Consider the following 144,179-nt stretch of genomic DNA (forward strand, 5'->3'; position numbering starts at 1 on the left):
GTGCCCTGCAGCACAGGAAGGTGGGCAGGGGCCACAGCGACGGGGCACCCGCGGCGGGCAGGACACGCTCAGCCCCACGCGCAGGTGAGCGCCGCTGGGAGGAGGTGTGGCCGCGGTGCAACAGGATGACACTGGGGGGGACACAGGCCATGATCCACACAGGTCAGCCTCTGGGGGCTGCTGGGGGGCTGCGAGTCCACGGGGCAAACAGAGGGTGTCCGGCAGAGCCCATCTCTGTCCCCCAGGATCCACTCCGGCCTTCAAAGAGCAGGAGTTGTGTGTCCCTGTGTCGGTGTCCTGGGGCCACCACAAAGCACCACAGCCTGCTGGGTGGTTTGCAGCAGGAACTCATTGTCTCACGGGCCCAGAGAAGTCGACATCCAGATGCACGCAGGCTCTAGGGGACGGTCCTTCCTCCCTTTTCCAGCTTCTAGCAGCTGTTGGCTGTCCTTGGTTTATGGCAACACCTCTTCTCCCATCTCCTGCCCCCTACCCACCCCGGCTCTGCCTTCCCACGGCCTCTTCCTCCCAGCGTATCGAAGGAGGACATCCACCCAGATGATCCAGAAGGATCTCATCTCAGGAGCCTGAACTTAATTACACCTGCAGGGACCTTTTTTCCAAACAAGGTAATGCAGGTTCCAGTGATTTCATGGGGAACGTGTCTTTGGGGGTCACCCTTCAACACATGCAGTGCCGGCATAAAGGACACACAAATCCCCATCTGGAAGTGCAGCTCCCAACTGTGGCCTTGAACTCCACTCGGTGGCTGCCTCTTCTGACCTTCCGGTGTCCAGGAGGACGACAGGACACTGCCATCCACCAAGACGCAGCAGGCAGGTGGCTCGCTTAGGGCAGGAGCGTGTGGGACGTGGGTGGCCCCCAGGGGGCACCCCGGCACAGCCGGAACAGACAAGGGCAGCTACCTGGCCTGGAAAGGGCACACTTAGCCGGAGCTCAGCCCCTTGGGAGCCAGGGCTGGGTTTGCGCCCCCAGGGAAGCAGCCAAAGCCGGCAGCAAGCAGGGCGGAGGAAAGGCCACTGTGGGGAGAGGGGCTGGCTCCTTCCACCGCCCCTCGGTCCCCTCCCCCAGCAAGACCGGCGCCCCCCCTCCACACCGTGGCCAGAGCCGTGGCCCCATGGGAACTCTGCTCCACCCACCAGTAATGGCCACCTGCCTGCCGTCTGGGCCTCCACTGCGGAGGTGGCTGGCGCTGCCGAGCAAGCGGAGGTGGCCCTGGGCCCGGCCACGGGACTCGTGCAGATGAACAGGCCCGGCCCGGGCTCCAGGGGGCCACTCCTCATCCGACCCGCACCTCGGGGTCCCCCGGCCTCACCCCTCAAGGTGCGTCTGCACTCAGTGCCGCGTTTTCCGGAGAACCCAGCCCACCAGGACTGACGTGCACACAGCTCACGCGATGTTAAGCCCGGGGCACGGCCCCGAGTGGGGACCCCGGGCGGCAGCAGGTAAGGACGGGCCAGGGCCACACACCCCGCGTCGGGCCGACCTCCTTTCCTGGGCACGGGCGGGCCAGCTAAGAGCGGCCATAAACGGCTGAGTAACGACATCAACAATGAGACGTGATGAATGGATATTTCAGAGACGCGTGGATCTTGGCACAAAAGGCCACACGGTGACACGAAATATTAAACAAGAACATGCAGATAAGGCCGGCAAGCTAAGGACGCGGTTGATAACGCATCAGCTTAGGCCAGGCCAGGAGCTATATCCTCTCTTGGAAACGAGGCAAGGCTTCTCTTTCCTCTTCAGAGGAAATTAATAAAAAATATTTGCAGATTATTATGAAAAAATATATATTAGCTCTTGGAGTGATGATTTAAAATCAGTTATTTGTGAGACACAGTACATCAACATTGGAGCTGCCCGGATGGTAGGGGGTTGGGGGGGACGGGGGGGACCCCCACGTGATAGCAAATGTCCCAAATGGTGAAGCCAAGGGGCCAGCTATGAGACACCGAGCCGTGGACTAAATTTGCCTTATCCCGCTACCTAATCTTTTAATTTTGTAAAAACAAAAACACACAAAACCGCTGTCCTACAGCTAGAACGTCCGTCCCAAGCTACATGGTGCTGCCGACCACCACCGGGTCTGTGCACCCCTCTGGGAGCCCCACGGAGTCAGCCAGCGCCGCTGGGCTGTGCCCTTCTCGTCACGCGGACCCGAACACTGGCCACGGGCCACTGGGACCACCCGGGCCCCAGCCGGCACTATCTGATGGCCCTTCCTCCCGGTCTTGGGTCCCAGAGGCAGGCAAAATACACAGGCGCCCACAGAGGAACATCTTCCTGGGCATCGAAGAGAAGGAATAAAGATGGTGAGCTTCTTGCTCCGCCCCCCGCCTGCCCCGCACAGAATGGGCCCCTCCACCAGGAGCCAGGGTCTGCGGCCCGGGCCCACCTGAACTACAGGGCACAGGGGACGCAGGGAGGTGCAAAAGCCCCCCCGCGCACATGGCCGTCTGCCTCTGCCCCCGCAGGACCACGGAGCAGCCTGGCTGGAGAACAACAGGACGCCCCCCTGTCCCTACATCTGAATGCTTCTGACGTAGAACTCTAGGCAACAGACCCAGCCACCCAGGGACAGGAAGCCCACGGGGGATGCCCACCAGGGTCGCCACCCAGGGAGCCCACCGGGGAGGCCTGAGCGTTGGAGTCTGTCCAGTGGCCTCCCTGCCTTCCGCCCCTCAAGCAACTTGCAGGAAAAGGAGAACTCAGAATCGGTTCTATTTATATTCAGAAAACAGATCCTGTGCTGCCTCAGATACTTTATCCACAAATTATCTGCAACTTCCCCCCCAAATCCTAACTCCTGGTTCTCCCGAAAGTGCAGATAAGAACTGACCTACAGCAGTGATGTCTTGACAGTGATCTCTGAGAAGAATTTCACAATCCAAGCATAAATCCCAATAAGCATGAGCATTTATTTACAAATCGTATAAACAACTACTGTTATGCATATTATCAACACAAGGAGACATTTTAGAAGGACCGTATAAGGATGAAATGAAATATTTTAAAACAATTTTAAATGTACCAGGTCTTCGCTGTACTAAAATACGGTAAAAATAGTGACTTCAGGGAGTCCCAGCTTGAATACGCTTCCTTATTTACGAAATCGCATTTACCACTTGTGACACGACCATTTGAAGAGACACCGACATTCAGATAATTTTGACTCTTGGTTTTAATTTCTATCACGTCTGAGAAGATTCCTCACAGGACACAGGGCAGCTCCATCGTGCGTCACTGGCTGGACCGCCAAGTTGCATGGCACGTGACACAATCCCATCGACCAATTTGGCCTCATTTTGTTAAAATGTGGGCAGCAAATTTCTATACTCCATAATAACAGTCAGGTGTTCTCCAGGCTAATTAGAAAGTGTTGAATTTTAATGATTTTTATGAATAAGTCCAATCTACGAAAACCCTTTGTTTGTGATATTTTAGAACAAGTTTAAAAACTATTTCCAAGTTTTTTAAGTGTTAAGTTAAACTTAAACAAAAGTGACACACATTATTCTTGGCAACAAACCCCCATAACAATAACATAACATTTCTGAACATTTTCCAAGCGTCTTCTCCACAGACACATTTCTTCTGAAAAGTAGCTCCTTCCTGAATCGTTGTCAAAACATCATTAGCCAGGTTTTTCCTCGCAGGGGCTGAGTGTTTTACTATGAAAATGTTTGCTCAGTGGCCTGTCTTGCACAGAGACCACGCACAGATTTGGAACGTCTTCATCGCTAAGAGCGGTGGCATCTCTTTACTTGAGGTGACCGCCAGGCTCCGGGTGCAGCAGGTGCTTCAGGATCACTCCCTGTGTCCCTACAAAATTCGGCAAGGACCCAATGATGCTGGGACTGACACTGTGGTTTCGCTTCCACGCGGACACGGTGGGTCACGGAGAGACCGTGGCTCCCGTCCCAGAAATGAGAGCAGCCTAGACCCTCTGAGAGGACCCCACATGCCCAGGAGGCAGGAGCGAGTTTTGGCACCCCTCACTCCTGCCCAGGTGACCCTTCGTGGGGGGACTGGAACGGCGGCAGCTGAGAGGCCCCCACAGACACAAGGGAACCTCGGCCACTGGAGACAGAAGACGCGGGGGAGCAGAGGGGGACCCAGCTCTGGGCGGCAGGCACACAGGGCCAGTGGTGTCAGGCAGAAAAGCAGAGAAACCCGAAGGCACTGCACCCCACCCTGGGTGAATGGGAGACACTCCCTGAGGGGCAGGGGTGGAGGCCGGGAACTCCCCAGGGGCAGGTGCAGGGCGACACCTGAGGACAAGACAGCAGAAGGGAGATGAACCCGTGGCCACTTTCGACCCCAAAGGACAAGAAAGCCCTGACCAGCCTCATGTCATCTGAGTCCAGCTCAACTGGCCATGAAGCCTCCACGTGGCTCAACTACAGGACAGGCGGACTTGTCCCACTGCACCCGTGTGGCCAGAAGGCGCCCGCGCCGGGTGTGAGTGTCACCTGCTTCCGCTGGGGTCTGCTGCTCCTTCTATTTTCCCAGCTTTGCTGCAGCGTCACTAACACTGGAATATCTCTGAAGCGCACATCGCGCTGGTAGGGTGCACATCTACACTGCGACAGGGCTCCCCATCTTGTTAATTTGCACATCCGTGGTTTCAGTTTTCTGGTCTTTGCTGTTCTCATACACAAGCTGACTCGGGCAGTCAATAAAAACAAAAACAAGATACATCAAAAAACAAGAAAACGCCTGGGTGGCGCAGTCAGTTAAGCGTCCGACTTCAGCCAGGTCACGATTTCGCGGTCCGTGAGTTCGAGCCCCGCGTCGGGCTCTGGGCTGATGGCTCAGAGCCTGGAGCCTGTTTCCGATTCTGTGTCTCCCTCTCTCTCTGCCCCTCCCCCGTTCATGCTCTGTCTCTCTCTGTCCCAAAAATAAATAAACATTGAAAAAAAAAAATTAAAAAAAAAAAAAAAACAAGAAAACGTGCTCCGCCAACATGAACTAGTTGGGAGGGGCGCCCGGCTGGCCTACTCGGTGGCAAACACGACTCTTGACCATGGGGGTCATGAGTTTGAGCCCCACGTTATACACAGAGCTTGCTTTAAAAAATAAAGATTAGGGGCGACTGGGTGGCGCAGTCGGTTAAGCGTCCGACTTCAGCCGGGTCACGATCCCACGGTCCGTGGGTTCGAGCCCCGCGTCAGGCTCTGGGCTGATGGCTCAGAGCCTGGAGCCTGTTTCCGATTCTGTGTCTCCCTCTCTCTCTGCCCCTCCCCAATTCATGCTCTGTCTCTCTCTGTCCCAAAAATAAATAAAAACGTTGAAAAAAAATTTAAAAAAAAAATAAATAAATAAATAAAAAATAAAGATTAAAAAAACTAAGAGTCAATAGAACCAAACCTGGAGAAATGACTCAGATATTGGAATCTCAGAGCAAAACTTTAAAAAAACCATAACAAGTGTGTTTGGAACCTAGAAAACAAGGAGGCCGATGTCTGTGAAGAGAGCCAGACAGAATTGCGACGCGGAACACGCGATGTCGGAGAAGACATCGCCTGTCTGCCGTCTGTCTGCCACCTGTCTGCAGGCTGGCAGCAGCACGGCAGGCAATCTCTGAACTTGGGGGCACAGGCAAAAACTACCCAAACTGAAGCACAAGGACGGTGCGTTGGGGGAAGTGCCACCTAAGGGCAACATTCTCGGCCGGCACATGTGAACCTGCAGCCCCAGAGGAGACAGAATCTGAGGCATAAAAATGCCTGAAGAAATAACAGGAAAGGATATTGCAAAAATAGCAGAGAACCAGAAATCCAAGAAGCTTGGCAAACTCAACAGGAGAATACAAAGAAAACCCTCCAAGGCACACGGCAAATTGCTGGAAACCAGGATGGGTGGTAAATCCTGAAAAGAGCCGCATGAGAAAGAAAAAAGGACAGTGGGACAAGGGAATCAAGGCGGAGACCTCTGCCATCATCTGAGCTCATGGCCGCAGGTGGAACAGCACCAGCCCACATTTCTGTCTCTGCAAAAACATCCCTCAAATCCAGAGACGCGTGGGGTGGCCCCAGCGCAGTAAGGGACACCTCCCATGCCCCGGAGTCCACCTGTATTCTAAGCACGAAGACTCGATGCGAAGTACCTGCACTTGTCTTTCTTGTTACACGTTCTTCGCCCCCTCCACGGACTGCCTGATGGATGTGCCGGGCCGGGCACCCCACCCTGAAGACCACTGAGCCTCTTCAGGGCACCCCCAGAATTTGCCTGTGGCAGGCTGGGTCACCAGGGTCCCCCATGGCCGGAGCAGTACAAGCCCTTCTGGAATCTTCCCCGAAGCCTCGTGCGCAGCAGCTCTGGATTCGACAGGAGACGGTGGCTCAGCGCTCACGGGCCTGGGGGCCTGACTCATGGAGCCCCCACCCCAGGCCTGCAGCCTCAGCCCCAGGAGGCTCAGCCCCCTCTCCACAGCTCCACCCTTCCCATCCTGGCACCTGACGGAGGGAACTCACCTCTCTAGAAGGGCGGATGGGAGGCCTTCCACACTGCAGGACCTCCCCCGGCCAGGGTGGAGGCTGAGACAGGCCACCCCCAGCCTCAGCTCCCAGCAACGTCCCCGGGAGCGGGGAACCCGCAGACCCCTCTGATGACACAAGGGCACGGGCCCCAGGCCGTGGACCAGAAGGGCGAGCGGGGGCAGCCTGATGGACGAGGCCAGGCCTGCATCCCGGGATGGACAGTGAGGCCCTGGGCTCCCAGGTGTCCATCCCGGGATGGACAGTGAGGCCCTGGGCTCCCAGGTGTCCCGCGGGGGTGACAGCGTAGAAGTGGTGGATTTGTGTGAGGGAAGGCAGCCTGAGGCTCTTGCCAGCAACGGGAACCTCCGCTCCCGGCAAGCTGCTCTGCAGGATTCCCTCGCTGCATTTTTATTAAAACCTTAAACCCAGAATAAAGGCAGAGATATACAAATTTATTTCTCCTCTTGAAGAGACACCTGGCGACACATCCACAGAACAATATCCATAATCACTCAGCCACATTTCCATACCATTTGACTCAATTTTCTGGAAAGGAGAGGTATATTTTCAGAGCGGGGAGATCTGTGTGTAATTTTCACCTCCCCGCCTCCCACCCGGAGCCCCTCAACACGCAGGCGGCCAGGGTGCGGCCGGACCGGCCCCCCATGTCCCCGCTGGGCCCCCACGCAGGTCGTGGTTCCACGGGCCGACCCTGTGGGCTGGGGCCGTGCTCCAAGGCTTCAGTGCCTGCCAGCCAGCTCTGGCCAGGACGGGCCGCCTCCTCCCCAGATTAACCAGCAGCAGAAACACCCTCCAGGGCCCTGCGCTGGGCAAGTCTGTGACCCTGAGGCCTCGCTTTGCGGGCGTCATGCCCACAGGGGCATCGGCCACTCCAGGGCCAGGAGTCCCAGACAGCAAGGCTCCCGAGGCCCCAGGGATGGCTGACGCAGGCAGCTTAGGCCCCTCGTGCGTGGTGACCACAGGTGAGGGGCCACCACACGGGCAGGCATGGGAGGGCACCCCAACAGGAAGAAATACGTGGGGGACCCAGGGATCCAGCCATCCCCTCGGAAGGCAGCAACCCTGGCCTACGAGGGCAGGACCGCAGAGATTCAGATCCCTGACCAGGAACGAAGGTTTGGGCCACACCGCAGGCAAGACACCATCAGCCAGAGTGGTCCTCGAGAATTCAGACTGGAGGGCCAGGGTGACAGGGGCTCACCCCACTCACCACCTCCCTCTGAGCCGCCCCAAACAGTGTGAGCAAACTCATCCATGCGCTGTAACCTCAGATCTTCACCTGCGGGCACGTCACTGATCTGAAGCCCCAGATGGCACGCTCTGAAGTCCGTCACGGCCTTCTTGCCAGGCCAGGCTCCCTGCAAGCTGCTCAGCCCACGCTTGCACACAGGGGACCCTTCTGGTAACTTGGCTCAGGAACTCTCCAATGCTTTGTCAAACTTCCCCAGAACCGTGCTGCCATCTGACCCTTCCTCCAGAGAACTTTCTTCGTGCCCACGGCCCTTTTCTGTGAGGATCCAACCTGAATCACGCCCAGCCGGCCTTCTCAGCCTCCACCGAATCCCTCCCGCCATGGTCTCTCTCCCGATAAAGCTCTCTCCCAGGCATCTCTCCCAATAAAGCTCTCATACAAGTAATCCCACCTTGCTGTCTGCTGCTGGGGGAACCAGCACAGGTACACAGAAAATCCAAAGAACCCATAGATAAGCTAGTACAATCAGTGGGCAATTGCTACAACAACTTAGCAAGACTTCTAGATACAAAATCAACATATAAAAGTTGCACTTCTGTGTATCAGTAACAAGTAAAAATCCTACCTTAAAGAAAATACAGGCACCCCTGGGGGCTCAGTTGGTTAAGGATCTGACTCTTGATTTGGGCTCAGGTCATGATCTCACAGTTCTCGTGGGATCAAGCCCCGTGTCAGGCTCTGTGCTGACAGCGCAGAGCCGGCTTGGGATTCTCTCTCCCTTTCTCTCTGCCCCTTCCTCCCACCCCCAACTCCCTCCCTAAACATTTTTTTTTTAATACACTACCATTTAAAAAATAAGGCCCCTAAAAATAAACCTAACAAAAGTTGTACAAAGTCGTCATGGAGAAATTTATAGGATTTTGAAAAGCATTAAGACAAAAGTAAACACGGAGAGATATACTATGTTCATAGATTGGAATAATCAATATTATAAACATGTCAACCTCTCTCCAAATTGATTTATAGACAGTACAACCCTAATCAAAACGTTATTCTTTTCTGGGGACTGGACTCTAAAATTTACATGAAAGGAAAAAGGTCAGAAATAGCCAGGGGTTCCTTGAAGAAGAGTAAGAAATTTAAAGCACTTTCCTTAAGAGATACCAATATCTACTATAAAACTATAGAAATCAAGACAGTCTCGTGTTGACGCAAGGACAGACAATTTGACCAATGGAACAAAACCATGAATATGTAGATTTCTGGCTTATGACAGAGAGAGTATTTCAGATCAGACTTCTCAATTGTTGGGACTTGGAAACTGAATAGTTATGGAAAAGAAATGAAATTGAACTCCTACCTCACACCATATGTAAAAATTCATCCCAGGTAAATTGAAAACAAAATGTGAAAGATAAAACTATTACATTTTTATCTTCCATGACTGCAGGGTTAGGAAGTATTTCTTAAACAAAATGCAGCATTTGCTAACCAAAACATTTTTATAAAACAAAGATTGACAGATGGGTCAATATTATAATTTAAAATATGAAAAAAACAATACAGGGGCCCCTGGGTGGCTCAGTTTGGTTAAGCCTCTGACTTCGGCTCAGGTCTGATCTCACAGTTCGTGAGTTCAAGCCCCGCATTGGGCTCTGTGCTGACAGCTCAGAGCCTGGAGCCTGCTTTGGATTCTGTGTCTCCCTCTCTCTCTGACCCTCTCCTGCTTACACTCTGTCTCTCTCTGTCTCTCTCTCAAAAATAAACATTAAAAAAATTTAATAAGATAAAAAGACAACACAAAGAAAGCATACCAGAAATTGAGAAAAGATGTGTGCAATATCTATAACTGACAGAAGATTCGTATATAAACTATATAAAGGGGTGCCTGGTTAAGCGTTCATTTGGGTTGGACTTCAGCTCAGGTCATGATCTCTTGGTTTGTGAGTTTGAGTCCCACATCAGGTTCCCTGCTGTCAGCGCAGAGCCAATTCATATCCTCTGTCCCCGTCTCTCTCTTTGCCCTTCCCCTGCTCATGGGTACACTCTCTCTCACAAAAATAAACAAAAAATAAAAAATAAAAAAATATAAATATCCCATAAATCAATAACAAAATGACAAGAAAACAAAACTCTCCCAAAAGTACAAAAGACAAAAACATGCAATTCAAAAAATGGGAAAATTCAATAGCCAGCAAATACATCAAATCACATCCAACCTCATTACTAGCTAAGAAATATAAATTAAAGCCATGAGATACCATCATACTGCAGCCAGACTGGCATTAAAATCTAGTGATGACTGTAAAAGCCAAAAATTGCAAATAACCCAAACATTCATTAAGAATAAAAGGGCTGAATAAACTGTGGTATGTTCAAAAACCGGAGTGACACACAGAAGTAAGTGAACTTCAGTTACTGCTCAAGGTGTCCATTATCAACACACTTAAGTTATGGGCACCAGTATGCCCTCACACATAAAGTGTTGAATTACAGATCCCATCAACAATCTGTTATTCTTAGCAATGCAAATGCAGGTGGTAAAATTACAGGGGAAAGGGGTGAGTGACAGAGTCAGGAAAGGTCACAGGAGGCTCCTACATTGGTAGAAATGCTCTAGATGTTAAACTAGAAGGTAGGAACATGGCTTCTGGCTTTGCAGTTAATCTTTAAACTTGACATGTCATAAACATATGCAGAGATTAATTACACAGAAAAAAATCTGCATCACCAAAAGCTGCTTCTCTTAAAAAATAGTAACTCTAGGGGCGTCTGGGTGGCTCAGTCGGTTAAGCGTCCGACTTTGGCTCAGGTCACGATCTCACGGTCCGTGAGTTCGAGCCCCGCGTCGGGCTCTGGGCTGACGGCTCAGAGCCTGGAGCCTGCTTCCGATTCTTTGTCTCCCTCTCTCTCTGCCCCTCCCCCGTTCATGCTCTGTCTCTCTCTGTCTCAAAAATAAATAAAAAAAAAAAGTTAAAAAAAAAATAGTAACTCTAAAAACGTGACAAACCAGCACTCCAGTGAAACAGCTCGTCAAAATCATCTTGCCAAATGCAGCGATCAATTCTCTACCAGAATCTAATTCTGCCTTTCAGCAGCATGCAAAAGAGTTGACCACTCTTTTCCTGCAACACTCTTCCCTCGGGTTCTGCGACACCTCAATGCTCCTGCTCAGCCTCTAAATATTGGGCATACTTGAGGCTGAGTCCTGGATCATCTTCTCTACACCCTCTTCGGGGTAACTTCACTAAAACCCATTCCTTCAAATGCTCTGTATATGCTGATGATCCCCAAATGTTTAACTCTAGCTGTGACCTCTCCTCTGAATCCCAGACTCATAAATCCAGAGTTCACTTCTCTGATGCTCTATCCTATAGCCTCTAGCTGCCTTGGCCTCCCAGGACAACCACCTCCACTGAAGTTAGAGACATTTCCATGCTCTGCCTAGGTTCCCCCTCCCTGCACTGCAGACTTTCTCCAGGAAGTAAGTTAGGGGTCACCTCAGGTTGTTTCGCAAATCTCCCAGGTATCAGGGCTCTCCATTGCCAGGAGTACATTGTCTCCATTGCAACCTGTTGTCTGGTTTCCCTGGTTGTGTTTGGTTTGGTTTGTATCAGGCAGAATACATCTGGTCTCTATTATTCCACCTTGGCCAAAAATGGCAGCCCTCCCTCTTTAATAACTCTGAAAGTGCAAATTAGTACATCATAAATGTTAATAAATGTTTGGTGAATGAAGTATCTAACTTTAAAACCACTGAGTACAAAGAAGGGTGTCTCAGCAGTGAGAAAAAACAAATAGCAAGATGGTAGGCTTAACCCCAACTGCACAAATAACCACATTAAAGGTAAATAGCCTAGAAATCCCAATTAAATACAGAGATTTTATATTGGATTAAAAAAACAAACATAAGTGTGGCCCAACTATATGCTGTCTACAAGATGTCCACTTTATTTATTTTATTTTATTTTAGAGAAAGAGAGCATGAGTGGGGGAGAAAGGCAGAGGGGGAGGGAGAAGGACAGAGAAAATCCTTTTTTTTTTTTTTAAAGTTTATTTATTTATTTTGAGAAAGAGACAGAACAAGCAGGGGAGGGGCAGCAAGAAGAGACAGAAGCCCAAGCAGGCTCCGCACCATCAGTGCAGAGTCTGATGGGGGCTCAAACCTACAAACTGTTAAGATCATGACCCAAGCCAACATCAAGAGTCAAACACTTAACCGGCTGCACCATCCAGGGACCCCAAGAGTGAGAGAATGTTAAGCAGGCTCCATGCCCAGCACAGACCCCAATGCGGGGCTCAATTCCACAACACTGGGATCATTACCTGAGCCTAAATCAAGAGTCAGATGATCAACTGCCTGAGCCACCCAGGTGCCCCAAAATATCCACTTTAAATATAAAGCCACACATATGCTATATATGAAAGAATGGAAAAGATATACCATGCTAACACAAATCAAAAGAAAGCTGGAGTGGTTGTAATACAGACAAAGTATGTTTCAAAGCAAAGAGTATTACCAGAGATTGTGAGGGTCACTTTACAATGATAAAAGGGGTCCGTTCATCCAGGAATTATAACAATCCTAAATACTTATGAACCTAACAACAGAGCTTCAAAATACATAAAGCAAAAACTGAGAGAAATGCATAAGACAAATTCATGATTATAGTGAAAAGATTGCAACACCCCCTCTCTCAACAAATAGGAAAAGTAGACAAAAGTTAGTGCAAGTGCAAAAGACTTAAGCCAACCACCTTAACCTAACGGAATTCATAGAACACCACAAAACATCAGAATAAACATCCTTTTAATGTGTACCCGGAACACTTGCCAAGATAAGCCCTCTCTAGAGTCATAAAACAAATCTCAGTAAATTTAAATGGATTCACCACAGTGGGATTACATTATACATCAAAAACAGAAAGGTACCTGAAAAATCCATAACAATTTGGAAACAAAATAACAAACTTCTAAATAACCCATAGGTCAAAGAATTAACCAAAAGGGAAATTTGGAAAGTATTTTAAAAGAACAAAAATGAAAGAACGTATTCAAATTTGTTGATTGAAACAGAAAGATCTTAAATCAATTACCTTATCTTCCATCTCAAGGAAAGAAAACAAAAGAAAAGCTCAGTAAGCAGAAGAAATAACAAAGATCAGAGTAGAAATCAGTAAAATATAAAGCAGAAAACAATGGGGGGAAATCAATGGCAACAAAAGCTGCTCATCTGAGATGATGAAACTGATTAATCTCTAGCCAGATACGTGGGGAGGAGAGACAAGCCTACCATGCAGAAGAAATTTCAAATAATTTTTGTAGATACTCTCCCCTCAAAGGAGGGAGAGCAAAGCCCCTCTCCGCTAAGTGTGGGTTGCACCAGCGACCTCCCCCTAAAGGGCACAGAATGAAAAAGAGGGTAAAGGGGTAACTTCGCAGGGAAGGATGCCATCTCAGGCAGGCGACCAGGGTCGGCACCCACAGTGATAAGCCATGTAGACAGTGTGCACCCTGGATTCCCTGAGAGCAGAAGGGCACTTCTGGGGTCTTCCTCCCTGAATTCATAATCCCAGTCTAACCATACGACATCAGACAAAACCCAATTGAGGGACATTCTACAAAATATCTGACCAGTACTCTTAAAACTGGATAATAGAAAAACAAGAAAAACCTGAGAAAAATGTCACAACCAAAAGGAGCCTAAGGAGACAAGAAAACTAAATGTCATGTGATGCCCAGAATGGACAGAGGTCCTGAATGGACAGGTGCTCGTTATGGACAGGTGTCCTGAATAGAACAGTAAAAACATCCAGCAGAAACATACAGGAGATGCACAGGTAATTTATAGTTTTCTAGTAGCAATGTTTAAAATGTAAAAAAAAAAAAAAAAAAAGAAAAAAAAAAAGAAAGAAAAGAAAAAACTGGCAAAATTAATTTTAATATATTTTATTTAAGCAAACATATACAAAATATCACTTCAACATGTAACTGTATGAAAAAATATGGACCTATTTTACATTCCTTTTTTCATACTAAATATTTGGGATTTGCAGTGTATTTTACACTTACACATATCTCAGTGCAGAGTAGGCACTTTTCAAGTGCTCAACACCTGTGATGGACAGGCAGATCTAAATTAATAGCTACAATCTAAAGTTGACAGCAATTGGAAACTACTATAATCACGGTGAGGACTCTTGGTTAATTGCAGGCTAATACACAGATATCGCTTCCTCTGACAAGTTTCAATTTGTGGTTAAAATGACAGCAAAAAAGCAGTAGCAGCTTTGCTAGGATTCTCTACATACTCATTTGTCCAGTCTTTTCCCTGCAAACTATACCTGTGGGAGACTCTGTCCACACCACGGACAGAAATAAAAATCTCTATGCTGACGAGCACAGAGCCTGGGGGGTGCTTAAGTCTTTTAAAAAGGCCTAAACAGGGAGAATATATTTGTAAATCACCTATATGATAAAAGACTTACATCCAGATATATATAAAGAATTCTCAAAACTCTGTAAGAAAACAACGAACCCAATAAAACATGGGAAAATATCTTGACAGACACAATTTCATGGCAGATGAGCCCATGGAAACACACTTGGTGTCATTAGACCCCAGAGACACGCAAGTTAAAACCACAGTGAAAGGCCAGCACACACCCATGAGAACATCTGAATTTAAGAGGCTGTTCCTCCTGCAGCGTGGACAAGGATGCGAGGACACTGGAGCTCTGGCTCATGGGCCCTGCCTCGCCGGCCAGGCTCTGAGACATGAGATGTAAACGTGTGAGGTGTGGACGGCTAGCCGTGCCCTGTCCTAGCCACCAGGACGTGAAGGACGGGAAGGACGTGAAGGACGTGAAGGCCTTTATCCACAGACTCCGCCACAGCTGTTCACAGCAGCTTTACTTACAACAAATGCTGGAAACAAGGTAAATGGTCAACAGGTGAATGTGTTTCCTTGTGTGATGGGAGTTAAAAGCTCTTGCTTAAAATTTTTTCCCAGTGGTTTGCCCCAAACCATTCCACGTACCCGAAGTAACCCTTCACACACTCTAAAGACCCAAAAGTTCTCGTCTGTGGGTGTCTCTTTCTGTTCTTGTGTCCTACCGCTTTTACATAGTAGCATTACATTTTTTGATACATGGTTTGACAAATCTGTGTATCTATTATTCTTCCTTTTCAGAAACTAACAACTGAGAAAAAAGCAAACTTCCCACAAATTTTGAACTGTAACTATATCCACAGTCAGAATAAGACAATCACAGCCTGGTTAGGAATTAATGAAACGGAAAATGCACTCCGTGAAAGCCTGTGATGTAATGCAAAGCAGAGAATGATTCAGTCACAAACACAATGAGAAAAAGAAATTCCATACGTTTTCAATTCAGGAAAAAATAAACCAAAAGAGGAAGAGGAACATATTAAATACAGAATAGTAATTTAAAAATAAAGCAAAAAATGGCATCTATGCATAGTCAAATGATAATATCAAGAGATAACTCTTGAAAGACAGAGCCATGATCACACTGGGAAGGTGACCAGAAAGAAAAAAGAAAGCACGAGTACGTAACACCGAGAACTAAGGAGCTAGAACTGAAACGTGAGTATTTCAATTACCATAAAGGCATCTACTTAACCATTCATGCCAACAACCTTGACAGCCTAAATGAAAACACGTGATTTCCTAGAAAGAAAAAGGAACCTGGAATTCAGAACCACAGTAGACTAGGAAAAAAGGCTGTTTATGACACACGCACCAAGACGTGTCCGGTGATGACACTGCTGAAACCGAGCAGGGTCCTTGGGAGGAATAATCACGACTTCAGGACCACAATCTTGACACAGCCAGAGCATCCGGCATCTTCTCCCCACCAGGTCAGAGTCTAACAGACCCAAGCGACTCCGCCCAAGTCACCAACACACAAGGGAGCACCTCCGCCTTTTACGTAGGCGCTGCCCTCCCTTGATTACCTCCATACATCTGCAAATACTGCCGTTCCTGAAGCGTAAGTTCCTCCGTGCTGTTCCGCATCCCTCATCCACTTACATGCGCACGAGCAGGGTGGTGAGTCCTTCTCGCCCACTGAGGCCCAGACGGCCATGCTCAGCTCTACACAGGTCTGCCGGGAAGCCTGGTGGGAGGCCTGTCCTCCCTGCTTGCGGCCACAGCGTCCACACCAACGTTCCCAGCGCTGAGGAGCCGTGCTCACGGGGAGGCCACTAGCCGGCCAGCTCCTTGTCCTCAGACCTCGGGTGCTGGTTTCTGGGAACACTCGTCCCTTCACGTAGACTTTGTGCCTCGTGACTCATTCTGAGTATGACTGTGCCTATTTGATACAAGTGCTTTTTTCCGAGTCAGATTTTCATGTTGGCTGTCCCATGGTGTCCCATAAAGCCTGGACACGTTCTCCATAGGGCTGGGAGAGTTCCCTTGGTGACAAATGTGTACGCATGAAGGAAAGGTGCCCCCTGCCCCAGCTTGTCAAACCTGCTAACCCAACAGGACTCAAGAGAGGCAAGTCCTGAGCAGAGACAAGCTGTGCCTGCAGCCTGGCACCTGACCTGACCCGGGCGGTAAGAGGTGTCCCCAGTGACAGGAAAGCTGGGCTGGGCTCCCTGGAGCTGCCCGGGGCGAAAGGCGTCAGCACACCAGACACAGGAGCTCCATTCATCAAGAACGTGCCCAGAGCCTGACTAGATGCACACAGTTCTGTCCGATCTACACGACAGGCCTGAAAGGTCAGCACCACTACCGTTCTCCGGGTGAAGCAGCAGTGGCCCTCCCAGAGCCACGCCGGTACCTGCCTCCAGGGATGACTCACCGCTCCAGCGGGCTCTCCCACCTCAACCACCCCATGGGGAGCCCCGACTCATCACTGAGGAGACCAGCTCTGTGACAGGTCTGCCGGGTAACAGGACGTCCCCAGTGGGGTCTGAAACAACCTGGACCGCCAGCTCCCCTGTGGTTGCCACCTCCACGGTTCTGACCAGGGACCCCCCCACCCCGGGGAGGCCCCTCAGAAAGCACCTCCATAACCCACTCATCACTTCCTCCTAAGCTCAAACGGAGTTTTAGTCACCAAATCTGGATTAGCATTTTCCAGAGTGGCTCCTAAGGGAGATTAGAAGAGAAATGCTTTAAATAAAATAAAAACAGGTTCCGAGGTCAACAATCTTAGGGAAATTTCTCTGGGAGATACAGGTAACCCCTGCTTTTCAAAAGCCCCCATCACGCCACTTGGCTTTCACAAAAGGCCCACATCAGTGCCTGTCTGGAAAGGATCTTCCAGAGCATTCAGGGCTGGCTTTGCAGCCCAGCACCCTTGGGGGACTGTGCTCCCATCGTTCTGCTCAGCAGCCAGCCAGAGTTCTGCACCGCGTCTGCCGGCACCCGGGCCTTCTCTCGATCCTGTGCCTCTTCCAGCAAGATGCGTCCTGAGAAAAGCCTAAGAAAGGTCGCTTTGGGGCGGGGGGGGGGGGGGGCAGACACTCCTCCATACACGTCACAGCGGGCTGCTACTTTGCTCTCCTCCGTCTCGGCTCACGGAAGTTCTCACGGGAGGACCACTCTGGACACGGCACTCCCTCGCTCCTGGGAAGCGTTCCGGGACAAAACCCTGCTCCAAACTCCAATTTTAGAAACTTTTAACCTAAACTACACTGCTCTCCTACAACGTTCAGATGCACTCTGCAGAGCGGGGACCCCCCAAGAGCCCTGGGGAACTGGGTGGGACAGCAGAGCGAGCTATGAGGGCAGCGCCAGCCCTGAGAGGTGGCCGCCCCCCTCCGCACCAAAGGGCACGCAGGCTGCGTCCTAGGTGTCACCCTCGTCCCCACGTGTGCCCTGCCACCTGGCGAGGGACCAGCTCTCCTCACAGCTGCTCCATTCAGGGAGGAACCGATACAGCTGAAAGACTGCTTTTAATTTTCTAAGTTTCACTTATGCAACATAATAAAGGCGGATTTATGTGACTTGATGACGTTTTTACAAAAAACAGTTCCCCACACCTGGTCAGTATATAAATATTTACAATGAAAAAATAGGCAAGGGAAAAGGAAGCCTTCCGTATTCATGTCAGTTTCTTTAAAATGCTCATCAGAATTTGAAAATAAAATAGTTCGTTCACTCTCTAGTCTCTATTTACATCGTCCCGACGGCTGAGGAAATCTGGGCTTGAGGGTGGCTGTTCAGATCACCGGGACGTCCTACACTATTTTAGAGTAGTTATCTGAAAGAGTAAATTAAATATAAAAATGTAAACTTTGAAAGAAGGATAAACGTGTAAACGTTCTTACAGAAGTTGACATTTTACACACTACAGACCAAAATAAAATGCTCTGTATATTTTCTTAGCAGGGACATTCTGTTTCAATTGAACTTGATCATATAACAAAAATTGCCTCTAAGGAGGAGGTTAAAAAAATAGCAAGAACAAAATTACCATCTTAAGTGATGAACATCCATTTGCTCTAATTTTCTCTAAAAGCAACAGGGATTTCTCAAAAAGTGACAAATATAAATTATATCATGGAGAGCTTAAGAAGCCTCAACGAAGTATGGTATCTCGTAAATACGAAGACGTTAAAAAACAAACTTGAGTAGTGCAAACGGGCCTGTGTAACTCGGTGACGTTACAAATACATCCACTCCGTGTGTGACGACAAGATTTGGATGTGACAGATGCCGTGCCCCCAGGAGCTTCAGAGGCTCGTGGGCAGCACGCCGGCGGCCTCGCGGGTTCGCACACGAGCGTGTTCACCTCGACCCGCAGTCCCCGGCACAGGCGGCGCCAGGGGATATGGGAGGGCTCACGCGTGAGAGCCACGCCGCCCGCGGGAGCCCAGGGACACCCGCAGCCTCGGCTCTCGGGCCTCGTAGTGTTCGTTGAAGTCCAGCCTGAAGCTCAGGAAGCGCAGGCTCTCGTCGGAGCTGGTCGTCAGCAGCACCAGGAACTGCTGCACCACACCCTGGGGACAGGAAAGGAACAGGCACGTCAGTGGGGGCCCGCCCCCGTGGCCTCAGTGGGCTGGGGTTTCTGTTCACACCCACAGTCCTGCATAAACCCCCACTGCGGCAGGCGTCCCAAAGGAGGGCAGGGTGTGGGGAGGAGATGCCCATGGGCACAGATACAAATGTTCTATCAATTGATTTTATTTAAAAGAACCAACACGTTTCCCTTTCTGCCCTAAGTTCTGTAAGAATATACAAAGCACTGAAGCTTCTGATGTTCAAACAGCCTATTCTTTTTATTATGTTTAACCTTACGCTCTTAGAAATGTACCCTTCTTTTTGATGTTTATTTCCGAGAGAGACAGAGACAGAAAGAGAGAGAGACAGAGCACGAGCAGGGGAGGGGCAGAGGGAGAGGGAGACACGGAATCCGAAGCAGGCTCCAGGCTCCGAGCTATCAGCACAGAGCCGGACGTGGGGCTCAAACTCAAGAACCGTGAGATCATGACCTGAGCCGAAGGCGGACACTTAACCGACTGAGTCCCCCAGGAGCCACTTTTTATTTTAAATACAAAACCCAGAGTTACATTTTCATCTTTCCCTTGAGTTATTTAGAGGCCTGAATCATAAAGCCCTCACAGGAAAGCACAAGGCAAACATGAGGAAGGACCAGCCTCTAAGGCACAACCATCAGCTCCCAGGCTGAGTCTCCTTCCTGAAGATTCACAGGCGGAGTGTGGAGCATCACCTCCTTATCGAGGGGCTTTGTAAACGTGAGGGGACATGACTGTCCTCAAACCTTCAGACGTCAAAACCCAGCTACTTCTCTGCAGGGTGGAGTCACTTAGGAGCACAAACCCCACCGTCAGGTTCCTGAGTCACAGCCAGCAGGCGTGTGTCCGTCGAGCAGGTGAGGTTTGTCCCCACGCCTGCAGACCCGCAGGAGGTCTCATGTACAGAGAAGTCCTCGCTGAAACACCACATGCCACAGTCCTCCCAACCCCCAACAGCACCTCGGTCCCTGTCCTTGCTCCTGGGGACTCGGGCATGTGACACCAAGGGACACACACCTGAGCTGGCGCACAGCAGCGCGCTGTGGACACCCGTATCATTCTGGGAAACAGAGGGCTTCAGAGACAGTCTCTAAGCAATTCTATCACAAAAATATAAACAGTGGCTCCTTGCTGGGCAACAAAACAGACGTGTGAAGGTCGCTACAGGGACATATGAGGGACAGGTCTGTGCTCAGGCTGGGGACTCCAGTCATGGCTCAAAAGCAGAACATGATGGTGGCTGTTGATGCCCTGCTGTTTCCATAATTCAGAGAACAGAAGAGGACTTTTCTGTTAAGGGAAAAGAAATCCCAATGGCCATGATTTAGAAAGAAGATTAAGACTGTAATTTCAGTAAAACTGGGATTATACAGATTAAGATTCCTTTTCAAAAATGTATTAACTCTCTCAGGAAATATGTAATCACCCCTATCTCTTTGAGAAACAAGCATGGGGACAGACATTTTCAAGATTTCTCTGCAGCAGATACACAACTCTCTTAATAGTAGCAGTGCACCTGCAGGCTCAGTCAGTTCACTGTCCGACTCTTGATCTCAGCTCAGGTCATGATTCCAGGGTGGTGGGATAGAGCCCCATGTTGGGCTCTGTGCTGAGTATGGAGCCTGCTTGAGATTCTCTCTCTCTCTCTCTCTCTCTCTCTCTCTGTCCCTCTCCCCTGCTTGTGCTCTCTCTCCAAAATTAAAAAAAATTTTTTGAATTAAAAAAATAATATGGAGCTGGCCATTAGGTATCCATTGTTTTTAAGTTTATTCATTCATTTTCAGAGAGAGAGTGAGTACGAGCAGGGGAGGGACAGAGAGAAAGGGAGAGAGAGAATCCCAAGCAGGCACCATGCTGGCAGTGCAGAGCCTGATGTGGGGCTTGAACCCATAAACCGTGAGATTGTGACCTGGGCCAAAATCAATATTCAGACACTCAACAGACTGAGCCCCTCAGGTGCCCGTAGATGTCCATTTTTAAGAAATGTGCATACATGCTATTTCTGCACACGGAGGTCAAGTAGGTATTTCATTATGAAAACAGTATCCGGTGAAGATACTTTTGCACTGAACACAACCCCATCATCGTTAGAAAACATATTTTCAACAAACGCGCAACAGTCACTAACGTCAGAGGAAGACACTTGGGAAAGGGACAAAGTCTTTCCCCGCCCACGTCACGCGGAAGACCGCCATCATAAGTGTGAGGGCATGGGAAGAAACTAGATGCCCATGAACAGGTGGCACCTTCGTGCAAAATCCTGAACCACGTGGAGACATTAGCACACAAATATGTAATTTTCAAAGGTTTTAATGTCAATGCTCGATTTGTCTTATTAGTTACCAGCAACCAAATGTAAAAATTCTTCACAAAATCTTTTCACCTGTATCTCCATCACTAAAATCACACTGAGAACAGACGGAACCAGAAGGCAAAACCACCACAGGCATAAAAGGCAGAGCCCATGGACTCTGGGCCTCGGCGTCTCTCTCAGCCTCCCGGGGCTGTGTGCCGAGTCCAGCGCCCGCTGCCCTGCAAGCCCGGCTCCTCCACAGCCCCCCGCACACCCACGGTGCCCTCCGGCCTCACACCGGCCCTCCCAGAGCCCCCGCCCACCGCCGACACCACCGGAACCCTCCCAGCATTGGGGGTGAGCCCAGGGTCCCTGGGAAGGTCACAGCCAAGACTGGGCACCACCCTGGGTGGAGGGTGGACCGAAAGGACTGTGTTCTAACCATTCTGATGGCAACGGTCTACTGCAGGAACACACCAGTGTGGTCCGGGCCCTGCCAGCACCTGGTAGAAATGGGCCAGTATCCGCAGCTGCGAGCACATTTTCGGGATAGATTCTCGAAACTCTTGAATCCTCCTGTTCTCCTCCTCCTCCTCTGCTGCCGTCACTCCCCACCGGCCCTAAAGAATGGGAAGGACCAGATGAAATTAAAATATGGGTGCGAGAAGCCGCCAGGGAGGACGGGGCTAGAAAGGGAGGGCGGGGAGAGGCGTGCTTCCCGCGTCCTTGTGCTGCCGCTGAGCACGGACATTTTCCATCAGCACACATGGGCACAGAGAACGCCCTCACGCTTAGTGACTACGGTTTTACAGTGCGTACGTAGCACATGACACTTCCGATAATTCGTCAAGCCAAGCAGCCTCTCGCGCAGAGCAATGCACCAGTCCATCACTGCGTGCTTTCTCAGCACAGATAGCATGCACAAAGGGGGGCCGACTGGCCCAAAGTGGGAGCCCGTGAGCCCTTGACGGTGGTGGGAACACCTCTCGCTACTTCTCCTAAGCATGCCGGCTCTTTCTGCACTGGAAATAGACCTACTTCTGGTTCTAAGAGACTGTTCTCAATGGGCGGTGAGTCTAACTAAAGGGCTTTGCAGCCGGCCTGCACAGGAAGTAGTGTAGGAACTCAGTTTATCAGTGGGAACGCATCCTGGTAAGACAACGATGAAACACTGGTTTCTCTTACAGCTGCTCTTTCTGTGTCCTCTGGAAGCTTTAGCACGTCACCCTTCCTGTTCAGACTCAGCCCACCGTGCTGCCTGTGAGTGTGAGGCAGGGCCAAGCCACAGCTGCCTGACTCCACCTACTGACAACCCATCGCCCACTGTCCTCAGTCGGGAACTGACGGTCCCAGGAGGCGTAGGGCCGTTTCTGGATGTCTCTCTGCTCACAACTGCCCGTGGCGGCGCCAACACCGTCCTGCTCCCTGCCGTGTTTTCACGGCTAAGTCCCGAGTGCTCAGGTTACTCAACGTCTCTTCTCTGCACACCATGCCCTACATATTTCCACATCAACTGTAGAGTTGGTTTATCATTTCTTACCGAAAGAAAAAAAAGTATGAAGGCCCACAAAAATCCCAGAACTGCTGGGATCAGAACCGGGATGGAACTGAGTCGGTTCTCCAATCCACGAATACAACATATTCCACTTAGGGGCCCTTTACGATCTCTGTGACGCAGCAGTTCGCAGACCTTGTTTGCCAAGGGCCAGGGGGCACACAGCGTGGGGTCTGTGGGCCGCCAGGCCGACACCATCATGGCGCTGCCACCAGCCCATGCGGACAGCCACGGACGGCTGCTCCAACACAACTCCGTCTGCAGGAACACTCAGGAGGCCGGGCCCCCGTCCTCGCGCACAGTCTCTTGAACACCACAGTGACCCTAGGTCCAAGTGACTGCTTCTGCAGTTATTTTGCCCACTGGATTTAAATAATTTCTCTGAGACAGTTCGAGCTTTCAGCCGTCCTACGGTATCCCTAAGCACATCTGAATGAAACACACCGAATAGTCCTGACTCATTATGTAGATGCGTTCCACTCCGGTGCTGATGGCTTACAGTCTGGAGAGAGAACATTCAACTCCCACACAACTGGCCGCCCCGCTACTACAAGAATGTGAAAATCCCAAGGACTGATTTTTGCAGATTTTATATAGTTTAGTAATTCTCGAGAAGGGTAGATTCTGCAGGGCTGTGGCCAGCTTTACAAATCACAGCAGTAACTAGATTTTACTGAATGCTTCCTAAACGCTAAGTCACTGGCGTGCATGACACACGCCGACAGGTCACCACAGGGTCTTACTTAGCGTCACTCCCCTTTCATAGACAAGGAGACCTGCTCTGGAGAAGTCAAGCCACCCAGAAGGACACCACCAGTGAGCACGGCCAGGGTGTAGTCTTTGGTCGGTCTGGCACCCGGGCGTGCCTGCACATGGGCCAGGCGGCATTTCGGGGTCACACACACACACCCATCTCGGCGGCAGTAGTGGAGCAGGCCTCTTCCTGTTCCCAGAAACCCTGAGGGGACGGCATGTGCTCTAAGTGGTTGTGAGTTTTCCACGTTAAATAGGGTCCTAACACAAATTTTAAGGAAACAGTTAAAAATAAAACTAATCAAACTGTGTCAATTGAAAAATTTGTCACTCAAGAAGAAGCACCTTGAAAAGGTAAAAAATTATACAGATTATATCAGATACAAGAAGTCTCCTAAACAGCCCAACTTGCTCAATAAATCTTCACAATCCAAGGTCACGGAGGACACAAACATACTTTAGGGAGGTCACTGAAAACAGCCATAAGTGCACAACTTAAGTTCCCACGTGGACACACACAGCCACCAGCTCCAGGGGACAGGTGACGCAGAGCTGGGCACCTTTTGCAGAGACGTCAGCACCTCCCTCACGGGATTCCCGCGGGTGCTGTCTTCATTTATTTTCAAGACAGGATGACAGCGATGGTGACCGGTCCCCTGGAGCAGTCAGCACCGCCTCAGGACTCCGCACGCAGGTGTGCGCACGGCGTCAGTTGAACATTTCAGCAGGGAAGTTACCTGTCGTATTCGTGACTATGGTGGCAATAAGCTCATTTTTAAACCTGGTAAACCCCCCGGTGTCACAGCCATACCTCGACTTCATTCTGTTTCTTTTTCTCCTCAAACTGTAATCGTCTCTGTAACTCTTCCAGAGCCGCTCTGTATATCGCATCTTGAGTGTTCTGAAGTTCGATGATCTGATCAAACACGGCTCTTAGTTGATTTAAAAGTGCCTGAGGACAGGAGACAAAGATTTTTCTTTTAACGACTAGAGCCCCAACATGCTCATTCCGAAGTTGTTCCAAAGAACATGGACGAATAGTAAAAAGGCACGAAAAAACAAGATATCAACTCACACCCTCAAAGGGCTCTGCCTGTCAACTCGCGTGTACTGAGCACGCACCATGCGGCACAAGGTCCCGTGTCACCCACACCCTCAGAGCACATCACAAGCCACAGCGCAGCCCCAGGAGCAGAGATACTGCGAGGGCAGAAAGGAACAGGAAAGCAATTCCATTTTCTCCACCCTTTGGAGCCATACACACCCAGACCAGACATGGGAGATATGAGAAAAGAGATTCTTAATGAAATAAAAGAAGAAACAGATTCAGCACAGTTTTTTAAAAATCAGCTCACAGCAGGCACACACGGACGGTCCCACACTGGAAGCCGCCAGTGTTTGGGCCCAGCATCTCCACGCTGCACGGCGCCCTCCACAGGTACCTACGAGATTTCAGGTGGGCTTCTTCCCAGTGCGGCCCCGAAACAGAGCTCAGCAAACATCATTTAGGTAGAAGCCAAAGACACATCCGTGCAAAATGCCACATATGCATCCAAGGTCCAACAGCAAACACAAAGACAACTGGGCCAACGGTGGGGATGGCAGGGGTGCGGGGGGGTGGGATGTGAAACCCAATAAACACAAGTCTTTCACGGACGGACAACAGCGCCCCACGACTGAAGAGGGGCGTCTACTCGATCCTCCGCCAGCTTAGAGTTTTAAAAAACCCATTAACAATTTGAGAGGAAGAAAATGTTGAAATCACAGGAAAAAAATCATGTTAAAACGTAACAGCCACTCATGATTTATCCAAAGCATCTAAGCAAACTAGGACTCAAGGACCCTCTGTAATCTGATAAAGGTCCTGGAAGATCTCCTGGCGACATTGCAGTCAGGGGTGAAAGAAGAAAATGTGTCTTCCATGTCGGGGATGTGGCATGCGTGCTCCTGGTTGACCCAGCTAACATCCTAAGTCAAAAGAGCCAAACATACCCGTGGAAAGGAAGAAACAAAATGGTTTTCCCTATAAAAACGGGACCTACGCGGATCTAGAAACTACTAGGATAAAAAAGCAGACAAAAGAGCAAAATGAAATCGACAGCATCCCTACAGACCAGCCAAACCGCACACACGTACTAAAGGCCTATAAGAGATGTGCAGAATGTTATGGGACAAGATGATGTGACTTTACAGAGAAGCAGAGGAGAAGCCCAAAAGCAAGAGGGGCTCCAAGCTCACGGGCAGGTGGAAGCAGTGAGGCTGACAGGCCCAGCCTACCGCTGCTGGAGAAGCTCGGGTTGGTGAGGACAGGTGCAAGGCCACCGTCACGGCACTGTCTACGGGAGTCACTGCACCCACTCAGACACGCCCCCGCACGGGGCTACTAACTGCTGGGCATGAACCTCACTACCTTGTAGCTGCCCCCAGGGTGAGGACGCCAGGACCCGGGGCAGACACCAGGCTTACCATAAGGCTACTTGTTCTCTTGCTTAATAACAAGAAAGCAAAACAAAAGATGGACGTGGGCTAATCTTTTGTTTTTAAGAAAGATGTATTCGCTACTTAGGAGCGGTTAACTACTGTACGAGGTGACGGAATGCTCTTTCTTCACTCAGGGTGCGAGGAGGACTCTGTCAGCAGTATGCCCGCACGGCACGGCCGCGACCGTGTGTTCTGGGCCACCATCAGTCGGCAGCAGAGTCGGGTGGGGTTCAGGTCCTTCCTTGGCAATGCAGAGGCGAGGATCATATGTGTGCACACCCGCAGGATGATACAGTATCAGAAAGCCTTACTTCTGACTAAGGGAGACACCAAAAATACACTGAATTTTCATAACAGATTGCTTGAATCTGTTCTAGATTGGGTTCCTTAAAAAACAAGACCTCTAGTGATTATTTTAAATCATCAAATTAAAAGTAAAACTAGGAGTGCCTAGGTGGCTCAGTCAGTTAAGCGTCCAACTCTGGCTCAGGTCACGATCTTACGGTTCGTGGGTTCGAGCCCCGCATCGGGCTCCATGCTGACAGCTCAGAGCCTGGAGCCTGCTTCTGATTCTGTGTCTCCCTCTCTCTCTGCCCCTCCCCTGCTCGTGCTCTGTCTCTCTCTCTCTCAAAAATAAATTTAAAAAGAAAAAATTAAAAACAACATTTTAAAGTAAAACCATCAGCAAAGGGGCCATTTCAAAAATGGACATTAAGGGGGCGCCTGGGTGGTGCAGTCGGTTAAGCGTCCGACTTCAGCCAGGTCACGATCTCGCGGTCCATGAGTTCGAGCCCCGCGTCGGGCTCTGGGCTGATGGCTCAGAGCCTGGAGCCTATTTCCGATTCTGTGTCTCCCTCTCTCTCTGCCCCTCCCCCGTTCATGCTCTGTCTCTCTCTGTCTCAAAAATAAATAAACGTTGAAAAAAAATTAAAAAAAAAAAAACACAAAAATGGACATTAAGTCTTTAGCGTACTGACTTCTTCACTGAAGGAGACATAGGACCAACTCACATGTGAACTTTCCACGACCACGAGAGAGTGTGTTACAGGTAAAACATTTTCTGCTTGGATTCTGCTCATGTCAGTGGGAATCTTCTGGAGGCAAGAGGTGTGACTGTTGCGTACGCGACTGTCCCGTGTGGCTGAAACCACACGCGGTCGGCCGCTGACTGCTCCTCACTCCCCACGTAGACTGAGGTCAGTGTGGGTGTAACCCTCAGGAGCTCACGCATTACACCTGCCCAAGCTCGATCTCTGTAATACACACAGAATGGCTCTGAACCATTCTGGACCTGACTTACACACAGGTCACTATCCGTCGTGCATCAGGCGCCACCATGATGGATGGTTTCCATCAATTATACCATTTACCCCCCACAGACCTATGTGAGAGAGACGAGCGTCACACCTGCTTGACACGACAGCGCTGTGCCCACACAGCACACACAGATGCACATCCGCAGACAGGCAGCATGCGTGCCGCCAAGCAGACAAGATGACCCCACGAGTGTCCGGGAGCTCAGCCGATAAAGACGAGGCTCACTAACAGTAACCAAGGACAAAAGGCTGCAGGCACACAGTTCTTACGTCACTCATCACACCCCAAGTGCTTTCAGTTACTTCTGTGCCATCGTTTCAACCCACTTACCCAAGCATGTGGGTAATCGACTCCCACCCAGGAGCACGTGAGCGCTGTGATACGCAGACGAAGGCGGTGTTCACCAGTGTGGCACACTAACACCTGCTTGCCCGGGGAACGCAGCTGCGCCCAGCGTGAGCCCCCAGAAGCACTGTGCTCCCCTCGGGGAGCTGCCGGCTTAGCCAGACGCGGCCCTCCACGAGCCCAAAGTCACACATTTAGTGTCAAAAACGCGCCTGACATTTTGACTCTTACATCAGAATAGATTTCCCCAGATGTCCGAACAAAATCACGACTCCAGAAGGTTCGGCCACGTGAACAGCCACTTTCGGAACAGGGGCCCACAGGGAAGCGATGCTAACAACCAAGCCAGGGCCGCGGAACACAAGCAACGCTTAGAGTTCATCTAGACAAATACTGTTTCCCGACTTGTGCAGCCAGAGGCTCGCTCCGTGAAGGCACACACAGGAAACACCACCGTCCCTAGAGAGCACGTGAAGGCACAGCCCCGTGCTCCGCACATCCTCACACCCTCTCCTGAACGTGGGCAGTTCCTACCGCTCGTGGTTCACCTGTGTCTTCCGAGCCCAAGAGCCCACGGGTGGGTGAGAGCCCACGGGTGGGTGTGAACACACACTTTACCAGTTTCATACACATTTCAGAGCGTGTTCTTATTGTAACTCTGCCCAGAAACGGTCAACCTTGAACTCCAAGTGATTAGTTACCACAATGTGGGCATCAGGCGATCTCTAAGATCTCCCTGGGACAGGAGCCCAACACGCAGGCCACACTACTGGTCTCTGTGTAAAGGGCATGTCCATCTTACTCTGGAGTCGGCGTCCAGCAGACAGCGGGAGATGATGGTGTCCAGGAACACCTCGTGTGCGGCGATGATGTGGTCCAGGTCCTGGGCCTGCTGCACCTTGTTCCAAAGCTCATCCCAAGAACACTCAAGCACCTAGGAAACAACAACGTGAGACTCAGGACGGAGGTCGTGTCTTCCTGGTGTAGGGTCTTTGACGAAACTCACCACATAAGACATCGTGACTTATTTAAACCAAAGGGTGCTCAGGAAGTACCTCGAATGTGATGTAGTACTGCATCTGGTGGATGAAATGGACCATCTCGGATGCCAGGATGTGGCAGTGGTGCAGCACCCCGGAGAACTCTGCAAGAGAGCCACAGAGCTGGTGTCACACACACAACACGCTCAAACGGCACACTTGCTCCCACCCGTTCATCTGCAATCACTTTCAAAAACAAACAATCGCTGGCTTTAACTCTTAGCCCCTTAAAACAGGGAACAGTCTTTCCATGGTCAACCTCCGTGCCATTCAAGCTACACAAGGGTTTAGCTAATGAACAGCATCACGTTACTTTACGTGACATAAGGACCTGATAAGGAACAGCACAAAACAAAATATTTGCATCTGAAAATTCAGTAGACAAGTTGCTTCACAAGTATGAATTCACGCTCAATGCCGTGGCTTCTTTACAACACGTGTGCTGCTGTTGCGTGAGACCTCGGGACTCCCAGCAATCTGGAGACAAAAGTGACATTTCCTGAAGGGCCCAAATAGGACCTCGTCACCTGAGAGACAGGTGAACTGGGAGGAGATGGGCCTGAGCCCAGACTCTGCTTCTGTTCTTTGCAAGATTATAAAGCCATCAAAAGGCTTGAAGGTCACCACAGAACAGCCGTTCTCTGCTCACACTTCCAATTTTTCATTCAAAGACTCCACCAGAGTACCAGAGCCACCATAATAGAGGGTTCAGTCAGAGATGAGACCATCAAAGGAATGGTTTAAGCACATTTATTTTTGTTTCCACCCCAAATGCCTTTAATTGCGTGGTTAAATAATCATCGCTGCACACAGTTATTCAAGAAACCATTCTTGTCCCTTTGTAAGACAGTAACGAGGAAGCGAAATAGGGACTTGTAGAGAAACAGTGGTGATGCATACTTTAGAAAACAATCCTTTCTCCAGGTTAAGGGGTATGGGACACGTGGGGACTGTGCTGGCTGGCGGAGACAGCAGGTCCCCTCAGAAGACGAGCCTGAGCGACAAGCCCCCTGATGTCTTCCCTGCCATCGGGAGCCTGCCGTCCGTGGCTGTGGTCAACGGTGTCGTAAAGAATAGGTAACACGAGGGGCGCCTGGGTGGCGCAGTCGGTTAAGCGTCCGACTTCAGCCAGGTCACGATCTCGCGGTCCATGAGTTCGAACCCCGCGTCAGGCTCTGGGCTGATGGCTCAGAGCCTGGAGCCTGTTTCCGATTCTGTGTCTCCCTCTCTCTCTGCCCCTCCCCCGTTCATGCTCTGTCTCTCTCTGTCCCAAAAATAAATAAACGTTGGAAAAAAAAAAAATAATAATAAAAGAATAGGTAACACGAGCCCCGAATGAAGAATGTACTTCTCCTAATAAAACTCTCAGAGGGGGCTAAGATGTCCCAACTCCCACTCCCAGCCCATTTACCTAAATTACTTTCAGCATAAAAGAGTATAATAAAAGGCTGTTGTAAGTACAACTCACCTGTGTCACGGGGGAAGCAAGCTTCTATTACAACTCCATCCTGGGCTTTGCCCCAGGGCTGTGAGGACAGGGATGGTGCTCCCTCCCCTGCAAGGCCAGGCAGTCTCCCCTGGACAGATGTGTACTCAGAACACCCGCAGCATGCAGACGCTCCTTTACACAGCATACGTGACAGCGAACAGGTCTCACTGTGACACCCAAACCTCTGGGTCTTCCCTCCAGCACAACTGCGCTGGGTCCAAACACGCCACTTTGCACGGAGCCAAGTGAAAGCCGTCTGCTTGTCTTTCAGCCTCGTGAGAAGGCATCTCTGTGTCCTGACATTCATTCCACAGAGAGTTTAACATCACTCATGGACTGCAGATTCCATGCCTGTCCTGACAGACGTGCATGAAGACGGTAAGCAGGCCCCAGATGTGCTACAGGAGTACAGAAATCCGTGTGGCCCATCTCATCACCTGCCCAAGTCAGTGTGCTACACGCAACGGGAAAATCTCAACTCAACAAACACGCGGGTGTCACTGCTCTCGTCTCTAGGTCTTGGGGCCCCCGAGGGTGCGCTGGGGTCCCATCCACTATCAATCCAGCAGTCCCTGGATAATGTGTTGGCTTTTATGTGCGCCTTATATGACTTTGCTAACGCATTCTACATGTCACATGTGGTCGCATAAACAAGGAACTCGGTCGGGCCTCACACAGCTGACAACACGGTGCCCTGCCCACCACTGCTGACTCCACTTCATGACACGGGGTGACCTGGTGCACAATTTCTCCACCGCCAATTAATCTACGAAAACCTCTCGTGTCTCGAGTCACGCTGGCGCCAACCTCAAATTCCTGGCTGTGGGCCTTGGCTAGTCATCCATGCTACCTGGAAACCCCGGGATCTCCGTGCCTTCCTGCCTTCCTCTGACACAGCGGCTTCCCGCCCACCACCTCTGCCCTGGAGCCCTCCCCCAGGAAGCTCCCAGAAGCTCCCATGGCACCCAAGGTCACCCCCACTCACACGGTCTACACCCTCATTTCTAGTTCAGATATGTCTCAGGTTGCGAATCAATTCAAACCAGATGTATCACGTAGATTCTTATAAGCACCTCACATTAACATGCCTAAAACTGAAGCATTACCCCCAAAGGTGCCCCCCCCAGCTCCAAACAGGGCCCAGTCACCCAGCCCTGCACCCAAGAGCTCCATCAAGTTCACGCACGTCCCCCTGACCCCAGCTGCTGTGTCCACCAGGCATCCAGCACAGCCACCCTCCTCACAGCACCATCACCAACCTCCAACGTCGCCTCTGATGCTCATTTTCATCATTGATGACATAGTGGCTTTCAGAACCAAACAAGTCCGAGCACGTCCCACACCCTTGAAAAGACATTTAAAGCATACTTAAGGGGCACCTGGGTGGCTCAGGTGGTTAAGCGTCCGACTTTGGCTCAAGTCATGATCTCAAGGTTCATGCGTTCAAGACCCACTCTGTGGGTCTTGCGCTCTGTGCTAACAGCTCAGAGCCTGCAGCCTGCTTCAGATTCTGTGTCTTCCTCTCTTCTCTCCCCTCCCCCGCCTGTGCACGCATGTGCATGTGTGTGCTCTCTCTCTCCTAACATTAAAATAAGTAAATTAAAAAAATAAATAAAACATAATTAAAATATAAATACTTGTGTTTTTATGATTGACCTACAAATAATCGCAAAAGCAAAGCAACATTCGTACCGAGGTCCAAAAAATACATAAACACAAGCATCTCCCAGTGAACTCATTTAAAAAAAAGCAGACAGTTTCCTGCACAAAATCTGGAATGAGGAGTCTCTCCTGTGGCTGATCACTCCTAACTCCTTGCTGCCCTCTACAGGTGCCTGAGGAACACAGAGTCTCATGAAACACCCTGCCCCAGGCTCCAGAAGGACTGGACAGTGTGCTGTGGGGGCATCTTCAGCGGGAAGCACCTTCGACAAGCATGCAGGGTCGTTAAAAATTACACCAAGTTTGTTTTTTTAAAAAGTACCCTAAAACAGTTTCTTCACAACTGCAAACCACCTCCTTCAACCTGCATTGATAACTGACACTACTATATTTAAAAGTGACTATCAAATTACCCATCTGATTAATTTCTCAAGGCTAAGGCTTCAAAGAGTGTTCCGAATCTCTACTCACCACAAAGGGCCTCCTGCAAACGCCATTTGCTGTCACCACGTCACCAGGAAGGTGGCAGTGACACCTGAACAAGTATCCACCCCCACCGGGGGCAGCACTGGTAAGTGCATTACACAGACCTGGAAGTAAGCACTGTCGACATCCCTCCCCCCATGAGGAAACTGAGGCAGGAGACAAGGAAGTCAGCTGTGGCCACAGCCTGGTGCTGAGGGACCGCGCACAAACCCGGGCAATGCCGCCCAGCAGAAGTCCGGCATTGAGAGCTGTTAATAAATGTGTAATTATTGAGGAGTACCTACTCATCAGCATATACAAAAATGATACACACAAAGAGAACCTCTAAGGAGAAAAATGCCTACTCGTTTTTTAAGTTATCATTTCTGCAGGTCTGGAACACTGTCAATCATCAGATGAACCATTATTGTATTAATCACCAAGAAAGAGAAACTACTACCAATTAAACTGGCAGAATGCCACAGCAGTCCTGTGGTGACAGGTCTCCCCCAAGGACCCCACCGCCTCTCCCACCTCCACCACCTTCAATTTCATTTCTTACAAGGACCAAGAAGGAGATCATTTTAATACCACCCTCTGGGGAGGGAGGGACCTCCATTCACTCTCTTCCCTCAACACCCAAAGGTTGAGAAGCGTACAAGCTCATTTGGACACCTGGGTGGCTCAGCCGGTTAAGCATCCAACTTCAGCTCAGGTCATGATCTCATGGTTCATGGGTTCAAGCCCTGCATCAGGCTCTGTGCTGACAACTCAGAGCCTGGAGCCTGCTTCAGATTCTGGGTCTCCCTCTCTCTCTGCCCTTCCCCTGCTCACTCTCTCTCTCTCTCTCTCTCTCGTAAAAATAAACATTAATTTTTTTTTAATTACAAGCTCATTTGACTGTATTTATCTATTTCATTTTGTTAGATATTACTTGAAACACAAATGGAGTTGCCATTAATTGTGATACTTTCTACATTAATTGAATCCAACAACAACAAAAAATCTCCATACCACTAGAACCAAATCTTTACATGATTTTGGTATCAACAATTGCCTTCTGTCCAGCTGAATGACAGATATATAAAAACAGGCATAAACATCTTGGTAGACACTATCAAGAACTCCTGTACTAAGCAAATCATTTTCTTTTTGTGTGGTTGGTTTTTTAAGTTTTTTTATTTTTTTTTAAGTAATCTTTACACCCAACACGGATGGGGCTTGAACCCACAACCCCGAGATCAAAAGTCACATGCTCCACTGAGCCAGCCAGGTGCCCCCTAAGCAAATCATTTTCAAGTGTAACTATTTACTCCAAAAAACTTATTTTAATAAATATTATTAAAGTATCTGGGATAACAATCAGTGATACTGTTCGTATGGACCAAGACAGCTCCACACACCATACATATATGCAAATCTCCAAAGGTGCTCCCAGAAGCACTTTCTGTAATCTTCTATAGTTCTGCCTCAGATTTATGACTGGTAAAATGTTTCTAGATTTGTTGTGTTAACAAGACTAACTAGCTGGGTGATTTCTGCTCGTTAAGTTGCCTGGACAGCAACAACTTTAAAATACTCTTTATAAATTAAAGTAAGAACATTACACCCCAACCGAGACATGAGCAAAAAACCAGTTTCCTAAAAGAAACACAATGACCAAGAAAGTGTTTAGTCATCAATAATTTAAAAAGCATTAAGTTAATTAAAACGAACTTCCATCTTCCCCTCTCGAATTGACAATTTGTTGGAACACAACACCCAACAGCAGCCAGCTAACAGGAACGCACACAACCGCCAGAGGACTGTGCCCCTCGAGATGCACCTCAACCTGGTGCCTGGCTCCTCAAGTCATGTGACCGTACGCGCCCACAGCTTAACTATCAGGATCGCTATTCATGAATGTGAAGTAAACTAAAATCCATCCCTGCTAACCCAGCTGTTCCTTCCCTCGGTTACCTAAAGAAACAGCCAGAGGCATATAATACAAGCAAATGGCGTTATTTACGTTAGTGGGAAAAAGTACAACTAAAGGGAGAAAAAATCGAATGGTATATTCACACGAGGCAAATGTTGCTATTAAAAAGATTGTAGAAGCTTCAGTGACAAGGAAAGGGTCAGTGAAGTAAGCTAACGCTAAGCTCTCCGAGATAGCACCGGTTATGTTAAAGTTATTGATTTTATAAAAGACAAGGTCTATTTTTTCCCACACTACCTTCAAGTAGAAAACAAAGCTCGCTGATTATTCAATACAAGAGAACAGCAAATTCATACAGACACTGGTGAGGTGATATTCAAACCACGAGCTAATACTTAGAACTGTCACAGAGCTCAGACTTCCCAGGGCTAAAAATAACAGACGCTTATTTTGAAACAGGGTGACAGGAACAAAGCGTCTGCCCTGCCTGGAGAGGATCTGAGTCGGGCACAGAGAGGTGACACCTGGGCACACACACGCGGCAGTGCCAGGCAGCCCCAGAGAAGGCACACGGCCGGCAAAGGGGTCAACCTGCCAGGGCGCACCCAACAGACTGTGTGAGTCACCCCAAGACAAAGCACGAGGTCGTGACACCAGGGGACGAGAGATAGGTGCAGAGCCAGGAGACAGGCAGGCCCTCTGAGTGACTGACGCCTCCTTCTGCCTCCTTCATGAAGAGCCAGCCGGCGAGGCAGCACACAGGTACTAGAAATAGCTGAAGGCAGTATCTCCTGTCCACAACCATTATGGTATTGACAAGAAAACGTTCCCTCTCACGTCCTTCTCGGCTACATCAGAGGGTCCTTATTATCAACCTATGAAGTGAGTCCGGAGGAAGCCAGGCCAGGAGCATAATCAGAGCGTCCTGATGCCCCTGGAAAAGGCCTGCTGTGTATACAGAAAGCAGGGACTCCCAGTAAAAACTGGCCACTCTGTCCACACAGTCAGGTACCCTCCAGGCCCCCGGCTTCCGGGGTGTCATTATCCTGGGACTTTGGGAGCTGCTCAAGGATCAGCCTTGACCTAGCAATCACGCAAAGGTCACATACACCTTTCTTCAAGCAACAGCTCCTTCTTCAATAATCACTTTCACCAAAGGGTTAAGAATCGCTCAGTGCTGTTTTTCCTTGGAGACACACTGTTGAAATACTTTCTCAAAGGTTTTGACCAAATGAATTTCAATATGAAAATTTCAAAATTATCGGTAACTACAGTTATTCAGTATTTGCAACATTAAAATAAACCCATCTAAATTTTACCACAGCTTTTAATTGTAAAATAATATAAAAAATTTTCATGTCACGGTTTATGAACCAGAACAAACATTAAAGTGATTCCCAAACAGACTTTAATCAAAACAATAAGTGAATTTTAAATGAGACAGTGGTTTATTAAATAGCTTTCCTTCCTGTAAAATAAACAAATAAATAAACATAGCTTTCCTTCCTTAAAAATTAAAAAAAAAAAAAAAAGTCCAGACATGAACAGCAGAGTGAGAACAAACGTAATTCTGAAAGAAATCTCGTGGTCTGAAAAAATCTAACTGGATTCAATTTTCTTTCTGATTTGCACCAAGTCAGGATGAGCAGTATCACAGATGAGCCTCCCACAGAAGCCCGCTCCAGAAGCACGGGGATGCGGGGCTGGCAGGGGAGCGGCCCCGACCTCCCCGGGCGGGTTTACCTGGCATGTTCCTCAGGAGCTTGGCATTGCACATGTGTCCCTTGCGGATGTCCGTGAGGATGTACTCCATCCGCTTTGCCCTCCAGAGGAAGTTAAACACCCTGAGGTAGTGGCTCATGCACTCCCGCGTGAACACCTGCGAAAAAAGGCACAGGACAGCTGACAGCACTCTGACCTACGGTGACCTAGGGACCCTCCTGTGACAACACAGCCTTTCTGACGCATCTTTTTTTTTTTTTAAGGCAAAAGAAGCCAGAGAACACACAATCAACTCTAATAAATCCAAGCATTACATAGGCAACTAATATAACACGTTTTAGGAAAGTATCATCAAATACAACCACGGTCACGACCTGTGTGCTAAGTAGTACGTGGGGCAAACTCACAAGGATAGAAGCAGATATTTTGGTACCAATTTTACAAACTGAAAGAGGCCTAAGGTCACAGAGCTAGTAAACAGTTTCTCGGGTCTTTTAAATGCTGCCTAAACCCAGTCAAAATGTGGGCTCTTAACCCCAACATAGCAGTGTCCTCCGCCCCAACCACCCGGACGGACACATGAGGCTGCTACATCTCAAGCCAGGTGGGCCTAGGAGAGTCTCCTGTCTGTCAAGAGGCCTCCGGGTTATCTTAACACAGGTATTTACTGCCTGTGGAGCCACTTCACTGCAAACGGACGGACGGTGGTCTCATACCCTGGGAGGATGGACCTATGGGCAGGGGCTAGGCGAGCTTCCCTCCCACGGGGACCACACTTAGCAAATAAGAACACAGGACACCTGGTTAAGTACAAATGTCAGATGAACCACAAAACATCGTCTAGGAAGTCTGTCCCGTGTGTACAGTAACAGGGTTTTCTGCAGATAGCGGTCAAACACATCTCGCACACCAACGTGTGCACAACAGACGTGGGTACGTTTACTTTTCCCAGTCCCTCGAGCTAGGATGCACTTCCCTGAGTCGGCAGCCCTCTCCCTGCAGTACAGAGAACTGGAAACACCCCTCCCTGGGGCCTCGGCTCCCAGCAGCTCTGCGCTGTGCATCCAGGAGCCAGGCTGGGCCCTGAATCACTGGTTTCTCACCCTGGAGCCCAGCCTCATTCACGCCCCGGGGCCATTCCTCATATCACTCCCAGACTGCTCCACACTCTCCTCTGGCCCAGACCCCACCTGGCCCTCAAGGACAAAGGCCACACACCCTTCCCTGGCCTCACCAATGTCCCTCTTCTCCAGACAGGACATTTATCACTGGACCCCTACAATCTGAGCATTTAGCTGTAGACTGCTTTACCTTTGTCTTCTTATTTTTGTGTATTCTTGGCTCATGTGTTATAAGGGCTGTTTATTCTTCTGTATGCCTTTTGTGCCAGTATTCAGCAGTGCTCAGTACTGACTGATGACTGTATGTGTCTATACTGGACTGGCTAGGAACTGTTCTGAATGGACTCTGAGACCAGTTAGGACTGTTTTGGGGATTATGTACTTTGCTGTGCTAACCACACTACTATGTCTGCAACTATAGAAATAAGGGGTGACTGGATTAAATAATTTTACAAATCAACCACAGAAACCCTTGCTATACAAACGCTGCCTTGTAGGGATCCTTTCAGTGCTGGCCTCCCAGAGCGCATTTCACGTGACCCAATTTACAAACATAGTTTAATCAGGATTTGTTAGGAACAGGCACTGTTTCAGAGAGACGCTCCTATATCCCATGGCGTTTACATGGGGAGATAACCCACGTTTAGTTTTGCCGTGTGCACCATCTTTTGGTTCACTGTGCACCAGGAAGTTTAGCAGAATACGAAATAAGCTTCTGATACGATATGAGCATACATAATAAATACAAAATAAGCATCTCACCTAACACCCTGGAGACCAAGTCAATGGATTTTATCCTGCCCAAGATCCCAGTGAGAAGATCACAGATAACCTCTCCACATCCTCCTTCACAGAATTAACAAGAAGCTAAAATTATACTATATTATATAAGATAAAATTATGTGACTAATATATGTACTCATTATAATTAAATTATACACAAAACTGGCAATCTCAATTAATGAGAATAGAAAGGGAATGGAGATAATACTGTAAATTTAATAGGGAAGAAGCAGAAAATCCATTTTCTTCCAAAATTCGACTCTGGAAGTGTATTTTTAAATAAAAGATTCCATTTAGCTAAAAATATAACAACCTGGGACATCAGCAAACCCCAGAACTGGAATAGCAAAACCGGACATGCAAGACCCCATCCCCCACATCCTGCGGCAGTCACAGGGCCCTGCGCCCACCCAGTGCGGCCTCCCAGGCACACCCTCCACCTGCTAGAATTGGCAGGTAAGTTAACACTTGTTAGCCATAGACAGAGATCCACCCCAAAGTTGTTTTTTTAAATAAATCTAGGATATAAATGTCTCTTGACCCTCTCAATTAGAGTTTACAAAAAGCTAAAATTTAAAAAATATACTGCATAACCAATTGTTTATATACAAGGTGTGCAATGTTTAACTTTGTATGCTTCATGAGTCTACACTATTGTGAAATAATTAACTGCATGTATGAGTACGTTCAATTTATCTAACATTCGAGGCACTCACGTTCTAGGAAATAACAAACACAAGGGCCTCTACTCTGGCATCTGTGGCAAAATGATATGAACGTAGTCAGTATTAACAAAGCAGACAATACAAAAGTTTCTGATTTAAATAATAATGTACACAACAGGATATTTTAACAAGTACTGGAAACTAGGATATAAGTCAAAGAAGAAAAAACTAATTTGAATATGACAAAAAATCAAATTTAAGAGCAGTTATGCATTTAAAATACAGTAGCTCTGATCTGGTACAGCTTACACACTAGGAATATGTGTGAAACACGCGCACCAGGAGCTTCTGGCTCATAGCAGACACAAGAGCCACATGTCCCAGGCACGGCTGCTGCCCCAAAGTGCGAGGCAGCTGCGCTGGTGCACCCTGGAAGGGCTGTGACTTACACCCGGAGATGTGGGAACAGCCATGGAGTCACACTCTGCAAGGACCGTCAAGGAGGATTTTCACAGCCAAACTACATTACTTCTTAACAAAATATTTTTCACAATAACTAAAAGAAACGCATGTTCTCCTTCAGTATTTCAGATATCAAATGACTGACATCACTCCAAAGAAGCGTCCTGGTCAAGGAGAACTGACTCCAAGCTGAAGAGAAAGCGGGCAGTTAAGGCAGGGCATTTGGGCCGCAGACAGCACGCAGAGGAGCCAGCCTCTCACGGTCTGGGAACCGGTACTTTGCTCCAAGCAGCACCAGCACCATGGACAGCAGCACCAGCACCATGGACAGCAGCACCTGCACCATGGACAGCAGCAGCATGGGCTGCTCCTGGGTCCCAGGGAACACTGAAGGTCAGACTTCATCTAAGTAGCGTTAAGTGTGACCTCTACAATGCACGTCCTAGTCTCTCTCTGTCTGTTCTGAATTCGCTACTGTGGTCTAAGGATTATGGGGTCCAACGAGCACTCCATTTACTACATGCCTGCTGAACCCTATCACGGAGCCAAAGGGTATTTGTAGGAATTCATAAAATACTAGAGCATTTCAGCACTCGTTAATGATTATCTAAGCCACACAGAATTGTGGCTTAGGTATTCCTTCAGTGGGTCTGACCAGAGGTCAAGTGATGGCCTTCAGTAGAAGCTCTGAGAGAAGACAGCCCATTCTGAAACAACAAAACAGCAAGCTGAAGGGCTGCAGCAACCATAAAAAAGCCCAGCATGGCCTTACCGTGGCAATTGGCCCATCGACGTGGTAGTCCAGGCTGAAAACGTCCCACCCGGTGTCACCTGGAGAGACCTGGGGACAGAAACAAACACTGCAGGCCTTCCCACCAGTGCTGCACTTAGTGCCAAAGAATCTCTCGTCCAAGAAAAGGCAGTAAAATAAAGCCCAATTTTTGAAAAGCATTCAATACTTGTGAGTGTTAGCTACAGGACAGCAGAGATCTGTTTGTCAACCCCTGTACCCTCGGCATTTAAACCATGGGCACAGAGGAGATGCTCTAAGGATACTGTGAAATGAATGGTGTGTTGTGGGGTTTTATTCAATGTTTATTTTATTTTTATTTCTTTAAAGATTTTTTTTTAAATGTTTATTTTTGACAGAGAGACAAAGCATGAGTGGGGAAGGGGCAGACAGAGAGGGAGACACAGAATCCGAAGCAGGCCCCAGGCTCTGAGCTGTCAGCACAGAGCCTGATGCAGGGCTCAAACCCACAAACTGTGAGATCGTGACATGAGCTGAGATTAAGAGTTGGTCGCTTAACAGACTGAGCCACCCAGGTGCCCTTATAATGTATTTTGAATAAATACCATAAAATCAGTCTAAAATTCATCACCAGTTTGACAAGAACTCACTGCCTCATATGTCCTGAATCCCTTAAAAGTCAACACTTAGGGGTGCCTAGGTGGCTCAGTTGGTTAAGCATCTGACTTTGGCTCAGGTCATGATCTCACGGTTCGTGGGTTCGAGCCCCACATCGGGCTCTGTGCTGACAGCTCGGAGCCTGGAGCCTGTTCAGATTCTGTGTCTCCCTCTCTCTCTGCCCCTCCCTCACTCGTGCTCTGATTCTCTCTCTCAAAAATGAATAAACATTAAAAGAAAAAAAACAAGAGTCAACATTTTAAAAAAGCCAACAAGCCCTACTAATGGTCCTTCATCATAGCTAAGCAAACAGTGTGTGATGTTTCTGACACTCATTCCCCTAAGAAAACTCACTGTCTATCAAACTGAAACTAAATACATCTATTTTTGATGAATATTACTGTTACATGCCATCCCTGTGCCTCCTGCAACATTACCATTAACAGGAGACAAGATTCACTCCACAACGTGCTACGGAGCGCCGGGCTGAGCGCTGCGTGTTCTCCGTCCGCGGCCCTGTGGGGACTTTGGACAGGGAGCAGACGGAGAAGCCAGTGCAATTTAGAGATGTGGCCCTTGTTGAAGACCAACAAGCAGCACAGTGCAGGCTCAGGCCGGCCAGCCTTCCGGCAACGACTCCCACCCGGCAGGCTAGACGAGATGCAGGCCACACGCCACACACCGGAACGCTGGCGGGAGTGCTGGCCCGGGGAGCTCACGGCCTGAGCAAAACCAGGGCCACAGTACCTCCAGCAGCCTCACATCCAGTCTCTTGAGGATCTCAGGGCTGTCAAACTGGGCGTTGGTGGCTCTGACGGCGGTTTCAAGAATTCCAGTCAAGTTGTGTTGATACAAAGTCGTAGCTGGACGGACAAGTTCTGGTCTTAACAGATTTTGTAAAAATAAAAGATGTTACTTGAATTCTTAAAGAGCTTTGCAAAAACTTAAAATTGTAGAAAGAGTTGAAATTATAAAAACTAAAAACACAAACCACTACAACATAGAAACAAAAGTTTCACAAAACTAACCGTAAACAGGATTTCACCAAGTCTTTTGGGGAATAAAACATTTCTTTAAATCTCAAAAAAATTAATTTTGATTCTGCTTAAATTGAAAATACTTAACATATGCCATACACATTAACAAATCAAGTTTTCAACTTAAGTCTGGCCTACAGTAACGGGAACTACTGGAATTTTCTGCACAGACCCAATGGGTAGAGAGGTCTTTGTTAAATCAAAACAACTAGATACACAGACGTCATGATTTTAGAAGCTAAAAATTGCCGCGTTATCAGCAAACACTTCTCTGGGGTTACTCATGTCCGGGTTGCTAAACAAAGCTAACGTTACCGGGCAAGAACCGGCCAGGTTACCAACACAGCCTGACAGCGAGGGGAAGTGCAGGAAAGGGGCCACCCAGTGCAAACAAGCCGCTGTGTGTGAGCACTAGGTTGGAGTGCGCCACCTGAGGGCCACAGCCAACACCCCGTGTGACACACAGGACCAGTCGGTACAAGAGCAAATCCTAGGAGTTCTCATTAAAAGGAGAAAAGGGGTTTCTTTCCTTTTTTTCTTTTCTTTGTGTCTATGTGAGAAAATGGATGCTAGCTGAGCCTGCTGTGGTCACCATTTCACAACACATGGAATCAAGCCATCGTGCTGTACACCTTACACTCACACAGTGATCTAGGTCAACTATTGCTCAATACGCTGGGGGGAAAGCCTGCCCATCACCCCCAGGGGTGCACATAAGCTGTGCGGCTCCAGGTCTTCGTGGCAGCAAAACGTGGGGCAGAGACCGATGAAGAGGGACCATGACATCATCACTCAGAGAAGTCTGAGGCTAGCTGGAGACCAGGGACATCCCCCACTTTAAAGCCACAAACTTCAAACATGTCTTCAAGAAACAAATCTTCTGATTACGAGATGCTCTAAATATCAAAACCGCACATAAGGCAAACACGTTACATCAGCCACACGACCTGGTCCGTAGCATGACAGGCACCCCTGCGTTTGGCCTCACCTGTAAACCGCGAGAGCTGCCTTGCCCACCTTGACCTGCACAGTTGCACCCTGGGCCAGCTCCCCCCACATGCTCACGGGAACCCCCATTTAGGCCAATGGCATCTCCCCTCCAAACACTCCTGCCCGCCCATGCTTCCGGCAGGTGCTGGGCTGGAGACCAGGACTGAGCTCACCAGAGGCCCCTTCCCTGCTCAGGGTCCAGACAGGACACTTCCACGAGTACGTGTGCTCAGTTCACAGTTCACCAACCCCTTCTCAAGCTGATGACACAGTCACCCACCCAGCACAAGCAAGTAGAAGATCAGTGACAGCTATGTGTGCCCTACACTACTTTTCATGCTCAAGGTGGGCTCCGGGGCAGAGGAGGGACCACAGGGGCCTGTGTCTGGACCAGGGGCCTCATTAGAAACGCACGTTCCTGGCCCCACCCCCGAGGGACCAAGCCCCTCTGTGGGCAGGCCCAGGGTTCACCTCAGCCAGCTCCCTCGGCAACTCCGAGGCACAGTGACATCTCAGGACCAGGCCACCAAAACCACCCCTTGATCACACAGGTAAGACTGGAAGGCCACACACTCTTTCAAGTGTTCCAAAGGGAACATCAAAAAGTGCCAATCTCCATTCCTCAGTGCCTGAGTGGACATCACCCGCGCTCTGGCTAGGAGCCTGGCTGCACCCCAGGTCGGTGTGTCTAGAGCCCGGGATGGGACAGACACCCTGCTGAGGGGCTGGGAGAGTCTCCACGGAGGCCAGGGAGGGACCCACATCTAATTCTGGGACAAAAGGTGCCAAGAAAAATGTCACAGAACAAAATGAAAAGAGTAGTAATTTTGTTTTATAGGTTTTTTTTCCCCCAAGGAACAATTTAAAATTCATAATATGGAAAAAGTTGTTTGAAATACACAATTTTTGAACTTGTTTGAAACTGGCACTAAGTGTGATCACACTGCACACGCCTCGGACACGGGACTGTCAGTGCCAGGGTTTCCACAAGGCCCACAGGCTTGTGAGAAAGGTACAGAATATGAGAAAACAAACAGACTTCGATGTGACAATCTTGGTTTCATCAAAAAATTTTCCAAAAAAATTTCAGATTTCATCTTACCGATATGTTCTCTAAGAACTCAGCCAATTTCCCCTAATGGCATTTATTCTTTAAAACAAGAACTGTTAAGACTCCTCATGCTGCAATCTACTGTGTATTTAAAAGATCCAAAGAGTGTTCTTACTTGAGCAAGTCCATTAAGTGCCTGATGAAGTCCCCTTGGCCAAGGAGCAGGTAGCGCCTCACAGCCTGCATGTGGTCCAGCAAGCTGTACTTTTTGTTAAGAACGTCCAACAGGTACTTGCTGGTCTCAAAGTAAGCAGCATCGATTTTCCCCCGAAACGCATTCTCCAAATCTGTGAACAAATCTGCAGCTGTAAAGAACAAAACGAGAGCATATACGTACATAACTTGTATTTCAATAAAGATAAAACTACCAGCTCACGCACAAACGTCACCGCCTACACCCACAAACGGCCCTGGTGACAGACCCAATGGGCCGGGGGGAAAAGGAAGGCGAATGAGCACGAGCCCAAGAAACCAAAAAGGACGCCGTCTGCTGGATGCACAGTGGACGCCCAAGCTCTGACCTATGAGAGGCCCCAATAACAGTCCGTCCTGTCCTAGACCTGAAGGTCAAGTCACTTTCAACAACACAACTAACTCAACACCTCACGGAGACACTGAGGTGAAGAAGGCAGCACAGGGAGGGTCAGTGTTGAACTGCCCGCACGGTCTCAACAATGAACAAGAAGGTGCCCACAGTGAGCAAGCTCTGGGAACTGCTGGCCTCAGGGTGAAACACAAGAAACGACACATATTGGCGAGGATGCGGAGAAAAGGGACCCTCGTGCACTGCTGGTGGGAACACAAACTGGTGCAGCCACTGTGGAAATCAGTGTGGAGGCTCCTCAAAAAGTTAGAAGCAGAACCACCACATGATCAAGCAACTGTACTTGGTATTTCCGCAAAGAAAATGCAAACACTAATTCAAAAAGATACCCGCACCCCCACGCTCACTGCACGTTATTTATGAGACACAAGATACGGGAGCAGCCCGAGTGTCCGTCAACGACTGAACGGTCGAGAGGTGGTGTGCACACACAGTGGGCTATCATTTACCTGGAGAAAGGTTATTCTGCTATTGTGGCAACGTGGGCGGACCTGGGAGGGTTACGCTAAGTGAAAGAAGGCAGACACAGATACCGTACGGTATCACTTATGTGTGGACTCTAAAGTAGTCAAAGTCAGAGAAGCAGGGAGTAGACTGGTGGTTGCAGGGCCGGAGTGGGGGAGAAAGCAGTGAAAGGGTACAAAGTCTGGGTTCTGCAAGCTAGAGTTGCCGGGACGACCATGGAGCGCAGTGCCTGTGGCTAACTCCACGGTATCACATACTTACAGCATGTTATCTATACTCGTTTACCACTCTCTATGTTTGATTATTTAGTATTTCATTTCCTTGTACATTTTCATCTTCATACCTAGAGTTTAAGCTCACGAAAGGCACAGTCATTCTCACGAAGAGTAAGTCATGTCATGACGCCTGTAGCTGACACCGCGAACGGAGTCAGAACGACAACATGAACAGCAAACAGCCAGGAGGGAAAGCTGCACACATCAAGTCAGCCGCACACAAAACACTGTGGAATTACTTCGGTGGGGCAGGCAGCAGATGGGAAAAACAGAAGCGAGGGCAGCAGCGAACAAGGGGACCATAGGACATCTCACACAGGCAGTCATTTCACCCAGCACTTCCCCAGCTAACTTCTGAATAAGCCTCTTTGTGTTACATGTGGCCACCAGTAGAAACATTTTTCCTTTATTTTCTGATTTTGGCATAACTGTCGCTAGATCGTTTTCTTTTCAAAGTAATACAAATTCTAAGAGAGTAAAACAGCTCCACCTAATCCAGTACTTACTGGTGAACTCCACGTAAAAAGAGAAATTCAAACTTTACATAGTAATGTTTTACACACATCACACTAAGTGTGAAAGTATTTAGGATGACAACTCAGAAACTGTCATTCCTACCGGACGGAAAACACTTCAAGCGACAGCTCTATCGCACCCCCACCACCACCGCCACCACCGCCACCGTACCATCCTGGGGGGAGTCGGCAGACTTGGTCACAGCTATCATCTTTGTAGTGGGTGTCTGGTCATGACAAACCTGGTGCAGGAAATTTATTGATTTTCCGATCAAAAGGACCTAAAAAGGAAAAATAGCCTCCAGTTACCATGATGTAAAAATGATTAATCATCCAACGACTATAAATATTCATAAGCAACAAATCTACTATTAATTAAAAATAAAGTAATGGAGGGGCACCTGGGTGGCTCAGCTGGTTAAGCTTTTGGCCCAGGTCACGACCTCATGGTTTCATGAGTTCGAACCCCATGTCAGGCTCTGTGCTGATTAGGACTCTCTTTCTCTCTCTCTCTCTCTCCACCTCCCCCACTCATGCTGTGTCTGTCGTTTCAAAACAAATAAACTTAAAAAAAATTTTTTTAATTGTTTTTTAATTAAGTAGCAAGGACATCTGGGATAGCATCAAGGGAACTGTAGGAACTGAGAAGACTTATTAACAAACACACATTAATCAGTGTATTCAATCAATCTGATCCTAAGATGCGATAGAAGAGTTTTGTCACCTGCTGCCCACATGCAGAATTACGACAGCAGAGCCCCAGTCCCCCCTGGCCTCACCTTCCTGGACTGGTCCATCGTAATAAAGGAGGGGATCATCGATCTCCGTAGAGTGTACTTGTCCTGCCACAGCCGGTCCGTCTTGACGGCTGGATCCGAGGCTACGAAAAACTGAAAGCAGAGGCACGGCCAGGTCAGAAGACAACGCTTACAGCAAACCGCTCACTGACAGCCACACCGAGGAAGTCACCCTGAAGGAAAGCTCTCCAGAGACGGGAGACTTACTCTTCACAGAGTAAAACCATCTTCAAAAGCATTTTGAGCACTGGGTGTTGTATGGAAACCAATTTGACAATAAATTTCATATTAAAAAAAAAAAAAAGCATTTTGGATACATCCCTCTGTAAATGGAATCACAGACGTCCCAGACTTTTTAAACCGAGTCTAACAACGCAGGCCTTTTCTCGAGGATTCATGATCTTCACTCTGATCACAAGCATCACCTCTGCTGTAGCCTCTGCTGTGCTCTGGCTGGGAGGGCCGCCTCATCTACTTTAGTGAAAACCTGCAGGTGTCCAGGGGTGTGGTGCAGCGATCCCTGTGCTCAGCTGTCCCCTCCTGCCCACGTGCAGCCCTCTGCAGGTTCTCCCTTGCGGAGCCCCCGGTCTAGAACACAGAAGTGCCAGAGCTAATGGACCCTGCTCACGGACTGCTGGCTGCAGGCTGACCTGGGCGTGTGGGTGGCCAGCACCTGCCTGCCTGGCGGCACTGCAGGAAGTGCCTTCCCAAGAACCACCCTGCACAGAAGCTTCTCCCCTGTCCACTGTGCTCCTCACTTTTGCTGATCCCACTGCCCAACCTGACCCTGGTGTGAGAAAGGGCACGAGGCCACTCTCATGTTTCAGTCCCATGTCCTTTAAGTTTTTTTTTTTATTTTTTTAGGTTTACTTATTTTTGAGAAAGACAGAGCATGGGATGGGGGAGGGGCAGAGAGAGAAGGGGAGACAAAGAATCCCAGGCAGGCTCTGTACTGACAGGGTAGAGCCCGACGCAGGGCTTGAACCCACACACTGCAAGATCATGACCTGAGCTGAAGCTGGATGCTTAACTGACCAAGTCCCCAGGTGCCCCTCAGCCCTATGTCCTAAATACGTTTGGGCTTTTATCTCCATAAACTCAATTTCAGTAGAACTGCCAAGTCAAAGCAATTTTTAATTTTTAGAGACATGTCAGACTCCCCTTCCCAACCAAACAGGCACATCCACGGACACTCCCACAAGGAGGATGGTCCCTGTTCTGCATCCTCGCTTGTGTTAGACTGTGCCAGTCAGCTGGTGAAGCTGTGGCCACCTGTACTGTTACCATCCTGACACAGGAAGTGGGGCCTGTTTCCGCGATGCTGATGGCCGTTTGCTTTTATTCTCCCATAAACTGTCTTTTCATCTCCTCAACCATCTACTGACGCTGTCCTTTTCTCATCAACATATGAAAATTCTGTTATATTAGGGAAAATGACCATCTGTGGATGAAGTATTACTAATTTACTTTCTCCAAGTTAACCATTTGGCACCGTTTACAGCATGTTCCATGTTTTCGCTTTGTTCCACTTCTGTTGTGTAGGTGGATGTCTTCCTTTATGGAAGAAGACTTTCTTGTCTTCCTACAATCTTCCCGCTCCTAGATTACAGACAATTTTCTCTTACTATTCCTGACATGTTATTTTTATTACTTACATTTTTCATCCGTCTAGAATTTACCTTGGATATGATGTCGGGGCTAGTGTTTCCTTCTGGAGCACCCTCCCTCTACTGGCCGAGCTAGCACCTTTTATTTAATATGCTATCCTTTTCTCTGAGCTAAAATGCCTCATCAGAAGCTGTCATGATAATTGTATCGATAGATCAGGAAAGGGGAAAGGCGACTAGATCAAGAGATGGACGAGGTATGTGATAACATCTTTACTTCCCAGCCTCCAACGGTGACCAGTGGCTTTGTGTTTCATCATCATGAACATGGACTTAAATGCATCTATGTTTCAGTCCATTAGAGTTATTACCCTCACTGGCACTCCACCACGTTTTCCATTCTGGGATGATGGGAGCCCCTTCAAGCTGGCTGCTGAGTCCTGTAGACTCGACCTAAGGTGTCTTCCTTGCTTCTGGTGTGGAAGATGTGCCAGGCTCATCTTACTCCTTTCTCCTCTAGACCTAGAATCAGCCACTCCTCCAGGGAGGAGAGAAATGGCCCTCAGTACTTAGTAGTACCTTAACACGGAAGCCGGACGGTTTGAGACGCAGCACTGGCCACGTTAAACGTGACAACCTGGCTCCCCCGGGGGACCGTAAGATCCACTTAAGTCGTAACACACTTCTCTAGTGATTCTTACACAAGTTCTAAATCACCAACAGGTGAACAATGCACAACCCAGACTAAGGAAAGTGTGTCCACAGAAACAAAATAGATTTAAAGAATTTTAAAAATATTTTTAGTAATTATATGCCAATGCAAAGTTGATGGTTTCCAGGCAAAACATAAAAAACAAAGAGAGAAAGAGAAAACTTGAAATGAGAAATGTAAAATGCTATCACTATGGCACAGAACCTACTTAACTTTAAAATAAGATCTCATTCTTGGGGTGCTTGGGTGGCTCAGTTGGTTCAGCGTCTGACTCTTGATTGAAATCAAGTCAGTTAGTGAGTTCAAGCCCCACTGAGAGCATGGAGCCTGCTTGGGATTCTCTCTCTCTCTTCCTCTCTCTCTCTGCACCTTCTCCACTCACACACGCGTGTGCTCTCTCTCGCTCTCTCTCTCAAAATAAAAACTTAAAAAAAAAAGGTATCATTCTATGTTATTCTAGACCACAGAAAAATATATAGAACATTTATTTTATGGATCTAGTATAACACTAGCAAAACCTGACAAAGATAACACCAAAATTAGAAACTATAGGCTAATTCCATTTGTAAACATAGATGAAAAAATACGAATAAAATATCATCCTTGCATTACTGGAATAAGGTACTTTTGGTCAGGGCACACCATACTCCCAATACACTTCAAAAAAAAATTTTTTTAAGTTTATTTTTGAGAGAGAGAGCGAGAGCGATCGAGCAGATGTGTGAGAATGGGGATGAACAGAGACAGAGGGAGACAGAATCTGAAGCAGGCTCCAGGCTCCAAGCTGTCGGCACAAGCCCGACGCGGGGCTCGAACACACGGACCGCGAGATCATGACCTGAGCCGAAGTCGAACGCTTAACCAACTGAGCCACCAGGCGCCCCTGAATACACTCCTAAAGATAAGAGAATGTATAACAAAATATAAAATAGTATCAGGTAGTCATTAAAAATAAAGTTCATTCTTAATTATTACAAACTCTTCTGGGAATTTGATGAAAAGTACAGATCTTCTTTCCACAAAATAACACTATTACGTGCTATTCAGGAGTTTCAGAGATCATGCTTTATGAAGCCCTGGGTAGAGAAGAATAAAATTTAACAGCACAAAATTTTCATTACTAAATAACCCCCACTGTATTGGCGAAGCAGGAATGCAAAGTAGAGTGTTTCAGAAATACAGTGAATGAAGGTTGAAATTTGTCATTATTTCAAATTAAAACAAAAGTAAAGTTTACAAAATACTACACATGTACCATATCTGATAGACACATTGAAAAATACACAAGAATATACTATAAAAAATATACACAAAAATATTGGCAGGTTATCTGTTCATGACAGGATTACTAATAAATTTTCTCCTCTGTTTATATGCTCAAAAATTTTTAATTATTCAAACATTTTTATTTTTTTATTTTTTTTTTTTTTTCAACGTTTATTTATTTTTGGGACAGAGAGAGACAGAGCATGAACGGGGGAGGGGCAGAGAGAGAGGGAGACACAGAATTGGAAACAGGCTCCAGGCTCCGAGCCATCAGCCCAGAGCCTGACGCGGGGCTCGAACTCACGGACCGCGAGATCGTGACCTGGCTGAAGTCGGACGCTTAACCGACTGCGCCACCCAGGCGCCCCTATTCAAACATTTTTAAATCAGAAAAAATATCATTCAAAAGAACTGAGTAATTAAGACCAACGAGAGAACATATGATACCAGCAAAGAAAACTGTGCAGTAACATCACCTTCTCATAGCAACCAACAAAAAAAGATTTGTTTTCTGTTCACAGAAATCTACTCCTGAGGGTAAATATTTAAGAGAACAAAATTCTTAATGATGCTAAGGTCTTATTCCATCCCTCTTAAGTCAGGGCTAGATGACAGCCATATATAAGGAGGGACCTGAATAAATGCCAACATGTTTATAACCATGTGGAGGAGATCAAGTTTCTTATCTTTACGTACAAACTAGTATGTACTGATCTTTGTATTTTTAGATTTGATTTCTATCCCCTAATTTTAAACACATAACTAATGACTGCTTTGAGGGATAACAGGTCCCACAATCCTGAAGCGATTATCACGTTAAGAGATACTTAAATCACCCAACAGAAACTTGAAAACTGTCACGAGCCCACCAGGAGTCATGCAAAAGGTCGCCCAATCACCGCGCTAGGACCGCCCCATAGCCCCCCACTCAGCAGAGAGGGGCTGGTGTAAATTCTGCTGTTACCAGTTATTCACTTAAACGGAAGAGCTAGTCCCACAAACAACGCACTAATTCGTCCTGACAGATGGAGTGCAGCCGGCTTTGTATCAGTATGTAAGACGATTTAATTTAAAAGATAAAAAACTCGGACAATTCAGTCATCTTTAGAAATTAGGAAAGCGTCACTTCATCTGAGGGCAGAGTAGGGTGCAATCACTCTCCCGGCAAACACTGAGAGGAGTAGGTCCATCCTGGCATTTAATTAAGCCTCTGAAAAACATATAGTTACAGAGGAAAAAAACCAAGGTCAGAACATAATTGCTTGTATTTCACTGATGCATTTTCCACTCAAGGTTCTTTACTTTTCACCATGTGTCAAACACAGAAAGAACGGAGAAAAAAATATAACATAATTGTACCATGATTTCTCATTAACTGTTGGACAAATGCCAAGGCCTCCCTACTAAAAACAGAAATGAAGAGGGTAATTTTCTTAGCAAGCAACATAGCTTCTAAGAAACAGCCATTATTATACAAAGACCCCAACCCCAAGTGGCAATAGGCAGGCAGCCCCCCAGAGCCCCTGCGCACCCCCCCCAGAGCCCCTGTGCCCCCCCAGAACCTCTGTACCCCCCAGAGCCCCTGTGGCCCCCCCAGAACCTCTGCACCCCCCCCAAAGCCCGTGGCCCCCCTAGAGCCCCTGTGGCCCCCTCCACCCCCTGCCCCTGCGGCCCACCACACCCAGGAAGCCATACGGGCTCCACACAGGGAACCAGAAAGGTCTCGCACACGGTAGGCAGGAAAATCCCAGCACGTCAGGGGTGAGGCTGGAAGTGCCAAAATGCTAACATGATCTTACATAGTGCACTTTTAAATTCAGTAATTCTTAGCAAAAATATACAAGAAACAGAACAAGAGAGCTGAAGGCACCCACAGATATTCCCAACAGCAGTCACCACATTATCTCCAGTTCCACCGACCTTCCAGTTCAAGGACATAGATTTTTAGAGCATTTTTTAAAAATTTTTTTTCAAATTTACTCATTTTTTTGAGACACAGAACAGAGGGTGAGCAGGGGAGGGGCAGAGAGAGAGGGAGACAGAATCCAAAGCAGTCTCCAGGCTCTGGGCTGTCAGCATAGAGCCTGATGTGGAACTCGAACTCACTGACCGCGAGATCATGACCTGAGCCGAAGTCAGGCGCTCAACCGACCGAGCCACCCAGGAGCCCTGAGTGTTTTTACAGCATTTAAGTAAACATGTGAAGTCTGGAAATTTTCGGATTCTGAAAGCAAGAAAGCTTACATTTACCCTTTCCTTCCGTGTTTGCTCCCAGATGAAGTCCCTCACCCTTTGAAAAGAATTTTCCAAAAGGCAAAAAATAAAAACAAAGTAGGTTAACGTTGAACTACTGGCATAATTTGTTCACCTCAATCACTCAGGGCAGAAAACCCATGTGAACTACTGAAACACGAAAACCCCATGTTTTCATTTGTACTAATTTGTAACCAAATAAAACTACAAACTTCCCCCAAGTGTTGAAAGTACTTAATCACTTACAAAATCTGTAAATCTTCAACATTTGTCTACCTTTCCATTTCATAACAGAACACAAAACACAAAACACAGTTCCTGCTGGTTGGGCCAAAGGGTCCTATCTTTTTATAACAATTCACAGTAAAATCCCAACTGGTAGGCCCAGAGGCAGTCTTGAATGATTCCATACCAGAGACAGCCAAGCTCAGAGGCTACCTGGCCCTCTAACTCATTCTTGGGTTGCAAATCAGCCAAGCCCAGAGGTAGCTAAGGCAGGACACTGACCACTGCCCAGCAGCAGGAGAGACAGACAAGCCTTTCCAGGGAAAACCTCGGAAAACGTGGAAGGAGCTTCCGGGAAGGACAAACTCGAGCTCTGAATAGCCATCAACAGACAGTAGGACCCCCTGCAATCAGTCGGAGCCTAATGCAGGACAGTCACTGAGCAGTGGACAGCTGGGTCAGAGAGAGAAGGGCCAAGAGCAGGGAAGGTTCTAATCCCACCCCTGACTGGCATCCTCACCCGTCCCGAGGCAGGAGAACTGGAGCTTCAAGTACAAGCTCACACCTATGTTGACTCTACAGAAAACTAGCTCCTGTCCACATTCTTGGGGCCAGGTCACGACTTTTCTTGTAGGTTTTGTTCTAACAGGGGGTTTCCTGACCTGGGGTCCATGGGCCCAGAAGGCAGAAGGGTCTGTAAACGTGGAAGGGAAGGGAATTACACTTTATTGGCACTAACTTCTATCTGAAATTTAACTCTTCCTTCCATCACAAATGCAAACAACAAGCCACAGTACCTGTGACTTTGTCACCAAAAGAAATCCCATATTCTCACATGACCTGTTCAAGTGGGTGCACAGATCCAAAACGGCCACTAACCCTTCTTACTGAACATGTCAATAAAGACATACATCTGTTACCGCATCGCTTATCTAATAGGAAGTCTGGAAACACTACATAAACACACTTCTTTACCAGGGAATTTTTCTGGTGCGCATTTACTCTTCTTAATTGACGATTACGCTTTCCCTCCCCCTCACAGAAAACCCCCTGAGAGACTACTGTACAGACGAGAGCTGGTGTGAACTAAGAAGGCCCTCTGCTCTCCCTCCCTCTCTTCACCTCAGCCCCTCCGACACACTCTGTCTCTGTCCCACTCCAGTCAGGCTGGGGCTGCAGAGAATCACAGGACAGGCCCCCAGGGTCTCGGGCTTCACTGGGCCTCTGAAACATCCTCATGCCCAAGTCACAGTCCACGTCACACCTCCCTACGAGGTTCCCAGAGGGCAGCCAAAGGGACTGGAGACTGCAAATGGCCAGGCCTGGTGACAGGTAATCAAGGTCCTCCCTACAACCAGCACTGAGGCAGAATAAAGGCTCAGCAAGGGAGGAAAGCTAAATCTTAGGAGCCAGACATGGCTGGCACCCCTTCGCATAATACAGTCACCATTTTAATCATTTTAGAGCGTGAATTCAGCACTTTAACGTTATCCACTACAAGGCTGTGCACCCGCCATCACCATCAAATTCCAGAACACCCTCAGCATTTATTTGCAGAAACACCATACCCATCAGGCAATGACCTCCCCACCCTCTCTCCCCAACCCCTGACAGCACTAACCTTTCTGCCTCTGTGACTTGGCCTATCCTGCACATTTCACATAAATGAAATCCTACAACACGTGAGCTTTTGTGTCTGGTTATGTCTCTCAGCCTAAGGCTTTTAAGATTCATCCATGCTGTAGCATGCATCAAAATTTCACTCCTTCTTGGGGCTGAATATTCTATTCTGTCACTTGGATAGACCACCCATTAGGTAACAGACACCGGCACTGCTTCCACCTCTTGACCATCCTGATAATGAATGAGGCTTCTGTGACAATCACGTACAAGTTCTACGTGAACGTGTGTCCTCACCTCTCTTGGGCACACACCTGGAACCGCTGGGGGTGCGTGTAACTTTCCGAGAAGCTGCCAGCCCTGTCCCTGAGTGGCCACACCGCCGTGTCCCCACCAGCACCGTATCAGGGTTCCAAGGTGGCCAAGTCTCCACCGGCACTTGTTATGCTCTGGCCTGTGCTCTGCTCCAATGAGATCCCCATGACAGCCCCCTGTGGTTTCCACTCATACTTCCCTGATGACTAACGCTGAGACTCTTTTCCGGTGCTCACTGGCCATCGGTAGACCTCCTTTGGTAAAACCTGAGTACCCTGCCTATTTTTCAATTGCAGTGTTTGTCTTTTTGGTCCCGAGTTGTGATAATTCTTTATATGTTCTGGATACTAGACCCTTACTGCATCTATGATTTGCAAATACATTCTCCCATTCTATGTGTTTTTCTTTTGTTGCTTATGCTTTTGGTGACATATCTAATCCATAGTCGCAGAGATTTACAAACAGCTTCAGCTGTGGGACCTACTTTGAGTAACTTTTTATACACAGTATGCAGGTGAGGTCCGAATCCTTTCTTTTGGGTGTGGACATCCAGCTGTCCCAGAACCACCTGCTGGAAACACTTTTCTTCCTTCACTGAGTGGTCTTGGAGCCTTGCTGAAAATCACTCAACAAACATGAGCACGTGTATTTCTGGGCTCTCAATCCTGCTCTCGGATCTCTGAGCCCATACTCATGCCAGAAACACACCTGTGATTGCTGTGCCCTGTAACATGTGACGTCGGGACGTGTGAGTCCTCCCACTGTGTTCTTCATTTCAAGAGCGTGTGGCTTTCCAGGCCCCGTGCACTTCCATGTGACTTTGAGGACCAGTGCTGCCATTTCTGCAACAAAAGCCACGGAATTTTGACGGAGATCACATCCAACGTGAGATCATTTGGAGTAGTGCTGCTACCTTAACAACATCACAGAGGGGCACCTGGGGGGATCAGTCAGTTAAGTATCCGACTTCGGCTCAAGTCATGATCTCACATGGGTCTGTGGATTTGAGCCCTGCATCGGGTTCTGTTGCTGACAGCTCGGAGCCTGGAACCTGTTCCAGTTCTGTGTCTCCTTCTCTCTCTGCCCCTCCCCCGCTTTCTCTCTCTCTCTCTTTCTCTCAAAAATGAATAAACATTAAAAAAAAAAAAAATTTGAGGGGCGCCTGGGTGGCGCAGTCGGTTAAGCGTCCGACTTCAGCCAGGTCACGATCTCGCGGTCCGTGAGTTCGAGCCCTGCGTCAGGCTCTGGGCTGATGGCTCGGAGCCTGGAGCCTGTTTCCAATTCTGTGTCTCCCTCTCTCTCTGCCCCTCCCCCGTTCATGCTCTGTCTCTCTCTGTCCCAAAAAAATAAATAAACGTTGAAAAAAAAAAAATTAAAAAAAAAAAAATTTGAAAGCACAGTATCACGTCTTCCAAACCATGAACGTGTGGAGCCATCGGTTTATTTAGGTCTGCCTTCATTTCCTTAACAGTTTTATGATTTTCAGTACAATTCTTCCACTTTCTTAGTTTAATTTCTCCCTAAGTATCTGATTAATTTTGACACTGTCATACATAGAATTGTTAATGTTATTTTGGGATTGTTTATTGCAAGTATATAAAAATAGGACTGATTTTTATGTACTAATCTTGTATCCAGCTAATTTGGCAAGCGTGTTTATTAGACTTGGACTGTGAACACTTTAGTTTTCTATGTATAAAATTATGTCATCTATGAAGAGAAGCAGTTTTATCTCCCTTGCAATCTGAGTATCTTTGTTTTTCAACTGCTCCCTTGTCTAACTGCCCTGATGAGAGCTTCCAGCTCCCAGTGCAACCCTGAGCAGGGTGGGGAAAATGGACCTGCTGTCTGTTCCTGAGCTGGGGACCGAGTGTACACCCTTTCACCATCGTGACATTACCTGTTAGCGCTTCATATACGCCCTTTATCAGGTGAGGAGGCTCCTTTCTATTCCTTCGGTGAGTGTTCTGATCACGAAAGAGTGTTGAGTTTCATCAAATGCTATTTCTGCGTCGCCTGAGATGATTGTACGTTTTTCCCTCGTTTGAACAGTGTGGTGTATTACATCACTTTCCTTATGCTATAACCACCCCTGCGTTCTTGGGAGAAATCTCGCTTGGTCATGGTGTACAGTCCGTTTAACTTCTAATCCATTTTTTAGTGCTTTATGAGGATTTCTACATCTATATTCATAAAAGATACTGTTCTGTAGTCTTTTTGTGTTGTTGTCTGGCTTTGGGATCAGAATAATATGAGCCTCATAAAATGTGTAAAAACAAGTATTCTTTCCTCAGTTTCCTAGAAGAGTTTGAAAAGAACTAGTGCTAACTTTATATATTTGGTAGAATTCACCAGTGAAGCCATCTAGTCCTGGGCTCTTTACTGGAAAGCTTGAGATTACGGACTCACTTCACGAGTTACAGGCCTGTTCCAAATTCCTACTGCTCCGAGACTCCGTGTCAATGGTTGGTATTTCTAGGAGGTCTCAGGTTTTATTATCTGCAAATGACTTCATTTCTCCACCATTTTTGAGGTGGAGTTTTTGCAGGACACAGAATTCCTGACTGGCAGATTTTCCTTCCAGCATTTTGAGTGTACATCCTAGTGCCTCGTGGCCTCCGTGGTTTCTGAGGAGAGGGCAGCTGCCGACCTAATCGAGGGCCTTCTCCATGCAGAGTTTCCCTAGGACTCTGTCTTCCCACGACTCGATCACAAGGCTCCTGCGGACATGGCGACCTGTCCCACTGGACTCTGGGGAGCCCCCTGCGCGTCCCGGCGCCATGGGTCTCTCAGACCCTTGACATTCTCCTCTTCTCTTCCTGCTCCTCCGGCGGGATAACTCAGTTGGGTCTATCCTCAAGGCACATGTTTCCTTTTTCCTGTTCAAATCTGCTGCTGAGCCCCACTAGTGATTTGTTTCATTTCAGTTACTGTACTTTTCATCTCCAGAACTACTTTGGGTCCTTTTTACAATCTCTGGTTATCCAGGTTTTGTGCTCTCTCTGATTACAGAAAGTAGCATTTCCTGGGGCACCTGGGTGGCTCAGTCAGTTGAGCATCCGACTTCAGCTCAGGTCATGATCTCACAGTCCGTGGGTTCGAGCCCTGCATTGGGCTCCGTGCTGACAGTTCAGAGCCTGGAGCCTGCTTTAGAATCTGTGACTCCCTCACTCTCTGTCCCCTCCCTCGCTCATGCTCTGTCTCTGTCTCTCAAAAAGTAAATAAACGTTAAAAAAAAATTTTTTTTTAAATGTATAAAACATAAAGCATATAAAATCCAAATATAATTGAAAAAAATCATACAGTTTGACTCATTGGGCAAAAAAAATTTAAAAAAAAAGAAAGCATTTCCTTGCATTATGCAAATATTTAATAAACTACTTTTATTTTCGAGAGTGAGCGCATAAGTGGGGACAGGAGCAGAGGGAGAGAGAGGGAATCCCAAGCAGGGTCCAGGCTCAGTGAGGAGCCTGACACAGGGCTCAGTCCCACAACACTGGGATCGTGACCTCAGCCAAAATCAAGAGTTAGACGCTCAACTGACTGAGCCACCCAGACGTCCCTAATAAACTACTTTTAAATGAGTGGTTACATAAGGCTCACATGTAGCTACTTACAGTTAACCATACGCTTAAAGAAATATGATTTTACAACTAAGTTATAACTCATTACACAATTGAGGGGAAATTAACCAATGTTAGAATTGAAGAGATAAAAATACCCAAATTTTAATTGTGTAAGGATCAAACACAAAACGCAATTTTCTCAACTACCAAATTCTTATGGTAAATATATTGTTTAGAGTGAATTAAAAAGAACTTCCCAAATTTAGTCAGAGACTTAATCAGAGTCAGGAACATTTATAAATGTATGGGTCAACGAAAAAAGGAGAAGTCAAAGAACACCACAATTAAGAGAAAGGCCACAGACATATCAGGGCCAGCGGGCACTCAAATTATATCCAGCATTCTTCTTACATAAATTAACAGCAACTAACCTAGTAACATACTGAGCGCTTACTACCTGCCTGACTCCATCCGCACACACGCGCACAATCCTGTGAGGCTGCTGCTATTACGCACGCACGGAAGATGTGCAAGGGAAGGCTCACAGAGACTACAGCACTCGCCCAGGACTCAGAGCTTTTCCAAACTGCAGCCAACAGTCAAACCCAAGCCATCAGACCCCAGAACCTGGGCCGGTGAGCCCCACCGCACGGCGACGAGGCAGGGAGTTAAAACAAGGCCCCTGTAAGACGCTATGAACTGCCTGCTGGCACGGCGGTACCCAACAGCAGGCAAGCAGCAAAGGGCAGAATCTACTTTACATCAAGGACTCATGTTAACTCTATAGTCACAGTGCATTTTTGAGAAATCCCAGCAGCCGAACTAGTGAAGCAAACAAGACCATGTGGGTATAAAGTAACTGGCAAATGAACACTTACAAATCCTGAACTTCCTGAAGCCTTCTCTAACCTCAGACACCGAGTAGGAATATCAGTAAATATAAAACCTTAAAAAAGATAAGTTTACTATAGTGCAATGTTAGTATTCGAAGTAATCTGAGGAAAGGGTACCTGAGGGTGCTTTATAGTTCTGTCAACTCTTCCAGAAGTCTGAAACTATACAAAAAAAAAAAACATTTAAGGATAACTTTATCTGGGAATGCAAACTGGTGCAGCTACTCTGGAAAACAGTATGGAGGTTCCTCAAAAAACTAAAAATAGAACTACCCTACGACCCAGCAACTGCACTATTAGGAATTTATCCAAGGGATATAGGTGTGCTGTTTCAAAGGGACACATGCACCCCCATGTTTATAGCAGCACTATCAACAATAGCCAAAGTATGGAAAGAGCCAAATGTCCATCGATGGATGTATGGATAAAGAAGAAGTGGTATATATACATATAATAGAGTATTACTCGGCAATCAAAAAAGAACGAAATCTTGCCATTTGCAACTATGTGGATAGAACCGGAGGGTATTACGCTAAGTGAAATGAGTCAGTCAGAGAAAGACAAATATCATATGACTTCACTCATATGAGGACTTTCAGATCCAAACAGATGAACATAAGGGAAGGGAAGCAAAAATAATATAAAAACATGGAGGGGGACAAAACACAAGACACTCTTAAATATGGAGAACAAACTGAGGGTTACTGGAGGGGTTGTGGGAGGGGGGATGGGCTAAATGGGGGAGGGGCACTAAGGAATCTACTCCTGAAATCATTGTTGCACTGCATACTAACTAATTTGGATGTAAATTCAAAAACTAAAATTAAAAAAATAAATAAAATGTGTTAATGATACCTACAAAAAAAAAAAAAAAAGAGTAACTTTATCGATGAGGCAAGATCTGAGATTAAGCTGAAGGGATCGTTTGAGCTAATGACCTAACACTGAATTCAACAGACGGTGTTTACTTAGCATTTTATCCTTAAATACATAAAACCTAAGGTTTGCCTTACACATATTCTGGGCGACAAGACTTCTTCAAAGTAAGTATCCCAAAGTGAAGCTATTCCAGCCTTGGAGAGTTTGCTTTTTTGCCTTACCTCAGTGAATCAATGTCCAAAAATAGAAAAGAAAACAGTCTAGAGGAAAATCAATCTGCAAGTCAAGGCCCAATTCTCCGGCCCCACAATTATAAATAGGCCCAGATCACACACAGGTCAGACAATCAATAACGAACTGGTGGTACTTTTAGGGACGATTCTGAAAACACAGACGCACACAGTGCATTAGTGGTGTAATTAAGGACTACTTTAAAAACCCAGTTGCTAGAAACTGCAAACTAAATTATTCTCAAAAAAAAAAGACAAAAGCATTGCAAATCAGAAATTAGGTTCTAAATTTTAAAAAGATAATTAACCAGTTTGTGGCTTTAACTTTTGTTTTACTTGACAACAATTTTATATATATCACAATAGGACCAGAACTGCAATTCCTGTCCCAAACTCTGAAGAAAATCAGCTTCATCAAGTCAACTGGTCACCAGCTGTTTAAAAGGTCAGTATCACCCAGAGGCACCTGGGGGGCTCAATCAGTTAAGCTTCCGACTCTTCTTTTCAGCTCAGGTCATGAGCCCAGGGTTCGTGAGTTCGAGCCCCATGTTGGGCTCTGGGCTGACAGCTCAGAGCCTGGATCCTGCTTTGGATTCTGTGTCTCCCTCTCTCTCTGCCCCTCCCCGGTTCATGCTCTGTCTCTGTCTGTCTCTCAAAAATAAATATTAAAAAAAAAAAGAACAACCACAGACACAAGATATCCAAATGTATAAAACCACGCCATGACTCAAGTCTAGAAAGACAGACAAATCCACCAGAAAAGCGGGAAAAGAACAGGCCCAGCAATTGGTAGAATAAAAATAACAAACATGAAAAGCTGGTTAACCTCACTAGGAAGCAGTAGAATGCCTCCAAGACACCGCACCTCACACATTAGAGTAAAAACCTTCAATAGAACTGGTGACAGGAGAACTGACCAAGCTGGAGAAGGGGGACCCACGGAAGGCCGACTACAGGGTGGCCTGGCAGGACCGCTCCTAGAGCCGGGAAGGGCAGGATCAAAACTAAAAGACTGCGCTCGCTCCCCAACAGCCAGCCATCCCACCTCGCAGGACCGACCTCAGAGGAACTCGTATGTATGCACAGGGAGACACATGAAAGGGTGTTGTTTTCAATGACATTCAAAAGGTTTACAACTATGAAGACCATCCGTCGGTACAAGACACTACACACAAAGTGGATGTCCACCTTTCCTACACATAGTAACAAAGGACGACTCTAGCGCAGCCACAGCAGGAGCTACAGGCCACACGGAGCAACCCACACAACACCTGCACCTTAGGTGCTGCCCGTGTGCACCAGAGGCTCCCCAAAACCACTCTCAACAGTCAGCTCTGCTGCCATGCTGGTTTAAAAAGCCACTGGTCCCAGCACAACTGGTCTATGAGGAAACAACAGGACCATAACACGAATTTCATGACTGTTCACATCAAGTTCATCCACAAAAAACTAGGTGAAAACAGGAGCCCAGCCTTCTGCTCCACCGCAGGTGAGCCCCACACCCACAAGCCCACATCAGGGCATCTACAGGGTAAATGCCATGCTCACTCTAGAATGTATGGAGGGCTGGGGCACCTGGTGGGCTCAGTCAGTGAAGTGTCCGACTTCGGCTCAGGTCATGATCTCGCGGTCTGTGAGTTCAAGCCCCGCGTCGGGCTCTGTACCGACAGCTTGGAGCCTGGAGCCTGCTTCGGATTCTGTGTCTCTCTCTCTCTGCCCCTCCCCTGCTCGTGTGCTCTCGCTCTCTCTCTCAAAAATAAATCTTAAAGAAAAAAATCTAGGATGCACGGAGGGCTTAACCACTGAACGTGTGTCGACAGCACTACAACTTCTGTGAAGTTCCTGTCCTTTCCTAATGTGATGTCCCTGAGGTTTTGAGGGTGCAGCCCCTCATTCCACTCTTTGACAGAGGACCTATGGTTTGTGCTGTGTGACTTGCACAGCACAGTGGCTTTTAGGAGCACACACGCCGCTTCATGGCAGAACCAACTGTGCTTCCAACAGGCACGCAGCACACACACCCATTAAAAGTGCCAGGGCCTCAGTAAGTGACCTTGCAAAGTGACAGAGCGTGCGATACTGCACCACACGAGGACTAACACGGGACACCTAGGTCTGGCTCTGCCGCAAACCTGGCCAGGGGATTTGGCCTTCTGACTTTCCCACCATTAAAACTGGGATGATAATCTCCGACGGACCCCAGGCGGCTCTGTCGCTCAGAGGTAACTGGTTTTCAAAGCACCGCACAAAACACGCACGGCATTCGTGCAGTGCGGTGGCGTTACAGTCGAGAGGAAACAGTTCCCAGGGAGAAAAACTCAAGAGAGTAGCCGGAGACTCGAACAGCGCTCCTTACTTCGTGGTACGTGTCCTCGAGCTCCCCGTCGTATATCCAGCGGTACAGGAAACTCAGCACGGGATGTGACACTAAGCTGAGAATGTGCTGCACCAGGGACCTCACATACGGGTCCCCCGTCTTCGTGTACGCGTGGACAGCAGAGGCCAGCTCACCTCCTTTCCTCCCTGGGGGACACATGCAAAACACCCAAATTACACTCCCGGCAGAGACCAGGTCATCGAGATGCAGTGTTCCCTGGCTACCATCTGGGACTGAGGAGTGGCAGTTAACGTGTTGAGGAACAGAGAGAGCGCCAGCCTGCCCCAGGCTTCACGAGTCAGAGCAAGGCACTTCCCTACCTCCGCACAGCCGCTGCGGGGTTTTTCAAGAGCAACACCCCTGACTCATTACTCAAGCTGGAACATGAATTGTCACCTCTTCTGACCAAGACATGCATTAAGACTCACACTTTATACTGCAGTCAGGGATATAAACACATAGAAAATATGAAAGTTTTACAAAACAGTACTTGCACTTTAATGCTTCCTATTTTCTTCCTTTCCTCCTTTAGTACAACACACTAGTCTCAGCTTACCAAACTCATCTTACAATCCCATTAAGTGGCTAGAACTCCCATTCTGAAAAATCCTGCCACGGTGAAGAGTCCCGGGCCCGGGGAGCACAGCTCAGGATGAAGCACTGGCAGTGGCAAATATCAGGCCCCAAAACACAAACACAGAAAGTTTCTTACGGTAAGAATTCAGGATTTGATTAGGTTGCTGAAAGATTTTCAGGAAGGTCTAATGTGACCCGATGTTACTGAGATGCTCCTGGCAGGAGCACACACAGCTGCCCGAGGGAGGGGCAGAGATGTCAGAAGGAGCTGGAGGTCCAGGACACGAGGGACTCAGTGCACACAGAAAGGGGCGGGGACTGGGGAAAGAGACAGAGGAAGAGTCTAGAAGGAAACCACATGGGGGTGCTCATCATCTGAGAAAAGACACATATTTTGCCTGACTGCTTTCTCTTTTTGAGGGGAGGTGGCAGGAAGTAGAGGAGGCAGGGCACAGACAGCTTGGCGAGCTCAGACCACACATGCTGGAGTCCTGGCCCCTGTGCTCACACAGACAGAAGAGGGTGGCAGCGGACACAGGGCCGTGACCTAGGGGCGGATCCTCAGCTTCTCCCACCTCACTCAGTTCTCACAATCCTAAGAGGAGGCCATTGACGCCCCAGCATTACAGAGAAGAAAAGACAAAGAGGTTCTTGGCCAAGGTAGCTCCAACAGAGAGAAAAAATGTTCAGAAGGCAGGTAGAAATGCAGAGCCAGAGCCTGGGAGAGGCCCCAGCCACACAGGCAAACTGGAGGACTTGTAACACCTAGCTTGTGGACCCAGACCTGGGCCATAACCTCGGGAGGAGGAAACCCCCAGGGAAGGCTGCTGGGCCAGAGACAAGTAAAAGGGGCTTAGAGATGAACAGTTACAACACCAAGGACCACAAAATGCTTAGAAACTAGACACCCTCTCCTTTCTTCCCTCATTTCAATGAACTACTAAGCTTCCACAAACATAAACATGGGGCCACATCAGCAACTGGTGACTTTCCCTATAAGTGATCTACGCACTTGTACGTAATCTGCACATTTATGGCTGTCAAGGATACACGAGAGCAGGCACGCAAATGACCGCAGATGAAATTCTCTAAAACCTGCTTTGAAATAAAGCAGGTCCATGAGACTCAAAACAACCTTGGCAGTGGTCCACTAGGGCCGCGAGAGTCTTCAGTCTTATCTTGGGGTCGTACGTCCAAACCAGGAGGCGCCGGAGCGTCAAGCTACTCTCAAGGCCCAAGTTCACCCCCTGATCATCCTCTAACTGTAGCTGAAAAACAACAAAGATGTAACATGTAAACACAAGTCACCAAATATGTCCACCATTTCTTAATCCACGGAAGTCAGCATGGGGAGCGGATTATTCTCATAAAACGAAGCGACAGGTCCCCTCAGAGAACAATAGTTTCTTCAAGCCACTAGTCATCGGTTGAAATGGTAGATCACTTCTCAGCCTCTTGGCTAAGATCAAGTGAAATGGTAGACAGAATTCTCAAAATCAGCATTAATTGCCTCTCGAATACACTGAAACTCCATGGGTATCGAGACCTCACGAACAGCATTAGCAAACATTTTTATCTTTTAAAAGTAATTATAAAGAAACTTAAAAGCTCTATATAGTTGCAATTTTGTATGATGGCAAATCATGAAGAAATTAAAATACAAGCAAAGCATTACCTGGGAATGTAAGACAGACAGCAATCGGTAGTATTCCTTCAGTTCCTGATGCAAGGCCGCGCAAAAGCTCTGCATGGGAAAAAGCAGGCGTCGTGAACACACAGCACAGCCCTCACGCGCCAGCGCATCTGATCGCCACAGGCTCAGCGCTGGACCACGACTGGTACATTCTGCTGGTTTAAGTTCTGCTTCTGCCAGGGGCCTGCTGGCAGCTTTACCCACGAGCATGGCCATAGTTCATCCCACGAGGGGGGTGTTCTCCCCCAGCACGAGCTTTGCAGTTGGAAAATCAGATTACAGCTAAACGTATGTTCACTTTGACAATAATCTTTTAATATTATATCCCCTCTAAATCTTTACAGTTAAAATGTCATTTTTTAGGGGGCACGTGAGGGGTTCGTCTGACTCTTGATTTCAGCTCAGCTCAGGTCATGATCTCAAGGTTTCTGAGTTCAAGCCCCGAGTAGGGCTCTGTATTGACTGTGCAGGGCCTGCTTGGGATTCTTTCTCTCCATCACTCTCTGCATTCACACTCTTTCTCTCAGAAATAAATAAAACATTTTTTTTTTTTTTCAACGTGTTTTATTTATTTTTGGGACAGAGAGAGACAGAGCATGAACGGGGGAGGGGCAGAGAGAGAGGGAGACACAGAATCGGAAACAGGCTCCAGGCTCCGAGCCGTCAGCCCAGAGCCCGACGCGGGGCTCGAACTCACCGACGGTGAGATCGTGACCTGGCTGAAGTCGGACGCTTAACCGACTGCGCCACCCAGGCGCCCCTAAAACATTTTTAAAAATGTAATTTTCTCTGTTTTTAATTACAATTTAAAAACTGGCAACTCCATGCCAGTTTCTCCCAATTTTTCAGTGTTGTTTGTACCGCTCATTTTCCACACCCATATTATTAAAAACTTCTTTGTATTTCTAGGATCTTAAATACAGAAAAGGTGAGGGGCGCCTGGGTGGCTCAACCGGTTGAGCAACCGACCTCAACTCAGGTCATGATCTCTCAGTTCCTGAGTTCAAGCCCTGCGTTGGGCTCTGTGCTGACAGCTCAGAGCCTGGAGCCTGTTTCTGATTCTGTGTCTCCCTCGCTCTCTGCCCCTCCCCACTCACACTCTGTCTCTCTCTCAAAGTAAATAAATTTTTTTTAAAAATACTAAAAAGATGTCAAACCAGAATCTGTAAGAAAGACCATCACACAGTCCTGTGACAAAAACTTTCTAGAATGAACCCTAGTATGTAAACCCAGAGACCTCAGGGGGAAGAACCTGCAAAGGATAAAACCTCTTCTCTTTAAATATCAGGCTCCACACTGTTCTGAGTATCTTAAAGTGATACACCGTCAGTCATCTGCAGGCTTATTTTAATGCATTTATGTATTCTGTGCTCACACTCCACCAACAGCTACTGTGAACCATGTGTGGTACTGGGTTATCTCTGTCAATACTCACCGTGGTCTCTATTTTCTCGAGTGGACCAGGATGGCTCCAGTGTTGCAGTATCAAAACTTCCTTACTTAAAAAGAACCCTCTTTTCAAGAATTACTTTCATAGTAAGATTTTAGGTAGACTAAAAGCACTCCCCAAAATGAAGGCATCCTAAATGTTGTGGTAACAACAAACATACCTGACCCACAAGTCCAAACGAACGGTCTAGACTCCTCTGGTCAGTGTATTTTCTGATTTTGTTATGCAACCATCCCAACTCAGCAAGTCTGACTGTCGTATCCCTCAAAGATTTACTTAGGTTTGCCTAAAAAGTAAATATATCAAGAGTTAAAAATTAACAGTAGAATTTCAATTGCTTTTCTAAACCATTTGCACTTTTAGTATCCTAATGCTTAGGCCCCAACACATGGCACTTACAAGTAACGAATGCACCACCACCAAGACAGAACAACGAGAGTCTGGGAAACGAGGGCAGCAGGTGCCAGCAAGGAAGGGAAGTAGAACCTCTCTCTGCAAGTGTAAGGCTCAAGCAGCATCACCCCGAGACGTAGCTGGCCAGCTCCCCGGCATGGCAGGGGCCCTGTGACGTCAGCCACGTCCTAGAACGGCCGGGACTTGCAAAAGACCACGACATCAACACGAAAGGGCCATGGGGAAGGAGGTTCCAGAAGGGGAAAGCAGGCAAGTGGAGGCACCTTATCCGGAATGGTGTACCAACTGCAGAGATGCCGAGTGGAACCCGCCCCTCGGGTGCCTCGACACCACCATCACCAAGAGCAGGAGTCAGCTCGTGGGTGGCTGCATCCGTGAACACGAGAAGACACGGAAGGAGAAGCAAGCAAGGTCTCAGCAAAAGCACCAGAGCCACAAGCCCGAGGGGAGGCAGACCCGTGTGCCCAACCAGCACACCGGCTCTGGGGGTCCAGTACCCCAAGTGCACCTGTCGCCCCTACAGGTTAACAGCTCCCGGCCGGCTGTACCGACACCCGTCTTTCCTGCCTGAACACCTCACACCTCACACGGGGGGCCGGTAACTGTACCTTCGCCTCCACTTTGTAGCGGTTCTCCACGCTGTCCATCTTGACATGCTTGCCATCTATGCCCTGGAAGACGTACACAATGTCCCGCACAAGGGCCGCCTCCGTAACTTCCCCAGCACCTGAAACATGGGTTTTGTAAGAGGAATTACTGAACAACACATTTTAAGATGGAATCTATTTTATACCACACCTAGTTTTACATTACGTGTTTCAACCAGGAGAAAACTTTAAAATTAAAAAAAATGAGCTTAAGATGGAAAAAGTATGAAGTCCCAAAAACCAAGAGTTTTCTCAAAAAGATATGGAGATCATAGAATTTGTTATACAAAAAGTCTTTAGAAATTTTTTAAAAAAGCAGGGGTGCCTGGGTGGCTCAGGTGGTTAAGTGTCCAACTCTTGATCTCAGTTCCAGTCTTGACCTCACAGTCATGAGTTCAAGCCTCGCACTGGGCTCCGCATTGTGGCATGAAGCCGATTTCACAACCAATCACAAAGGGATGGGTAATTATTTCATAGACGGCGTTTGTGAAAATTTATTCCACGGCATGAGTAGGAACTTGGTTCCATTCTCAATCACATAAAAAGAAGCGAATACGATAGAAAAGTTATGATTTCCATAAACTTTGGAACAAAAGCTAAGTCAGAATTTAGGTGTTACGCAACGACAAAGAGGCAATGCTCAGAAACCCAAGACATTGGTGGGAGGAAAAATGTAATGAGTACACAGTCAGGGCCCAGCACTCCCAGAACCAGGGTAGTGAGTCAGAAGGTAAGGACAGGTACGTACTTCAGTTGTGGGGATAACATTCCATAAATATCAACGCCACCAAACTACGGGTAATATTGTTCAAATGTTATCTACCTGTCGTTACTGACTACTTTGTCTGCCTTTTCCATCAGTTACTAAGAGAGAGAAATTGAAATATCCAACTGTAATTGTGGGTCTGTTTTCTTTGTAGGTCTGTTGGTTTTCCACTGTGCATCTGAAGCTGTTGGTAGGTGAATACACATTTAGGAACATTATTCCTTCCTGAAGAACTGACCCTTTCCCTGTTAGGAAACATCCCTCTGCCCTGATGACACTCCTACGGTGTCTACTCTGACAGTGAGGGAGCAGCCCGTCTTCCCATGGTTAAATACAAGATGCGTGTTTCCATCCATTTACTGCCAACCTATTTGTGTCTCTATATTTGGAATATATCTCTTTCAAGCAGTACATAATGGTCTAAATGTAATTTTTTAAAAACTAAATGAAGTGTCTAATCTATACACATTTAATGTGACTACAGACATGTTTGATTTAAACTCCCTGCATTGCAGTATGTTTCCTATTTATTGCCTGTTCTTTCTTCCTTTGCACCTCCTCTCCTGCTCTTTGGGACTGATCAAGTACACTGTGAAGTCCTTTTATCTGTGAGCTCTGTGTGCCACGCAGGCTTGAAGGCCTTGGTAGGGGCCAGGAGTCACAGCAAACAAGGAGGAGCAGTGAGGGGCACTCTCGCTGTCTGGAAGCCAGCCGCCCAGTCACAGTGTTCCCCCTCCCCCCCCCACCCCAGCTGTCAGGGTTACATGATGGACCCAGGTAGGAAGTGTGGCTGCACGGGCCGGGCTGTGCACTCTGGGCTGTGTTCCCAGGTCCACACAAGACGCACCTGGTCCTCACATTCTGCACAAGAACAGAGAGCAGCGGGGGGAGCAGGCGGGAGGGTGGCAGGAGGGATTATAGAATCTGCGGATTATGAGCCAACGATGAAGCCCATTCCTCTATTCTCGGAAGCATTCCAAACACTGCTATTTGAAGGGCTCTTGGGAAAGAAATGCAAACTTTCTTTTACGATCTAGCAGAGCTCTAAAACTCTCAGGGAGGTGTCTGTTTAACCATCAATAAATCTTCAGTGCATTTCTCCAATGTCCCAGGCACTGCCCGACTTGCTGAGGCATCACGGACCATACTTAGGACTCTGATGTTCTCATCATGAGAACAAGCCGGCCCTCAATGGTTCTAAGCAGGGCCTCGACAGTGTTTTCAAACACGGGAAGCACAAAATCTAGATTGCAAAGAAAACCCATGTTAGGATCTATCCTTACTCACCACTGGCATCCCCTTCCCTCCTTGGTCTTGTCACGTTGCGAGAAACAGTGTTTGGGAGACCTCTTGAGGTAGTGGTTTGTGAAGAAGGCTGGTTTGCAGTTAAAGTCCATGCAAGACGTGACCCCAACTGCTGCCGAAGACAGTCTCCAACTCCGGGAGTGTGATGAGGCTGTCTAAAAGAAGGAGAGAGCATTTCCTACCTCCAAACACGCAGACCATTCATTTGAAACACAACACACTGCTGGAAATGTTCCTAAAATTCCTATATTGAGTTACATGCTAGAAATCTGAGCTAGACGCACGACATCGCCCTACCAGAATCCATCCACCGACCAGTCCAAGGCCTCTTTGGGACGTTTAGGCTGCCATTCAGGCTCTCACTGGCACCTCCCACATATTTCTCAGCCTAAAGACCAAAATCTACTTGACTTTTCTTCACAAGCACATAACATACATGACCCATCTAGAACCAATGAAATTCACGACTAATTTTAACTTTGAACTTGAACTTAACACCTTTCATTCACTCAGCACTTGCAGGGCACAGCAATTTAAACTCTGGAGGACCATCCTTCTATATCCTTGCTTGTCTCCCAGCCTTCACGGTGTTCGACACGAAAAGAAGTATCATAATTTGCAAATTAATTTCAAACATACACAAACATCAAGTCCAAGGCAAGAGTAAAAAGGTCAAGACTGCCTGTGATAACTTCGAGAACGTGTCAGAGCTGGTCTCTGAACAGCTGACTTCTCAGGACGTGTGTTTTGACAAATGTAATGAAATGTCATTTCCCGGGAACCCAACACAAAAATGAAAATCTCAACAGCACTACTGCTCCTAAGGGGCAGAACTCAGATTCAGTATCAGAGCAATACTGCTGGGCCCATCTGCAACCACTAATGAAGTGACACAGGAAAGAAGACCCCAAAAACAGCCCTCCCTCTTCTCTATTTTCATGGGGAAAAAGTCATCAACAACACTTGTTAAACTAGGACTTTCAATACAGTTCTAAATTTCAGAGAAAAATTCTAAGGGACCATTTCAGTTCAAAGTCCTCTATACAGCGCTGTTTTTGTTGTTTTCTTCAAATTGTAAGGTAAAAATGACAAAGTCCATTTAGTTTACTCTTTTAGCCAGAATACAAGTCAGAGATTAAATCTGTAGAATGTGTTGCACTGTCTTTCCAGAACACCACATTCCACTTACAACGCACGTGTGGTGCACTTGAACACGAGTGTACTTATGTCACACAACGATTAGTATTATGCTCACATGGAACACACATGACTGTAAATCTCTTTAGTCACTGTTCTGGAAAAGTACCCACTTTGTAACAGTCTGCTCTAATGTGATTTCCAGGATCGAACCATGTGTAGAAATATACAAAAAGATAAAGAAAAGCAAATTTCCAAGTCCACTACTATTAGCCACTGCTTTTCTCTCAACCACAAACTCTGCATCTCCTGGAAAAGGGAGAGCTGATGGCACGTTGACCATGCGCTCCCAGAGCCCCTCCTCTTAATCCGTGAGTGCCACAATTCTCAGTTTGAAGATAACAGCACTTGAGGACGAGACAACTTTATTTTAGTTTACTTATTTTTTAAATAATTTAATAAAGAGAACAGCATAGATCAGTAAAGCAGACAATATTCACTGAGAGATAAAAATGGGAACACCGCAAGGGAAATGTCAGTCAGTTATCAAATGAAAGGCCCGTCCTATTACGCTTCTGAACGGGGGCCTTCACTAATATGCACTTGCATTAACAGGGAAAGGGTTGGCCAAAAATCATTACAGTCAACCATGACTAGAAGTGGGAAGAATTCCCACGTGAAACAAGAGTTTTGGGGAAGAATAAAATCCTAGGAGAAAGCATATCAGACACAGTGCCTGGAACATTTCTGGCACATATGAGGCCCTAAAGATAGTTTCAGTGAACTCACAAAATGCCTTCCTACAAACCTGAGGATTCTGCTGTTTCTACTGCTGATAAGCAGCCTATGCCCGCGAGCCCGACTCACCCCGGCAGGAGAGACTGTGGCGGTGGGGTCGGGCCATTCAGGGCGTACACGCCAATACTGCTGATGCCGCTGCTTCCCACGCTGCCCGAGCTCTGTGCCGACTGTGTGCCGCGGTCCTGGTAGTTCAGCGGGAGCGTCTGCGGCCTGGCGTAGTAGTAGGGAGTCGAGTGCGCATCTCTCGGCAACGCTTGAGCAAATAACGCAGCATAGCTGGAGACCTGAAAAGAATAGAGAGATATGAAATCACAGAACACTTCCTAAATCAACAGAGATGATTTATACGCAAGTTTTAGTTCTTTCTGTAATTGATTTGGTACTGTTCTTAAAAAATTTATTTTGCGAGAGTGAGCGAGAGAGCACGAGAGGGCGGGAGAGACTCCCAAGCAGGCTCCGTACTGTCAGTGCAAAGGACGCAGGGTTTGAACTCACGAACCGTGAGATCATGACCTGAGCTGAGATCAGGAGTTGGATGCCTAACCGACTGAGCCCCCCTGGCATCCCTGGGACACTGTTGTATTTGAGGTAATAACAACCCTGGAAAACATCTTAAGGAAAAGCAGTGCACTGACTACAGAAAGAAAGAAAGAAAACAAAATCAACCAGACAAGTTACTATTTTCTTAAGTACAGAAGCCGATTCCTGTCACGATTGGGCATGGCTGTGCCGACAAGACAGAAGCTGCTTCGCGAAGGGCGCTGGCTGTGAGGACAGCCTCTCTCTCACCTTGTTTGGCTGCTTGCGTGGATCCTCACTAAGGCTGAGCAAGAGGTAGAGAATTGACCATTTATTTTTCAAAACTCCCTGTTTAAAAAGAAAACATTAACAGAATAACTTTGTACTGCTCTCCAGTTTCATGTAACTTTCTCCTCAATTATCCTTATTTCCAAAACGGAAATGTATTTTAAAAGCCACATGGTAGCACTGGGTGTTGTATGTAAGTGATGTGTCACTCAACTCTACTCCTGAAATCATCATTACACCATACGTTAACTAACATGGATGTAAATTAAAAACATAATAAGACAAAATAAAACAAAATAAAAATTAAACGTAGAACTGTACTTGGTACACAGAAGTTAATCAAAACCAAAAAAATAAATACATTCACACGGTAACAGCATATCTAAATTTGTTCATTTTTCAGGTATTACAAACAGTGCCACCCATTACAAAGCTACAAACCCTATTCTCAAGAGGTCATTACCCTTGGATCATTTCACCCGCTGAAAACTAACTCCAAAGTCCCCAATGAGAACATGTTTTTAAACTACCCTATTCCTGAATAATAGCATTTCCCCTTAAAATAATTCTTAGAATAACCAACTTCCTAAACATAGTCGTTTTAAGGCAAATGCCATCATAAAATAGGTGAACGCTTTTTTCCCCTTTTACCAAAGTCCCGTGTAGGCCATAGAGGATTAAAGAAAGAAAAAAAAAGAGAAATTGTAAAGCACACGATGTAAGTCGGCATGCTGCACACCTAACTCGAGGTTCTGAAGTAAGAGTGGTCGACAAGAAACCCCAGTTTTCTGGATAATTAGCACACGGATTGCATGGACTGTCTACTGCTCCGCCCTGACTCACAGCCCTGACAACAGCCCACCCTCCAGTCACGTGCAAACTCGAGTTTGCAGAGCATTTCTACTCTCTTCTCATGGCCTTACCTCTGGGACACACATGCTAGAATACAAAAATAACTTTATTTACAAAACACATTATGGGATGGCTGCTTACTTTACACAAGGTCCTCATTATAGAGAATATTCCTTGAAAGTTTCTTTAAAGAAAAAGCTTATCTCAGGTATTTAAATTACAGTCTAACTTTAAAAATCTGAATTACACACAATTTTCCAGAAATGATAAACTGCCCAACTAGCACAACACGGTGAACAGAGACCCCGACAAACAGACAGCAAACAGACAAATGAGCAAACACACTTCGGTAGGTACGGGACATTTCAAAGAGAGGAGGGTCACTCAAGTGGCCCAGGCTGATGAAAGGACCCCCAGAGGGGATGGGGTTTTCGAGAAGGGTGGGCGGAGCACACGCACAGGAAGGGGCAGACACGGAAGGAAATGTATTTTAGGGAATGAAGACAGGTACACCTGGCCACAGCCAGGCATGAGACGGAACGGAAAACGGAATGAAGCATCAGGTCAGAGGGGTCTCACGTGCGGGACCAGAAAGCCTGACCACAGGGAGCCCCTGAAGGTGTGACTGCACCTGCGGCCAGGCCCAGGAGGCTGGACTGCAGAGGACACAAAAGGAGACGCAGTCATTCGGGAGGAAAGGGCCAAGGGCCGGCTGGCATTCGGTGACTGAGGACCCACCCAGGGAACCTTCACAGTCCCCTGTGAGCAGGTCCCGGGCTCCCAGGGCTAGGTGACCCCTCGGGTGCAGCACCGAGGGCCGAAGCCCATCCTCCTGCCTCCCGTCTCCCTGAAGGGTTGGAGGCAGATGAGCTCCCGTCACTGCCGTGGAAAGGAGGGCCCCGTGGGATGGACGCCCTCCCACATGCCTCCTCCTGCACCCTCACCACCACTCTGGGACGTGGGCAGAAGCAAAGGTGAGCACCTAACTCCCCTACCAAAATCACCAAGCCGTGCACTGGGAGGCCAACCGCAGGGCGCCGGACTCCAGATGGCACAGGAGAGAGGCATGCTTGAGAGAACAATTAATAAGGCTTGGGGACAGAGCGAATTTGGGGAGAGCGGTGGAGTCGACGTGACATTCGGGTTTCCAGCTTTTGGCACTTGCACAATGTCATCATTCACCAGAAAATGGGGAAGGGCAGGGGTGTGCGTGGGTGCATGTGAACGGATGCCTGGAGTATGGAAAAAGACAAAAAATGCTCCTTTCAGTTCTGAGAATGTCAAGCTGCAAGGCCCTGTGGGAGTTTCCTGAGGGGCATGTGCATAGAGATGCCCAGAAGGCATCAGGAAGGCAACGGGAGGTCCCTCCGGGCAGCGAGTTCTGGGTTAGAGCCTCAGTTCTTGCTTTAGAAAAATAAGGACAATTTATGGGGTGGAGAGCAGAGAAAATTCCAAATCCAAACAAAATCATACACCAAAAACAATCAGCAAATGGCATTTTTATTTTTTTTTTTAATTTTTTTTTCAACGTTTATTTATTTTTGGGACAGAGAGAGACAGAGCATGAACGGGGGAGGGGCAGAGAGAGAGGGAGACACAGAATCGGAAACAGGCTCCAGGCTCCGAGCCATCAGCCCAGAGCCCGACGCGGGGCTCGAACTCCCGGACCGCGAGATCGTGACCTGGCTGAAGTCGGACGCTTAACCGACTGCGCCACCCAGGCGCCCCAGCAAATGGCATTTTTAAAGGAGGAGGCAGTATTCTTTTACCATAAGAACAGGTATGTAAACACGCAGTCTGGGCCTGGAGAGCGTCTGACGGAGGGACTGCGCAGAGGCGTGGACGGACCAGGGAAACAGGACGGCACAACGCCGGCAGGGACCACGGCCAGGATGGAGGCCTGAGGGACCAGGGAGGAGATGGGCCACCAGAGCCAATGAACCGGGGGTGCAGGGCGCGGGCAGGGGAACGGTCTGCGGGGCCCAGCGGCACAGCAGAGCCACTGCCAAGCCACTGCCTGTCAGGAGGAGGGGCGGCTTGGCCTCACTTCCCTCCCGCCCCATCAGTTCTGAGTGAAGACACCCCCAAGCAGGGCAGAGAAGGGACAAGGGAGCCCCAGGGGGGCCATCCCAAGCCCAAAGCAGGGCAGGGAAGGGTGGAGAGAGAAATCTGCTAGGGCAAGCGGGCTGAACGACTCCAGCATCACAGACATTTCAATGCTTCTAAACCACTTCAGACCCCATTATTTTAGATTTTGAAATCTAAGGACCTTGATTCAGACTCAAGACTTTAAATGTACGCACGTATCGAATTCTAAATGTCAGAATGCACGCCAGGGCACTGTAAGATCTGGAGGAACACCCACACAAGTGGGTCTGTGAAGCAGTTAGACACCTAGCTTCTTCCAGCGTCCATACCCCGCCCGCCAAGGTTCACCTCCTCCAAGACCCTCACCGCTGCCCACGCCACCCCCTCATGCCTGCCCTTCTCCCGGCGCCCTCCACAAGGCACGGGCTGCCCTCCCCCAGACAGCCATTCTCCTCTGTCCACAGCTCCGTCAACCACACTGAAGACTGCAGCCCACGACCACTGGGACCCCTTCCCCGACCACTCCACACTGCACCACAGGCCTCCATCACCTCCCCGATCCTGCCCAGACCTCACCTGCACCCCCCGCCGCCACACCTCGCACGGCATGCACTGCCGAGAAGGGTACCCAGTGAGGAGAGAGGACAGAACAGGGAAACCAAGAACTGGATGTTTTAGCACAAAGATGGGCCAGCTGTTCATCTGCACGTATGTTCCTCATCTGGTTAATTACTAGCGCTGTACTATCGTGTCCTCACATTGTTCATCCCGTGTCAGCCACCCGGCCGAACCACGTGCTGCTTCTGGGGGCGAGAGCCCTAGGAAGCCAGCTCTGCTTCACCACACTGCTCAGGGATAAGCACTCAGTGTTCCAAACAAAGTTTTGGAAAACAACCATTTTAAGTTAGAAAGGAGGAGAAAAACTTGGAAGAGTTAAGAGTTTAATCACTAGCAGCCTTAGGCACAACTCGGATATTTGATCGCTGTACTGCGAACTCAGTACTGGATGAGCAAAGCATGAAACTTGGGATTTCACGTTCTTCTCTGCGGCAGGTGGGAGACAGATGGACCAAGCTCTCACCCTGTAATTCAGTGAATTTATTGGTGTCCAGAAGGGCAGCATCTTCTCCAAAAATAACAGGTCAGAAAACCACGTGTGGCCAAGTCATCAACAATCAATCACAAAATGTTCAAAATCAGAACTGTTTTAGGTCATTCACTACAACAGCACAAATTAGGGCCTGAGGAATAACAACGGAGAAGTCGAGCTGTCACCTTACATGCAGCCAAGTCGAGGCTTCTACCAGCTTCCTACCGCACGCGCAGCCTTCCGTCACACGAACTGAGGGCTACCTCATTCTGGTTGCTTTCCCAATGTAGCTTCCTCCACCTTCATAAGCAATTTCCCATTAAATCCAGCTCAAACCTACTTTTAATCTCGAAAATCTCTTCAAAAGCAAACGCAATCTACAATGAAGATCCACTACTCAGCACAGAAAGGTTTAATGTGATCCCACAAAAAAAGTCCCCACATCCCCAAACCAGCCCGACAGCCTCACGGGTAGTGGAGTGCACGCTACCTGTGAGTGAAGCTTTCTGTGGAGCTCTGAAAACAACGCAGCGTCCGCTTCTCTTCTCTGCCGAATAACTGAAAAGTTAGAAAAGAAAGCGACGTGTTAGTCACCTACACCAAAACTCCTTCTAGGACACTATTTCACCCACGGTCACAGGTAGCTGAAGTCTGAAAAGAATCCTGAGCTTAAGAATCAGAATAATGAGTGACATTTCGGCTCCGTGAATTTGGTCAATTCCTTTGATCTGACATTTGCAAAATGCTGACGGTATTAGGCTGGAATCAGAGTCTATGAGAAAGTTAGCTGAAGTAACAGAAACGATGGGACCTTTTAGATTCTACCCACCAATATGAACAGGCAATCCAGTGGGGAAGCTACCACCAGGTTAACTAGTCGATGGCTACTGGAAGGACAGATGTAAAGTAAAAATACCGTGGGAATGGTAAATTCAAAGGGCAATAACCAACAAGCCTATCATTCATGATAGCTTGACCTAAAACCACACATTCTAAGCATTTCTGTTAACACGCACAGCAATATTAGTAAATGTCTTCAGACGCCTGCAGCTACACTCACTAGTTCCCCGGAAGCCACAGTAATGCGCGCAAAGCCCATGCTCCAATCGGTTCCACAAAGGACGAGACTCCACATTGGACCTGGGCCCCAAAGGAGAGGGCCACACTCGCCCACACCCACAGCCCTGCACATACCATGTGCACACAAGCGCCCCTCACAGGAACCCCATACCTGCCCCATACCTGCCACAGCAGAAAAGGCACCACTTTCGAAATCTAGCTAACAGTTTCTCCAGTCTCCAGGGAATCACCCAGCAGGACTCGTTTCTTAAAATCCCAACAGCCAAGTTCACTTAACTCTAAACTGGTTTGCAGAAAGACAGTGACTGGTGTGATGGCCAATACTTTTTCACATGTATCGCCAGGAAAGGGTCCTGGTATTCACGTTCTGCTCTTGTGAACCACACACCAGAGGTTACATCATCCCGTTCACATGTCAGGTCTGCCTGTGCACAAAGCTAAGGCTCTCTTTAACATGTATGTCCTGTTTACTGGGCGCCTGGGGGGCACAGTCGGCTGAGCATCCAACTCGACTTGGGCTCAAGTCATGATCCCAGGGTTGTGAGATCGAGCCTCGTGTCAGGCTCTGCACTGGCAGTGTGGAGCCTATGTGAGATTCTCTCTCGCCCTCTCTCTCTGACCCTTCTCCCCCCACGCCGAGTAGGTGCATGCACTCCCCAAAATAAATTTTAAAAAAAATTTTAATTTTTAATGTGTTGTTACAAAATGCATTAAACTAAACAAATGCAATTAACATTTAATAATATAATTTACTCCCTTTAAAAACATATAAAAATACTCCAAATAAATACAGTCATTAAATTAAGCAAGAGATGCTCTGGGGCACCTGGGTGGCTCAATCAGATGAGCATCTGACTCCTGACTTTGGCTCAGGTCATGATCCCAGGGTTGTGGGCTCGAGCCCTGCATTGGACTCCATGCTGAGCATGAGGCCTGCTTAGGATTCTCTCCCTCTGCCCACCTCCCCCCAACTCGTGAGTGCTAACTAGCTCTCTCTCTCTCTCTCTCTCTCTCTCTCTCAAATTAAAAACAACAACAAAAAAAAATTAAGAGAGGTTCTTTCTACAGAATGACAGAATGAGATCAATACTAATGCACAGATACAAAATAACCGTGGGAAAATGAAACAGTAAATAATACAAATAAAAATAAACAGAATATTTACCCCCAAAAATGTTTTACCTAATAGATTGCAAAACAAATCTTTAGTTACAAGGTACCCCACTGACCAACATGAAACATTAAAAAACAAATAGGTGTTAAATTTTGTCACACATGAGAAGTTTTACAATTTGTTGCAATATAATACATACTACCGTTATATATTCTAAGTGGGCCATATAAAACAGAAAATTATTTTGTGTTGTTCAAGAGGCCAGAACTACCCCAACTCAGCATATCTACCAAAAACTGTAATCAAATTTCAAAAGTGCTAAAATGTAAACACTGTATCTAAGAAATAACCAAATACGAAGTACAAGAACTCGGTGGTGACCATTACATGAAAAGACCATCAGAAATGCTCTCCCCACAGCGGGGCCGTCCCAGACCCGGGGCCCAGGGAGGGTGACGCTCTCCCCACGGCAGGCCCAGAGAGGGTGATGCTGTCCCCACGGCGGGGCTGCCCCACAGCAGGGTCCAGGACGGTGTCCGAGAGGAGTGGCGGGCACTCGGTGGTAAGAGGCAGAGAGGGGCAGGGAGGCGCACTGTGGCAAGATACAGGTCTTTCTTCAAAAACACACAGGATACACCAGAAAAAAACAAACTGTGACGGATACAGCTTTCTTCTTCAAGAAAGTCCAAGACTTCCTTGCCGTATCCACTCCAACAACGTCACTGCCAGTTCCGTAACTCTCAGCCTAGACAAACTTTATTTTTAACTACTACACAGGTAATGTGCTCACCAGGTGGCCTCGAAACGTCAAGCTGCAAAGGGAAGGTTCTGTGAACACAGACCTAACAGCTGGGGTGGTCTTATATGTCTACAGTCTGACATATAAGAACGATTTGAGATGTAATTAATAGTCATCAGTGTTCAGAAAGAGTACAGCGTTCTTACGTTTAGTTTTATTTACTGAATAAAAATAAGTTTTTAGAGGTTAATAGCGGGATAAATACTCCATTTCTGCCCCTACGTTAAATAACACATCACGCTGCATAACACCAGGGGCTGAGTTACCTCAGTGGACGGGCACTTCACCCCTGACTGCTCATGGGGCCCAAGCGTGCCAGGGCGAGGACCGCAAGGTCCAAGCACTCGCGCGTCAGGACCGCCTCCCGTCCAGCTTGGTTACGCACCGTGCAGCAGGACGTCACAGACCACCGGCCAAACCCAGTGAACCAAGCACCAGCTGGGGGTGGCGAACCGTGCCGTGAAGAACAGAAATTCTAGATGGCGTCGCCACAAGTTTGCCAGCACAGTCGGAAGTGCAAAGCCCATTGCGTCTGGGCGGTGGACAGCCAGGCCTCAGCAGGGAGAACGCGCTGACAGGGCCTGCTTTCCTGGCGTGGAGCCCAGAGAACTGTGAGGGGCTGGGAACTGGTCTCTGGAGAAAAACAACCCTCCAACCGGCACAAGAGAAATATTCGCACGTGGGTACCTGTGCTCCAAGCCTCCCTCCCTCACACAGTCACGCAGGGCAGAGGGCAGCAAAGCCCCACCTCACACAGAGCACACACCAGCACCCCGGTGCGAGTAAATGACAGCTTTCTTGTCCAAGGTAATGACGTTTAAGAAAGCTTTCAGTATCAGCCCAGAATGAAAATGTTCACAAAGACCATTCTAAGGTATTAGAAGTTTGAATACTGACAATCCCCAGAAGCCATACTGACCTCTTCACTGCCAACACAGTGTTCTAGGACATGTGGTCAAAAAGTGCATAATATTAAATACTGCAAATCAAAAGATATACAGGAAAATACATGAAGCCCTTTTATCTTCCTCACACTCTCAAATTATTCAGTTCTATAGTATTTAAAACAATCCTCGGGGAGCCTGGGTGGCTCAGTCGGTTAAGTGTCCGACTTCGGCTCAGCTCATGATCTCACGGTTCGTGGGTTCAAGCCCCACGTCGGGCTCTGTGCTGACAGCTCAGAGCCTGGAGCCTGCTTCGGATGCTGCGTCTCCCTCTCTCTGCCTCTCCCTTGCTTGCTCTCTGTCTCTCTCTCTCTCTCAAAAATAAACATTGCACTATGTTCTGATAAAAATCAGAACGAAGTTGTGCATATTGTTAACACACGTTTTTACATATACGTGATAGTACTTATAATCACACTGTGCTTGGGGACCACACGTACACATGCACAGAGATACATACGCATATGCATGTATACAAGTTTCAGAATCCAACACCTGGTAGCGCTGAAGAAAAATACGTACGTTCTTTCTTGATTTTTTCGGCTACGAGAAATTCATCTCTTTCGACGGTTGGGGCAAAGTTGCTGCCAATAACCCGCACTGCGTACTGGAACTGCTGGGCTACGTCAGCTGAAAGGTAAGTAAGAAGATGCAAATTATTGCCAATCAGGCTAAGCTCTGACCAGCTCACGCTTCCAGCCAGAGACAGCGGGCCGGGCACATAGATCTCCCTCCCAGCTTCCCAAGGTCTTAACTGAGAGAACAGAGAAGCTATTCAGAAACCAAAGCAAATGAATGAATAAATGAATATAACGAGAGTTCCAAGAAACAAGAAAGGGAGACAGCAACAGGCCAGGAAGGCTGAAGAATCCCAGACAATGAGCTGGACCGATGATCACAAAAACGGGGCAGGGAGAGTCACAGCCGGAACACGGCCCGTGAGAAGTAGCCCATTCGCGAGAACGTCCGAGAAGCCCCAAGGCTGAGGTCAACAAACACAGAAAACCAAAGTGGGCAGCTAACTTAATAGACAGTGTGCACCTCAGGCACCGATGACAACTTAACCACGGATGTCTGCCTCTACTTCCTTCAACAACCCCACTAAACTGACAAAGAATTTTGTGGTTTGCTTGTTTAACAAAAGCAGAAACCCACAAGGGCAAAGAAGACAAGGTAGAAACTGCACCGAACAGAAGTCAGCCAGTGTGAGAAGCAGCAAAGCAAACCGATGGGCGGGAGCAGGTTCAGGACAGTGAGATGGGCCGTTCCAGGTCTGACTGGAGGGGCAGCAGGGGGTGGAGGGGGCAGAGCCACCAGTCCCAGCAAGAAACACAGCTCCCTCTGCAGAAGCCCAGGGAGGCTCCGAGGGCAGGGGGCCCCACTCCTCAGAAGGTGTGAAGGAACTGGGGTAGAAGAGGACCAGCAGAAGGTCTGACTGGACCACAGGCCCCCAGGGCCTCTCCCCGTTCTGTCCCCCACACAACCACTGACCGTCTCACCGGGCAACTCGCACAGGGCCTGCTAGAAAGGCGCACGAAGGAAAGCAGCAGACTGGCTGGTGCCTGGGCAGCTCGGTTGGTTAAGCATCTTGACTCTTGATTTCAGCTCAGGTCATGATCTCTCAGTTCGTGAGTTTGAGCCCTGCACTGGGCTCTACACTGGGACTCTCTCTCTCTCTGCCCGTGTGCACTCATGTGCTTTCTCTCTCTCTCAAAATAAATAAATACACTTAAAAAACAAAAAGTAGCAGACTGAACTTAAGGATGCCATCCCTCCTTCCCAGGCACGGGGAGTCACAATTCCTATACAAGGAACACTAGCAAACCCAACACCCCTACCTTCCCACTGATGCACAACCACCCAGCAGGGCACACCCCAACCTACTCCAGGCAACACCATTAACATCTTAGAGTCGTGAGTTCAAGCTCTGCATTGGGCTCTGCACTCGGCATGAAGCCTACTTAGAAAGAAAAAAAAAAAAAGAAAGCAACTTAAATGTGAGGGAAAAAATGGTTTCTTTTGTAAACTCAAAAAAGAAGCTCACCGTATACCATACAACACATGCAAAAATTAACTTGACTACATCACAGTAAGAGTAAAACATAAGTAAAACATAACACTCTTAGAGGAAAAAAACCAACAGAAGAGATCTTTGTGACTCTAACTCAGACAGAGTTCTTACGTAATATACCAAAATTCTGACCCATTAAAAAATGTGTTAAACGTGGGGCCCTGGCTGGCTCCATCAGTGGAGTGTGTGACTCTTGATTTCTGGGTTGTGAGTTCGAGTCCCACACTGGGTGTAGAGATTATTTAAAAATAAAATCTTTTTTGGGGCGCTGGGTGGCTCAGTCAGTTAAGCGTCCGACTTCGAACTCAGGTCATGATCTCATAATTTGTGGGTTCAAGCCCCGTATCGCGTTCTGTGCTGACAGCTCAGAGCCTGGGGCCTGCTTAGGATTATGTGTCTCCCTCTCTCTACCCCTCCCTCACTCATGGTCTGTCTCTCTGTCTCTCTCAAAAATAAATAAACAGTAAAAAAAATTTTGTTAATACAATAAATAAAATCTTTTTTTAAAAAAATGTGATAAACGGGACTTTATCCAAGATTAAACTTCTGCTCTGCAAAGGACACTGTTAAGAGAATGAAAATACTGAGGAAATATTTGCAAAACACAACAAAGGACCTGAATCCAAATTATAGGGAGAGAGGTCTGAAAACTCAATAAGGAGGGGGGCAGGGAATACCCAATAAAAAACATAGCATAAAAATGTTAAACAGACAATCAGCACGAAGGTGAATGGCACAGAAATAGATGACATTAGTCATCAGGGAAACTCAAGTTAAGACCACAATAAGACACCCTTATTCATCTATCCCAACTGCTGAATGAAACAGACCACCAGCACCCAGGCCGGGCATCCCGTACACTGGCCGGGGACAGGGGTGGGGGGGGCAGTGCATGAAGGTGGCACAGGCACTCTGGAAACATTCTGGCAGTTTCTTTAAAAGCTAAGCATACACTTTTCATGTGACCTAGCAATCCCACTTGTATCTATTCCAGAGAAATGAAACTTAGGGTGACATAAACCTCTGTACATGAATGTTTGCAGCCACGTTCCCTAGGACTCCTCGTGACCGCCAGAGCCCAGGACCCGTGCAGACACCCCCGCTATGTGCAGGGACAAGTAAGCCACAGGGCGTCCGTGCAGTGGAACGCAGCTCTGCAGTGAAATGGAGTCACCTACTAACACATGCGGCACCACTAGTGAATCACAGAAGCATCAGCAAAGTGAAAGCGGCCAGTCTCCAGAGCACACACGGTATGATTCATCTACACGATATTCTGAAAAAGGCAACACAGAACAATCTAGAACAGAGGACGGCTGCCAGAGGCAAAATAGCAACACAGAGGAAGCAGTTGTGAAATGTTTTTAAAACTATTAAATATTTAAAAACTAGGCCAGATACCAGATGGAGCTAGTCAGGGGTCAATAAACACAACAACACAACAAACACAAGTTAGAATTCACGAGAAAGAATGGCACTTTTCCCATAATTAGTCCTCAAATTGATGGAGCGCCAAGTGTTAATCCATATAAACTTTGAGTCCCACACCTAGACAAAGTTTCAGAGCACGACAGCAAAATTTACATAGAGCGGAATTTCAGAACATAAAAGATAAAGAGAAGATCCTATGAGCTGCCAGATGGAGCTTCAAAGGAGTAAGAATCAGTTTAACGGCAGATTCTCATCAGTGAAGGAATGAACACCTTCCAAGTGGACAGAAGGAAAATCACTTCAAACTTTCCGTATCTGATTGATGATTTAGGAGATGAGGCTCTTAAGCACTTATCCAGGCCAGCAAATCCTGCTGAATCCATTTCTCACGGTGCGTCCCCACACGCCCATTCCACGGCTCTATCCACCTGCAGTAGGTGTCCTAGGTAGCCGGCCACCCTGTGTCTACTCTTGTCCCTTAGAGCAAATTTTCCACGTGGCAGTCAGAGCGATCTTTTTAGAACGAAAATAAAGTCATCGCTCTGCCTGACCCTCCCGTCAGGCCCAGAATCAAATCCAAACTCATGAGGACAGCCTGCCCGACCTGGTCCCTGGTCCCTGGCCACGCCCCAGCACCACGTCCCGCCTCTCCCCTCCCAGCTGCACTGGCCACAAGCCAGCTGCGCTCCATGGTCTGGCCAACCCTGCCAACCCTTGAGCATACCACCCCACCCCCGGCTTGTGGCCCGGACCCTGACACTCTTCTCCCGCATCCTCCCAGGCCTCACCCCATCACTTCCCCCGGTTCTCTGCGGAAATGTCACCCCTTCAGACCACCCTCCTCTCCCAAGCACACCCAAACACGCACGCAGGAGAGAGACTACAGAGTCTTCCCCGAACACCACCACATCAGCACAGCATGTGTTCGGGACTTGGTGAGTGCGGACAAAGCAGGGCAGGGAAACAGCAAAGAGAAGTAATCTGAAGGGTTTTTGTGGAGTCCCAGGATCAGGGAGTAGTTTAATTTTCTTCTTTATACTTTTCCACACCTTTAACATTTTCTAAGGGGTAAACATTAATTTTAATACGTTAAAAGTGGCACTGAAAATTTCTCACCTGCAAGGGTGCCTATAAAACTGTTCTAGTTGAGAAAATGTTTTTAGATTACCATGATCCTGAGTTCTACAAAAAAAAAAAATACTTCATTAACATACTCAAGTACCTGAGACAAACATCTCCACTCCAAAAGTTTCATAAACTTTCCACTTTTCCAACAAAAATTCAAAACTCAACACCAGAAATCCTCTCCTCTCCCGTCTCTACGCTCTGCACCTGTGCCATGTGTAGCATTTCACTGCCACCTCACCAACCACCTTCAACTTCCCTACCTGCTGGCCAGACCAGTGTGCAGTCTCTCTTTCCTGCTGACAGAAAATACCTGAAAATTCCATCTGTATTTTTAGGTGAAATCTATCTAAGTTTCAAAGGCAGACGTACAGAATACAGGCTATTAACTTCACAGTAACAATCATTCCTTGTTTGATGAACCTAACCATCAAACAATATCCACTACAGATTTCCAGTTTAACACTCCCACAACATTATTCCATTTCTAAGGTAAAAACTAAGTTCAATCAGTAATTCAAAGAAAACTCCTAAGCGCCAAACACCACGGGCCCTAAGACGGGACAGAAAATAGTGGTTCACCAGGCAGCTGAGTGACAACACGAAACACGAGGCAAGTAACTCCACAGGCAATCCGTCTGCGATAAGAGCTCCTAAGAAAATGAGCGAGACGCTGTGCCGGCCAACAGGGAGGACCTCACGACGTGGGCTGGTCAGGGAAGGCCTCTCTGAGGAAGCAGCCCTCTGACATGTAGGAACCCGCCACGAGAAAGGACACGAGGAGATTCAAGGGCTACTGTGTCCATGGTCCCTCAAAGGATGCCAGTGTCGCTAGTTCCAAAATCCAAGCCGTGTTCCATCCGGAGTCCCAGGGGAGGAGGTCCAGGCTGAAGCTCTTTGATGACTGGCGAGGTCCAAGATGAAAAATTAGAGTATTGCATTGTTTTCACCAGCAAACACCAAAGGAATGCGCTACGTCCTCACGTCCAATCCGCTCTGGGTATCAGGAGCCAAGGCAGGAAAGCAGTGTTCCTCTACCCAGCCCCTGAGAGTATCCCCCTGAGAAGCAGGCACCAGTGAATTCAAGTACACACTGCCCAAGCAGCCGCTGTACCCACGCACACTCTCCAAACAAGCCGTGCAGAGAACACACAAGTGAAGACAGAGGCGAGAGGCCGTTCCACAGGCCAGGCAGGCGCTTAGGTTCCTGCACTCAGCACAGAGATGGAAGGTGCCAGATTCCACACAGAAGAGCAGGAGGGAATTAATTCAAGACATCAGGTTCTGGAACCAGAGATGTGGGTTCCGATCCTGGCCCTGCAATTCGCCAGCTTGGTGAGCAAACTACTTTATCTCTCCGTCTGCGTGTCCTCATCTACAAAACGAGGTTAGTGAGAAGTATTCCAACCATCCAGCAACATTGGGAGTTAAATACACCAGCTCACAGTGTATGCAGAGTGTGGCAGAGAGTAAGTTGTTGAAAAACGTTAGGTATTTTTATTAGTATTAATCTGAAAATGTCATTTCAATGCATGATCTGTCTGCCATAGCCATTAAAACCACAACTCAAAGCACCCGGCTTTTAACTTTTCAGCAAGATAATGTGGCCTTCATCCTGTAGATTACACGTAGGAAACAAACTCTCTTCACCTGGTGTGATCAGATGTCCCCTCTAGAAAGGACCCGTGGCTGCAGCACAGAAGAGGTTCGCGTTCAGGACAAGGGAGACAGCGGGACCACATGGCCTCAATGCCAACGTGAAGGCTCCAAAGAGCACTCCGATGTGGGCCCAAGAGTTCGTAAGTGACAGTTACCTTCTAGACCCCGAAAGGGTTCCACGAGCACTCAGGTAGAAAATGAACATAAAGATGCACAGAAATAAGTGAATCCAAAGGCTGCGGCTGCGTGCTCTCCTGGGATTTGGAAAGTGAGCGGGGTGGAGGTGCGCGGTTTGGAAGCGATGCACACACGACACTGCTGTCCTATGGGACAGGACGGCACGTCGGCCAGCACAGAGCAAGCATGTAAACCTGTAATTCTTTCCCCTCCAGACGCAGGCCACAGGCCACAGGGACTCTGCGCTTGAGACACCACACTCCCACATGGACCTACAGAGTCACACTATCTGGAGACAGTGCCCACGACATCAATTCTGAGGAGGTATCACATGGAGAGATGCACGGCGACAAGGTGTGAAGGCTTAGCTACCGTAAAAGGCCCCCCCTTCGACCACTGCCACACCACCAGTCCCGCCACAGCAACCCTGATACCAGGTTCTCGTGTGGCCACGCTCCACGCGCAGCTCCCACGGAATGCAAGGCTATGCTCCAAAACAGAAACAAGACATGCTGCTCTAGACTTGGGGCTCTCAGACTTTTCAGTCTCAGGGCCCCCTTCCATGCTGATGATTGAGGATCCCTAAGAGGATTTACTTATTCGTGTAGGTTATGTCAATATTTACTGGATCGGGAATTTAAACCGAGATCATTTTTAAATTTTAGATCATTTTAAAATAACAGTAAGCCCACTAAGCACAACTTTCCAATGAAGCCTAAAACACTGGAATTTCTATGTCAGTAGACATTTAGTGCACATTTCAACATACACTTAATGTACCTTTTAACATATATTTAATATACATTGATTTTCCCAAGTATATAATCAAGGAAGACCATAATTTATTCATCTGGAACTTCATCAAGGGCTCTTCACCACTTCGGAAAATCATGACACCGACAGCAATACCGCGTGAGGCCCACGAGTCACCAGGACGGCACCCCGTCCGCCTGCGCCGTGGCTCGGAGCACACTCACAGCACTGTCACAGCAGAAGATAGTCATCTCACCTCAGTGCACAGTGTATTAGAGCCGCCCCTGAGCATTTGTGTTCAAATACTCACCTAATAAAACCCACTGTGCTTGTTATCTTCTAGTTAGGAAAAGGATTACAAAGTATGAAAAGGAAGGTTGCTTCTGAAACATCCAGAACACACTGGCTGGCAGTATGTGTGTGTTTCAAGCAAATTCGAAGGCTGGAAAAGGTGAGAAATAATGATTATATTAACTTTATAAACATAGGGGGCGCCTGGGTGGCTCAGTCAGTTAAGCATCTAACTTGGGCTCAGGTCATGATCTCGCAGTTTGTGAGTTCAAGCCCCGCGTCGGGCTCTGTGCTGACAGCTCAGAGCCTGGAGCCTGCTTCAGATTCTGTGTGTGTGTGTGTGTGTGTGTGTGTGTGTGTGTGTCTCTCTCTCTCTCTCTCTCTCTCTGTCCTTCTCCCACTCACGCTCTGTCTCTCTCTCTCTCCTTCGGAAATAAACATTAAAAAAAAATTATAAAATAAAAGTAACAGGTATCAATTATTCCTCAATATCATAGCCTTGGAAAAGCAATATTATAATAATACAAGGCCAATTGTTTATAACATGACCTTAGAAAAAGAATTAATCAAATGTTCTACTTAGTTACCAGATAAAATACCCACTAACGAAAAGATTTTTTTAAATGTCAAACACTGTAAAGGAAGCAATTAATATTGCTTTTGTTCAGTAAGGTAGAACAAATCAGAACAAGGCAAGCTATTAAATACTTATAAATTCTTCAGTAAATAGCATGTATTTGGAATTACGAATATAATGGTTTAGCAATCCTCGCGGTCCAGAACAGAGCTAACGGAATCATCTTTGATGGATTTTATGATCCATTTGGTTCAGAGAGGATCCCCTCAGGATCTCGCAGAGAACATATTTACTCTTATATTTAAACACGGTTCTAAAGAGAGACAGGAGGAGGCAGAACTCTGCTGAAGATAAGTGCTTTAATCTCCTTGAAGGGTGAAAAAATCAAAAGGAGCCTCAAATTTTAAAAAAAGAATTTTTTTTTTTTATCGAGAAACATCATGCTACCTCACAATGAGTGGCCTTCAAAGTCCAGGTATGAGCATGGGGGGGACGGACAACCGTGTGGGTTATCCTGGAAGGAAAACCGAGGACCCACCAGCACAGTGAGACCGCTGGCGTTAGAGTGAGTGAGTGGTAACCAGCAATCTCAGCCCTCTGGCTTCTCCTAGGATCAGGAACATGGAATCAGAAAGGTAACGGGGTGCTTGAGGTGCACGTACAGGAAAGCTGGAGACAAAACCTGAAAACAACAAGCCAGGCTCGCAACCTGTGCACCTGTCCTCTCTCTGGGGAACCCTCTCCAGGTGCTCCTGGGCCCCCCCACCCTCACTCCAGTCCATCGAACCATCTCCGCAGAGGCTTTCCCTCACTTCTTCCCTCAAAATCCCAGCACCCCGCTCTATCTCCGTTTCAGCATTTATCCCTAACCTACAATTACCTATTTTACCACAATTCCTCCCCTAGAATGTACATCTACCAGTGGAATGACTGTCTGTGCATCTCCGCATCACACAAGCACTCAGCATAGTGCCTAGGGTTGGGGAGCCCAAAGGGACAGACTTAAACTTTATAAAATGTCCCAAGAACTGTGTGAGGTTGGTGTCATTGAATAGGCTGACGGGGAAAAAAAAAAATCCAGCTTTTACCCCTACAGTTATCATAGAACATCAACTCAAGTATGTACCTAATTGTCATGAATCGCGAAAAGTTAAAATTTGGTCATTATATTTTCAAAGTAATTTTGTGTAAAGTCTTCCAGCAAAAACTGCACGATTTCTCGTCCACCGCACGGCGCTGAAGGCATAAGCAACCCCGTGTCTTCAGTTACCCAGAAAATCCCTCCAGGGTGGACTCCACGCATCCCCTTCGCGTCCCGCCAAAACAAACACCAAGAGGGCAAGCCATGTCAAATCGTAAAACACCGCGGCCGCAATGGCTCCACACCCCGCAGGGCTGGGCTTGGGTATCGGCATCCGCAGGGCGGCCTCTCCAGGACAGCTTCGTACCAAGTCCAACCTCAGCCCTTGGAAGAAAACCAGGGAGGTAACAGTCACGCACCCCCGCTTCGCAGCACACTCCGACCGCTCGACCTTCCCTGGGGGGCAGGGAACACGCTGCTGCTCGCCAGCTCCCGGCCACCCGGCCCAGGCCACCGCTGCCCTGCCTCCCCGGTGACTTTGAACAAGGTGGACGCGCTCGCGAGCCGCCGTGCCCGGCTTCGCCCCCCGGGCCCGCTGCGCCGGGAGCGGTGACTCAGCCCCGCCGGGGTCCGGCCTCCCTGCCTCCGCCCCCGGGGCTGCAAGCCCTCCGCAGGCCGCCCCGCCCCGGGGACGCGCCCCTCCCCAATCCCGCCGCCCATGCGAGGCCTCCGGATCCCAGGCTGACGGGCGGCCTCCGGAACGCGCCTCGGCCCCGAGCCGCCGACCCAGCCCCGCTACCTTCGCTCCTGCCCAGGATCCGGCAGCACAGGTTCTGCAGCAGGACGTTCGGCGACTTCTGGTCCGGGGTCGCCATCCTCGCCTGGGACCGCCCGCGGGGGCCCCGCAGAGCCCCCCGGCTCTCGCCCGCCCCACGCCCCACGCCACGCAGGCTCCGGTCGTCCCCGACGGGCTACGGCCTCTCGGGCACCGCCGGCGACCAGGCCGCCATTTTAACGGAACCCGCCGAAACCGCGGGCCCTTCCCACAATGCCCCGCTTCTTCCGGCCGCTCGGGGCGCTGGTGCGCTGGCCTCAGAGTTCCCCGCTCCGTGGCGCGAGGTCCCCGGACCGCAGCTACCGCGCGTGAAGGGTTCCGGGACCAGCTGCTCCAGCTGCTCAGACCGCACGGTCCCCGACACGGGGTCCTGTAGCCCAGGTCCCCCAACACCCCTGAGGTCAGGAAGGCCACTGATTTGCTCTGTGCTCAATAGCATCTTTATAATCCATAATTTTAAAAAAGTTTTAATGTTTATTCTTGAGAGACAGAGCACGAGTGCGAGCAAGGGAGGGGCAGAGAGAGGGAGACACAGACTCCGAACAGGCTCCAGGCTGTGAGCTGTGAGCACAGAGCCCAACACGGGGCTCGAACCCATGAACTGTGAGATCATGACCCGAGACGGTCAGACGCTTAACCGACTGAGCCCTCTAGGCGCCCCCGTAGACTTTTTTTTTTTAAACATCATTGGCTCAAGCTAACTTTTGGTGGAAGAAGTCTGCTTAAAGGAGTGCAAGATTTTATGGGTTTTGACACTTGGTTGACATTGACACCCGGTACACTTTCTAGGTTTTCATAGATAGCATGTGACTATTCACCATCCCTAACCCCAGGCTCCCCTCCCCACACGTCCGGGGTAACTAGTCATCTGAAGACTAAGTCAGGCCTATGAAGACTGAGGGGGGAAGGGCCTGAAGAGAACAAAGCAGATCAGCAGGCCATCACAAGGCATTTGAAACTCTGTTATACACACCTGCACACAGGAGCAGGGGGGAGGCTGCAGGCACTGAGAAATGCCCCACCCGAGAACAAATGAGCCAATCCACACACCAACTGGTCAAAGATGTGAGATGCTGGCGGCCAGGAGCTTTGCGGTTCCCGTGACTGCAGCCAGTTAGACACAGGCAACACTTACTCCACTGCGGACCAACCTATTTCCTTCCTGAGAATCTGGAATTAAGATGAAAAGAGCTTATATCCCCAGATGGGCTGCACTATACTGCAGAAAACCAGGCACCTAACAACAATCAAGTGAGCTGAGCGCAAGAGAAAAATCCACCCCTTCCTTCCCAGGGTGGAGGAAGACAGCAGGCTTTATAAACGGGACCCCCTGAGGCTTCCCACTGAGGATGGCACCTGAATGAGGTGTCCCGAAGGAGGGCCGGACCCTAAAGGGACCTACTTGGCGGACCATGCATTTAATACCCACCTTGCACCACGTGAATTCTAGGAACAGGAAAACCAGAAGAGCCCCAGGACAATCGTCAAGCAGGTGTCTGAGAGAGGCGACTGCAAGGCCAGCACCCCACGCCCAGAACAGAGCTGCAGGGTCAGACGTCAGATGTGGCGGGTGGCGCCAGTGTCCTCCCTCCCAGCGATCCGCTATGCGTGCGGGGTTTCTGAGGTAACAGAGCCCCCATCGCAGTCGTGACAACAACATCACACAGCACCAAGACCGTGCAAGGCACAGTGAGGGAAGGAGACTGCACAGTGCGTGGCCCAGAAGAGTGGACACGGTGCCAGCGTGTCCTCTCAACGCCCATCGCTGAAATTTACCGGAAGGTGCCTTGGTTCTTCCAATACGAAGATGGAAACACAGCAACTAAAATGCAGTGTGGTAGGCATGCGGCAGGGATATCCTACCAAGTGGCAACTCAGATACAAAACCGAGGACCCCACATTTTAAAGAAAGCCATGGAAAACGGGAGGCAGATGCTGCATCAGGACTGATAGGACGTGGCCCAGCAGACATGCTAACTCTCCGGCCATGTTCACTCCCACCCTAAAGGTCCACCCCCTGCTGATCAGCTGACCATGGAGAAGGAGGGCGCTCTGGAGTCCCGAGACTATTTCAGGGACATCAGGACCTGCCAAGACCCTGCAGAGTCAAGACCTCCTGCGTGGAACCCACAAGGAAAGCCACATGTGTGCCTCACAGACAACTGGTCTCAGATGCCCATGCGGAGATGGCCACTCGGGGCCAACCTGACGGAGGGTGTGCCTGCATGCAGAGCTAACCGAGAGATGCCTGACCTTTGTCCTGACCCCTCTGCCCTGACTCCAATCCAGGGAGTTAGAATCAGCAGGGAGGTGAAGGAAGAGGGAAGAACAAATGTCACCGTCTCCCTCGGGCGCCTCAGGCTGGTGACGCCTGGCTGTGCAGGGATGAGGAAAATCCATGAGCTTCAGTCTAGGTCCAACATGGGAGCTTTGCGTCGACCTGGGCAGGACTTCCTCAAACACTGGATGTGACCAAGAGGCCGCGAGTGCCTCAGGCGCCACTAAGGACGGGACAGGGAGAAGCGACCTAACCCATCTGGGGAACTTGGCTGGCAAAAAATACTTTTTGGCACAAGTATCTTTTTGGCAAGATTTTGTAACCGGAAAAATTCTACTTTTAGTGTTTAAGCCCTGACGTTAGACTCCTTAAAGGCAGGTCCCCGATGCTATGGTGTAGGAACCAACCATGGGGCCCTGTTCACATTTCTTGCCTCCCAGAATTGTTACCTGTTTGTAGTCCCCTCCCCTCGGCTCCGGACAGACCTGCTGGTTTGCTTTTCCTGGTAGGAGCAGTGAGGGCCGGCTCCCAGCCTCAGCCTCCAGAAGGCCTTGGCGAGCACCTCTTTGCACTCCTGGGAGCCTGGAGCCGCCGTGTCAGAAGGCCAGCCACTCTGCAGGACAGACCACAGGTGCAGGCCACATGGAAAGAGAAGGACCCTGAGACCCCAGGCAATGAGGGCAGCCAGCTACCCCAGTGTCCCAGTTGAACCCGGTCCCCTGCTGTCGAGCCAGCTAAATGCAGAGACTATGTGCAAAGCAAACAGAATCCACCCAGATTGTGGAATTGTTAGCAGATAAAATGCTCATCGTTCTCAGCCCTTACGTTTGGGGATGGTTTGTCACACAGCAGAGAGCACTAGTGTGCCCGGTGTTTGCCTGGAGGGTTAGAGCGTGGCCACGTGGAGGACGGGCCTGCCTTTCCCTGTCTGCCCTGCCCTGCCCCAATCTGCCCTACATCTGGACAACACTGCAATGCAAGCCCCCGGGACAGCTGGCCCCCCTGCTAGGTTCAGCCAAACCTACCAAACTTCACTGGTAGAGAAGTGGAGGTCAGAAGGAGATGACAGCAGCAATCACCCTGTGGCATCCGGCCCTCGCCTTCTCCATGCCAGCAGCCAAACGTCCTCTACAGCTGCACCTGCTACCAGCCTGCCCCTTCTTTCATGGTCCCAATCTCCCCTGTGCAGCTCTCCTCCCAGATCTCACCCCCCACGGGAAGATTCCAGAACATGGCATACGGTAAATCAGCTCTTCTTGCCGTCTCTTCAGCCCTATGCCAAGTAGCCACTTTCTGCACTTGCTAATCCGAGTTCCTCACCTTCTGCTGCAACCGCCTGCGTGACCAGTTCCCTGTATTAAGGCCCCTGCATTGCTGGCGTGGCTTCTGTCTTGCAGACTGGCCCCTGCTCTCCAGTCCTTGCTAGTAAGGGATGATCGCAGGGCTGAGATCCTCAGCTGGGGTTCCAGGATGGAGCTGCTCATGTCTGAGCTCAGATATGTTAGGATCCTTTTGAAGGTGGAACCCATCACGTGTGGAGGCACCAACCCGAGCTTTTATCAGCACCGGCTGATAGCAAGACCCTGGGGAATTAAGTAGCTGCCGTAGTCAGATGTCAGGGCAGCAAGGACGGCCACCAAGACCACAGTGTGGGTGGACTGGACTGGAGTATATTTGGAAAGCTTGGGTATACCTTAAGGTGCAGTCACGGAACCAGAGCACTCCAACAGCAGCCTTCAGAGGAATCTCTTATTTTTTTTAAGATTTGTTTTATTTACTTATTTTTAAATAATCTCTACACCCAACACAGAGCGTGAACCCACAACCCCGACACCAAGGGTCACCTGCTCTACTGCCTAAGCCAGCCAGGTGCCCGAGGAACGTCTTATTATTGCGCTGGCAAAGTAGCAGAACTGAGGACCAGACTCCGAACTTCAAGTTGTAAACTATGATGTAAGTTGGACACACAGTCCTGCCAAGACTCTTACATTAAGGGCTGGTCATTAATGGAGGAGAAGTGCGACCCTGAGATTTGGGGTGGAGACATTGGAATAAACGTGAAATCCCGAATCAGCAGGACTTTCTAAAACAGAGCATAAAACCTCTCCTCTGTATGCAGAGAATGGCCTTGAAATCCTTGTTTTCCTGAAGCAGTTCTCATTAGCAGATATTGTCATTAGCAAAGAAAGTGGACTTCCACAGAATTCAGATGATCCAGAGGAAGGAATGAAAGAAAGCGTGCCCCAGAGAAACAAAAATAAAAAATGACCTTCCAAATAAACCGGACGGTAGATGTAATTAGTGTTTTCGTGTCTTCAAAGTGTCCTGCAGAGGCAAGGGTACTAATTTATATCAGACTTTAATAAATCAAGGGCCTAGAAACCACTAAATAAAGGGTAAAATATTATTACCAGACTAAAAAAAGAGTAGAATATAAGATAAAAAATTTTCATCCATAAAACACACACACACACACACACACAGAGTGAGAGAGAGAGAGAGGGGAAAATAAACATGGAACAGGAGGGACAAGAGAAAACAAATTAAGACGGTATAGGGTATAGTTAGGCCAAAGTATATCACAAAAAGGGTGGCTCAGTCGGTTAAGCGTCCAACTCTTGCTTTCAGCTACGGTCATGATCTCACGGTTTGTGAGTTCAAGCCCCATGTCAGGCTCTGTGCTGGCAGTGTGGAGTCTGCCTGGGATTCTTTCTCTCTCCCTCTCTCTCTGCCTCTCCCCACTCTCTCTTTCAGAAATAAAGAAAATATTTTTAAAATGTAATTTTCTCTGTTTTTAATTAGCAAAATTTAAAAGCTGGGAACTCTATGCCACTCTCTCCCAGTTTTTCAGTGTGTTCGTTCCGCTCATTTTCCACACCTGTATTATTAAGAACTTCTTCATACCTCTTACAATCTTAAATACTGAAAAGGTGTGAGGCCCCTGGGTGGCTCAGTCGGTTGAGCCTCCGACTTCGGCTCAGGTCGTGATCTCATGGTTGGTGAGTTCAACCCCGCATCAGGCTCTGTGCTGACAGCTCGGAGCCTGGAGCTGCTTCATATTCTGTGTCTCCCTCTCTCTCTGACCCTCCCCTGATCACACTCTGTCTCTGTCTCTCTCTCTCTCTGAAAATAAATAAAAGGATCACACTGACTGTAAGTGAACCGAGTCCACAGATGTGAGCTGCAATTCTAGTCACTGTATGTCCAAGCTGCGATCTGTCAACCTGACTTCTCTGTTGTTGTCGACCTTGATCACCTGCCTGAGCCAGTGTTGGTCAAGCCACGCTTTTTCTCTCCCTTTCCAGGCTGTGCAGCCCCCACACGCTAAAGGCATGGGGAGCTAGGCTCCACATCCCCACGTATGAAGTATCTAGGTAAGTATGAACCTGCTCTCCATGCAAGATGTGTTTATCCTCCCCTCTTTCCTTAATAATGGACTTCACTCTGTAGGTACTCAGGGATATTCACATTGTACTTTGGGTTACAATCTGACACTACGTGACTTGTTTTCTTGCTCACACTGTTCCAGCTTCGACCCTCCACAGTGCTTTCAGTCGGCTCCTGTCTCCCTTTGATATTCCCGCATCGTTTTCAAAAATTAACGCATAGACTTCATGTTTTTGCTACCATTTTAGATTCATAAAAACATTGAGTAGATCGTAGAGGAAGTCCCGCGTGCCCATCCAGCCCTGGCATGCTTACGCCTTTTCAAAGCTGGAGTTGACTTTCAAAGGTTGACGTTTGACAGGCTGTGCCATAAACACCAGCAGGACTGAAGACGCGGTTTGCCCATCTCCACGTCAGCAGGAGCCCCCACTCCCTCCTTGCCACAGTTGTTTCTGCTTATGTTCTTTTACTTGGGTCTGTGCTTACAGTTTTCGAAGCATATTAAATATTTTAGGGTGGTGGTCAACTGGAATGTTGTTTCTTTGATTCCAAACGTGTTTTAAAATAATTTTAAAGCGCTACGAAAAAGGGGATATAAGTGGCTTTTCGTGACAGTGACGGAACGTCTGCTTGAGCACAGAATTCCCCTGTTCCTCACAACCCGCATTTAATGGTTCTCTTACCGCGAACTTCTTTACTCATAAGCCGGTGGAATGTTGCGGCTCTGGTGCCTGGTGTGTGTGGCGGGGTAGGTGTGTCAGTTACTTTGGAGGCTGAGGAACTCCGAAAGGACCCTGGAGCTTCGCGGGGAGGGAGATGAGGACAAGGCTGCGTCTCCCAGCAGGTGAATCACACCTGGAACATCGAGGTCTCGGGTCAGCAGGGGCCAGGGCTGATGGACTTGGAAGATTAAACCTCAAAGGTTAAGGACTGGACAGCACCTTTCAGGCTGAAGGTGACAGTGGGTGTGGCCCTCCTGACCGGTCCCCAGGCAGATGAAGCGGGTGCGAATGTCATTTCCTTTTGGGGCTTCTAAGCTTCATTAAAGCTCTTGCCCAGCCCGGCTCCCCCTGACCATGGTTTGGTCTCCAGCGCGGGGCTCCAGGGGCCCAGCAAGGGTGCTGAGCTGCTAGGACCCAGGCCGTCTGTCCAGATCCACGACTCCCGGGCCCCGTGGGGCCCGTCCACAGGGAACGGCGTGTCCTCCAACTGGTGGGGTCACACACTTCCACAAGGCCACTGCAGCCACCTCGGATGTCACTGCTACCTCGCGGGACACTGGCCCGCATGTCTGCGTGGGTACCCGCAGGCTGAGCTCCCCGGCTCCCACATCACACAGGGCAGTTGGGTCATCACTCTCTGCAGAAGCGGAACTGGTGAACTTACAGATCACCTACCCAAGGCCCCAGCCAGACGCAGGGTTCAAGGCCACGTCGAAGGCCCGGAGACGGCTGCTGCAAGGGCACCTCTGCCTCAAAGCCATTGTGATACCCACTCCAAGTCTCCAGCCCGTTAGTCCTGAGGAACGTGAGGAAAGCCGCACGGGGGAAATCTGATAAGGCAGCTGAAAAAAGGAGTTAATTGGTTTTCTGGATGATTGCAGTGCTTACTCCCCTTTTGCTCAAACTAATGCTTCCCCTGAGTTCATAAAGCAGCCGGGCAGCCTCTTTCGGCCACAAAACCTTTAGCTGCGGGCTCTTGGAGGAGCAGCCACGGTCGGCTGAGGCCTCACAGGCGCTTTGAACCACGGAGCTGTGAGCTCGGTGATGGATTTGAAGCCCATGACTCACGGGATGGCTCATTTACTTCTGTAAATATCCGTCATCAATTCCCCTGGAGGTGGGGAACCCGGTCCATCTCTGCCGAGAGGAGAAGGGCGTTCGTTCTTTGCCACATTTTCTACTCGTTGTGCCTCACGCAACAGCTAACAGGCCGCCGACCGCCGTCAGACGCGCTGCTGTTGTTGACAACACACAATTAGTTTGGATGTGTTCTTAGCGGTCTGGCGGGAAGGTACAGGGCACGGAATGAAAGCCAGGAAAAGTCCCATCCTGGGTTTTACACACTTCAGTTTGCACAAACAACTCCTTGCACGGTTCCTCGCTAGCATTTAACACTGGGCGTGTGACGCAGACGTGAGAGGACCGCATCAGAGCTGCGTGCCGAGTGTCGCTGTGTGTGCGCCCTCGGTACAGCGGCACCGCGGTCAGCGCGGGAAGACGGCCGGGCCAAGGACAGGGTGGTGTGGCCTCTCTCCTGCTGGCCAGCTCGAGTCGCCCAACTGCTCCCGCCTCCTTCTAACCTGAAAAACAAAACTGCAGTCACTTATTAATTTCTGACCCAGTTAAAAGCGGCCAATGATCGTGTGCCACGAGATGTGACCTCGCCTCGCTGTCCTTCTGCGGCTCCCCCGTCACCAGGAACCCGAGGACTGCTGTGTCATTGTCCCCGTGTTAAGAGTGGGGTGCGCCAGCGTTGGCTCCGTCTAGAACTGGGTCTTTGTTCTCTCCCGACAATTTTATTTAATTGTCATAGACTCTGGGTCTGGAGTTCTGTCTCGTCCAGCAAGAGAGCGGATGCAGGATTAAACACGTGAGAGAGGCTAATGTCCGGGAGGAGACAAGAGCCCTGAGTAAGGGTCCTTGCTCTGTTTTTACTAGGATCAGAAGGCTTACAAACGTTGACGGGTGTGCACGAAGAGACAATGAAACCTTGAACATTAACTCATGGGTGTGAGGGAAAGCGGTTTTGAAGTTATGCGGTGCTAGGGGTTTGGGTCAGTACAAAACAAAGTGGGCAGAAGGTTGTTTGCAGCAGATGTGAGGCGGCACCTCTGTTTACCTGAACTGACCTAGGGGACAAGACAGGGCAAGCTACCTCAGGGTCAACAAGGCACCCTTCTTCTGCTACTTAGCTCTGCTCAGGGCAGCTTGGCCCAGCTGCAGTCTGTAGCCCTGTTTACCTATTTACCTCTCGTGGTCCTTCCCTCCTGTGAAAACAGCTTCCTGCTATGGTACTAAGTTGGGGGGCATTTCCACCCTGAATACCTAACCTTGCTTACCTCATCTTGGATGCTTTCATCCTGAGATTCCCTATCCCTATACCTTTGTCCTACACTTGGGGGGCCTTTGCCCCGTTTACCCAAACATGGGTGTGTTCATCCTGTGGCTTTGTAATTCTTCATGCCTTGTTCCTAAGCTTATTCCCCACATTTAATTCCTAATTCTCTACATTTGGCAGATTTGTTTTGCTTTGTTCTTAAAATTCAGAAGCTATGGAGAATTCAACATAACAATCCTAAATGCTAACGACATCCACAACTTGATCACACTTAACTTTTTTATCTTTGGTTTACAGAATGGGGTCAAGGCCATGCAAACAGCAGGAAGGGAGAAGGAAGCGGGTGAGGAGGAGGAGACTGGAGGTCGGCTCGGCTGGCACAGCATTCGCGCGTTCGCGCGGTTCCAGGACGACATCCCAAGAGATTTCAGCCGGAAAACTGGCTACCTTCTCTGTTCAGGTGAGTGCTTCCCCCTGGGGTCCCACAGCACATTTCCAGGTAAACAGCCCACTGCTTGAGCTCTATTTCCAGAATTCCAGAAAGCATTTTAGTGACAAACAAATAGGATTTACCACCTTCCTGTGAGAAAAAAACCCAGTCCAATTCCAATGCTCTGCTCTAATTCCCGTGGAACCTTGTTAGGCCCTCCCACCCCTCAGTGATGGGTGCTACCCTCCCCCCACCCCCCCACCCCACGATGGGCGCTAAGACCTTTTGTTTCAGCTCAGTCTTCCTACATTCCTAACTTTTCTTTTTAGTCTGGGAAACTGTCTCCGTATATTTTTATTGGCAATATTTTATACACACGACTCTCTAAAAATTAATTTTAAATTCACTTAATTAATTAACTAATTAAATTAAAGGCAAAAATAAGCTATTGGGACTAGACCAAAATAGGAAGCATTTGCACAGTGAAGGAAACCATCAACAAAATGAAAAGACAGCCTATGGATGGGAGAAGATATTTGCAAATGACATATCCGATAAAGGGTTAGTATCCAAAATATATAAAGAACTTATACAACCCAATACCCCCCCAAAAGCCAAACAACAACAACAACAACAAAACAAATAATCTGATTGAAAAAATGGGCAGAGAACCTAAATAGACACTTCTCCAGAGAAGACATCCAGATGGCCAACACACGCATGAAAACATGCTCCCCATCACTCATCATCAGGGAAATGCAAATCAAACCACAATGAGATGCCACCTCACACCAGTCAGAATGGCTAAGATCGAAAGACTAGAGATAATGAGTTGACAAGGATGTGGAGAAAAAGGGACTCTCCTGCAAACTGCTGAAGCCACTGTGGAGATCAGTGTGCAGGGTCTTCAAAAAGTTAAAAATAAAACTATCATGTGACCCAGGACTCCATTACTGATGTTTACCCAAAGAATGCAAAAACACTAATTTGAGAAGATACATACATTATTTATAAAGGCCAAGATATGAAAGCAACCCAGTTGTCCGTGGATAGACGGATGGCTAAAGAAGATGTGCTGTGTGTACAATGGGATATTACTCGGCCTTAACAAAGGATGAGATCTTGCCGTTGTGACAACATGGATAGAGCTAGAGGGTATTGTGTTGAGTGAAATAAGTCAGAGAAAAGATAAATATGATCTCAGTTATATGTGGAACCTAAAAGACAAAACCAATGAACAAACAAAAACCAGAAAGACTCCTAAGTACAGAGAAAAAAATGGCAGATGCAGAGGGAAGACAGGTGAGGGACAAGCGGGGGGGGGGGGGGTGAAGAGGACTCATGGGCACAAACTTCCAATTAAACTTCCATGACAAGCAAGGCAAGGGGCGCCTGGGGGGCAGGGAACGTAGTCGATAATATCGTAATGATGTCGTAAGGAGCCAGATGGTCACCGCACCTCCTGTAGCGAGCATTGTATAAAGTGCAGGATGGTTGTGCACCTGAAACTATTATACTGTATATCACGTGTACTTAAATAATAAAAAATAATTAGCTTTTTCTGTTCCCAAGATAACAAGTGTACCTTGAAAAATTGAGAAGCCCCTAAAAACCACCTAAAGGGTAACAGTCGGGCATAACTGCACCCACAGGGGTGGCCACCGCTGGTGGTTTAGTATCCACGCGCCCGGCCTTCTCTGTGTGCATGTGGGAACACACACCTGGATCTGCACACGCTCTTCTGTGACCTCCTATCCCTTTCAGCATTCTGTTTCTTCCATTCCATGTGTAGAATCTACATCACCAGATAGGCTACAGCCTATTATAGTCTGCATAATACCCTGTCCTGATGGGTGTATCCAATTTATGTCACTAACTTCCCTCTTCATATTCTTGGACATCCATTTTGTTTTCAACTTTTTCTCGATTACATATGAACAACATTAAGCCCGTTTTAAAACAGCTTTGGACCCAAATCACTGGTGAAGCCCAGTTGTAAAGCCACGAATTTGGATTGAACAATTGCCCTAAGTCTTTTCCAAAAATGTTTCCTTGAAGCTGAATTTCTCATTTAGCCAATCCTATTAAGAGTTAGTATGATTTAGGGACGACTGCAGTCTTCCTGCCTCCACATGACTCTTCACAAAGGCGACAGGGCAGTACCGTGAGGTAGGAAGGGACGGGCTTGGGAGCCAGGGGACGAAGGGACGGGCTTGGGAGCCGGGGGACGAAGGGATGGGCTTGGGAGACGGGGGAACAGAGATGTGGATCCCAGCTCTGCCGTCGGCCGTCTGTGTGACTGTGGAAAGGCACGGAAATACCCTAGACTGTGGCTTCCTGGTCACCGTGCGCGGCACAGGATAAAACACTACACTAACGAAACTCATAAACATTGTGCAGCTGCCTTGGACTATATTTCTATCACAACGAAAAGTTATCGATGAGCCTTTTCCTCGGCAAACCTCCCCGATGCAGGAACTATGATCCCCCTTAGAAATAAGGAGACTGAGGCTCCAAGAAGTTGTGTGCCTTCCCTGAGTTCACACAGCGGTAAACGGCCAGAGGCTCGAACTCAGGAGTCTTACAAGCCGACGGTCTTCATGCTGTAGCTCACGAACCAATCATACCTTTGTAATAGGAATTTAAGTGACCAACTGGAATTTAACTTTAAAATCCTTATTTGAGGGGCGCCTGGGTGGCTCAGTTGGTTGAGCGTCCAACGTTGGCTCAGGTCATGATCTCATGGTCTGTGAGTTCGAGCCCCGAATCAGGTTCTGTGCTGACAGCTCAGAGCCTGGAGCCTGCTTTGGATTCTGTGTCTCCCTCTCTCTCTGCCCCTCCCCCGCTCATGTTCTGTCTCCCTCTCTCTCTCTCTCTCTCTCCCTCTCTGTCTCTCAAAAAAAAAATAAACATTAAAAATTTTTAAAAGGTTAGGGGCACCTGGGTGGCTCAGTCGGTTGAGGGTCCGACTTCAGCTCAGGTCATGATCTCACAGTGCCTGAGTTTGAGCCCGTTGTCGGGCTCTGTGCTGACAGCTCAGAGCCTGGAGCTGCTTTGGATTCTGTGTCTCCCTTTCTCTCTGACCCTCCCCTGCTCACGCTCTGTCTCTGTCTCAAAAATAAATAAACATTAAAAAATTTTTTTAATCCTTATTTGAATAATAATGCTCTATAAAATGCATTCATACTTCTTATTTTAGCACTACTTAAAAACTAGGAGACAAAGAACCTAATATAAAATCATCTCCTAAAATCTTTTATCATGTCTCAAAGCTGTCTTTTGGAAAATAACATTTCTTTTGCTTCCCAAAGGGGCCCTGTTTCCCTCCCCGAAGTCTCTGGTGTGTTGCATGGAAATGTCAGTTTCTTTGTAATTCTTTATTATTATTATTTATTAATTTCAAAGTTTTGTTTATTTTTGAGAGAGAGAGAGCACGTGCAGGGGAGGGGCAGAGAGAGAGGGAGACACAGAATCCCAAGCAGGCTCCGAGATGTCACTGCCCCACACGGGGCTGGAATCCACCAACCGTAAGATCATGACCCGAGCCGCAGTCCAGAGTGGGCACTTCACCTACTGAGCGGCCACAGCTTCCCTCCTGGTGATCCGTCACCTCAGGAAACCACCTGGGATTCTGGCCAGAAGAGCTTCTGAAGACGGCGTTCAGCGCAGGAACACTCCCACAGTGACGAGTGTAGCCAGATCGAAGAAGCGGTTCAGAACGACCTCACCTCCCTCTGTAAAGGCCGGGGACGGGGAGGGAGAGGAAAGGGCTCCCCGTGCTGCCTGCCGCCGGCGCTGGGCCCCGCACGACTTCCTGGCGCCCGGACACCTGCCCTGCTGGGCCCCAGATGCACGGCCGCAGGTGACCCGGGAGAGCAGGCCAGGGGCGTCCCGGAGCCGGCCTCGTGCTGCCCTCTGCCGGCCAGAGCGCCGTACTGCAGCGGAGACAGGGACGTGCAGGTGCGCTGAACCCCTGGTGTCACGGCAGGTGTACCGCTGGCCCCCGCCCTGGCCCTCAGTCTTTGCCTCACTGAGAAAAGCTGCTGTTAAGACAGCCCGTCTCGTTTTCAGAAGGCTCGCAAAGCCGATCCGCTCGTGATGGAGAAGAGAGAGGAGGACGCAGCCAAGTGTGCGGCGGATTTCTCCGGAAAGCCTGTGCTCAAACCTCCCACCGCCCCGTGGCTCTGGGCAGGCTCGCTCTCCCACCTCCAGGCTTCTCCGCCTTAAAACAGAAGGAGCACATGCACTTCCTCTGCAAGGTTTTGAAAGGCTTCAATAAGTCAATGTTTAAAAATGCAGGTACTTGGTGAGCCTTTGCAAACCATGGCATAAAAGTGGTTACAGAATGTCTACTAGTGGGTTTCTAAGTTTGATTTCTTTTTTCTGAATGACACAAAAGGCTGCAGGGAGACTCATTTCATTACCCTGAATCTATCTGAAGAGGAAGCCTAGTTCAGCATTACAAGTGTGTGAATATTGTATTGTTTCATGTATTAAAATCTTATCAGAGATAAATTGAAAAGTAGCAGAAGGTCTAAATATATACAATTACTTCAGTTGTAGTAATCCATGAGCCATGGCCTGCCCACATAGTTCTGTCTACGTGATGCAGAAACCGCTCTCTGGGGTGTCACTGTCCCCTTGGAGTGTGAGTCACCGCTGAGGTCGCACATCTGACGTAAACGTGCTGTAACCACGTCATACATGTGTCACATTAAGGAATTAGTGCATTAATTAGGATTCTGTTGCTATGCATTTTCCTTCTGGGAGAGAACATTCCGGCTTCACAGGGGAGACCCTAACTCTGAATCCAGCTCTGGCCACTGAACAAACACCTCTCAGATGCCAGAGAACATGATTGAGACGGACGGACACATCCTAACCCAGCGGGCACAGAGACCTCGCACCTGCAAACGGCCGCCAGCCGGCATTAGGTTGGGCTGGCCAGCCCTCTGGCCCCTTCTCCTCCTGGCTGCAGGAAGGACCACTGTGATGCCGGTCACCACTTTGATTGAGTCTTGGTGCCTTCCACCTGCACACACGGGGTATGAAGTTCATGTCCATACCGAGTTTTCATTTACTAAGATTTTGAACCTTGCTGAATGAGGAGCAGACCTCAGCCACATTGAGAGAGCCCCCGGACTAAACTGGCATTGGAATGACAGCTGGCAAAAGTGGGCGGGCCCCACACGCTGAGCCAAACAGAGCGAATGGGAGGCTTGAATGGGATCGAGAATCTCCTTACAGAATATGGAAAATGCACAGAATACACGTGGAAGTCACTTGTCATGACAGGAAGCAGGGAAAATACAGCGTGAGTCTTAAAAAGGGACAGAATGTATTGAGAGGATCATGTGATTCTTGTCCTTTTATTGACACAATGCATCACATTGACTTGTGGGTATTGAACCAGCCCTGCAGCCCAGGGATAAATCCCACTTAGTCGTGGTGAATAATCCTTTTAAAAAGTTTTTTTTTAATGTTTACTTATTTTTGAGAGACAGAGAGAGACAGAACATGAGCAGAGGAGGGGCAGAGAGAGAGGGAGACATAGAATCCGAAGCAGGCTCCAGGCTCCGAGCTGTCAGCACAGAGCCCGACGCGGGGCTCAAACTCACGAAACATGAGATCATGACCTGAGCCAAAGTTGGATGTTTAACCGACGGAACCACCCAGGTGCCCCTAAATGCAAAGAACATTTATTTTTAAGTTTATTTATTTATTTTTTGAGAGAGGTAGAGAGCAAATGGGGGAGGGGCAGAGAGAGGTCAACGGAGAATCTCAGGCAGACTCCTTGCTGTCAGCACAGAGCCCAACAAGGGACTGGATCCCATGAACTGTGAGATCATGACCTGGGCTGAAATCAAGAGTCAGACGCTCAACCAACTGAGCCACCCATGTGCCCCAGAAGCCAAGAACATTTTATTTTTTGTTACGAGTAAGGAGGCAGGGAGCTCGCTCTCAAAGCTCTGTCTCCCCACGGGGTTTGTACAGAAGGTTTGCATTCAGCGTCCGAGGTGGGGGTGGGGAGCTTGTCTGTATGCTGGCACACACATCGTATTTCAAAAACTGGTGGAAAACTCCTCCGGTAGGAGGAGATCTTAGTGTTATAATGAGCTGAAGATAAGTTCGGGATGTCCTGGGGGCTTCCTCACAGGCCCTTGGTTCCAATCCTTGGTCCCAGCTAACAGACTCACGTGAGCACCAAAATCAATCCTACAGTAAAATTGTCTGGCAAGGTTTGTAAAGCAACCATAATAAAAATGCTTCCAGAAGCAATGACAGAAGATTGAAACAAATGAAAACACAGAAAATCTTGACAGAGAGAAGTGACAAAAAAGGACCAAGTAGGAATTACAGGATTGAAAAATATAACAACAGAAGTGAAAGAAGGTTGGCGGAGCTCAGTGGTGGCACCGTGTCAGTGAACTTGAGGACGGATCAAGATCATGTCCCCCACCTGAGCGACAGAGAGAAAAGAGACTGCAGAAAATAAAGAGGCTCAGTCGGTTAAGCGTCTGACTTTGGCTCAGATCATGACCTCACAGTTTGTGAGCTTGAGCCCCACATCAGGTGCTCTGCTGTCAGCGTGGGGCCTGCTTGAGATCCTCTGTCCCCCCTCTCTGCCCCTCTCCTGCTCGTGCTTGCTCTCTCTCAAAAATAAATAAACATTAAAAAAGATAAAATAATTTTTAAAAAGTTAAACTTGGAAGGCAAAGTTAAAAAAAAATAAAGGTAACAGATCAAAAACTAAAAAAAAAAAAGAATCTAAGTGAACGCTAATCAGGATAAACTTAAAAAAAAAGTCCACACCAAGGCACACAAAAATAAAACCTCTTCAAACAAAAGACAAAGGAGAAATGATGCGTAACCTATTACAAAAAAACCTGATGTGAGTGACAATCGATGTCCTGTCTGAAACCATGGAGGCCAAGAGGAAGGAAGGGCCAGGAGAGAGCAAACTCTCAACCACAATTGTTACAGAGAAAACCACAGATCCAAAATGGCGCCACTTAGGCCAAGTCCCCAAACCAGGGCTCAATACCTAATGTGACTGCACTTCCAACCTCCCCAGAGTGGAGTCTTGGTCAGGAATTTTCTGATGGGCACTGGCCACCTGGGCCTCTCTGTCCCCTCAAGGGAAGATGAGGTCACCCATGTGCCTTCGCCCTAGAAACAGACCATGCCTGGAATTATCCTTTCCTTTTGCTAATAACTTCCCTGCCCTATCCTCCTTCCATAAAAACCTTCCATTTGTACAATTCCCCAGAACTAGATGGGCTGCTGACGATTCATGAAACATTTAATAAAGCCAGTTAGACCTCAAATGTACTCGGTTGAATGTTTGTTATTTAATACTTTATACCTGGCAAAACTATCCTTCAAGAATGAAGGGGAAATAAAAACATTCTCAGATAAAGGAAAACTCAGGGAAATTAGCAGCAGCAGACCCAGCCTTAAGGAATGGCTGAAGGAAACTCTCCAAATGAAAAGAAAATGACCAAAGAAGACAGAATTTCAGTAAGAAAAGCAGGATGATAATAGTAATGGTAATAACCGGGGTAAATATAATAAACTATCCTTTACTCCATAGAGTTCTTTAATTTTTGATGGCTAAAGCAAAAATTGTAATACCGTCTAATGGTGGAATTCAACACACGTAAACAAAAGACTTAAGACAATTGTATTTGATGTGGAGAACAAAAGCAGAAGAAAAAAAATTAAATTTCCTTACAACTGGACAGAGGGACCTTCTCCTGGGTAGCTCAGCTGCCTCGATGATGACACTTTGCTGAGGGTTAAAGGCAACCTTAGCTTGACATTGTCCCAACCCCCCAGGATCCCGTGAATCTTCTCTAACATCTAAAAATCCCTTTGGAAACCTCCTTGATCTCTACCCCCCAAATATATGTCGGCAATCATCCTCCAAGCATATGGCCCCTGCTGCACACCTGCAGGGTCTCATGACTGAGGTTTTACTAGATGCCAGTAAATGACCTTCTCCTCACGGCAGCTGGCTCCTCAAGGTCCCGGAAACCTTGCTTCCAAATTCCGTAGAGACTTCTACATGGAGCCTGACTCGGGGCTTGATCCCACCACCCTGGGATCATGACCCGAGCCAAAATCAGGAGTTGGATGCTTAACCGGCTGAGTCACCCAGGCGTCCCTGCATCAAAATTTCTTAACGGAGATGGGAAAAGAATCTAAACAGAGGCAAGATTTCAGCACCTGAGTTGAAATCCTAGAACTGCTGTCAGTACCAGAGAAAATGTGCGTGTGTCCAAGTACATGCTTACTGTAGCCATGCCTACACTGTAACACTGTATCCACATGTGCATGTGTATTGTATCCATATGTATGAATACTGTAACAGCTAGAACAAGCACTGAGAAAAGCATACAAAGTGACACAGTAAAAAATGTTAAAAATAGAGACGCCTGGGTGCCTCAGTTCCTTGAGCTTCTGACTTTGGCTCAGGTCATGATCTCACCGTTCACGAGTTCGAGTCCTGCATCGGGCTCTGTGCTGTCAGCACAAAGCCTGCTTTGAATTATCTGTCTCCCTCTCTTCTGCCCCTCCCCTGCTCTCTCTCTCTCTCTCTCTTTCTCTCTCTCTCTCTCCAAAAAATAAACATTTTTTAAATGTTAAAAATACAATTCATTTCTAAAAAATATTCAAGTGACCCAACTAAGAAAAGAGAAACAAAGGAACAAGAAACAGAAGAGGAAGACCCAAATGATAAAATGGCAAAGCAAAGCCCTAATGCATCAACAATGACCTTAAATGTAAGCGGCCTGTATACACAGAGTATTAAAATTGAATTAAATGCAGAGATTATCAGAGTAAATAAAAACCCAGTTCATTATATGCTGTCTGTAAGATGCTCAAGTCAAATGTAATTAACAGGTAGATGGAAAGAACAGAAGGGAAACTGATATATCATGCAAACATTAATTTTAAAGAGGCCTGTTAACAGCAGATAAAGTAGACTACAGAATGAAGAAATCACTAAGGACAGGAAGGGGCGTCACCTCGTGACACAAGAATCAATCAACCAAGAATGTATATAATCCTAAAACGCAGACCCCAGGAAACAGAGTTTCACAGTATATGAAGCAAAAACTGACAGAGCTAAAAACATAGCTGGCCAAACCCAAAATTGTAGTCGGAGACGTCCTCCCCCGTGACACAGACGCTCTACCAGATGGAAAGTCGGTAAGGATACCTGAGAACGACAGAAAACCCACAACCGACGGAACCACACGAATGTTTTCAGAGCCCCGCCCTCAGCAGTGTCTCAGTCACCGAGGTAACCAATAACCCAGATTATAGGTCCCACAGAATTGAAAGCGTGTTCTCTGACCATAACGGAATCAAACTGGAAATCAGTAACAGAGAGACAACAGAAAAGTCCCCACTGTGTGGAAACTAGACGCCACACCTGTAAGTAACCCATGAGCCAAAGAGGAAGTTGGAGAGGAAATTTTGGAGAGACGTGAAGCTGTATGAAGAGGAACCTGTGCTTATCAGCATCTGTGGGATGCGGCCAGAAAAGCGCTGACAGGGAAACGTCTCGTGCCAAGTGCTTACATCGGAGAAGAGGGACAGTTTCAGATCGATGCTGTAAGTTCCCAGTTGAAAAAACTAGAAAAATAAGGCCGAAGTAAATACAAAGCAAGAAAATGAAGAAAATAATAATGAGAAAAGCAGAAATCGATACAACTGAGAACAGAAGAAACGTCAGGAAAATCGAAGAAGTGCAAAGCGGGTTAGTTCTTCCAAAAACGTCAACAAAATTGGTAAACTTCGAGAAAGGCTGAGAAAGATCGTCAGGATACACAAATCACCAATATGAGGTATAAACCTAATAAAAGCCCCAGCTGCAGATCCGGTGGCCGTCAAGGGATAAACAAGGATTGCTGTGAGCAGCTTACACTCCTACATAGGAAAACTTGGGAGAAGGGGACCAGCTCCTCGAAAACCACAAACTACCGAAATTCGGCTGAAACAGAGTAGATGGGTTGAATAGGTATATAACCTTTTTTTAAGAATTCATCTTGCCGAGGTTACCAAAACAGAAACATCCAGACCCAGATACTTTCGCCGAAAAACTTTAGCACGCATTTGAAGAAGAATCACAAAATTGTCTCTAGAAAACAGCAGACAAGGGAGGGTTTTGTGAGCCCAGCATAACCAGTGAACATCCAAAGTGTAGAGAACTCACGTGGCTTACTAGCAAGGGGTAATCGTCAGCATCCGATTCGAAAGTGGGCAAAGGTCTCGAGTAGATATGTCTCCACAGGAGACGTCCAGATGCCAAAGACGCATGAAAAGGTGCTCAACACCGCTCATTGTCAGGGAAATGCAAACCCAAAGCCCGAGGAGATACCACCTCACGTCTACTGAATGACTGTTATAAAAAACACAAGAGACAAGTGCTGGCGAGGATGTGGAGGAAAGGGACCCTCGTGCACGGTTGGTGGGAGTGCAAACTGGTGCAGCCGCCATGGGAACCAGTGTGCAGGGTCCTCAAAATCTTCAAAGCAAAAGTCTAATGGGCTCCAGCAATCCCACTGCTGGGTGTACGTCCAGCAGAAACGAAACCAGTCTCTCAAAGAGATCTCTGCTCTCATTCACTGCAGCATTATTCACAGCAGTCAAGACGTGGAAACAACCTAAGTCCCCATTGAGGGACGAAGGACAAAGATGATGTGCTCTGCACACTCACAGAGGAATATGATTCAGCCACGAGAAAGAAGGAAACCCTGCCGTTTGCAAACGCATGAATGAACCTGAAAGTCATGCTAAGTGAAAGAAGTCAGACGGAGAAGAGAAATAGTGCATGATCTCACTTGTTTGTGGAACCCAAGAAAGCCAAACTCGTAGAAACAGAGAGCAGATGCATGTCTGCAGGGGGGCGGGGGCTGAGGGAAGCGGGGAGATGGCCAGGGGGTAGAAACTTTCAGTTACGAGGTGACTAAGTTCTGGAGATCTAATGTGCAACAAGGCGGTTACTGTTAACACACTGTACTGAGTACTTGAACTTCGCTGAGACAGCAGGTCTTAAATGTTATTGCCATATACACATACACAAAAAAGGTAGCTGTGCGAGGTGGCCGATGTGCTAAGTGACTGTAAGGCGGTGAACATTTCAAATGGACGTCTATCACCTCAACCCATTGTACGCCTTGAACTCACACAGGGTCATTTATCAATTATAAAACTGGACAAAATGAAGGAAACACATAAATTAAATAGGCAAAATGTGTCCTTTGGATTTATTTTTATCCTTTAGAATCCTACCGTCTCTTAACACAGTTTCATGCTCTTTTCCCTCCATAAAAAAATGCGACAAGGTGTGTCGGGCAAAAGGAAAAGGTTGTCTGTCCCTTCAGGTTGGACAAGAAATACCTTGTCAGGAAATGTGCATCCGACCCACCTCACGTTCCTCTTACCATCTGGCTGAGATGAACGGAAAGTGGTCTTCTGATAGTAAATCAATACCAAAGCAGGATAGGAAGAGTGTTTTAGATCAGGTTTCCGTAATGCCACTGTTGACTCTGCGATAATGCTTCAAAACGATGCTGCGGTCTCTGCCAACAATAGACTCAAAAGTGCAATTTTGGCAAAATAAATAAAATGATGGTTTAAAAAAAATGGTTTTCTTTTGCAATGATCTCACAGGTCGCAGCATTGACATCAAGGACATTTCTCGTAGAATATGCGGGAGGTGGAAGAAAAGATGTTGCAATAATGGAGACAGAGGCGCGAGAGACGGAGAGAAAGCCAGGTCCTGGTGTGCCCGCTGGGTGCACATACACGATCCTCACAGCGACCCCCAACAAGGTCCCGGCCAGCACCTTGCCCCCTGCTTCTCAGCCCTGGCCTGAAGGGTTCCCTCCAACCCCATCAGGACCTCCGGGGCTTGGGCCCGGGAAGAGTGATTTTAAAACGTCCCCATGTGATGCTGATATGCAGTCAAAGCCTCAGTCCCTGGGGCAGCGGAAAGACGCCCCGCCCTGCCCCGCCCCCATCCCCAGGGACCCCCGTCCCCAGCCGACCTCAGGGTCTCAGGCTCCAGCTGCTCTTTTCTTCTTCGGGGGCGTTGCACTCACCTGACCCGTGGTCACCCTTCTTCTCTGTGACCTCTGACTCCTGTCACTGAAGAAGAACCTGCACGCTCCTTGTCCACATGCACCTGCTGTTCAGTGTCCCTAGATGCCCCCCCCCCCAGACCCCTTGTAGAACTCACACCTCCCTCCACGGCCCTGGCCCAGAACGTCCCCCGCTCAGAGACTCACTACCCACCCCCCTCCATGATGCCATGAAGCAAATCTCAAACTCCTGACCATGGCATCCTGACATGTTTGGGTAGATCATTGATATTTAACCAGACAAATACAAAATGTAACTAAAATGAGAGCCAGCAAGCTTTTTTTTTTTTTTAACTTGGCACTCTTTGTTTATGGTGGACCGTCCCCATGGAAACTGGGGATAAAAATAGCTGGCCTGTGTGTGTACCTGGTAAGGTTGTGATGAGCACACGGGACACTACGAATGTCCTTATCCAGGAAGCTGTTGAATCGCTGAGCTGGGCACTCCCTCCGAGGCCCAAGCCTCACCGACGGGCTTCGAAACGGAGGTGTCGGTGTTTGGGAGACTCCCCAGCTCCCATCCTGCTCCCATCCTTCCAGATAGCCTCTCTGCTGGCATCTAGGCCACCGTGCACTCCCAGCAGCCAGGCTGGAAGCCTGTGCTCACTTCTTGTCCGACCTGAGCTCGCCCCACATGGGGCCACGGCCGCTTGGAAAACTCTCTTTTCTTGGGGCCCCCTGTTCTATGAAACGGGTTGATTGTGTCTCCTCCCGTGGCTCCTGCTTCTGTCAGCTTGTGGAAGGGGTCTCGGGTGCCCAGGAGTGGCCTTTGCACACAGTGCCCCTCCCCCACCACTCCTGTGATTTATCCCTTGACTGTGAGCTCCTGGAGGGCAGAGGCCACGTTTTATTAATACCTATAACCCAATATCGATACTTTGCCATTCAATAAGAGTTTGCTATGAATAAATAAATGAATACTGATTAAATATGATTCAAAAGGCACTTAGGGGAGAGATGTTCTGTGAGTCATAAATATTCAGAGGCCGAGTAGGAGGCATCCTTGAGCGCTTCACAGGGCCAAGAAAAGGTTCCTTTACCCCTAATTTGGCCTTGTGAGATAACATAGGTGATGTGTGACAGTCATGTGTTTGGCACAAAACCCGTAACTTGAAACGGTCCTTGGACGAGGACCTCAAGGGCCATAAATACGCACAGCGCCCTCACTGGCGGAGGCCAGCTCTGCGGCCGGCTCCTAGGTCACCGTGCAGCACTGGACCCGCCAACCCCGGGGCCACCTTCCCCGGGATGAAGGCGCAGGGATACTCTGTGAGCCGTGCCCTTGTCCTCACTGCCGATGTCAGATGGTCAAAAGTCCCCTCTTCCTTCACGGCATTTTGTGTGTCGACCACCAATTCACTTATTCAAGCCTTTTAAATTCCCCTGCTGCTAATTATAGGATAAGTAGCTTCACGGATGTGCCTACTGTGAAAAGCTAAGGCCTCCTCGGAAAAGTAGTAAATGTGCCTCTTCCAAACTAGAGGGACGTCCCCAAATCCTGAGGTCCTAGGACAACAGTCAGTCTGTCCACTCTACTCCGATCTTCGTGGTGTTACAGAAGGCAGTCTTGCCCTTGAAGGTTTCTTATTTCTAGGCTGAGAACTGTCTGTCTGGTCTGTTTCCATCAGTGCCCGGAACTCTGCCTCGCATCCCAGAGTGGACTTGGCAGGACCCGTTCCGGGGGCGCTCAAGTGTTACATTTACCTTCAGTGCCTCCTGGATGACCTGGAACTTTCCGCTGCGCTGACTATACCCCGAAGCCGTGGTTTCTAAGAGCCCAGACAAGCTGTATTTTCTATAATCTGAAGTACCTCCAACCACATGTGCAAACAGATCACATTCGAGACCCGGCAAAGGCCACCTGGACTTTTCAATTTGCCAAAGTGCATTCAGAGTCGAACCTTCCTTATGCCAAGTGGTGCCGAAACCACAGAATCGTAGGGCAAGAAAGGATCTTGACAGTCTGATCCATTTTCTTCCCTTCAGGGGAACTATTTCCCTCGCCCCAGACTGGGCGACATAATCCTTGACCTTTGAAGTCCTTCAGAGAAGGTGACCCTGAGTCTGTCGTCGACATTCAGTTCTTACTGGAACTGCTCCGTCAGGACACCTGGATCCAGCAGGCCTACCCTGGAGGATCATTTCTGCTCGGAGACCAGGACCATGATGATTCCAACCCCCTGGTCTGTGTTTGTCGGCAGGTGCACAGGCCTGAGTGCACGTCCGTGTGTGTGTGTGTGTGTGTGTGTGCGCGCGCGCACACGTGCGTGCGCACATGAGCTCTGGGCCTTGAAGCCCCAGGTGGAAACAGGGAGCTGGGCACCCACACCTCACTGCAGGATCTTCTAGATCCTTCCCCGGGTCGGAGACATCACACCCACCCAGCGAGGCCGAGTCCCTCAGGGGCTGCTGGCTGCCTTCTCCAGACACAGTCATCCCAGGACGTCACCTTCCACCCTAGAGACCCGCCCCCATCCCCACAAGTGCAGAGGACCATCGCAAGGCAGGACATGCTAGTTATTGGGGACCCTCCCCCCCAGTACACAGCTCAGCTCACTCACCCCCAGCGCGATGCTGAACAGACTGTTCCTGTTGCAAACTCTGCCATTGTGTCTCTGCAAAGAGGTGAAACGACACCCAAACAGTTAGCCGGTGAGTAATTACTGAGTTCCGACCACGTGTAGGAACTACTGAGTAGCAGTTACTCCGGAATTACTGAGTTCCAACCTCGTTGACTTTGGCACCGTGGAGAACCTCTCACAGTGCTGAGCAAATGGGGGGATTCCCTCAGGGCTCTCAGTGTTTCCTGCTCTCCTTCCTGGGGGGGGGGTGGCACACCCAGAGCTGCCCCCAAGAGTAGAACTGGCCTCGGCAACAGGAGACTAAATGGCGTGTCCGTGGACAAGCCTACGCCCGGTCCCTGTCAGTCTGTGGCCTCGCAGGCAGCATGGTAATGAACGGACAAGGGACTTGGAGCCAGACTTGGGGTCCTTTGAAATCTGAGTTACTTATCTTTCTGAACGTGAGTGTCCTCCGCTCTCAAGTTTGATGTCACAAGGTTGTGACAAATTATAATGGTTTCTACTGTTGTCCTTCCAAAGATTTATTTGGTTAGCACCCCTGGGTGTGATCGCTGTAGGCCGGGCATTGTCCTTCTGGGCACGTCTACACTGCCAGCCTCCAATTTTCCTAAACCTTTGGGGTTTTGGTTCTTGGACTGGTTGTTTTATAAAATGGCTAAGATTAACTGAATTACATAATAATAATAATAATAATAATAACATGAAGATGGTTGTCTGTCATGTCCACATTTTTATGAGTCCCTCTAAGGAATATCTTTGCATCTATGACTCCGTATCCTTTATGACTACAAAGACAAGATTAAGGCTTCTCATATTTTGGGGACACATAGGTTGTAGCGGTTGGGCACGTCTTATGTGTCAAGCACATTTCTGTAAATCAAACCAGATAAAAGCAGACACGTAAATCAGAGAAACTCCAGTAAAGGCCAAAGTTTCGAAGGTGCACCACAGGAGATGTGACGTCACGGGGGTTTGATGGAGAATTGGCTCATTTTGTGTCATGGGAACAGCAAAAGTGTAAAACACTGCATCTTAGGGGCACTGGGGTGGCTCCATCAGTTGAGGGCCCAGCTCTTGATTTCAGCTCAGGTCACAATCTCAGGGTCATGAAATTGAGCCCCGTGTCCACGTTGGGCTTTCTGATGAGTATGGAGACTGCTTAGGACTCTCTCCCTCTCTCTCTCTTTCTCTCTCTCCCTCCCTCTCTCTCTCTCTAAAAAAACAAACAAAACACCGCATCTTAGTTTGTAACATTATTCTTATTTTCCAGCACTGTGCCTTGGTGGCACATTATTGAATGAGTAGCTCATCTAAATAACGAGTCAGTGGTTAAATGGACTTGTCAGGGAAAAGGGAACTACAGTCACGATAACTCAGATGATGGCGAATTACGCTCACAGTCAGAAGAATTCGTGGGGCCAGCAAAGCACGAAATGTGCAAATTTATCAGTATTTCAGAGAAACCAAAACAGTTCCTCTGTTAAGAAGGAATGTTGAGGGGTGCCTGGGTGGCTCAGTCGGTTGAGCGTCCGACTTCGGCTCAGGTCATGATCTCACAGTCTGTGAGTACGAGCCCCGCATCGGGCTCGGTGCTGACAGCTCGGAGCCTGGAGCTGCTTTGGATTCTGTGTCTCCCTCTCCCTCTGCCCCTCCCCTGCTCACGCTCTGACTCTCTGTCTTTCAGTAATAAATAAATGTTAAAAAAAAAAAGGATGAATGGATGGGTGGCAAATAAGCACATGAAAGCTGGTCAAAATCATTAGTCACTAGAGAAATGCTTTTAAAAACCATGCACAGGGGCGCCTGGGTGACTCGGTTAAGCATCCGACCTCAGCTCAGGTCACGATCTCGCGGTCTATGAGTTCGAGCCCCGCGTCACGTCGGGCTCTGGGCTGATGGCTCAGAGCCTGGAGCCTGCTTCCAATTCTGTGTCTCCCTCTCTCCCTGCCCCTCCCCCGTTCTCTGTCTCAAAAATAAATAAAAACATTAAGAAAAAAAATTTTTTTTTAAAAGAAGGAATGTTGCTAATTAGGATTTTATTGCCACTACAGTTTCGTCTTATTTAATTTGCTGTAAACGTAAGGCATTCCTACATGACTTTACACTTGTCTGTATTCAAGGAAGATCATATGTTTGAAAGCTTTGTTGAAACTACGGAGCCACAGTATTTCTTTCAAGGTCCATATATCCTCAAGTTTGAGAAAAAGCAACATGGAGTGGTTGCATGTATTTTGTATTTTATGTCACATACATAATGTTGGCATTTGTGTTGTATTTCGTATTACATGTAAATGTTTAAAGTTTTGGTTCCACTCTACCTTTGGGAATAAACAAAATTCACATTTTTTATTGCTAAACGTATTAAGTGATACTTACTTTCTTCAAAAGTTCTGCCTGCCCCTTGGGGTGACCAACACAACCGAATTTGCTGGGATTCAGTCCACACACGGTGACATTGGGACAATAGTGCTGGTGTCACAGGGAGCTTGTAAGCACTCAGTTTTATGATGGACGTGGAAGGCTCCAGGGCATGGCCCCACGGAGGCCCAGCGTGTGGACAAGCGTGTATTTGTTACCGATTCACTCGCATTGAATGTAGGGATTTACAGTGTTTCCGACACACTGTGCTCTCTTCCTGTCCCGAATCAGGTCAACAAGGATTTGCTTAATCTATTCATCACCTTAACATTTTCCCAACACACTTCTTTTCTTTTGTTTATTTTCACACTGATAGGTGACGCTTTTTCCTCCATCAGTCCTCACGAAAATCTCTCTGGATGCTTGAAAATATGAGTAGCCTCCTGTGCTTTTCCTAGCCTTATTACTTATTTCTCAAGTTTGGCAACCAAAGGGATGTAAAGATCTCCAGGTGCAGAAGCTGGTGGGAAGATGTTTTCTGCTCTGCTTCCGTCTTCCGTGATGACGTGTGGCAGCGTCTTGTTGACGTTTTTGTTGACCACAGCAGGACACCGGGTTTCGATTTCATCTGCCTGTGCCAGAACACTTCCCTTCAAGGCTTTGCTGGACCTCAAAGTCCCCCGTCTGCAAAGAAGCCTCATCATCCCCCACCTGCCCTCCTGCCTTTGTCCTTATCACTCGGGCAGAAATCCTGGCTCCACTGTGATTCCTCCTCGCCCCCTTCTTGTCACCAGATCTGTCCCTTCCTCTTCTGCTGCTAGACCTCCAGTCCACCCATCTGTTCATTCAAAGGTGTCGTTGGGTGCCTGCAAAGTGCTGGACCCTGCGCTGGTACCAGGAACCCAAAGAGGACTGGAGGGCAGTGTCTGCCCTCAGGAAGGCGGGAAGAGTCCAGCCGCCGGGCAGCAAGATAACTGGTCTACCAAGTGCACACGGGGGTCCCGAGCTGGGCTGAGAAGTGTCACTAGCTCGGCAGCTCCAAAACCTGCTTCCCAGGGAGCTGCTGCCTAACTGGGGGGAGAGTGCTAGGAACCCACGGGAAGGAAGGGAGAAGGGAGAAGCGCACGGACCCAGGAATCTGCTCCACTGACCTCGTCTGTGAATCGGGGGTGACAAGAGCTCCCATCTGGGGGGCAGACGTGCGAAGCTGGTGAAACGGCACACGCGGGGCTTCACGTCGGAGGGCAGGTGCTCCGAGCTGGTTAGCTCCTCCCGTTTTTCAAAGAGCACACGGTCTTACCGGGAAAATGGGATGTAAAATCACGACTAGTTCCACACAGATAAAAGTACTGAAATAACGTGTAACGTTCTGCTGACAAAGGTCTGAAGGCACAACAGCCTGTGCTCTCGCCCCAACCCTCCTCCACTGTTCGCATGAGAGGCCGCGCGACAAGCTGTCACCGTCTGCATGCCTGCTGCGTTCCGTACACTTTGCTGGGTGCTTTAACCAGTTCCTTCCAATTTCCACATTACCGTGAGGTGGCCACTGGGTTCCCTGTGCATGAAGAAATTAGAGCTCAGTGTGACAAGGGCCCACCTGACAGGGAACACCTTGGAGCAGGTGGTTGAGGATCGTACCCAGGACAATCAGCCCTGGAGCACAGCCCACCCCACCTGGAGCACTATCCACCCCAACAGGAGCACAGCCCACCCCACCTGGAGCACCGACCACCCCACCTGGAGCACCGACCACCCCACCTGGAGCACAGCCCACCCCACCTGGAGCACAGCTCACTCTACCTGGAGCACTACCCACCCCAACAGGAGCACTGCCCACCCCACCTGGAGCACTACCCACCCCAGCAGGAGCACAGCCCACCCCACCTGGAGCAAGCCCACCCCACCTGGAGCACAGCTCACTCCACCTGGACCACAACCCACCCTAGCAGGAGCACAGCCCACCCCACCTGGAGCACAGCCCACCCCGTCTTCCCTGTAGCACAGCTCACCCTACCTGGAGCACAGCCCACCCCAGCAGGAGCACTGCCCACCCCACCTGGAGCACTACCCACCCCAGCAGGAGCACAGCCCACCCCACCTGGAGCACAGCTCACTCCACCTGGAGCACTACCCACCCCAACAGGAGCACTGCCCACCCCACCTGGAGCACTACCCACCCCACCTGGAGCACTGCCCACCCCACCTGGAGCACTGCCCACCCCAGCAGGAGCATAGCCCACCCCACCTGGAGCACAGCCCACCCCACCCGGAGCACAGCTCACCCCCCCACTGGAGCACAGCCCACCCCATGGGGAAGATCATACTTCCTCCTCCTGGAATCACTGGTAGGTGTCACTGCCAGCTTCTGCGTCCATGCAATTTATGACCCTCCTAAATGAAACTTGCTCTGAACGTGGCCCGGCAATGACCTTTGGGAAGGACAGAACCATGGCTCGTCCAGAAATGGATCAAGGCAGAAGCTGGGGAATTAAAACAGCCCAGTCTGGGCTTACACGGTGCCTGCTCCCCGAGACCAACCTCGAGAAAATCTCATTCTTCTGTTTCCCACGGCCCCTGAGGCTGGATGGTGCTCACTTCACGGTGGCCTCAGAACCCCTTTCCTATGCTTCCTGGCTCACTGCTCTGTTCTTCGCACAGGGAGGGCAGATCTGTGCTGAGGATGAGGCTGGGACAGGGGGCCTGGGACAGAGCTGGGCAGGAGTCAACACCCGATAGCCACGGCAGGAAAGTCCTTTTACTTTGGAATTGAAGCTCTGTGAGTTCCGTGAGGAATTCACATCTCCAATCACTACAAATGGGGGCACTTCTTCCTCAAGTAAGTTGTCCAGGTGACGTATTTTCAGAATTCGCAATGCGATAAGAACAGGAATTTCTTCTTTTGTTGATCTAAGTGTGTCACCTCCTATGTGGCCAGAGGAAGTTTTTCAACACAGAACTAGAAAAGATCAAGAACGATAAGAAGAATGGCACTCAATCTACTCTTTGCCCGTATTTATTTATATATTCGTGTTTTCAGAGGGTCGGGCTCAGAAGAAAGGAAGAGCCACTGAGAGAAATGACGAAGGAGGAGGCTGGGCACAGGCTTCTCCAAGGGAGGCCCGTCCGTGCCTGGCTGCTGGCTCCCTCCGCTCGCTTGGCCTCCTTTCCCTCCAGCGGCTTTGCCACCGGCATGGAGCCTGCACCTTGGGCTCCGACCGCTTCACGGGGAAGCTGGTGTTGATTTGTGTGAGTGATGTAATCTTACAGAAAAAGGTGTTACAGTAAAACATCACTGTGGCTCCAATGACGATAAACATTGACATTAAATTACCCTTTGGGGGTGCCTGGGTGGCTCAGTCAGTTAAGCGGCCGACTTCGGCTCAGGTCATGACCTTACTGTTCGTGAGTTCGAGCCCCGCGTCGGGCTCTGTGCTGACAGCTCAGAGCCTGGAGCCTGCTTCCGATTCAGGGTGTCCCTCTGTCTCTGCCCCTCCCCTGCTCATACTCTGTCTCTCTCTCTCAAAAATAAACATTTAAAAAAAGAAATAAAAATTAAAAAATATTACCCTTTGAACTAGTGTATCATACCCAACATATTCATAAAAAATGACTTTAATATTATGGATTCTGGCCATAAGTAAAAAATTCCAGCGTGAAGTATTTTCACCATCAACCTGCCTCTGAAGAACTATCTTCTAGTGTCTTACGGAGTGTTTGTCACGAGGAATTCACATCAGGTTATTGTCTGCCCCACCCCCACCCCCAGAGCTGTAAAGACACGCAGGGTCTGCCACCTGGATACTAGGCTGTTGTCACGGGGGGCACGCAGTGCTGGGTGGGAAACTGAGTAATCACTTAACACCCAGTACCACCTTCTTGTGCCGGCAGAAAGAAGAGATCATTAGAAAGACGGGAGGAAGCACTTTTGTCTACAAAATCCTGGGCTCCAGGAAGTGCCTCCGGCAGCATGAAGGCTATGAGCCAAGCTGTGGGGAGAATAACACCCCAGAACCAAACAAGCAGGAGAGCAGCAGCGGGCGAACAGAAGGTGCTTACCCACCCGCACCCCTGCCTTCGGTCCCGCCCACAGCCCCAGCCTCCCAGGCGGGCTGGGGGCCGCTCTCAGGAGCAGAAGTGGAGCCCGGGGCAGGCGGGCGGGGGGGCCCAGGAGAACCAAGCCTTCTTTCTGGAAAACTGGGAGGAAGGATCCGCTGCGCTTGGCCCACATTAGCCCGCTGTCAACGCTTCACCCCTTTGCGGTGACATCTGTCTTCCCTTCTTCCTGCGTGTAAATACACGTCTGCTTCCCTCAACCCTCTGAGACTCAGCTGCATCTGTCACGGCCTCCAAAGGTCCCATGTGCCCTCTAAACACTTCTTTAGACTAAGGATGCTGTAGCCTGTACTCCACGCTGACCGCTGACCCCGTGACGCCCTTCATCCTATGTTCCCGCGAGTACATGACCTAGTCTAGGGCCACCCCTTGCCTGCACTGGGTTTTCTCGGTGGGTGTCCACTGGTCAGCCTTTGTCTGTCTGTCCGTATTTGCTCTCTTGACTCCCGGACCACCTGTAGTGGAAGAGGCTCAGGGGTTTGGGTGTGTGCGTGTAGGGGCCCCGCCGCTCTCGGGCTTCATCAGCCCCCCACAGTGGGTCTCCTAGCTCTTTCCTGGACCTCTGCAGGTTCTTTTACCTTCATAAGCCACTGGACACATGCCTGCAGGCCGAAGGGGCTCATCTCAGGCCCAGGCGGCCTCCTCACCTGCCTTTTCTCCCCGGGGTGGAAAGTGGCACCACCAGAACCCGATCCGCAGGCGCAGAGGAAGTTCACAGCCACATTGGGCCCCGCGGCTCAGCGTGCACGCTCCAGCCTGTGCACTTGTGCCTTGTGGCCACTGACGAAGGTCCGTGGACCAGACTTCGGGGCATGTGTGTCCAAAACCAGTTTTCGGGTGATTTTTAAGGAATTCCAGGCTATCTGAAGTCTGGGCTAAATCCAGCTATCTCAGAATTTGAGATCTTCAAAGGAAAAACTGAAAGCCCTGAAAAGCATCATGGGTCATGGTAACAGACACGAGAGACTTTTTAAAAATAGAGACATGTTGAGACCTGACATGTTTGAGCCGAGGGCTGACCTAGCCGGTACCCTTGCAGCGGGGGCTCCAGACTGTCCTCTGCCCTCTCGCTTTCCAACAGGAAATCAACGTCCCTCAAGGACGGGACCTTGCGTTTTCCCAAAGACGGTATTTTAGTTCTGTCCCGTCCCCAGCATCTGTACCTCTATCCTGGTGGCTGTCACCCTGCTGCCGTCTGGTCCAGGCCGTGCTCAGTGTGTTATTAGTTACACAGATCAACTAAGCGGACGTTCCAGAATTAGAAGAGCGGAGCTTCCCGTTTGAGACCGTGATGGCCGTGCCATCCAGAATCCAGAACGGGGACCCTGAGCTCAGGCAGAGGGGTGCAGGGTGGAGGTGGTGGCGGCTGGTGAAGTGCCCTTGGGCCCTCCCCCCTCTGCTCAGCGCTTGGAGGTGGGTGGGCGGCACCCCTGCAGGGCTGAGCTCGTGGAGATAAGAGCAGCCAGCGCTGACTGGGTTCTCTCCAAGGGCCAGACATGTCCCAACACGTTTAGTGCTTGTGGGAACCCTGCCAAGTGTGAACTAATGGTGAGTTACAGATGAGAAACCAGGCTTGGAACCGGGGTGTGAACCCCCACAGCCCTGCCCACGCGCCGCACCACCACTGTCTGCCCCCCCCCACCCCCGCCCCGGAGGTCAGGCCCTGGGAGGCCAGGCCCCAGGAGGTCAGATCCTGAGAGGTTAAGCCCCAGAGGTCAGGTCGCAGGAGGTCAGGCCCCAGGAGGTCAGACCCTGAGAGGTTAAGCCCCAGAGGTCAAGCCCCAGAGGTCAGACCCGGAGGTCAGGCCCTGCGGGGTCATTAGAGCACTGCATGTGCCCGGGGCCGGCACACAACTAAGGCCACCTGCTGTCATCTGCCTGTTTCCTGAGCTCTGTCACATTCTGCCCACTGTCCCCAGTGTGCTCCCCTGGGGCACCGAGAGGCCAGAGCTGTGGATGACAGGTGCCCACGCGGGACCTCCATCCCTGGGTGGCCCCAGCCTCCCTGAGGCACAGGGCTCAGGGGCCCAGACCTGCCGCCCGCTGTCCGAGGTAAGGCCGGAGCCATGACGATAACTCCTTCACTGGTCACGGCAGGGACACTGCTCTCAAGCGGCACTATCCCAGCGGGAGCTTCAGCTTTTGAGATATGGGAAAGGGGCCAGAAGGAGAGCAGCTGAATCCGGGAAGCACCTGCAGCAGCCGGCCGTCACCTGGCAATGGAGGGAGATGCTGGGGGGAGCCCAGGTCTGGGAGGGAAGGGAGGGGAGGCAGAGGCCCAACCTTGCCACTCCCCACTTGGGCCCAGAGAACCCCCAGCGGAGGAGCCTGGGGCCTTAAGGAGGAGTCTCTGGAGGCTTGATTAAATGAGCTTCCTTACTGCAGCACAGGCCTGCCAGCTCAGGGCTGCCTCACCGCGGATAGCTGGACTGTGACCGTCTCCCTGGAGGGACTGGCTGGAGCTCTGGAAACATCTCACTCATTTACGGTGAAGAGAGGCCACCCCTCCAGCGTGCTCCCTGGCTCAGTGCCAGTCTTGGAGGAAACACAGAAAAGGGGGGGACACACGGTGATCCGCTCATCTGCCCCCCAACCTTCACTGCATCCCCAGGATGATCTCAAGGCTCACATTCTGAGCAGGTGGCAAGTAAGAGTCTGAGTCTTCAGGTCTTTCCCCTGCAGCCTTAGCCATCGGGGGGGAGCTTCCAGAACAGACCTGCCAGGACCCCCCGCAGGGTCTCCTTGGCGTCCACCCTCACCCTGCTGCCCCCTTCCAGATCTGCATCCTGCCACCGAGGGTGGGAGCCTCCCGGAGGTTCAGTCAAGTACTGATTCAGTGAACCCCTACCGTGTACCCAACCCTGTGGGAGGCCCTCAGGCAGTGGTCCTCCGCTCTGACCACTTGTACACAAGGCCATGCTTGCTCCTGCCCCAGACACTGCTGTGTAGGTCTGGCCGATGCCTGGCCCGGGCCTGTCGGCACCCCCCGTGATTCCCCCAGGGCAGCCAGCGTGGGGACCTGCTGTGCCCGGGGTATAGGCACTCAGACCCTCCCTGTGAGTGCTCCTGGTGTGGCCGGCTCTTCATCACCCCAGACATCAAGTGCCCTGTAAAGGGGGGGAGACTTTAGGGGGAAGGGGCCCCGAGAGTGCAGAGCGTGTGAGCCCGAGGTGAACCCCACACTCTGCCTCTGAGGACTCTGTTCCCCATCGTCGGCCTCCTCTGTCGCTGAATCAGCACAGCGTGAAAATGCAGTCAGATCAATTAATTGCTACTTGACATTCTGGCCGCACAGGCAGGTGGCTTCATCCCATCAGATGCACGGTCACGGCCACTTCAGACAAAACTGCCCACCCCCTTCCGCAGCCTCTACCCACACCGCGGGGTTCAGGACCCGAGGGTCCTCTGTCCTGTTCCTTAAAGCTTAGCCCGTTTGCCTCTCAAGGTGGTAAAAATTGGAGAAATTAGTTTTCTTTAGGGAGCAGTGAGTTGATAAGGCTTACTATGTTTACTTTCTCAGAGATGTTTCTATTCTGTTGGTGTTAGTATCATAAGCTTCACGGTGTCACAAACCTGCACTGTGTTGGGAGACCGTTTGCCACGAGGCTCACATCTCTGCATGTCCAGCAAGAGGGCACTCACTGCCCTTTGTCCCTGACCATCGTCCCCGGATGTCTGTATGACTAACGGCCTTGAAAGACAGAGAGGACGGCTCCCTCTGGACCCTGGGTAGCCATGTGTCCTGCCTGTTGTAAAGGATTCAAGTTCCCCAAGTTCAGGGATCTTCTCTGTAAGGCACCCCACACGTGTGGCCCCCACCCGGCCCCTGTGTATCATCCCGTGGGACTTGAGGACAATTATGTCGGTGTCCCTACTGCCTGTTGTGACATGAGTAATAAGTCCTGTCCCCGACCCAGGAGCCTCCTGCCTCCTTCGCGCACCTGTGCAACTGTGGCCAGCTGACGGGGCCGCCTGCAACAGGCGGCAGTCCAGACTCCTTCGGACGGGACAGTCGCACAGTGGGCAGCCCCACGGCGGCCAGAACGACTGATCTACAGCAACACAGGGCGGCGGGTTGGAAAGGCCGTTTAACCCATAAACATAGAAATGCTACAGCAAGTACACTGCTGTCGTTATGAAGGTAGAAACCACTGTGCTCACACACACACTTCCTAGGTGCACGTGTGGACGCACAACCACAGAAAGTTGACAGCAGGGGCCCACTGAACTTGCAATTTGGGCTGGCAGTTCCCTGGGACGGGGAGGGCTCACACGTCAAGGGAGGTCACTGTCAAAGTCCTGGCTTTTGTTTGCGGTGCTGGCTTTTTAGACGCTTATTGCATTTTCAAAAGTATAACCGGTAACCTCCTACCATCCACTGGCCGCTGAAGGAAGCGTGGAAAGAACCACAGATCACGGTTAATCCAGTTTGTACATCTGAGTGTGGTGGGATAAATGGAGAGTTCAAGAATATATTACTGCATTAATGGATAGATGGATAGACAGATAAGTAATGGGATGAAGCTTGACCGAAGTACAATATCCTTCTCAGTGAAGTGATGTCTGGAAGACGAACCAAGACATTGGCTTAAAGGAATTGAGAAGCAAAGCCACCTGGGGGATTTCTCTTACAGAAATGCCTGTGGGCGGCTAGCAGGGGGCTGGGTGGGGGGTGGGCTAAAGGGGTGACGGGCAATCAGGAGGGCGCTTGCTGGGATGAGCACTGGGTGCTGTGTGCAAGTGAGGGATGCCGAATTCTGTTCCTGGAATGATTGCTACATTATATGTTAACTAACTCAGCTTTAAATTTAGAGGAGAAAAGATTACTTAAAACAGAAAACAAACAACAAACAAATGCCTCTGGTGGCAACAGCTCACACCGAAGATGCCAAGATAAGACACACTCGGGTCCCGGCCTGGGCACCCTTGAACTTTGCAGGGGGTCCAGGCAGACCACACACAGCATTACGAGTACCCGCAGCAGAGCACGCGCCCTGGCTTCTTCACCCCCTAAGGTCCCACAGGGGCCGAGGGTGCAGGGGAACAGCACCGAACCGCGACTCCTCATTCCTGCCCAGCGCTCCCTACATGCGGGGGACACGTGTGCACTGCTCGCCGAAGCTCGACCGAATTACAAGGCGCCGGGGGGCAGTTCTGAGCCCCACCAGACCTGCGCCAGCCACCCACAGTCACCAGCCAGCCACAGTCCGCTGACAGCGAGGTATCAGCCCCCCGTCGTGCTGTGTGTGTGGACGTCGTGCACAGGATCTGGTGCGCAGCGGTTCTGGCCCCAGCACCTGCTGCCCGTGCTGACACCCCCAGCAGGGGGGTGGGGATACGCTCAGTCGTCCGGGCCTCCAGGCCTCAGTCTCGCCTCCCAGTTAATTTCCTTGAGGGGCAGAAGTGCCCTGGGCTGAGAAAGGCCTGTGTGATCCCAGGGCAAGTATTGGTGGGGCCTTAAGAGTACCTGCAAGGAAACAAAATATTAATCATGGAAAAGTGTAATTCCAAGACCCATGCCACTTGGGACCTTGCTGGGGATCTGCCGTTGATAAGCTTAGTGACCTTGGGGACGTCCCTCGACTTCTCTCATGACCCCGCCAGTGAAGCGTGGAGGTCATAGCAGACCATCTCCCACAGGCCCTCCTTGTGTTGGAACGCTACAATCTTGTAGTTCTGTGCTCAACGCATTTCCTTGTGCAAACACAAGTCCTGTTTCCCGGCCCCTCAAAGAGGGGTCAGAAGACAGAGATCCCGTCTCCAGGGTGAGCAGCTGTCTCTCGTCTGTGTCCGCCCAGCAAGCACAGTCAGGACACCGAAGTTCTTCGCGGGGGGTGGGGCGGTCGGGGGGGAGTGGTGTCCTCTGGTTAACGACACCATCACTTCCCCAGTCTGGGAAGATTCATTAGATAATGTCTGTGAAGTACGTGAGGTCATCGAAGGAAATTGCTCTATGAATCCAAGATATTAAAAATAGAAGTGAAAGCAGAGACATTTAAACTCAAGGATAAAGATTTCCTGTGTGGCTCCATAAACCGTGGGCTCTGCGCGGAGCCCACGGCACTGCCGAGGGGAAGGGCAGCGTCTGTGTGGGAGGCTGCAGAGGCCTGGGGTGGGAGGTCAGCACAGTGGGGAGATGTCAACCGTCCGTAGGGAGCCCCACCCACAGACTCGATAAACGGGGCCACACAGCGCACGGCTCGGCTGCCCCAACCGGGAGACGCGGCGACACGGAGCGGTGGACAGAGGCAGCCATGCGAAGTGGGGGACGGGGTCCTAACCCTTCCCCGACCTTGAGTAAGTCACCCCCGTCCCTGAGGCTCGTCTTATTGAGGATGGGTTGAGGGGCACCTTTCAGGGGCGCCTGGCTGGCTCAGTCGGCTAAGGGTCTGACTCTCCATCTCGGTTCAGCTCATGATCTCACGGTTGTGAGTTCAAGCCCCACGTCGGGCTCTGTGCTGACAGTGCAGAGGCTGCCTGGGATTCTGCCTCCTCCTTGCCCCTTCCCTACTCGCACTCTGTCTCTCTGTCTCTGTCTCTATCTCTCTTTCAAAATAAAAAAGTAAACATTAGAAAAAATAAAAATGAAATAAAGAATGGGTTGACCAGATAATTTCTTCGGTTCCTTTGAGTCTTGTGATGTGTTTGCAGCAACAATCTGCTCAAATCCCTGAAGCCTCTGGGGTCCGATTCCTCCCGCATGAGAGGCTGGGGCACGTGGCGGCCAAGAACCTAGACCCCGGAGCAAGACTGCCTTGGTTTGAATCTCAGTTCTGCCATTTTTAAATATTTTCCCTCCACATCTTATTGTGAAAAACTTTTAAAGTCAGGAAATCCGAATGAATTGTTCAGTGAACACCCATATACCCACCACCTAGATGCTGTGTAGTCAACACTTTATCCACACCTGCTCGTCTGTCTAATCCTCTGTCCATCAGTCTGTCGTGTTCTTTACAGATTTCAGAATAAGCTGCAAATGTCAGTGCACTTTTGCTTCCTCTTGGTCCTGCGGCGTTTTAGCCGTGAGATCTTGGGTCAGTCGGGCTCTCTTCGCCTGTTCCCCACCGGTGAGACACGGCTGTATGTGGCCCGACCAGAATCGCCTTGTGGGGCAGTTAATGGACACAAAGCACTTGGGGCCTGAGTGTTGGCCCTAAGTGTTGGCCGTCATTCCCGGAAAACGGAGACGTCGCAGGACTCACAGCCTCGCTCCAGAGCAAGTCTCTACGCCAAGGTCTCTTCCCCAGAAGGACCAGAGTCATACACACGGCATCTCACAAGCAGGACACAAGATTATGGAGAAAACTTACGGGGGAGACTGTCCCTACGTGCCCAAGGAGCGCCGGGCAGGTGCAGGCGTGTCTGCTCTGGCCGTGCCGGGACTCGCCCTCCTCGGCCCCTGCGCAGCCGTGGACTGACGGCGCCTGGCCTGCAGCCTCCTGTCACGTTATCCTTGACACCATCTGTGTCTCCTTTTATTCATTGAATAGTTTCAACTTAGAGGGAGTTAGAAAGAAAATAACCCAGTGCCCAGATCTAACTGTTTGCAAAATGTCTTTATTCCCCTGCTCTGTTCTTGAACGTGGTGGAAATCACCCCAAACAACCCCGTTGAGCCACCGTGAAGAGTGAGGCTGTTCTCCCACACAGGGAACACTTGTCACACACAGAACTTCAGGGCATCTGACGTCTGGCCGGCATGAGCGCCTTCAGTTGTAGGACCCTCAGGGCTTATGCGTCCTATTTTGTTGGTGTCTCTCTTGCCTCTTTCAATCTAGGCCCATCTCCCCAAGGAGGCAGGCCAGTTTCCAGGTAGAAAACCCCACATTCTGCATTTATCTGATTGTTCCCTTCGGGGACGGGTGCTTTGCCTCCTTCTGCATTTCCTGCAAACTGGAAGCATTGGTTCGTTTTAATTTCCGGGGTTGGGTGTGAGAACGTGTGATTATTTTTATTTTCTGATACCTGACGATTTTCTCCTTCCTCTTCCTGAGGAAATTCGGGTGAGAACAGACAATGGCAGATGGCAGGTGGATGGAGACACGTCTATTAACCCCTCCCCCTGCAAGAGTTGCTGAAGTCACATGCTGCCCCTGGTTTTCTCCGGGGCGGATCTGGCTCTCACTGCGGGGACTGCGGCCTCGGTGATCCCACCCGAAGTTTGTCCCGCCGCAATTCCGGAGCCCCTCGCCTCGTCATGGGGTCACATGGTGTCTGCGATCCAGTTCCGGTTGGAGAGGAAGCCCAAACGGTAATATACTCAACACCGATTTCATTTTCGGGTAGAAAAGAATATTCCTGCAACTTTTCTCTTCAGTAAAAGGCGTTTTTTTCCTTTTGTCTATAGCTTCTTTTACAATGCTGATTCTGCTTTCTCATTCTTCCCTGCCTCTGGACCCTGAAAACCCGCAGAAGGGGACAGTTCGTGTGGACTGAGATCCCAAGTCTCTGCCTGGGCAGCAGCCCCGCCCCTCCTGCAAATCATTTACCGGGAAATTGGATTGGACTTTATCCAGAGTACCTTAATGTCCCTTGATGTGTCCTGTTTCACAACTGGACACATGTTCTTGCGTTCACAAGGAAGTCAGTAAACTGAACGGTACTTTTATGGAAATTTCGAATTTGCCTGTCATTGACACACTTTCCCTTGCACAAGGCTAAAACACAAATACGTTCTTCATTTAAAAATAAAGAACGATCCTATTTAAAATTAGTAAAAAGTGACCCTCTGTAGGCCTGCAGTCTAACCGGCATGGCCGTGAAGGGAGGCTGTCCCGGAGTGTGACGCGGGCTTGTATCCGTGGGCTCACAGGGTCCTCGACCACGGCCCCAGGGCCCGGACCAGATGCCGCCCACCTCCCGGGGTTCAGTCAGCAGGCAGCGTGGTGCCCAGAAAAGGGGAATCAATCGTAAGACAGCCACACCATCCAAGGCAGAAGTCAATCAAACGACATTTCTTTTCTGGACTCCTGCCACGCTGTCATTGTCCCCTAACCCACAGGCTCCAGGGTCACGCCCCTGAGAGCGGGTCGTTTTCCTCCCCAAGCTGTGTCCCCGGCTCCGACCACGCATCCCGCCCCGGGGATCCCATCTCTGATCTCTGATGTCAGGCTGGAAGGTGTGGTGGCCACATGGGGTGGGGTACTGTCCCCCAAAGTCATGTCCGCCTGAGCCTGTGAATGTGACTTTATTTGGAGATAGGCTTTTTGCAGACACAATCAAGTCACGATGAGGCCACACCCGCCTGGGGAGGGTCCTCACCCATGGTGACTGGTGTCCTTTGAGAGGGAGGGAAGTCAACACACACGTGAAAGGTGAAGCCACATGAGGATGGAGGCAGAGACCGCAGGGCTGTGGCCACAGGTCCAGGACCGTCGCAGGAACCGGAGGGGCCGGGAAGGACTCTCCTGTGGAGCTTCCGAGGGGCTGTGGCCCTTCGGACCCCTTGTGTTTGCCTCCCGCTCTCCAGACTGGGAAGAGCGCCCTCCCAGTCTCTCTCTGCAATGGCAGGACACTCCAGGAGGCACCAATGACCGCTCTGGGGTGAAGCGCAGGGAGGGAGGTGAAGGGAGGCCGGGCTCCCTGGGGCTGCGTGCACATCACACACCCCCACCCCCACCCCCAGCCAGTAAGGACAGCCGATGGCTCTTCTGAGCTACTGTGTAAAAGATCCACATCAAAATGTGAAAGAAAGTGTAACTTTTTATTTCCGAGTAGAGTTCACACGCACTAGCCCGATCTGCTCACTCGTCCTCCCCTCCCCCGCTCCCACCCGGCAGAGGCTTGGCCTGGGGAGGGGGCAAATCCATTCAATAACTCAGAAAATAATTCAAAAGCTTTTAAAAGGATGAAAGTTAAAGGTGTAGGACTTTTTGTATTTTGGTTTTTAGGCCAAGTAAAAACTGCGCTCGCGTGAAAGCGGCCGAGAAAAGCCTCACACACAGGCAACCATGGCACCCCATGTCGCCCAGTAACAGGGACACCGGACACCGGCCTGGGGCCTCCTGGGGCCTCCTGGGCGGGGGGCGGGGGGGGGGCTTACAGAAAGCTGGCCCGGCTCTTTGAGGTTGACTTCTGGGTTTCTTCAGTCCTCAACAAAGACCTCATCACGCTTTTCTCCTCGGCAAATTGTTTACTTAAGAAGAATTTGCAAATGAAAAGGCAGAAAAGAAAAGAGCAGTGAAAAGTGTCTCTTAACCTTCCTTTGAAGGAGAGATCTTTCCAATGTCACCTACCAGACCCCAAAATCTGCCTCCTGGACGCAGTCCTTCCGCGGTGTGACCGAAAGGCGCAGGCCGCAGCGTGCGGTAACCTGGAACATACATTTCCTAATGACCTACGGTTTGGGGTTGAATTAAATATTGAAGCAAGCTCCAGAAATACCTACAAGGAAACACACCAGCAATATTATATCGATTGTGTTAGACTGTTTAATAATTAATCCGCTCACCTCGGGTCTGAATGTCGTCCTGTTTCTCCCTCGGCTCCACAAGCACCTGCAGAGGGGCTGCGGCTCGCGAGGCCTCGTGTGCTGTGGGAGGAGGTTGAAGACACTGACCGGCTGTGTTTCCATCTCATGCCAACGAAGGCAAGACGTCTTAAGCACACTCCTTCTTAGGGCAAAAGGGACTCCATTTGTTCTCTCCTCAGGGGGACACCCATCCCAGGATCATTCTAGAGTCTGTCAGGTCGAGCCTTGCAGGATCGCTATGTGAATATCTAGAAGGGCACTGGTGAGATTGGGGCTGACCGCGTAAGTCTTGCCAGTGTTTGAACGTCATTCGAGGGCCGTGAGCTCAGCTCAGAGGCCATTTGTACGATAACACCCCCCTGCCCCCCCCCCCCGCCCAGCGCGGCCCCCACGAGTGCTCAACCAGAAATGCTGGCTTGTCTGCGTGTTTCTGCCTCTTCAGAGACGCCCACGCAGAACATCACCCTGAGTGTGAACCCAAAGCCATCGGCGGGGCAGATGAGGCCCATGGCGCCCGCTCACCCGCCCTGAGCTCCTGACCGAGGCTCCCACGGGGCCCCATCAAGTTACCCACTCAGCAGCTGCTTTGGCAAAAACAACCTTGGGGAAAGTGTTTGCCAACAGGAAGAACTCCGGGTCACCTGCTGGGTGTTTGGTCTTGTCTCCACCATTGGCAAGGAGATGGGGACTTCCTCATTCCATCCGGGGGCGGGCAGGACCGCTGTCCTTTCCTGCTTCTCTGTTGGGTGTCAGAGCAAACCCAGCAGCAGGGTGCCTCCGCCTCAGGAGGGACCGGGCGGCCCCCCGCTGTGGCTCCCACGGGGATTCCGCACACTCAGCACAGGTGCGGGGCCTGGGGGGGGGGGCTAGTACCCCCTCGAGGGGGGATTAGGCTAATCCAGTGCTGGGAAAGGGTGACAGGGGATACGGGGTGCTGAGGGGAGCTGTGAGGGCCTCACGAGGAGCGGCGTCCTTGAGGAACGGAGGAGGAGGGCCAAGGGGCACGATACCCTCTGCTCTGGGTCCACGTCTCCAGATGCCCGAGCTGCAGGATTACGTGGCACCCGGTGCCTGGTGCATCGGGGCTCAGCAGGTGGAACGAGGAGCACAGTGGGCATCAGGCAGGAGACGCAGGAAAGCCACGCTTCACGCTTCACCCCCCCCCCTTGTTCATCCGTCCGTCCTCACGTCCACCCAGCGAGTCTCTCTCAGGCGATGGCCCGGAGGTGAGCGCTGGGTCAGCCCCAGGGCCGGGGAAGCACGTGCCATCGAGGCCCCTAGAGTGGCCCCTTGTCGTCTGGTGCCCGCCGTCCTCGAGGTCTGCTGGAGCCCCTCGGAAACAGCACAGACACTTCCAGTTCTCTGTGGCAGCCTCATTGTCTGCAACGGAAGAGAACCCAAGACGCAGGCGGTGTGTGAAGCTCGCCGGGTCCGGGATCAGAGCAGCGACGGACTGGCCACGGAACCTCTGAGCTCCTCCATGCTGCCGTCATCCTGGGAGAGGTGTGCGTGGGCCAGCAAGGTGAGCCCTGTGGGCAGCTGTCCTCTGCTCCGGTCTGTGGCACTCTGGGCTGGAGGGGAGGTCGCCACCACCGTGGACACCCAGCAGCCCCGGCAACACCCCGTGGTCACCACCTCCCCCACCCCGCCCACCTCACGGAGAAAATGAACGACGTGGCCGTGGGGCTCCATCCAGCTGGCGACCCAGGCAGGTCATGCTGTCCGTGCCTTGGGGCCACGCCCACCCTTGCACCACCCCCTCCCCACAAACAGACCACACATCAAGCTCATTAATGAGAAACTTTCTTACATGAAGCAGAAATTTGGCGCAATTTCTCCTGGGTCGTGTGTCCTCTCACTTGTCACTGACAAAGTCCCGTCCCAAGTGCCCCGAACTCTCCCTTGGTTGTGAAACATTGACCTCTGTGCCCATCTTCTACCCCCCATCCAGCCAAACGAAGTCCCACTGACTCCTTGTGACCATCCATTGTGCCTCAAGACCGTCCCTCAGGTCCCAGCCCACGGCAAGATTATGGGGAATATTTAGGGGCGCCTGGTGGCTCTGTTGGTTGGGCATCTGACTCTTGATTTCGGCTCAGGTCATGATCTCATGGTTTGTGGGATCGAGCCCTGCATTGGACTCTGTGCTGACAGCTCAGAGCCTGCTTGGGACTCTCTTCCCCTCTCTCTCTGCTCCTCCCCCCACTGGCACTCTCTCTCTCTCTCTCTCTCTCTCTCTCTCTCTCAAAATAAATAAACACACATTAAAAAAATATTATGGGGAATATGTCAAGTAACAAAAGCAAGCAAGAAAGCAAAAACGTCCAAGGTAGAGTACTTACTGCTAAGGAAAGAGTTTCTCCGTAATGTCATCAGGTCACACTCTCTAGACTGCTGAGGCTCTTCCCACAGTCTTGCCTCAGTCTCCCCATTTAAAAGAAGAAGAGTGGGGCTGATAACCTCTAGTTCTATCTGGATCCGGAGTAGCCAGGGTCCCACATGGGAGAAACACCACTTACACGGAGAGACACACAGGGGCCACGTCTTCCCAAACTGCACCGTGGGGCCACCTGAGGATTCATGTTAGAATAACCTATGCTCAGTCACCTGGAAAGATGTGCCAGGTCCCAAGAGGGTGGCGGGGGCTGCCCCATTCAGTGGAGTGCAGAGGATTTTCGATTAAGCATTTAACTCTTTGCTCAGCACGGGTGAGCCTCTGAGGGTTCATGGTCTCTACTCGGAGTGAACGCCTTTCCCCCTTTTCCTTTTACCTAAGTCACATGCTGGACAGCAGAGCTCCTCGCATTTTGTTGTCGTTTTCTTGTTTGTCTGGGGCTGAAATTTGGGAGAAATGGCTGGTTTAGAGCTTCACAGTGGGGAACAGACCTGCTCTGGGCAACGTCAGAGCCGCATGCCTGGCAAATAAATCAGAAGGTGTTTCTCTAAAAGCTTTGAAATTTGAAGGACAATTCAAGATAAAACTCAGAGAAAAGGCAGTAACTCCTCGAATTACCTTTGGTCAACATGCCGAGCACTTCAGAGTGGCCACTCAGGTCTTATGAGGAAGGAGTGAGTGGCCCTCGGAGGGGAGTGGGGTGTTAGTTTTCCCACTTGGTGCAAAAGAAGTGGAAAGCCAGCGAGGCAGGGTGATACGTGTGGGGGACCCTATGGGTCCCAGGCTGGAGTCGGGATTCGATCGCAAGCTCCCCAAGCCCTGTCCACAGAGGCCCCGGGACGTCGGTGTCACGAGATGCGACTCCCCAGGACTCAACCTGCCACACGGCACTCTTGCCAACCCGTCTCTGAGCGCTGGTCAGGCGGACGGGGTCTGGCAGCAGCTATTGGCATCTTGCCGTCAGAACCTTAAACGACCCCCAGCGTCACGACACCAGCCCTTGGAGTTCACTGTCAGCAGCCTCTTCCCCCGTAAAACCCTGCCTCCTGCTGAAACGTCAGACCTTGTCAGGTACTTAAGGAGGCACGGCTATCGCAAAAGGAGAATCAGAAGAGTAGAAATGGACACAAAAACTGTTGCAAACACCCTCCTTGGTAGTCATGCCTTACTCATAAACGTACCTCATCAGCACTTAGACCACAAATTTTGTACTATAAGTGGAATTTCTAAAAGAGTCTAACTTACATTTTCTTACTTCAACCAGCTCTTTATGAATAATGCATCACTTACCGATGCTTATCAAGTCTGACTTGGAAAATGAGAGAGTAAATTTAGTCAAATGAAAGGAAAGGAAAAACTCTAAATCAGTCCAGTATTCAAGATCTCCAATAACAGCAAAATATGGCAAGCACTTTAAAAAAATAACTGACCAAGAAAAAGTGCTCTCCCGGTCACCTAGTACATGTAGAAGGACATGCCACCATTTATATAGAACTGCACCCAGTGACATTGGTTTGCTGTGTATGACATGTCCCCTTATCCTCGGTCCTGGCCGACCCCAGGTGCTCTCAGGCCCCCTACGCTCTCTTGAGCCGTCTGGTAAAATTCTGTAAGAGACAGCAGGGGGGCTTTGAAGAGTCTGGCAGGGCTGCTTTAGACATTAAAGATCTGCACAGACCCAGACCTTACGTGGGAAACACGAGAGCCCAGCCCCGCCTGTCTGCCAGGAGACGGCACGGGGCGAGGCCACTGGCAGGTCCAGCCGCCGCTGTCACGAGAACCTCAGTCCCTAGTCACTCGGGAAGGAGGGGATGTGAACAAGCATCGGAAGATGGGGACAGGGGTGAAGAACAAAGAGGAAGGAGACGCCAGGCAGCACCAGCATGTGCCCATTGGGAGCCACCTGCCCTCCCTGCCAGCAGAGAGGAGAGCCATCTGAATCACAAACGCTGGGTCCTTCCACGGAGGACACAGAGAGCTGGGGCCCAGGATGCGCCCCCGTGGCTGGAGGGGAAGAGAGAAAAAGAGAAAACCACAAGGAACAACGGAAGGAGGGAGGGAAGGGAAGTTTCAAACGAAAGTGTTTAAATTCATTTCAATTCTCTTACGTGGAACCAGTTCAAATTGTTTATGTTTAACCATACTCAACTCCATTTTTACAAACGTGGCCGGGGTCACGTGTCCAAGAAGCCAGCTGACAAATGTGCGCCATACAAGACTCTTACTTTCAGTGTTCCAGGAAAAAAGGATCTTTTTGTTAATATAAAGAAAACAGCCTAACAAAATTGGACGTCTTGTGAGTAGTGACCAAACACAGCCAAATAGTTTCCCATATCGTGCTCCTGTGAGAAAACCAAAAAGCTGGTTGTCAGTCTGTGAAAACAGGAGGTTCCGGCAGCAGAGTGGGAAACGTCTGATTCTGTATTTGCCACCTTTTCCTCTGCAAAGCCGCCCTGTGATCACCAGGACCTTAGACATGGTGTGATCTCAATGTGTCATGGGCTAGAATCATTTACAGATATTCACGGCTGTTCTGTGTGTGCAAAACACTATTCTTTTCCCAGATGCCATTGCTATGCCCTTCATACGCGCCAGATAGTACTTTCTAATCTCCTTCCTCAGACCTTCCTCACGAGAACCCCGTGAAAGATGTACGTATTCTCACGTCAACACGGGAAAACTCAAGGTTGCGGGTGGGTTTTATCAAAGTCAACTTAGCAACCTGGAGAGGATACAAAACTGCCAGACCCCCTTAAACAGCCGCCAACTAGGGGCGCCTGGGGGGCTCAGTGGGTTGAGCAACCGACTGCGGCTCAGGTCACCATCTCGCGGTTTGTGAGTTCGAGCCCCGCGTCGGGCTCTGTGCTAACAGCTCAGAGCCCGGAGCCTGCTTCAGATTCTGTGTCTCCCTCTCTCTCTTCCCCTCCCCAGCTCACGCTTTTTGTCTCTCTGTCTCTCAATAATAAATAAACATTAAAACAAAACAAAACAAAAACAGCCACCATCTGACCGGCCTCTCCGCGGCCCCGAGCAGGCAGATCCCTGCACACTCCTCGTGCACGAACACACCAGCGGAGCAGAGGAAGCCAGCCTGTGCCAGGCCCCGGCCCCAGCTGTGTGCACCCAGCGGCCCGAGCCCCGCGTCTCCCCGTGCGGGATGGAGAGGCCTCCCCAGGCCTGTCTCTCAGGCGCCGCGAGATTGTTCCTGTGACAGGACTTAATAAGCCCCGTGTAAACTCCAGCGAGGCATGCTTGTGGCTCGCAAGGTCTGAACTTGAGTGCAGAGGGGAGCATCCCTGTACTGTACCAACTCTCAGAGGAAAGTTAATAGATGTATTTTAAACATGTTCCTGAAATCAAAGAGGTATTCCACACTTGTTCTAGTAAATTATTCTCAGAAGACCCAAGAATCAATGGCTGGGGAAATAGCTTCTTTGTTTCGGTACAAGTGCCATGTTTGGGGCCACACTGTCTGTGAATCAATGTATTTGTTGATTCGATGAGAGAACAGCATTATGCTTTTCTTTGTTGGGGCCCAAATTACGCATTCATTTTCTGCTTCTACCAACACCTGCTGTATGTCAGAGGGTCTGCTGTGGCCCTGGGCCCCACAGCAGGCTGGGGACCGGAGACAGCTCTCCCCTGGCTTCTCCCTGAGACTGTGGGGTTCCCACAAAGGGAAAGCCTTCCCTGAGGGGGCGCTCCCCCCACCCCACCTCCCGCCCTGCATCCGACGGGAGGCCTTTTAGCACCGGGACAAGCAGGCCCTGTGCTGTTAGGAAAAAACAGGGCTTCTGCCCAGGTAGTGAGTGACAAAGGCCAAAGACATGACTCTGACCAGGAGACACAGCGGGAGCAGGGGAAGGACAGGGGACAGGCCTTAGGTTTGGAGGGGAGTCTGCCTGCCAGTAACCTAGACAGATAAGATGGCTCAACCCATATGCCCGCTTGCCTCACGCTGAGGGCACTCCCAGGGGACGGACGCTATGCCGAATCAGGAAAGTCCCAGGAAGCCAGGCCAACTGGCCCCCCAGGGTTCCAACCCCCGTGACCCTCAGTCCTGGAGTCACAGCCCCAGGGCTCTGGACTCACTGCACCCGCAAGAACCTGTGGTCAACCACAGTCCCTCCTCCCTGGGTCCTACTGTGCCATCCCTCCAATGGCGGGGCAGTGACTTCCAGTCCCCACCTGTGGGCTGAGATTGCCAGGGCTGCCCCTCTGGGGTCAGCCCCAGACCCTGCTGCTGTTCAAGTAGTGACAGCAGTAAGCGCTTCTTGGAATGTGCATTAGCGGGGCTCCAACACCCACCAAACCTCATTATTGACCTATCGGAGCCGGCGTGATTGGAGTTCCCAGGCTTGTGTGTGGAGGTCTGATCTCCGTGTTGAATAATTTAGGACTCTGGCAAGCAACTTCAGACGTTACATTTGCCAACGTCGGGGTGCTGAGTTTTTGAGTTTTTTTCTCTGAAACTTTGGTTTGAAAGAATAAAGTTAAAAGGGATAAGCTTTCAGGCTGTCTTCTCCCCTCCATTAATGGGTTTCCTTCAGGTGGCATGATGGAAATGGCTCGGAGTTGGTGGATATAAAGTTGAAATTTGATACATGTTGCCATATTGGAAAGAAAGAGAAAGAGAGGAAGGGAGAGAGAAGGGGGGGGGAGGGAAGAAAACACCGGCACAGAGCTTTGTGTTATATATTATGTGCACACGGAATTGCCCCCCAGCACAGGACAGAAATGTGGAGTTATTGGGGCCCTGGATGTATGTCACACTTGGAAACAAGTGAAAACATGATGTGACTTGTATTTAACTGACATTTTGTCTGAAAGTGACCACATGTGTGACAGAGGAAAAAGAGGCAACATTGAGGAGTGCTTATAATCTGTCCTCTCTTTTATCCCTGCCCCCCACCCCCTACATCCTGGACCCCACCCTGCGCCTGCCCCCACCCCTGCTGTCTCCCCCCACGTCTCGGACAGCCCCTTGCCCCCACCCCTGCCCCCCACCTCTGCTCCCATCCCGGGCATCCCACATACACCCACCCTGTGTCCTGGCCCCCCCACCCCTTCCCCCACCCCTGCCGTCCCCTCCACATCCCAGACAGCCACCTGCCCCCACCCCTGCCATTCCTCCCCCCCACTTTCTGGACAACCCCTGCCCCCACCCCTATTCCCAACCCAGCTGTCCCACACCCCCCCCCATGTCCCAGCCCCCCCGCTCCCCGCGCTCTCCCCCACCCACATCTGCACAGCCCCCTGCCCCCACCCCTGCCACCTCCTCCCACTGCCCCACCCCTGCCCAGCCCCGGGAGCAGCACAGGACACTCCGGAGAAGGCTCTGTGCTGGAGTGGTGTCTCCATATTTCGGAGCAGCACCTGTGTCCAATGCCATCGCCACTGTCCTGAAATGAGACTCACATGTGATGTGAGCCACCTGTACACACGACTTTTTAGAAATCTACGTGGTCCCCAAATTGCTACTCAAAGAAATATACAAGAGAAAACAAGAGTCATTGAAAATAAAAGAATACAAGGCTGCCTGGGCAGCTCAGTCGGTTGAGTGTCTGACTTTGCTCAGGTCCTGATCTCACGGTTTGTGAGTTCGAGCCCCAAGTCAGCACAGAGCCTGCTTCGGATCCTCTGTGTCCCCCTCTCTCTACCCCTCCCACTCATACTCTCTGTCTCTCAAAAATAAAACTAAAAAAAATTTTAAATAAAAGAATACACATTTAAATATGTAAATTCTCAGACATGATTACAGTAGGAAACATAATAAACCAGTCAGATGCTCAGACTTTGCTATATTGGTCTTGCTTTTTAAAAGTAAGTTCAGAAGTGACATCATACAGCTCAGGGGAAATGACAAACTGCAGTGATAATTGTCACCAGTGTCCATAATTCTTGGCGATGTTACATGTGCCGCCTTGACCATAATTTTGCTGGAGGCTTTTGCTGGGCCTCTGACGTGGGCGTGCTGCAGGGAAGGGAAGCAGCCCACATGCCACTTGGGTCCCTGAGTGCCCTCCTACCTCGGAGATCACCGTGAGCCGGGGTTTCTCAGCCTCAACACTACTGGCATTTCGGACCGGGTAATGTTTTGCTGTGGGGGCTGCCCTGTGCATCTTAGGGCATTTGGGGGCACACCCCAAGCCAGGAGCGCCCTATCCCCAGTCACGAGGATTGGAAATGTCTCCAGGTATTGTCAGATGTCCCCTGGCAGAGAGACAGGGCCCCAGGTGACAACCACTGACGTGAGCTACATACTGTCCTCTCGAGGTCTCTGCTTAATGCATTTAGTGATTTTCTAAAACAGGATATGCCAGCAGGAGCCTGACTTCCCGCAGAGAACAGAGCCTGATATTGTCCTAGTGAGAACGTGAAAGTTTTCAAGAAATCTGACCCAGGAAAACCGCTTACGTTTCTTCCTTTATTCCAGTTAAGCTCGGTCATTGTTTTGTGTATGAGTTTAGCCAATATTACTTTACCTATTAGCTATTCTGTATGGTTTTTTCTTCCCCCAACCCAGGAGCACCTTTGAAAAGTAACCACACCATATGTATGCCTTTTTGAAGCTTGGAGGACGCTCAAAATCAGGTTTGATCAATACCATCATAATGAAGATTAAAGTGTGATTTTTGGTTCCTTAAGAAACTATTACAACAATTTATCATAGCTGGTCAGGTAGTCAATATAAACAAAACTCACTGAAGAAAAATAATCACTAGCTTATGTAATACAAATTTAATTGATTTACTTCTATTATTAAAAAACTAATGGATAATTTGTCAGAGTTAAATATTTATAGCTCCAATTTAAAAATTTGATCTCTACTTTTTGTACCCTAAAACTAAGCCAGTGGATGTACTTAATGCTGTCTCAGATTATACCAGAATGACACCACATATCAGCTGGTAAAATATGTTTCTAGGCTTGCATTTTTTTTTCTTTTCTTTTTAATGTTTATTTATTTTTGAGAGACAGAAAAAGACAGAGCGTGAGTTGGGGAGGGGCAGAGAGAGAGGGAGACAGAATCCGAACCAGGCTCCAGGCCCTGAGCTGTCAGCACAGAGCCTGACGCGGGGCTCGAACTCACAGACTGTAAGATCATGACCTGAACTGAAGTCGGACGCTGAACCAAGTCACCCAGGCGCCCACCCCACTGCTTTGGAATTTTAAACTTAATTCGTATCTATGCATCCTTCTAGTTTATTCAAAAATACCTTACACTAACTCAGTTTGTAAATTAAGTAGGAATTTAATTATGCAAAGTTGAAGCTGCATTAAAGGAGAGGCTGGTGAAGGGTTATTTATGAAGTCCCTTCCACAGGGATATTGCATAGACATTTCTCACATGCATAGGCATTTCTCACAGCCACCTTATCTTTACGTATTTCCCCACTTTACAGGAAGGAAGCTGTGGCTCAAGGAAGTAAAGTAACTCGCCCCCCGACCCACAGACAACATCTACAACAAACCAAGTGACAAGGTCTTTCGCCAACCTGCAAAATGCGAGCAGGTGAAAATAAATCCCCAACAACTAGAAAACTCACAAGGTATCACTATCTGCATTTCAAACAACGAGGGAAGGAAGTGGGACACTGATGGCCTTGAACACAGGCCCAAAGTGGCCGTGGTCCTGACCTAGAGGCCCAGCGAGGCAGACGGCAGAAGTCCAGAGTGGCATGGGACCTGCGCATTCTAGTTCTGGGGCCCCTGAGAGGTGATGTCGCTGAATCTGGACGCCAGGTCTGAGCCACCAAGCAGTGCCCTCCCCGAGCCAAGCTCTGCACTGAGGCAGGAGAGGATTCAAAGGACAGGGACACAGGGCAAAGGAAAGGACGTTCAGTGGGAGAAAGGAGAGGAGGCCAAGAGGCCACACACAGCGGTCAGGGGTTCGCTTCAATCAATAGCAGACAGACCTTCCTGCCGACAAATCAGATAACCTAGATGAGCTCAGCCCTAGAAAAACAAACTACTGAAAATGACTCAAGAAGGGACAGAAAATCTGAATATACTTAGGACAGTTAAAGAGATTTAATTAGTCATTAAAACCTTTTCTGCAAAGAAAGGCTCAGGCTCAAATGGCTTCACTGGTGAGTTCAACCAAACGTCTAAAGACGAATCAATACCAGACCTTCACAAACTCTTCCTAAAAGAACAGAGAGAGACACTTCCTAACTCCTTCCATGAAGCCAATATGACTCTGACACCAAAGCCAGCTAAGGTTGTGATCACACGAAAACTACAAACCAGAGGCGTATCGATCCTTATGCAAGAATCCTCAACTAAAGACCAGCCAACCAAACCCAGCAACGTACAGGAAGGATCATGTACCGTGATGAGTGGGGCATATGCCAAGAATGTAGAGTGATTCAATGTACAAAAATCAATGTAATACAGCACTTTATTTTTTTAAGACTTTTTTTTAAGTTTATTCATTTATTTAAAGAGTGGGGAAGGAGCAGAGAAAGAGAATTCTAAGCAGGTTCCGCACTGTCAGTGCAGAGCCTGATGCAGGGATTAAATTCACCAACTGTGAGATCATGACCTGAAGTCAAGAGTTGGACCCTCAACAGACTGAGCCCCCCCGGGCATTGTCATACGGCACTGTAATATGGTAAAAGACAAAAACCACACGGCCATCTTAATTGACACAGAAAAGGCATTTGACCAAATCCAGTATCCTTTCATGATGGAAGGAAGGAAGGAAGGAAGGAAGGAAGGAAAGAAGGAAGGAAGGAAGGAAGGAAGGAAGGGGGAGGGAGAGAAGGGAAAGACGAGACAAGACAAGACAAGGCAAGACAAGGCAAGAAAAGAAAAGGGAAACAAACCAGGAATAGAAGGCAACTGCCTCTACTTGACAAAGGTCCCTGTGAAAACCTGCAGCTGACATCACCCCTGCTGGTGAAAGTCTGTCCTCTGTCCCCTGAGAGCAGAACAGGCAAGGACACTCTTGCCACTTGTGTTCAACCTCGTAGCATAGCTTCTAGCACAGTAGTAGTGCACGCACACACACACACGCACACACACACACACACACACACACACACACACAAGAGGTATCCATATCGGAAAAGAAGAAGTAAAATTAACTCTCTGAAGTTTCTGAGGAACAACCCACATGGAGACAGGTGGATCACCATGCAGGATTGATCATTATTGAAGGCAGCTGATGGCTATCTCTTTCTCTAATTTTACATACGTTTAAAATTTTATATAATAAAGATTTTTTTTTAAATATCAACTGTCAGGGCGCCTGGGTGGCTCAGTCAGTTAAGCATCTGACTCTCGGTTTTGGCTCAGGCCATGATCTCACGGTTTCATGGGTTCGAGCCCTGCGTCGGGCTCTGCAGGGACATGGCGGATTCTCTCTTTCTTCCTCTTTCTCTGCCCCTTCCCTGATCACACTGACTCTGTCTCTCTCAAAATAAATCAATAAAATTAAAAAAAATCATAACTGTCATTACCATTGAAAGATATTTTTAAGCAATGATGAATATTCCTAGGAAGTTCAGGTGTTTATAAATCAGAGTGGGGGAGGATATTTGAAAAGGACACTTTTCCATTCTTCCTGAGCTAGTCCCAGGTGACAGTTCCATCATTAGGGTCTGAGGCTACTGAATAACTACACAAGTCAGAATCCAAGACTTCCCATTTACTCCGAATCCGTCACAAGGAATCTTGTGGATACATTTATTGCTTTTGTTTTATTAAGAGAAAGCTCGGTAGTTCACACAGCAAACACGTTTGTAAAGATCAGTGTTACTTCCACGTTTTCCCAAGTCGCTGTCTCTCAGGAGACAGATTCTTCCCTCTACTTCTTATCTAACCTGCAATTAACAGAATTGACTTTTTAGAACTTGGCTCACAGTCCTCAGGGCAGCTTCCTGGGTCCTTCCAGGCCAGGGTGACACACGGGACACTGCACTCTCCTTTGGAAACTTTAACACAGGTTTTCACCGCATCTTTGTTTTGAAGATTAGGTGGATGCTGTCATCTCCCCACTGGGCTACTTGATGAGCCCAGGGGCTGTGTGTATCCTTACCTGATGTCAGCCCCAGGCCCCGGTGCAACGTCTGGCACACAGGGGTTCTGCATACGTGGTTGTCGAATGAATAAATGTGAGGACAGACGAACATATGGATAAACGAAATGTGCTGTTAGTTTCCAATGCCTGGTCATTATTTTAGACTTTATACTATAAAAACTTGGAATTTCACCTTTTTGTAATAGCTTTTCAGTATCTTTAGCAAGAACATCAGATTCAGACATTTAAACATACTGCTTTGCTTTTACACCCATCTGTTTGTCGTCCTTATTCAGAATATGCCATAGGCTTTATCTTACCGATCTTTATCAGAGTAGAATTGCATTCAACCAAAACTATCATCAGTTCCTGTTTTATATCATTGTATAATTTGTGTATTTATTTATCTATTGAATTGGTTCCTTACAAAAAGAAGCTTATTGGGACATTTGACAGAACCTTAAAAGAAAAACATTTTCATTTGTTGTATTTATTTTATTAAATTGATTTGAATTTAAGAGTTCTGTCTCAGAAAACCTCAAGTTTCACCTCATCTATAGCATAAGGGTAAATTTACCAGAAAAAGTAAGAAGTTGTCCTGTCATTATGTAAGTGAGTACCAAAAGAGTAAAAATGCTTCATGATTAATGCATGTAGCTCTTAACATTCTAGCCATCTGTGCTTTATGTGGTCTGCCGGTTTGTTAATAATGCATTACTATTTGTTTCTATCCCAAATAAGTTGCGTGACAGGAAAAGACACCAAGTTTTTTTAAGACACCAAAATTTTAACCCACTTCATGAAATCTGAATTTCATGTCAGGTGTGGATAAACCTCCCCTCCCCTCTTCTTCTCTCCCACCCCCTCCCACCCTCTCCCAAGCCAACCCAAGCCAACCCAAGCCAACCCAACCCACCTGATCCCATCCCATCTCTGTCCCAGTCCATCTCTGTCCCATCCCAAACCACTCTTGGGCCATGTCAGCCAATACTGTTTTCCAATGTACCTATTTCACCATGTTATTCATTTATTACCTTAGAATCCTTTAATTTCCTTGTCCTGGCCACAAGCCCTGTATTCAGAGTAGATAGTGTGAGTACACTCTGGCCCATCTGATGCTGACATTATAGCTGCTGTCCATGTCAATAATTGTGTGCTAAACATTTTGAATTTCTCTCCAGCTACATGACTTGGTAAATGTTGCTCCTAAAGGGTCCCTGTGCTGTGGGGAGGAGCAGAAACTTTATTTCCCCGAGGCCTGGTGGCAGGAAGTGAGGCAGAGAACTCCCTGCTGGAATGAGAAAACATGCAGGTTGGAGTCGTCAGAATCCAGAGCCTCTCTCTGAAATGAAGTGTGGTACGCATGCACGATAGGTGTGCACACACGATTGATAGATGTGCACACACGACTGA

General features: G+C 49.1%; 1 protein-coding gene across 2 annotated transcripts; it reads right to left on the minus strand.

The window, feature by feature from the left end:
* Nucleotides 1-13,652: 13,652 nt before the first annotated feature.
* On the minus strand, nucleotides 13,653-89,683 carry TUBGCP3 (tubulin gamma complex associated protein 3). 2 transcript variants are annotated; one of them, XM_030314278.1, is made up of 22 exons: nucleotides 89,476-89,683; nucleotides 80,034-80,141; nucleotides 76,065-76,132; nucleotides 71,527-71,604; nucleotides 70,804-71,021; nucleotides 68,782-68,954; nucleotides 66,690-66,808; nucleotides 65,828-65,953; nucleotides 64,200-64,268; nucleotides 63,660-63,792; nucleotides 61,928-62,094; nucleotides 45,988-46,098; nucleotides 45,381-45,489; nucleotides 43,465-43,654; nucleotides 40,959-41,094; nucleotides 39,576-39,644; nucleotides 35,794-35,929; nucleotides 28,532-28,620; nucleotides 28,279-28,410; nucleotides 24,145-24,285; nucleotides 21,468-21,645; nucleotides 13,653-18,696 (listed from the first exon to the last, which is right to left on the minus strand). In XM_030314278.1, the coding sequence occupies exons 1-22, from the start codon at nucleotides 89,549-89,551 to the stop codon at nucleotides 18,485-18,487; spliced, it is 2,838 nt and encodes a 945-aa protein (XP_030170138.1). In that variant the 5' UTR covers nucleotides 89,552-89,683; the 3' UTR covers nucleotides 13,653-18,484. The 2 variants fall into 2 exon arrangements, with proteins under 2 accessions (XP_030170138.1, XP_030170148.1); XM_030314288.1 differs by having other exon boundaries at nucleotides 21,529-21,645; nucleotides 89,476-89,682.
* Between the last annotated feature and the right edge of the window lie 54,496 nt (nucleotides 89,684-144,179).

The sequence above is a fragment of the Lynx canadensis genome, chromosome A1 (assembly GCF_007474595.2).
Source record: "Lynx canadensis isolate LIC74 chromosome A1, mLynCan4.pri.v2, whole genome shotgun sequence".
Lineage (NCBI taxonomy): Eukaryota > Metazoa > Chordata > Mammalia > Carnivora > Felidae > Lynx > Lynx canadensis.

Bases quoted from the DNA above. Each gene is read 5' to 3' on its own strand.
- TUBGCP3 (XM_030314278.1), bottom strand. From the start codon at position 89,551: ATGGCGACCCCGGACCAGAAGTCGCCGAACGTCCTGCTGCAGAACCTG. The intron at 71,022-71,526 runs GTGAGAGAGAGG...TATTCTTTTCAG, and splicing joins CACGCAAGCAGCCAAACAAG to GTCTCCAGCTATGCTGCGTT. The intron at 18,697-21,467 runs GTTAGAACACAG...TCCTGTCCCCAG, and splicing joins AGACCGTTGCCATCAGAATG to GGTGTGGTGCAGCAGTTCCT.